The sequence below is a fragment of the Cherax quadricarinatus genome, chromosome 33 (genome assembly GCF_038502225.1).
Source record: "Cherax quadricarinatus isolate ZL_2023a chromosome 33, ASM3850222v1, whole genome shotgun sequence".
NCBI classification, from domain to species: Eukaryota; Metazoa; Arthropoda; class Malacostraca; order Decapoda; family Parastacidae; genus Cherax; species Cherax quadricarinatus.
The window spans coordinates 32,742,525-32,886,703 of NC_091324.1; the positions used below are offsets into that span (position 1 = coordinate 32,742,525).

Consider the following 144,179-nt stretch of genomic DNA (forward strand, 5'->3'; position numbering starts at 1 on the left):
AGGGGTTATTGAGGTGGTTTGGTCATTTAGAGAGGGTGGAGCAAAACAGGATGACTTGGAGGATGTATTAGTAGAGGGAAGGAGGGGTAGGGGTTATCCTAGGAAAGGATGGAGGGAGGGGGTAAAAGAGGTTTAGTGTATAAAGGGCCTGGACATGCAGCAGGGATGTGTGAGAGTGTTAGGTAAGAGTGAATGGAGATGAATGGTTTTGGAGACCTGGCGAACTGTTGCAGTGTGAGCAGGGTAATACTCTGTGAAAGGATTTAGGGAAACTGGTTAACAGGACTCGAGTCCTGGAGGCGAGAAGTATAATGCATGCACTATAAAGGAGGGGTTTGGGATATTGGCTGTTTGGAGTGACATCTAAACAATCATATCTGGGCACCTCCACAAAGACAATGTGTAAATAATGGTGAAAGTGTTTCTTTCTTGGGTTACCCTGCCTTGGCAGGGAAAGGCCATTTTGAAAATAAATACACATATATGTATGTCATATGTAATAAACCAAACTTGCTCAATACACCCAACTACCTTCAAAATTCTTTTACAAAATGATAGATAATTTTTTTTCATTGGCATTGATACGATGATTTTTATTTTTTGACCAATTTTTGGTCTAACTTATAGACCTTGCCTAACATCACTTAAACATTAGTGTATACAGCAGGGCCCCACATATACGGCAAGGTAGCTTCCAGGCTACTGCCGTAAAGCAAAATTCGTCATAAAGCAAATCACCCTTTTTTTCACATTTCAATGCATATAAATGCCTGATAACTTTTTGACACTGCAACAGAACTAGGCATAAAAAAGTAAAATACACATACAGTACACCCATTACTTACCTTAAAACATTTGTAGTCTTAATGTAGGGTGAGAGGCAAATACACCTACCATCCGACTTACGACCTGCTCGACTTACGACCACTCGACTTACGACCGTGTTTTTTATGCCAAATTTCTGGGAAATAAACAACTATTTGTGTTGTACACAGTGTTTATCCTAAACCTTACAGTATAAAATACAGTACTAACAGCATAAAAAGTAAAGTAAAACATGAAATACCAAAATAAAACAATAAAATAAAGTCATTACAAAAATGTTTTGTTGATATTCAGTAGTAAAGTTCGACTTACGACCTGTTTCTCGGAACCAAACTCGGTCGTAAGTCGGATTATAGGTGTAGTATTTATTGTCATAATATTTATTATGTTTATTTTACTACGATTGTATATGTTGTGTTTATATATGTAGCACATTATATAATTTTGAAAAAATTACATGATACGTTACATATCATATAAACAAAATTACAGTATATAATACGCTACATTAATTCATAGATGAATTAGTGATAATGTCTATAATAACGTAATAAACATTTAACCCTTTCAGGGTTGAGAGGCCATCTCCTAAACTTGTTCTCAGGGTTGAAATTTTTTCGGAAAAAAAAAAAAATATTTTTTTCTCATGAAAAGATAGAGAATCTTTTCCTGGTCATAATGACACCAAAAGTATGAAATTTGATGGAAAACTTACAGAATTATGCTCTTGCGAAGTTAGTGGTCTCAACGATGTTTACGCATCGGCGATTCCGCCCAATTCCTGTGTACTAATCAACAAAAATCATAACTATTTTGCAAGAACTCCATTTTTTTCTATTGAATGAGTACAAAAAAACACCCATTTACCGACTTCAACTATCTAATAAAGTGGTCAGAAATTAGCATTTTTGCCAATTTCACTCAAATTTCAAAAGATGCTGATTTCCAAATAGGGTCCAGAATAAACAAGACAGACATTCCTGGCAATAAAATAACATTTCCTCTGTTCATTAGTCACATCCCCACGCCCCTCTTACATTTCTCTTGCTTTCCACTCTGAACTTTTATTCTCAAAAAAATAGAAGATTTACTGTTATTCAGACTACTGCATTTGTGTAGAAATGGTATAACTAATATCAGCGCACTTTTTTTTTTTTTCAACAAGTCAGCCGTCTCCCACCGAGGCAGGGTGACCCAAAAAAGAAAGAAAATCCCCAAAAAGAAAATACTTTCATCATCATTCAACACTTTCACCACACTCACACATTATCACTGTTTTTGCAGAGGTGCTCAGAATACAACAGCTTAGAAGCATATATGTATAAAGATACACAACATATCCCTCCAAACTGCCAATATCAGCGCACTTGTAAAAGAATATTACTCTCACCAGTTGATGTGTACTGGACGCGTGGCATGATTTGTTTACTTTTGAACTTTGGCAAAAATAGAACATTTCTGCTACTTTGAGCTCAATTTCAAGGTACGTACTTTTCATTGTGAAACCAATCAATATCATCTCAATTTCTGTAATATGTCTTCCATTCTATAAAATGAGACCAGGAAAACTAGAATACGACCATAAATACCATACAAAAATACAGTGCAAAGTCGCTGCTTTAAACCAAAAAACACAAGTTTTTTTTTTTTCTTGTTATGCACTGTGCTGCAGGAATTTTTTTATGCTGTGCACACTGACCACATAGACCCATTCTTTCATATGTAGGCCTACCAGCTTTCTCTTGCTAGATTTGAAGGCACTAGAATTTAGGCATACTAATATGTCAATAACCCTGGTACATAAGCCGTACTAGTACGTCAGAAACCCTGAAAGGGTTAAAGTGCCCCAGAGTGATTATTATTATCATGCTTAATGCCATCAACATGCTCACTCAGTTCAAACATGAATTTATGAAAATGTCTACAATATTGTAATTTACATTAACCCTTTGAGGGTCCATCCCATAGTTCTATGGCTTTGAAGCCAGGGTCCCAGCCGTAGTACTACGTCATGAGCTCAACTCACTCAGATTAGTTGAGCGGTAAATTTGGTCCTAGATATGAGAGAATGCATCTATGTGGTAAGTGTGCACCATATAAAACAAACCCTGTACAGCACAGTGCATAATTAGAAAAAAAAAACTGTGACCATGTTTTTGGATTAAAACAGTAACTTTGTGGTGTATTTTTGTACGGTTTTCATGGCTGTATTTACGGTTTCTTGGTTTCATTTTATAGAGTGGAAGGTATATCAAAGAAATAGAGATGATTTTGATTGGTTTTGATAGCCTGAAATTGAGCTCATATTAGTAGAAATGTTCGATTTTTGCTGATGTTCAAGAGTAAACAAATCACATGTCCAATACATGTCAGCTGGTGGGTCTAATGCATGTTCATGAATGCGCTGGTATTGTTTATACAATTATTACAATATTGCATAATAAAAATTCTTTATGCGAATAAAAAATCAAAATGGAATTCATGTGTAAAGCCTGGAAACATAACCAATAAACAGAGAAAATGTTATTTTAGTGCCAGGAATGCCTGCACTGTTTACTCTGGACCCTATTTTGAAATTGGAATATTTTGAACTTTGTGTGAAATTGGCCAAATTACCAATTTCTGATCACTTTATTGGGTAGTTGATTGGGCGATTTCTTGTGGTCAACAGATAAAGTGGAACACACTAATGAAATAACTAAGAATTTGAACTGACCGAAAATAGGACTCAAAGTGGGCAAAATCACCAATGGTTTAGAAAGACACATAAGCAAACACTATAACATATTTATTAGAAAATGTTTCGGTCCTGGGACCTTGATCACTTCTAACATACAGAGGTAGAAAGACATTATATATATAGGCGGAGAGTGAGATGTGACGCACGTGACCTGAGGAATGTCATAAGAACATAAGAATGGAGGAACACTGTAGAAGGCCTACTGGCCCATGCGAGGCAGGTCCTTATCAAAACAACCTCTACCTATGATGAGGACGGGTAGACGATGAAATCATGTGACTCCTGTGTTGTTGGGTTGGTGCTGCTTAAGTATCATGTATGCCAATATTTTTGAAATTTTGTAGTTTCCAGTGTTGCGTTCTATAGTGTCGGTGACAGCGATTAGTGAGGCTTCTAGGCACCGTCGGCGTCTGAGGTCTGGTTCGGTGAGAACGCCTATATATATAATGTCTTTCTACCTCTGTATGTTAGAAGTGATCAAGGTCCCAGGACCGAAACGTTTTCTAATAAATATGTTATAGTGTTTGCTTACGTGTCTTTCTAAACCAACTTGTCGGTATTTATTACCAAGGTTTATACCAAAATCACCAATGCATAAATATCGCTGACATAGCAAAATTTATGAGAGCGTAATTTTGTCAAGTTTTTATTAATTATCTACTTTTTGTTTTATTACCCTCGGAAAAAGATTCTCAACCATTTCATAATGTAAACAAAAAAAAATGTTTTTTTTTAAATTCTTGGACCCTGTGGAGAATTTTCAGATTGGGTTCTGGACCCTTAAAAAGGGTTAAAGTACCTCAGAGCGATTAGTATTATTATCAATGTTCACTGAGTTTAACGATGGACTGATGAAAATATCTATAATTGACTCAAGAAATCGTAATGACACGATTGCAAACAAACCATACCACCGGCCGGGATTGAACCCGTGGTCATAGAGTCTCAAAACTCCAGCCCGTCGTGTTAGCCACTAGACCAGCTAGCTGGTCTAGTGGCTAACGCGACAGGCTGGAGTTTTGAGACTCTATGACCGCGGGTTCAATCCCGGCCGGGGGTATGGTTTGTCTATAATTTATGGCACTTCAAGTATCCCAGAGCAATTATTATTATGCTTATTGCCATCAACATACCTTATTCACTGAGTTTAATCATTTCTAACTAACCCTTTGACTGTTGCAACCCCAAATCCTGAGGTGTCTCCTGGTGCTGAAAAATTTTTGAAAAAAAAAAAAAAAAAAAAAAATTCTTATGAAATGATAGAGAATCTTTTTCCGATAGTAATGACACCAAAAGAACGAAATTTGATGGAAAACTTATGGAATTACATTCTCATGAAGTTAGCGACCTCGGCGATATTTACAAATCAGCAATTTCGCCCACTTTGAGCCCTATTTTCGGCTAATTCCACTGTTCCAGTCGACCAAGCTCATAGCTATTTCTTTAGAACTCCATTTGTTCTATCGATTGAGTACAAAAAACTGCCCATTTACTGGTTCCAACTATCCAATAACGTGGTCAGAAATTTGCAATTTGGCCAATTTCAGGCAAATTAAAAAATATGACAATTCCAAAATAGGGTCCAGAATGATTAATGCAGACAGTCCTGGCTCTAAAATAACATTTTCTTTGTTCATCAGTCACATCTCCAGGCCCCTCTGATATTACTCTTCCTCTCTATTTTGAATTTTTATTCAAACAAAAAATAAAAGATTTACTGTTATGCAGACTACTGCAATATTGTAATAATTGTATAAATAATGTCAACCCATTCATGACTGCATATTAGAATGGCTAGTTGAACATTTATTGGACAATGACATCATTTGTTTACTTTTGAACATCAGCAAAAATCAAACATTTCCCCTAATTTGAGCTCCATCTCAAGATTCTTTTCATAGTAAAACCAATCAAAGTCACTTCTATTTCTATAATATGTTTCCCATTCTATCAAATGAGACCAAAAATATGAGAATACAACCATAAATACTATAAAAACATACACCACAAAGTCGGCGTTTTAATCCAAAAATACAGTTGGAATTTTTTTTCTCATTATGTACTGCGTGCTGTAAGATTTTTTTTATATGGTGCACACAGACCCATTCTCTCACATGTGGGCCTACCAGCTTTCTCCTGCTTGATCTGAAGTCCCTAGAATTTTTTAGTATATATACGTCAAACACGGTGGCTCATAAGACATATATATACGACCGAAGCAGTCAAAGGGTTAAGGCTAGAGGCTTACAACCCTTCTTTTTACCACAACTAACCTTAGATGCCATTGTAAATGAGAGAGACCCGGAGAATGTAAACAAAGAGATGGTGGGCAGTCAGATGAATGCAGTTCATACACGTTCATTTCACATATTGCATGCATTTGTGAAGCTTTTTCCCAACAACACACACACTTTATACTGTGTACAAGTTGTCTTCATGTTGGTGCAGTGAAATAACAGCAACACTCCCATTCTCATGCCACACACCACTTTTAAAGCAAATGATGCTTGAGTGAAGGCATACGAAAGGAATAATTTTTCTACAGTTACCCCAGTAATACAGTAGGGTCCCGCTTTATGGCATTTCGCTTTACGGCGTTTTGTTTTACGGTGTTTCGCTTTACAGAGTTCCACTAATACAGACATTTCAAATTTTGACCAAAACTCTCTATACGGCTCCCCCCACCTGACTTTCTAATACGGTCACTGCATCACACTCGGTCTGTTTACATTCTCTGTGAGCTCTGTAAGCACTGCGTCTCTCCATTATGTCTGGAAACTCCAAAATTTCAAGTGTTTTTATAAGTTATTTCATATTTTATATATACTCTGCTAATCATAATTATGTATACCCGTACCTCAATAAACTTACACACTGTGCTGGCATGCAGGTACACATTAAAATTGGTAAGAGTGTCTTATGTGTCAAGATGCCATATTAGTAATGATAATAATAATACTCAATAATAATCACCGAGTCTCATTAAATGTCCTATATTATGTTAATATATGCATTTTCATTAATCCATCTATATTTTTTCAAAATTATATAATAAACACGATACATAACATATAAAGATGATAAATACACCCCACAGTAGAATAAATAAACATAAATATGAGATGTGGCAACCAGATGGCTTGTACAAGTGACGCCATATTTGTAATAATAATAATATTCAATAACAATCACCGAGTCTCATTAAATGACGTATATTACATTAACCCTTTCGGGGTATTGGTTGTACTAGTACGGCTTACGTGCAGGGTTTTTTGACGTACTAGTACGCATAAATTCTAGCGCCGTCAAATCTTGCCGGAAAAGGCTGGTAGGCCTAGTTGTGAGAGAATGGGTCTGTGTGGTGGGTGTGTGCGGTAGAAAAAAATCTGGGACCCAGTGGTGCATTGTGGGAACGCCATCTTAATACACAATGTCCACCATGCCTCGCGGTAAGAAGTTGCTATTCCAAGGGGAAGGAGTACATCTCGGAGTATATCCCGTGGCTGTACAACAGGAAATGACAGTGAAAATGACGATGATACTGTTGCAATTGGGATGGAAAATGTGCATGGTGGTGGTGGTGGTGCCGGGCGTGAGGCACCATCAGTGGACCATGCTGCCACCCACGCCGCTGCCTCAGCTGATCTACAACAAAGGCCACCATCCCCCACCACACCAGCCTCCACAACCACAACCACCTGTCATTGTCCAGTACCCACCAGCAGACCGCACCTGGGATTGGCAGAAAGCTGTCTATTTTGTTCCAAATCCCCACCAGTTTGATGAAAGCCAAAGTGGAATACGGCCATGTTGTACACTGGGAAACAATGCCACTGAACTGGAATGTTTCGAGTTATTCTTTGACGAACCCCTGATGGAAAGTATTGTCATGGAAAGCAACACATACTGCGAGTACACCATGGCAAACACAATACTTTCACCAAAATCACGTCTACACCGGTAGGAGGAGACAACTGTGGCTGAGATGTATCTTTTCTTTGCCACAATAATGCTTATGCCTGATGTGTATAAGCACAGAGTGAAATCATACCGGTCAACAGACCGCCTGATTGCAACCCCAGGTTTCAGTAATATAATGCCAGTGAATCGATTTGCGCTAATGTTACGTATGCTTCACTTTTCAGATAAAACCAGGCCTGACAGAAATGACAGGTTATATAAGATTAGGCATGTGTTTGTGTATCTGAAAGAGAAATTCAATATGTATTTTTATCCCTTCAGGAAGCTTGTAATTGACGAGTCTTTAATTCTGTTCAAAGGAAGACTCTCTTTTAAGCAGTACATACCAAGCAAGAGGAAACACTTTGGTATAAAGCTGTTTGTGCTTTGTGATTGTTACAGTGGTCTGGTATTGGATATTATTGTGTACACTGGAAGTTATACATTGCAAAATACCAGGAAGTTATTGGGCATCTCTGGTGATGTGGTTAGAACAATGATAGAACCATACCTTGGAAAGGGGCATATATTATATACAGATAACTGGTACACAAGCCCCACACACAGTGATTTTTTGCAAGTGAACATGACAGATGTGTGTGGCACAGTGCGTGCAAATCAGAAACATATGCCCAGGTTTGACGCTGGTACTCGTAGAGGCGTTTGCTGCCAATGACATCATGGCATTTTGGTGGCATGACAAACGAGATGTCACATTGTTGTCATCAGTTCACCCTAATGAAATGGCAGACACTGGCAGGCAGCATAGAGAGAGCAATGAACCCATTCTAAAACCTGCAGCTGTGATTGATTACACCTTCAATATGCATTCACTGGACAAATGTGACATGCAGATTGGGTTTGCTGATTGTGTTTGCAAGAGTTATAAGTGGTACATAAAACTCTTTTTCCATCTTCTGGACATTTCCATGCTCAATGCTTATAATATGCATAAGATGAGGACCAGAAACAAATCACCATACGGCGAATTCTGTTTGTCTGTCATCAGACAAATAATATTCAAGTACCAAGGAACAACACCTGCAATAGACCGCCCACCAAATTTTCAACAACTTCCTTCTCGTTTGAAGCACGGTGATCACTTCCTGGTAAAACTGCCTGCTACTGCTTTCAAGAAAAAGGCTCAGAAGAGGTGTTATGTCTGTGCACATACAGGAAAGCGCCCACAACAACGCAGAGACACTCGTTTTATGTGTGAGGAGTGCAAAACTCCACTGTGCATGACACCATGTTTGAAAGACTTCCACAGGCTGCAGAACTTCTAGAAACATTCCCTGTGACTGTATATGTGTATATAAAATATAGAAAAATAGTAATAAACAACATTTCATATCGTCTGTTTGTGTAAATATATGTAAACAAAACAATAACAACAGTGTTTACACCGTTATTGTGTAGTATTGAAAAAGAAATAACTTACAAAATACTGATCATATTGGTCTCACAGGCCATAAAAGGTACTTGGAAAAAGAAAAATTAAAAAAATAATAGAAAATAGTACATAAAGTAAATAAAAGAATACTGGCTGACGGCAGTCAGCGATGTTACCAGATGTTGTTCACTTTTTGCAAGCTTCACGCCTCCATATCTCGGTAAGTATTGATGGTAAAAAACTTTTGTTTTGCCTATAATGTTTAGAAAAAAAAAACTATTTTTTCAAAAGATTTTTTTTTTTTTTTTTTTTTTTTTTTTGAAATTTGGCCAACCCTGAAAACAAGTCTCTGAGAGGACCTGCCGACCCCCAAAGGGTTAATACAGTGGACCCCCACATAACGTTGGCATTGCATAGCGTTAAATCCGCATAGCAATACATTTTATCGCTAAAATTTTGCCTCGCACAGCACTAAAAAACTCGTCAGCGCGATTCATCCGAGACGCGTCCATGCGGCCTGAGCCAGCCTCAATTGCTCTGCCAGTGGCATTGTTTACAAGCCAGCCTCTGTGGTAACATTCAACCATACAATCGGAACATTTAGTATTATTACAGCCTTTTTATAGTGATTTCACCTGAAAAATAAGTGACCATGGGCCCCAAGAAAGCTTCTAGTGCCAACCCTACAGGAATAAGGGTGAGAATTACTATGGAGATGAAGAAAGAGATCATTGCTAAGTATGAAAGTGGAGTGCATGTCTCCGAGCTGGCCAGGTTGTATAGTAAACCCCAATCAACCATCGCTACTATTGTGTCCAAGAGAACGGCAATCAAGGAAGCTGTTCTTGCCAAAGGTTTAACTGTGCTTTCGAAACAGAGATCGCAAGTGATAGAAGATGTTGAGAGACTGTTATTGGTGTGGATAAACGAAAAACAGATAGCAGGCGATAGCATCTCTCAAGCGATCATAAGTGAAAAGGATAGGAAGTTGCACGAGGATTTAATTAGAAAAATGCCACAACTAGTTGTGATGCGAGTGAATTTAAGGCCAGCAAAGGTTGGTTTGAGAGATTTAAGAGGCGTAGTGGCATACATAATGTGATAAGGCATGGTGAGGCTGTCAGTTTGGACCAAAAAGCAGCTGAAAAATATGTGCATGAATTCAAGGAGTACATAGACAGTGAAGGACTGAAACCTGAACAAGTGTTTAATTGTGACGAAACAGGCCTGTTTTGGAAGAAAATGCCAAGCAGGACCTACATTACTCAGGAGGAAAAGGCACTCCCAGGACATAAGCCTATGAAAGACAGGCTTACTCTTCTCATGTGTGCCAATGCTAGTGGTGATTGCAAAGTGAAGCCTTTATTAGTGTATCACTCTGAAACTCCCAGAGCGTTCAGGCAAAAGAATATCCTCAAGGCTAATTTGTGTGTGCTGTGGAGGGCAAACAATAAGGCATGGGTCACTAGGGACTTTTTCTATGACTGGTTACACCAAGCATTTGCCCCCACTGTGAAAAATTACCTAACTGAAAAGAAATTAGACCTTAAGTGCCTCCTGGTGTTAGACAATGCCCCTGGTCATCCTACAGACTTGGCAGAGGGACTTTGTGGGGATATGAGCTTCATTAAGGTGAAGTTTTTGCCTCCTAATACCAATCCTCTCCTGCAGCCCATGGACCAGCAGGTTATTGCAAACTACAAAAAACTGTACACAAAAGCTCTGTTTGAAAGGTGCTTTGTAGTGACCTCAGAAACTCAAGAGAGTTTTGGAGAGATCACTTTAATATCCTCAATTGTGTAAACCTTATAGGTAAGGCTTGGGAGGGAGTGACTAAGAGGACCTTGAGCTCTGCCTGGAAGAAACTGTGGCCAGAATGTGTAGACCCAAGGGATTTTGAAGGATTTGAGGCTAACCCTGAGAGGAGTATGCCAGTTGAGGAATCAATTGTGGCATTGGGGAAGTCCTTGGGGTTGGAGGTTAGTGGGGAGGATGTGGAAGAGTTGGTGGAGGAGGACAATGAAGAGCTAACCACTGATGAGCTGCTAGATCAACTTCAACAGCAAGAGGCCACACATGAGGAAACTGCTTCGGAGGAGGGGAGAGAGAAATTGAAGAAGTTGCCTACTTCAAAGATTAAGGAAATGTGTGCAAAGTGGCTTGAAGTGCAAACCTTCATGGATGAAAATCACCCTCAGGCAGCTATTGCAAGCCGTGCTGGTGACTATTACACTGACACTGTTGTGAAACACTTTAGGAAAGTCATAAAGGAACGAGAGGTACAGGCCACTATGGACAGACATCTTGTGCGACAGAAGTCCAGTGACTCTGAAGCTGGTCCTAGTGGCATTAAAAGAAGAAGGGAAGCAACCCCAGAAAAGGACTTGACACCTCAAGTCCTAATGGAAGGGGATTCCCCTTCTAAACACTAAAACCATCCAGTCTCCCCTCCTCCCATCCCATCAATCATCACCACATCTTCAATAAAGGTAAGTGTCATGTAACTGTGCATGTTTTCTTAAGTTTGTGTGTATTAAAATTAATATTTCATGTGGTAAAAATTTTTTTTTTTCATACTTTTGGGTGTCTTGCACGGATTAATTTGATTTCCATTATTTCTTATGGGGAAAATTAATTCGCATAACAATAATTTCACACAACATTGAGCTCTCAGGAACGGACTAATAGCGTTATGTGGGGGTCCACTGTATACATATTTTCATTAATCGAGCTATGGTATTTTTTTCAAAATTATATAATAAACATGATACATAACATAAAGATGATAAATACACCCCACAGTGGAATAAATAAACATAAATATGAGATGTGGTAGCCAGATAACTTGTACGAATGACGGGAAGAAAAAAAATTTCTCTAGTCCAACCTAAGAGAAAATGTGTTACTGGGTGTAAGTGTAGAAAATTATTCCTTTCATATGCCTTCACTCAGAGTGTCATTTCTTCTAAAAATGGTGTTATATGAGAATGGGAGTGTTCCTCTTTATTCTACCGTATCAACGTAGAGACAATTTGTACACAATGTAACTTGTACATAAACCAGATGTGCTCGCCTGGTTTGTTTACAAAACTCGCATACGCCTGGCTTGTTTACATAACTCCGCAAGTGTCCTCTCTCATGTACTCATTCTCTCTCTCTCTCATTTATTCGTTTTATCTCATTTACTCACCTGTGACCCTACATTAAGACTACAAATATTTTAAGGAAAGTAATGAGTGAACTGTATATGCATTTTATCACTCTGGGATGCTTAAATGGCATAGAATATTATGTGTGGGCGGGTTGGCCTGGTATGGCAGCCTGGCTGGCTACCATACATACCACACTTGATTTCTTACAATAAATACTACTCATCTCACCCTAGATTAAAACTACAAATACTATTTTAAGATAAGTAATGAGTGTACTACATGTGTATTTTTTCATTGTTTTTAATGCCTAGTTCTATTGCTAACTTAAAATATGTTAGTGTAAACTTGTTAGCTAGTGTTTATATGCATTTATAAGTGGGGAAAAAAGGGTGTTTCTCTTTACAGCGATTTCTGCTTTATGGGAGTAGCCTGGAACCTAACCTGTAGTATAAGTGGGGCCCTATTGAATTTTAGTGTACACAGCTTCTCTGGTCTTGGACTAGAGAAAACGAAATTCTTGCCATCACTCCTACAAGCCGCCCAGCTACCGCACCTCATATTTATATAAATTTGTTTTTCTACAGTTGTATTATCTTTCTATGAAATGTAGCATGTTCCTTATATAATTTTGAAAAAATATCAGAGATGGACTAACAAAAATGTGTATAACATAATACAGAGGACCCTCGGCTAACGAACGCATCATATAACATTAAATCCGCCTAACGAAGCATTTGAGCATAAAAATTTTGGCCCACCTAATGACAAAAACTCGCCAAACGTGATTCGTCCCAAAGCTGTCCGTCCAGCCTGAGCGCCTCAGCTGCACTGCCGTCATTGTTTACAAGCCAGGGTGGCCAGTTTCATGCATACATTCGAAACATTTTGTATTATTCCATTGTTTATAGTGCTTGTAACTGCTAAATGAGCCACCATGAGCCCAAAGAAAGCTTCTAGTGCCAACCCTGTGGTAAAAAGGGTGAGAAATACTATCGAAATACTATCGTACCATGGTTAGCTGCTGCTGCACCACCGTCAGCTGTTGCTGCACCACCATCAGCTGTACTACTTGAAGATGTGGAGACTGTTGTTGGTGTGGCTTAACAAGAAACAATTATTGAGAAACAATTATCCCCGGAGGGTTAGCCACCCAGGATAACCCAAGAAAGTCAGTGAGTCATCAAGGACTGTAACTTATATCCATTGGGGTCCTTAATCTTGTCCCCCAGGATGCGACCCACACCAGTCAACTAATACCCAGGTGAACAGGAAAAAATGCCTGGAACTAGTGCTCATATTGGTGAATTTAAGGCCAGCAAAGGTTGGTTTGAGAGATTTAAGAATCGTAGTGGCATACACAGTGTGATAAGGCATGGCAAAGCTGAAAAATTCCAATCCCAACAAGTGTTCAATTGTGAAGAAACAGGCCTGTTCTGGAAGAAAATGCCAAACAGGACCTACATTACTCAGGAGGAAAAGGCACTCCCAGGACACAAGCCTATGAAAGACAGGCTAACTTTCTTGTATTGTTGTAATGGTAGTGGGGATTGCAAAGTGAAGCCTTCACTCATGTATCACTCTGAAAATCCCAGAGTGTTCAAGAAAAACAATGTCTCATCACTCATCAATACTCTTCAATAAAAGTGTTATTTTAACATTTATTTATATAGTTATTTTGCATGTCACACTGTTTTCTTTGTAGGGAAATGTATATTTCATGAAAAAAAATTTATTTTTAATACTTTTGGCTGTCTGGACGGATTAATTAGATTTCCATTATTTCTTATGGGGAAAATTAATTCGACTAACGATAATTTCGTCTAACAATGAGCTCTCAGGAACGGATTAATATCGTTAGGCGAGGGTCCACTGTATATAACACTGAGCATGCCCCAGAGCGATTATTAGTATTATTATTATTGCGTCTTCAACACTAGTGAGACACTCGTAATAACTTTAATGTGTACCTGCATGCCAGCACAGCAAGTTTATTTAGGTACAAGTACACATAAATACAATTATCAGAGATATAAAATACGCAATAACTTTAAAAGTTTTCAGACATAACTGATAGACATGGAGCTCACGGAGGATGTAAAAAGAGTGGCATGCGGATGCCATGATAGCAAATCAGGGAGCCATAGAAACGAACTTTTGCTCAGAATTTGAAATGTCCATATTAGCGAATCGCTGTAAAACGAAGTGCCGTAAAGCAGGGCCCTCCTGTATCTCATAAATATACTGTCATGTGTTTTACAAGACTTAATTTTAATTCTGATACACTAAACATTGATCTCCTCTATCTCTTGTACATACTCACACATGATTCACAAGGTGGCCTGAGCCAAAAATATTTCAAATACTCTGAACACTAACAGGGTTCATATCTCCTGTATGTGCTCGCTTATGTCTTTCAAGATTGCCTTTTAAATTAAAATATTTTGGACACTCTGAACATTGAAATGGTTTATCTCGAGTATGTACTCTCATATGTTTGATGAGGCTGCCATTTTGACTAAAACATTTCAGACACTCTGAACATTGATACGGTTTATCTCCAGTATGTATTTGCTTATGTTTCTCAAGATTGTCTTGTTTATTAAAATATTTTGGACACTCTGAACACTGAAATGGTTTATTTCGAGTATGTACCCTCATGTGTTTCACAAGGCTGCCATTTTGACTAAAACTTTTCAAACACTCTGAGCACTGATACGGTTTGTCTCCAGTATGTATTCGTGTGTGTGTCACAAGATTGTCACTTGAACTAAAGCATTTCAGACATTCTGAACACTGATATGGTTTAACTCCTGTATGTACTCTAGTATGTTTCACAAGACTACTTTTCGTGTAAAAACATTTTGGACACTCTGTACACTGATATGGCTTATCACCTGTATGCATTCGCATATGTGTCACAAGACTACTTTTTGCACTAAAATATGTCAGACACTCTGTACAGTGATAAGGTTTTTCTCGAGTATGTACTCGCATATGTATCACAAGGCTGCCTTTCTCACTAAAAGATTTCTCACACACTGAACACTGATGTGGTTTATCTCCTGTGTGCACTCTCATATGTTTCACAAGATTGCCATTTGTACTAAAATCTTTCATACATTCTGAACACTGGAACGGTTTGTCTCCTGTATGTACTCGCATATGTGTCACAAGGTGGCCTTTTTGACTAAAATCTTTCAGACACTCTGGACACTGATATGGTTTATCTCCGGTATGTACTCGCAAGTGTTTCAGAAGATTACTTCTGTCACGAAAAGATTTCAGACACACTGAACACTGATGTGGTTTATCTTCTATGTGTTCTTCCATATTTATTATAAAATTTACTTTAATAAAATATTTTAAATGCTAAACAGTCATACTATAAATCTCTGTTATATACTGTCATGTGTATTTGAAGATGCTTTTTATTTCTAAAATAGCTCATACACTAACTATGCAGTTTTTTCCAATAAATTTTACCATATTTGAAGATTCTTCTTGGGTAAAAATATTTAGCAAAGAACATTAGTAAATTCTATCTACTGTTTATATTCTCATTTGTGTGTTACAGACTATCTAGAATATTACAACACTTCACAAGCACACACAAAGCATTAACATGCTTATTTTTCTCTCATGTTTCAATTTCAGATTTCTGTGAAAACTCCAAACCATTTCTCATCTGTATTTTTCCAAGAACAGTCATGCAATTTTCTTAAGTAAAAATTCACAAAAGTAGCAGGTGTTGTTCAAGACATTTAGACAGCTGCTTCTTGAAGAACCGGAGATTTGATGTGTGTGAAGATTTACACAGGTAGCGCATTCACCAAAATACACCTGGAACAGAACAAAGAGTCAACATAATACAATATTCCACTATTACTAACAATATATAGAACTGGAAATCAATAATAATATCTGTTATAAATTTTAACATTTTCTAATAAATGAAACTGTCACAATTATATTTTAAGTATTAAAAGTAGTAATAATGTGTTAAACATAGTATACATATATGTTTTTAATTGTAAAAATCTAACATGCCACATAAAAATGCTTATAAATCAAAATATTACATAGTGAGTATGTACACAGTTTTTGTTAATAAAGTATGCCAGGTACCTTCACCAACCTACTTTTGTGTTGAAAGTAATACCCAACCCTATTAGGTGTTTTCAGTCGACAGAAATTTACACCTGCCTGTCAACACATAGCGTGACAACTCAGGATTCCAGCTAACTACTCACTGCATGCTTAGTGCTCTCTGGGCTTGTGTAGTGGATGGATGTGTGACATGATACTGTGCTTATGGGAGATTCTAAAGAAAAATTGCAAAGGTTAGTGGATGAGTTTGGGAGTGTGTGTAAAAGTAGAAAGTTGAAAGTGAGCATAGAAAAGAGTAAGGTGATGAGGGTGTCAAATGATTTAGATAAAGAAAAATTGGATATCAAATTGGGGAGGAGGAGTATGGAAGAAGTAAATGTTTTCAGATACTTGGGAGTTGACGTGTCGGCGGATGGATTAGTGAAGGATGAGGATTATCATAGAATTGATGAGGGAAAAAAGGTGAGTGGTGCGTTGAGGTATATGTGGAGTCAAAAAACGTTATCTATGAAGGTAAAGAAGGGAATGTATGAAAGTATAGTAGTACCAACACTCTTATATGGGTGTGAAGCTTGGGTGGTAAATGCAGTAGCGAGGAGGCAGTTGGAGGCAGTGGAGATGTCCTGTCTAAGGGCAATGTGTGGTGTAAATATGCAGAAAATTCGGAGTGTGGAAATTAGGAGAAGGTGTGGAGTTAATAAAATCATTAGTCAGAGGGCAGAAGAGGGGTTGTTGATGTGGTTTGGTCATTTAGAGACAATGGATCAAAGCAGACTGACATGGAGAGCCTTTAAATCTGTAGGAGAAGGAAGGCAGGATAGGGGTCGTCCTCGAAAAGGTTGGAAGGAAGGGGTAAGGGAGGTTTTGTGGGCGAGGGGCTTGGACTTCCAGCAGGCGTGCATGAGCGCGTTCGATAGGAGTGAATGGAGACGAATGGTATCTGGGACCTGACGATCTGTTGGAGTGTGAGCAGGGTAATATTTAGTGAAGGGATTCAGGGAAACCGGTTATTTTTATATAGCCGGACTTGAGTCCTGGAAATGGGAAGTACAATGCCTGCACTCTAAAGGAGGTGTTCGGGATATTAGCAGTTTGGAGGGATATGTTGTGTATCTTTATAAGTATATGATTCTAAACTGTTGTGTTCTGAGCACCTCTGCAAAAACAGTGATTATGCGTGAGTGAGGAGAAAGTGTTGAATGATGATGAAAGTATTTTCTTTTTGGGGATTTTCTTTCTTTTTGGGTCACCCTGCCTCGGTGGGAGACGGCCGACTTGTTAAAAAAAAAAAAATATATAATATATATATATATATATATATATATATATATATATATATATATATATATATATATATATATATATATATATATACAGTGGACCCCCAGTTAACGAACTTTTTTCATTCCAGTAGTATGTTTAGGTGCCAGTACTGACCGAATTTTTTCCCATAATGAATATTGTGAAGTAGATTAGTCCATTTCAGACCCCCAAACATACACGTACAAACGCACTTACATAAATACACTTACATAATTGGTCGCATTTGGACGTGATCGTTAAGCGGGGGTCCACTGTATATATATATATATATATATATATATATATATATATATATATATATATATATATATATATATATATATATATATATATATATATATATATATATATATATATCAGATCATCAGATATATCAGATCACTTTCTAGTTGTAGCTACACTGAGAGTAAAAGGTAGATGGGATACAAGGAGAATAGAAGCATCAGGGAAGAGAGAGGTGAAGGTTTATAAACTAAAAGAGGAGGCAGTTAGGGTAAGATATAAACAGCTATTGGAGGATAGATGGGCTAATGAGAGCATAGGCAATGGGGTCGAAGAGGTATGGGGTAGGTTTAAAAATGTAGTGTTAGAGTGTTCAGCAGAAGTTTGTGGTTACAGGAAAGTGGGTGCAGAAGGGAAGAGGAGCGATTGGTGGAATGATGATGTAAAGAGAGTAGTAAGGGAGAAAAAGTTAGCATATGAGAAGTTTTTACAAAGTAGAAGTGATGCAAGGAGGGAAGAGTATATGGAGAAAAAGAGAGAAGTTAAGAGAGTGGTGAAGCAATGTAAAAAGAGAGCAAATGAGAGAGTGGGTGAGATGTTATCAACAAATTTTGTTGAAAATAAGAAAAAGTTTTGGAGTGAGATTAACAAGTTAAGAAAGCCTAGAGAACAAATGGATTTGTCAGTTAAAAATAGGAGAGGAGAGTTATTAAATGGAGAGTTAGAGGTATTGGGAAGATGGAAGGAATATTTTGAGGAATTGTTAAATGTTGATGAAGATAGGGAAGCTGTGATTTCGTGTATAGGGCAAGGAGGAATAACATCTTGTAGGAGTGAGGAAGAGCCAGTTGTGAGTGTGGGGGAAGTTCGTGAAGCAGTAGGTAAAATGAAAGGGGGTAAGGCAGCCGGGATTGATGGGATAAAGATAGAAATGTTAAAAGCAGGTGGGGATATAGTTTTGGAGTGGTTGGTGCAATTATTTAATAAATGTATGGAAGAGGGTAAGGTACCTAGGGATTGGCAGAGAGCATGCATAGTTCCTTTGTATAAAGGCAAAGGGGATAAAAGAGAGTGCAAAAATTATAGGGGGATAAGTCTGTTGAGTGTACCTGGTAAAGTGTATGGTAGAGTTATAATTGAAAGAATTAAGAGTAAGACGGAGAATAGGATAGCAGATGAACAAGGAGGCTTTAGGAAAGGTAGGGGGTGTGTGGACCAGGTGTTTACAGTGAAACATATAAGTGAACAGTATTTAGATAAGGCTAAAGAGGTCTTTGTGGCATTTATGGATTTGGAAAAGGCGTATGACAGGGTGGATAGGGGGGCAATGTGGCAGATGTTGCAAGTGTATGGTGTAGGAGGTAGGTTACTGAAAGCAGTGAAGAGTTTTTACGAGGATAGTGAGGCTCAAGTTAGAGTATGTAGGAAAGAGGGAAATTTTTTCCCAGTAAAAGTAGGCCTTAGACAAGGATGTGTGATGTCACCGTGGTTGTTTAATATATTTATAGATGGGGTTGTAAGAGAAGTAAATGCGAGGGTCTTGGCAAGAGGCGTGGAGTTAAAAGATAAAGAATCACACACAAAGTGAGAGTTGTCACAGCTGCTCTTTGCTGATGACACTGTGCTCTTGGGAGATTCTGAAGAGAAGTTGCAGAGATTGGTGGATGAATTTGGTAGGGTGTGCAAAAGAAGAAAATTAAAGGTGAATACAGGAAAGAGTAAGGTTATGAGGATAACAAAAAGATTAGGTGATGAAAGATTGAATATCAGATTGGAGGGAGAGAGTATGGAGGAGGTGAACGTATTCAGATATTTGGGAGTGGACGTGTCAGCGGATGGGTCTATGAAAGATGAGGTGAATCATAGAATTGATGAGAGAAAAAGAGTGAGTGGTGCACTTAGGAGTCTGTGGAAACAAAGAACTTTGTCCTTGGAGGCAAAGAGGGGAATGTATGAGAGTATAGTTTTAGCAACGCTCTTATATGGGTGTGAAGCGTGGGTGATGAATGTTGCAGCGAGGAGAAGGCTGGAGGCAGTGGAGATGTCATGTCTGAGGGCAATGTGTGGTGTGAATATAATGCAGAGAATTCGTAGTTTGGAAGTTAGGAGGAGGTGCGGGATTACCAAAACTGTTGTCCAGAGGGCTGAGGAAGGGTTGTTGAGGTGGTTCGGACATGTAGAGAGAATGGAGCGAAACAGAATGACTTCAAGAGTGTATCAGTCTGTAGTGGAAGGAAGGCGGGGTAGGGGTCGGCCTAGGAAGGGTTGGAGGGAGGGGGTAAAGGAGGTTTTGTGTGCGAGGGGCTTGGACTTCCAGCAGGCATGCGTGAGGGTGTTTGATAGGAGTGAATGGAGACAAATGGTTTTTTAATACTTGACGTGCTGTTGGAGTGTGAGCAAAGTAACATTTATGAAGGGATTCAGGGAAACCGGCAGGCCGGACTTGAGTCCTGGAGATGGGAAGTACAGTGCCTGCACTCTGAAGGAGGGGTGTTAATGTTGCAGTTTAAAAACTGTAGTGTAAAGCACCCTTCTGGCAAGACAGTGATGGAGTGAATGATGGTGAAAGTTTTTCTTTTTCGGGCCACCCTGCCTTGGTGGGAATCGGCCGGTGTGATAATAAAATAAAAAAATAAAATATATATATATATATATATAAATATATATATATATATATATATATATATATATAAATATATATATATATATATATATATATATACATATATATATATATATATATATATATATATATATATATATATATATATATATATATATATATATATATATATATATATATATATATATTTTTAACAAGTTGGTCGTCTCCCACCGAGGCAGGGTGACCCAAAAAAGAAAGAAAATCCCCAAAAAGAAAACACTTTCACCACACTCACACACTATCACTGCTTTTGCAGAGGTGCTCAGAATACAACAGTTTAGAAGCATACACGCACAAAGATACACAACATATCCCTCCAAACTGCCAATATCCCAAACCCCTCCTTTAAAGTGCAGGCATTGTACTTCCCATTTCCAGGACTCAAGTCCGACTATAAGAAAATAACCGGTTTCCCTGAATCCCTTCACTAAATATTACCCTGCTCACACTCCAACAGATCGTCAGGTCCCAAGTATCATTCGTCTCCATTCACTCCTATCTAACACGCTCATGCACGCTTGCTGGAAGTCCAAGCCCCTCGCCCACAAAACCTCCTTTACCCCCTCTTTCCAACCCTTTCGAGGACGACCCCTACCCCTCTTTCCTTCCCCTATAGATTTATATGCTTTCCATGTCATTCTACTTTGATCCATTCTCTCTAAATGACCAAACCACCTCAACAACCCCTCTTCTGCCCTCTGACTAATGATTTTATTAACTCCACACCTTCTCCAAATTTCCACACTCCGAATTTTCTGCATAATATTTACACCACACATTGCCCTTAGACAGGACATCTCCACTGCCTCCAACCGTCTCCTCGCTGCTGCATTTACCACCGAAGCTTCACATCCATATAAGTGTTGGTACTACTATACTGTCATACATTCACTTCTTTGCCTCCATAGATAACATTTTTTGACTCCACATATACCTCAACGCACCACTCATCTTTTTTCCCTCATCAATTCTATGATTAACCCTTTCAGGGTCCAAGGCCCAAATCTGGAGTCACGCACCAGTGTCCAAGATATTTTAAAAAAAAAATTTGTTATTTTTTCTTATGAAATCGTAGAGAATCTTTTTGTGAAGGTAATGAAACAAAAAGTACGAAAATTGGTGGAAAATTGATGAAATTATGCTCTCGCGAATTTTGATGTGTCAGCGATATTTACGAATCGGCGATTTTGCCGACTTTGACTCCCATTTTAGGCCAATTACATTATTCCAATCAACCAAATTCTTAGCTATTTCACTAGTATTACTTCTATTCTATCGATTGAGCACAAGAAATCGCCAAGTCAACTGTTTCAACTACAAAATAAAGTGATCGAAAATTGTTAATTTGGCCAATTTAACACAAAGTTCAAAATATTCCAATTTCAAAATAAATTCCAGAATGAACAATGTAGGCATTCCTGGCACTAAACTAACATTTCCTCTGTTCATTAGTTATGTTTTGAGGCTTTACAAATAAATTCCATTTTGATTTTTTATTCACATAATGAATTTTTATTCACACCAAAAAATAGAAGATTTACTGTTATGCAATACTGTAATAATTGTATAAATATCATCACCATATTTGTGAATGTATATTAGACCCACCAGCTGATGTGTATTAGACGTGTGAGGTCGTTTGTTTACTCTTGAATATCGGCAAAAATTTAACATTTCCGCTACTTTGAGCTCAGTTTCAAGCCATTTCCAATGCTAAAACCAATCAAAATCATCTCTATTTCTGTAATATGTCTTCCATTCTATCAAATGAGACCAAGAAATCGCAAATACAACTATAAAAAACATACGAAAAAACACTGCAAAGTTGCTGTTTTAATCGAAAAATCATGATTTCATTTTTTTTCTCTCATTATGCACAGTGTGCTGCAGGATCTGTTTTATGTGGTGCACACATACCACATAGATGTATTCTCTCATATCTAGGCCCAAATGTACCACTCACAGTTTATCAGAGTGAGCTGAGCTCATGGCGTAGATCTATGGTTTGGACCCTGAACGTAAAGCTGTAGATCTACGGGACGGACCCTGAAAGGGTTAACCTCATCCTTCATAAACCCATCCGCCGACACGTCAACTCCCAAGTATCTGAAAACATTCACTTCTTCCATACTCCTCCTCCCCAATTTGATATCCAATTTTTCTTTATCTAAATCATTTGATACCCTCATCACCTTACTCTTTTCTATGTTCACTTTCAACTTTCTACCTTTACACACATTCTCAAACTCATCCACTAACCTTTGCAATTTTTCTTTAGAATCTCCCATAAGCACAATATCATCAGCAAAAAGTAACTGTGTCAATTCCCATTTTGAATTTGATTCCCCATAATTTAATCCCACCCCTCTCCCGGACACCCTAGCATTTACTTCTTTTACAACCCTATCTATAAATATATTAAACAACCATGGTGACATTACACATCCCTGTCTAAGACCTACTTTTACCAGGAAGTATTCTCCCTCTCTTCTACACACCCTAACCTGAGCCTCACTATCCTCATAAAAGCTCTTTACAGCATTTAGTAACTTACCACCTATTCCATAAACTTGCAACATCTGCCATATTGCTCCTCTATCCACTCTATCATATGCCTTTTCTAAATCCATAAATGCAATAAAAACTTCCCTACCTTTATCTAAATACTGTTCACATATATGCTTCAATGTAAACACTTGATCTACACATCCCCTACCCACTCTGAAGCCTCCTTGCTCATCCGCAATTCTACATTCTGTCTTACCTCTAATTCTTTCAATTATAACTCTACCGTATACTTTTCCTGGTATACTCAGTAAACTTATTCCTCTATAATTTTTACAATCTCTTTTGTCCCCTTTCCCTTTATATAAAGGGACTATACATGCTCTCCGCCAATCCCTAGGTACCTTCCCCTCTTTCATACATTTATTAAACAAAAGTACCAACCACTCCAACACTATATCCCCCCCTGCTTTTAACATTTCTGTCATGATCCCATCAGTTCCAGCTGCTTTACCCCCTTTCATTCTACGTAATGCCTCACATACCTCCACCACACTTACATTCTGCTCTTCTTCACTCCTAAAAGATGGTATACCTCCCTGGCCAGTGCATGAAATTACCGCCTCACTTTCTTCCTCAACATTTAAAAGTTCCTCAAAATATTCTCGCCATCTACCTAATACCTCCCTCTCCCCATCTACTAACTCCCCTACTCTGTTTTTAACGGACAAATCCATACTTTCCCTAGGCTTTCTTAACTTGTTTAACTCACTCCAAAATTTTTTCTTATTTTCATTAAAATTTCTTGACAGTGCCTCTCCCACTCTATCATCTGCTCTCCTTTTGCACTCTCTCACCACTCTCTTCACCTTTCTTTTACTCTCCATATACTCTGCTCTTCTTATAACACTTCTGCTTTGTAAAAACCTCTCGTAAGCTACCTTTTTCTCTTTTATCACACCCTTTACTTCATCATTCCACCAATCACTCCTCTTTCCTCCTGCCTCCACCCTCCTATAACCACAAACTTCTGCCCCACATTCTAATACTGCATTTTTAAAACTATTCCAACCCTCTTCAATCCCCCCACTACTCATCTTTGCACTAGCCCACCTTTCTGCCAATAGTCGCTTATATCTCGCCCGAACTTCCTCCTCCCTTAGTTTATACACTTTCACCTCCCTCTTACTTGTTGTTGCAACCTTCCCATCTACCTCTTACTCTAACTGTAGCTACAACTAAATAATGATCCGATATATCAGTTGCCCCTCTATAAACATGTACATCCTGGAGCCTACCCATCAACCTTTTATCCACCAATACATAATCTAACAAACTACTTTCATTACGTGCTACATCATACCTAGTATATTTATTTATCTTCTTTTTCATAAAATATGTATTACTTATTACCAAATTTCTTTCTACACATAGCTCCCCATTTACATTTACCCCTGGCACCCCAAATTTACCTACTACTCCCTCCATAACGTTTTTACCCACTTTAGCATTGAAATCCCCGACCACCATTACTCTCACACTTGATTCAAAACTCCCCACGCATTCACTCAACATTTCCCAGAATCTCTCTCTCTCCTCTACACTTCTCTCTTCTCCAGGTGCATACATGCTTACTATAGCCCACTTTTCACATCCAATCTTTATTTTACTCCACATAATCCTTGAATTTATACATTTGTAGTCCCTCTTTTCCTGCCATAGCTTATCCTTCAACATTATTGCTACTCCTTCTTTAGCTCTAACTCTATTTGAAACCCCTGACCTAATCCCATTTATTCCTCTCCATTGAAACTCTCCCACCCCCTTCAGCTTTGTTTCACTTAAAGCCAGGACATCCAGTTTCTTCTCATTCATAACATCCACAATCATCTCTTTCTTATCATTTGCATAACATCCACGCACATCCAGACTTCCCACTTTGACAATTTTCTTCTTCTTATTCTTTTTAGTAATCTTTACAGGAAAAGGGGTTACTAGCCCATTGTTCCCGGCATTTTAGTTGACTTTTACAACACGCATGGCTTACGGAGGAAAGATTCTTATTCCACTTCCCCATGGATATAAAAGGAAAAGTAATAAGACCAAGAACTATTAAGATAAAATCAAAGAAAACTCAGATGAGTGTGTATAAATAAACGTGTACATGTATGTGTAGTGTGACCTAAGTGTAAGTAGAAGTAGCAAGACATGCCTGTAATCTTGCATATTTATGAGACAGACAAAAGACACCAGCAAGCCTACCATCATATATATATATATATATATAATATATATATATATATATATATATATATATATATATATATATATATATATATATATATATATATATATATATATATATTCTTTCAACGTACCAGCAGTATCCCACTGAGGTGGGGTGGCCCAAAAGAAAAAGCTGAAGTTTCTCCTTTTAAATTTAGTAATATATACAGGAGAAGGGGTTACTAGCCCCTTGCTCCCGGCATTTTAGTCGCCTCTTACGACACACATGGCTTACAGAGGAAGAATTCTGTTCCACTTCCCCATGGAGATAAGAGGAAATAAACAAGAACAAGAATTAGAAAGAAAATAGAAGAAAACCCAGAGGGGTGTGTATATATATGCTTGTACATGTATGTGTAGTGTGACCTAAGTGTAAGCAGAAGTAGCAAGACTTACCTGTAATCTTGCATATTTATGAGACAGACAAAAGACACCAGCAATCCTACCATCATGTAAAACGATTACAGGCTTTCGTTTTACACTCACTTGGCAGGACGATAGTACCTCCCTGGGCGGTTGCTGTCTACCAACCTACTACCTACATATATATATATATATGCAATAAGATCACAGTAAACAGGTGATTTCAAAATATGCAAAACAAAAAACCACTCTGAAAGAATAGAGAAATTCCAAGCGCTTTCGTGACTACTCACATTATCAAGGAACTATGAAAGTGAAGCATCCAAGGAAGCTATATAAGGGGTCCGGCCAGCACCTCACTATCAGATCCCACAACGGTTAAACACATGACGCGCGGCGAGCCAACTTGGATACAGTAAATCTTGATACAGTAAAAAAAAACTTTTGATAAAGAATTCCCCCCAAAATGCTGATGGATGTGTCTATAAGATTCCTTGTAAAATTTGCGATAAAGTTTATTACGGTCAAACTGGTAAAAATCTCGAACTAAGATTAAAACAACATAAATATAGCATTAGAACTGGACAAGATTCCAATGCTCTATTTATTCATGTAAGAGATTTTAACCATCCAATTGATTTTCAAAAAGTTGAGAAAGTAGTATCAAGCAAGTCCATGGTCGACAGGAATATAATTGAATCTTGTTTCATAAAAAGCAGTTTTGACAATAATATGAATATTTCCTTTGGTTTATATAAATTAGATCCATTTATAATTAATAGAATTTGGGAAGAATTTAATAATACACTGGACAAATAATTTTTAAATTTTCTTGGGTAGAATAGCTTGGGGGTGAGTTGTGCAAAGGACCTATCCAAGTTGGCTCGCCGCGCGTCACGTGTTTAACCGTTGTGGGATCTGATAGTGAGGTGCTGGCCGGACCCCTTATATAGCTTCCTTGGATGCTTCACTTTCATAGTTCCTTGATAATGTGAGTAGTCACGAAAGCGCTTGGAATTTCTCTATTCTTTCAGAGTGGTTGTTTTACATTATATATAATATATATATATATATATATTATATATAATATATATATATATATTATATATATATTATATATAATATATATATATATATATATATATATATATATATATATATATATATAATATATATATATATATATATATATATATATATATATATATATATATATATATATAATATATATATATATATATATATATATATATATATACATATATATACATATATATACAGGAGGGCCCCGCTTTACGGCGTTTCACTTTACGGCGTTCCGCTAATATGGTCATTTCAAATTATGACCAAAACTCGCTATATGGCTCCCCCCACCTGACTTTCTAATATGGTCACCGCGCCCCACCTTGTTTGTTTACATTCTTCGTGAGCTCAGTAAGCACTAAGTCTCTCCATTTTGTCTGGAAACTCCAAAATTTAAAATGTTTTTAAAAGTTATTTCATATTTTATATATACTCTGATAATTATACTTATGTATACCTGTACTTAAATAAACTTACATACTGTGCTGGCATGCAGGTACACATTAAAATCAGTAAGTGTCTTATGTCTCCAGACATCATATTAGTAATGATAATAATAATCATTGAGTCTCATTTAAATGTCGTATATTACGTTAAATACACATTTTCATTAATCCATCTATGATATTTATTCAAAATTATATAATAAACATGATACATAACATAAAAAGATGATAAATACACCCCACAATAGAATAAATAAACATAAGTATGAGATGTGGTAGCAGACGACTTGCACAAGTGACGCCATATTAGAAATGCTAATAATAATAATAATAATCACCGAGTCTCATTAAATGTTGTATAATAAGTTAATATACACATTTTCATTAATCCATCCATGATATTTTTTTCAAAATTATATAATAAGCACGATACATAACATAAAAAGATGATAAATACACCCTACAATAGAATAAATAAACATAAATATGAGATGTGGTAGCCAGATAACTTGTACAAGTGATGCCAAGAATAACATTTTCTCTAATCTAACATAAGAGAAAATGTGTTACTGGGGGTAACTGTAGAAAATTATTCCTTTCGTATGTATGTAAGTTTATTCAGGTATACACAAATACAGTTACATAGATTATCATACATAACAACATATGTGTAGAGAACCTAGGATAACCCAAAAAAGTCAGAGTGACTTATTTCCATTGCCTTCACTCAGAGCATCATTTCTTCTCAAAATGATGTTACATGAGAATGGGAGTGTTCTTCTTTATTTATTCTACCGTATCAATGTAGAGACAACCTGTACACAATGTAACTTGTACACAAACCAGACGTGTACACTTCGTTTACAAAACTTACCTTCGCCTGGTTTGTTTACATAACTCTGCGCCTGTCCTCTCTCATGCACTCATTCTTTCTCTCTCTCATTTATTCGTTTTATCTCATTTACTTACTCCTGACCCTACATTAAGACTACAAATATTTTAAGGTAAGTAATGAGTGAACTGTATATACATTTTATCGCTCTGGGATGCTTAAATGTAATAGAATATTATGTGTAGGTGGGTTGGCCTGGTATGGTAGCCCGGCTGACTACCATACATACCACACTTGATTTTTTACAATAAATACTACTCATCTCACCCTATATTTTAAGGTAAGTAATGAGTGAACTGTATATACATTTTATCGCTCAGGGATGCTTAAATATCATAGAATTGTATGTGTGGGTGGGGTGGCCTGGTATGGTAGCCTGGCTGACTACCATTCAATTCAATTCAATTCAAAGTTTATTCTCTATAAAGATTACAATGTTGAATTTACAGAATTTGGTTGTTGTGTGGTTTACATGTAGTTAAATAATGATTACAGTGTACCACTAGAACGCCTAGCATGGCTAGGCATTTCGGGCAGACTTAGTTTAATTCTTTATTTTAAAATATTACAAATTATGAGGTAAGTTGGTATTATGGCTAAGTGACTAAATACTAGTTTGTGAGTTTAGCAATGTGAATGCTTTTGTTTTGGCACAGTACATAGTTTCAGTATTGGAGTATCATAGGATTCATTATTTTAAGGTTGAGATTAATATTTCTGTTTATGGTCAAATGGGTGAGTGAGTGTAAGTGTGAACCACCAGGTGGTATTCGTGTAGTTAGTTGATGGGGTTTATCAGGGAGATAAGATGTTTTCTAATGGTAGTTTTGAAGGTGATAAATGTGTCTGCAGTTCTAGAGTTCTCAGGTAGGGTGTTCCAGATTTTAGGGCCTTTGACATACATTGAATTTTTGTAAAGGTTTAGTCGGACACGGGGAATGTCGTAGAGATGTTTGTGTCTGGTGTTATGCCTGTGGGTTCTGTCACAACTATCAAGAAAGCGTTTTAGGTCAAGGTTGATATTGGAGTTTAAGGTCCTGTAGATGTAGATTGCACAGTAGTAAGTGTGGATGTACTGAACAGGGAGTAAGTTTAGATCTATGAAGAGTGGGGGGGTGTGTTGCCAGGGATGGGATTTAGTGATTATTCTTACTGCAGCTTTTTGTTGGGTTATTATTGGCTTTAGGTGTGTTGCTGCAGTTGATCCCCAAGCACAAATAGCATAGGTGAGGTATGGATAAATAAGTGAGTGGTATAGTGTGAGAAGGGCATTTTGCGGCACGTAGTATCGTATCTTGGAGAGGATCCCAACTGTTTTGGATACTTTTTTGGTTATGTGTTGGATATGGGTGCTGAAATTCAGGTTGTTGTCAAGGTATAGGCCTAGGAATTTGCCCTCATTATGTCTGGTAAATAGGTAGTAGGTTGGTAGACAGCAACCACCCAGGGAAGTACTACCGTCCTGCCAGATGACTGTGAAACAAAAACCTGTAACTGTTTTGCATGATGGTAGGATTGCTGGTTTCTTTTTCTGTCTCATAAACACGCTAGATAACAGGGATATCTTGCTACTCCTACTTACACTTTGGTCACACTTCACAGACACGCACATGCATATATATATATATACATACATCTAGGTTTTTCTCCTTTTTCTAAATAGCTCTTGTTCTTTTTTATTTCTTCTATTGTCCATGGGGAAGTGGAAAAGAATCTTTCCTCCGTAAGCCATGCGTGTCGTATGAGGCGACTAAAATGCCGGGAGCAATGGGCTAGTAACCCCTTCTCCTGTATACATTTACTAAAAAAGAGAAGAAGAAAAACTTTATAAAACTGGGATGCTTAAATGTGCGTGGATGTAGTGCGGATGACAAGAAACAGATGATTGCTGATGTTATGAATGAAAAGAAGTTGGATGTCCTGGCTCTAAGCGAAACAACGCTGAAGGGGGTAGGAGAGTTTCAGTGGGGGGAAATAAATGGGATTAAATCTGGAGTATCTGAGAGAGTTAGAGCAAAGGAAGGGGTAGCAGTAATGTTAAATGATCAGTTATGGAAGGAGAAAAGAGAATATGAATGTGTAAATTCAAGAATTATGTGGATTAAAGTAAAGGTTGGATGCGAGAAGTGGGTCATAATAAGCGTGTATGCACCTGGAGAAGAGAGGAATGCAGAGGAGAGAGAGAGATTTTGGGAGATGTTAAGTGAATGTATAGGAGCCTTTGAACCAAGTGAGAGAGTAATTGTGGTAGGGGACCTGAATGCTAAAGTAGGAGAAACTTTTAGAGAGGGTGTGGTAGGTAAGTTTGGGGTGCCAGGTGTAAATGATAATGGGAGCCCTTTGATTGAACTTTGTATAGAAAGGGGTTTAGTTATAGGTAATACATATTTTAAGAAAAAGAGGATAAATAAGTATACACGATATGATGTAGGGCGAAATGACAGTAGTTTGTTGGATTATGTATTGGTAGATAAAAGACTGTTGAGTAGACTTCAGGATGTACATGTTTATAGAGGGGCCACAGATATATCAGATCACTTTCTAGTTGTAGCTACACTGAGAGTAAAAGGTAGATGGGATACAAGGAGAATAGAAGCATCAGGGAAGAGAGAGGTGAAGGTTTATAAACTAAAAGAGGAGGCAGTTAGGGTAAGATATAAACAGCTATTGGAGGATAGATGGGCTAATGAGAGCATAGGCAATGGGGTCGAAGAGGTATGGGGTAGGTTTAAAAATGTAGTGTTAGAGTGTTCAGCAGAAGTTTGTGGTTACAGGAAAGTGGGTGCAGGAGGGAAGAGGAGCGATTGGTGGAATGATGATGTAAAGAGAGTAGTAAGGGAGAAAAAGTTAGCATATGAGAAGTTTTTACAAAGTAGAAGTGATGCAAGGAGGGAAGAGTATATGGAGAAAAAGAGAGAGGTTAAGAGAGTGGTGAAGCAATGTAAAAAGAGAGCAAATGAGAGAGTGGGTGAGATGTTATCAACAAATTTTGTTGAAAATAAGAAAAAGTTTTGGAGTGAGATTAACAAGTTAAGAAAGCCTAGAGAACAAATGGATTTGTCAGTTAAAAATAGGAGAGGAGAGTTATTAAATGGAGAGTTAGAGGTATTGGGAAGATGGAGGGAATATTTTGAGGAATTGTTAAATGTTGATGAAGATAGGGAAGCTGTGATTTCGTGTATAGGGCAAGGAGGAATAACATCTTGTAGGAGTGAGGAAGAGCCAGTTGTGAGTGTGGGGGAAGTTCGTGAGGCAGTAGGTAAAATGAAAGGGGGTAAGGCAGCCGGGATTGATGGGATAAAGATAGAAATGTTAAAAGCAGGTGGGGATATAGTTTTGGAGTGGTTGGTGCAATTATTTAATAAATGTATGGAAGAGGGTAAGGTACCTAGGGATTGGCAGAGAGCATGCATAGTTCCTTTGTATAAAGGCAAAGGGGATAAAAGAGAGTGCAAAAATTATAGGGGGATAAGTCTGTTGAGTGTACCTGGTAAAGTGTATGGTAGAGTTATAATTGAAAGAATTAAGAGTAAGACGGAGAATAGGATAGCAGATGAACAAGGAGGCTTTAGGAAAGGTAGGGGGTGTGTGGACCAGGTGTTTACAGTGAAACATATAAGTGAACAGTATTTAGATAAGGCTAAAGAGGTCTTTGTGGCATTTATGGATTTGGAAAAGGCGTATGACAGGGTGGATAGGGGGGCAATGTGGCAGATGTTGCAAGTGTATGGTGTAGGAGGTAGGTTACTGAAAGCAGTGAAGAGTTTTTACGAGGATAGTGAGGCTCAAGTTAGAGTATGTAGGAAAGAGGGAAATTTTTTCCCAGTAAAAGTAGGCCTTAGACAAGGATGTGTGATGTCACCGTGGTTGTTTAATATATTTATAGATGGGGTTGTAAGAGAAGTAAATGCGAGGGTCTTGGCAAGAGGCGTGGAGTTAAAAGATAAAGAATCACACACAAAGTGGGAGTTGTCACAGCTGCTCTTTGCTGATGACACTGTGCTCTTGGGAGATTCTGAAGAGAAGCTGCAGAGATTGGTGTATGAATTTGGTAGGGTGTGCAAAAGAAGAAAATTAAAGGTGAATACAGGAAAGAGTAAGGTTATGAGGATAACAAAAAGATTAGGTGATGAAAGATTGAATATCAGATTGGAGGGAGAGAGTATGGAGGAGGTGAACGTATTCAGATATTTGGGAGTGGACGTGTCAGCGGATGGGTCTATGAAAGATGAGGTGAATCATAGAATTGATGAGGGAAAAAGAGTGAGTGGTGCACTTAGGAGTCTGTGGAGACAAAGAACTTTGTCCTTGGAGGCAAAGAGGGGAATGTATGAGAGTATAGTTTTACCAACGCTCTTATATGGGTGTGAAGCATGGGTGATGAATGTTGCAGCGAGGAGAAGGCTGGAGGCAGTGGAGATGTCATGTCTGAGGGCAATGTGTGGTGTGAATATAATGCAGAGAATTCGTAGTTTGGAAGTTAGGAGGAGGTGCGGGATTACCAAAACTGTTGTCCAGAGGGCTGAGGAAGGGTTGTTGAGGTGGTTCGGACATGTAGAGAGAATGGAGCGAAACAGAATGACTTCAAGAGTGTATCAGTCTGTAGTGGAAGGAAGGCGGGGTAGGGGTCGGCCTAGGAAGGGTTGGAGGGAGGGGGTAAAGGAGGTTTTGTGTGCGAGGGGCTTGGACTTCCAGCAGGCATGCGTGAGCATGTTTGATAGGAGTGAATGGAGACAAATGGTTTTTAATACTTGACGTGCTGTTGGAGTGTGAGCAAAGTAACATTTATGAAGGGATTCAGGGAAACCGGCAGGCCGGACTTGAGTCCTGGAGATGGGAAGTACAGTGCCTGCACTCTGAAGGAGGGGTGTTAATGTTGCAGTTTAAAAACTGTAGTGTAAAGCACCCTTCTGGCAAGACAGTGATGGAGTGAATGATGGTGAAAGTTTTTCTTTTTCGGGCCACCCTGCCTTGGTGGGAATCGGCCAGTGTGATAATAATAAAAAAATAATATGTCTGGTAATTAGAGTGTTGTCAATCTTAATGTTAATTTGTGCATCTCCTGGTCTGCTACCAAACATAATATAGAAGGTTTTGTCAGTGTTAAGCGTAAGTTTATTGGCTGTCATCCAAGTCGATATTTTGATCAGCTCCTCGTTAACAATGGTGTTGAGGGTGGCAAGATTAGGGTGAGAGATGACATAAGTCGTGTCGTCAGCAAAGAGAATGGGTTTCAGGTGTTGGGATATGTTTGGGAGATCATTGATGTATATGAGGAAGAGCAGGGGACCAAGGACACTTCCCTGCGGAACTCCAGTATCAAGTGGCCGTGTTGTTGATGCTGTGTCTTTAATGGTAACATACTGATACCTATTAGTAAGGTAAGATTTGAAATAAGCAAGCGCATGGCCTCTTATACCGTAATGGTCAAGTTTGTGGAGTAGGATGTCGTGGTCTACTGTGTCAAAAGCTTTTCTTAGATCAATAAAAATTCCTAGTGGATATTCCTTATTTTCCAATGCTGTGTAAAGCAGATCTAGCATTTTTATGATTGCATCATTAGTGCTTTTATTTTTCCTAAATCCAAATTGGCAGGGGTTGAGTATGTTTTGTGCTGTTATAAATGAATATAGTCTCCTGTGCACGAGTTTCTCAAAGATTTTGGATAGCAATGGTAAGTTTGATATTGGCCTATAGTTGTTTAACCCTTTCAGGGTCCGTCCCGTAGATCTACGGCTTTACGTTCAGGGTCCAAACCGTAGATCTACGCCATGAGCTCAGCTCACTCTGATAAACTGTGAGTGGTACATTTGGGCCTAGATATGAGAGAATACATCTATGTGGTATGTGTGCACCACATAAAACAGATCCTGCAGCACACTGTGTATAATGAGAGAAAAAAAATGAAATCATGATTTTTCGATTAAAACAGCAACTTTGCAGTGTTTTTTCGTATGTTTTTTATAGTTGTATTTGCGATTTCTTGGTCTCATTTGATAGAATGGAAGACATATTACAGAAATAGAGATGATTTTGATTGGTTTTAGCATTGGAAATGGCTTGAAACTGAGCTCAAAGTAGCAGAAATGTTAAATTTTTGCCGATATTCAAGAGTAAACAAACGACCTCACACGTCTAATACACATCAGCTGGTGGGTCTAATATACATTCACAAATATGGTGATGATATTTATACAATTATTACAGTATTGCATAACAGTAAATCTTCTATTTTTTGGTGTGAATAAAAATTCATTATGTGAATAAAAAATCAAAATGGAATTTATTTGTAAAGCCTCAAAACATAACTAATGAACAGAGGAAATGTTAGTTTAGTGCCAGGAATGCCTACATTGTTCATTCTGGAATTTATTTTGAAATTGGAATATTTTGAACTTTGTGTTAAATTGGCCAAATTAACAATTTTCGATCACTTTATTTTGTAGTTGAAACAGTTGACTTGGCGATTTCTTGTGCTCAATCGATAGAATAGAAGTAATACTAGTGAAATAGCTAAGAATTTGGTTGACTGGAATAATGTAATTGGCCTAAAATGGGAGTCAAAGTCGGCAAAATCGCCGATTCGTAAATATCGCTGACACATCAAAATTCGCGAGAGCATAATTTCGTCAATTTTCCACCAAATTTCGTACTTTTTGTTTTATTACCTTCACAAAAAGATTCTCTACGATTTCATAAGAAAAAATAACAAATTTTTTTTTTGAAAATTCTTGGACACTGGTGCGTGACTCCAGATTTGGGCCTTGGACCCTGAAAGGGTTAAGTCTGTAGGGTCACCACCTTTATGTATTGGTGTAACCCTTGCCATCTTGAGTAGTTTCGGGAAGGTGCTATTTTCTAGTGACTTGTTAAAAAGTAATGAAATAGCATGCGAAAGGATATAGGCCGCTCGCTTGTACAGTAATGGTGGGACATTAGACAGATTCCCTGAGTTGTTTTTAAGTGACTTTATAATCTCGGTGACTTCCGAGGGCTCAGTTGGTGCAAGATAGAAGGAATTTGGGAAATTCCCATCTAGGTAGTCCCCGGCATGGGCATTAGTATGTGGGATTTTATTGGCGAGATTAGATCCTATGGTTGAGAAGAAGTCGTTTATCTTGTTAGCTGTGTCAGTGGGATGTAGTGGTGTTTCATTAGGTTTAGTTAATACAATATTCTTGTTTTTTTTCAGTTTGTGGGTCCCTAGAATCTGAGAGAGTGTTTTCCAGGTCTTTTTTATATCTCCTCTAGTGTCTGTGAATCTACTGGAGTAGTATAGTTGTTTGGCTTTCTTTATTACTTTGGTGAGAACTGATGAATAGTGTTTAAGAATATCTTTATGTATTAAGCCCTGTCTATATTGCTTTTCATATTGGTGTTTCTTGTCAATGGATTTCAGAATGGTGCTGGTTAGCCATGGGCAACCAAGCCGTTTGTTTGTGATCTGTTTCGTTTTTATAGGACAATGTTTGTTGTATAGTCTAAGTAATTTGTTAAGAAAAATGTCTGTCCAGTCATCAATACCATTGGCCTTGGAGAATTCTGTAGGCCAGTCAACAATCTCTAGGTCAGTTGTGAACTTCCTTATTGAGGCCTCGTCATGGAGTCTAAATGAGACTTTGTTGTATTCAAGTGGTGGTTTATTAATGTTTGTCAGGAGGAAGGTAGGGTAGTGGTCTGTAGTGCTATCTGTGATTATCCCTGATTTAAGGGGGGCTAGTATATTGGTCCATAAGTGGTCTATTATGGTTGCACTTGTCATACATACATACCACACTTGATTTCTTACAATAAATACTACTTGTCTCACCCTAGATTAAGACTATAAATATTTTAAGGTAAGTAATGAGTGCACTATGTGTGTACTGTACTTTTTTATTGTTTTTTGATGCCTGGTTCTATTGCTAACTTAATATATGTTAGTGTAAACTTGTTATCTAGTGTTTGTATGCATTTGTAAGTGGAAAAAAAGGGTGTTCCACTTTACGGCGGTAGCCTGGAACCTAACCAGCCGTATAAGTGGGGCCTTCCTGTATATATATAATATATATATATAATATATATATATAATATATATATATATATATATAATATATATATATATATATAATATATATATATAATATATATATATATATATATATATAATATATATATATATATATATATAATATATATATATAATATATATATATATATATATATATATATATATATATATATATATAGTATATATGTATATATGGTGGTTATTGTGAGAGTGTGCACTGTGCTGAACCATCACCTATGGCATAAGTAATATTCAAAAATACACATACACACTTTAGGATATTTCTATACATCGTACAGATTGCAAATTGCAAATGATATGAACTGTCAAGGCGGCAGCGGCAGCAGCGACTTCCAAGCTCCATACTTTTCTCCAACTACCAGAGCTACCAATGCTCCTATGATGACCTAGTTACAAGCAAAACTGCACTACCCAACGTAGCACCCAGAATGACCAAAGATTACCAACAGTGAAACCTACAAATCGAAAATAATAGAGATCAAAGGAAGACTGCACACAAACCGAAAGCAACACCCCGCTGCCAGCCGAACAACGTAACCCTAAGCTTTGTATACTACAACTTCTTCTTAACTACAACAATTCCTGTAGTATTATGAGGCGCAATCTAAGAGGAAACAGCACCAAGGCCAGCAAGAAAACACCGAAAAATCAACTATTCAACAAGTGTAGCCAGGAGGACGCCGGCCCAGCAACCACCCCACTCACCACCACTCAAGGCCACACCACAACAATAACAACAAACATGGCTGCCACCAGCCCATCCTCCCCTCTCTTCCCCGGATTCAACCTACCAAGTAGTCTCTCAGGTATGACCAACGATCCAGATACCCTAAAGTCATGCATCTCCAACTTAGTTATTGAAAATATGAATCTTCGAGAGACGCTAACAAAACAAGACACCAGGATGACACAACTCGAGAACAAAATCCTCAGTCTTGAACAAAAGTTATCAACACCTGGAATGACTAACTGTGACAAGACCATCCAAGCAGTCATAGATAGCCATACCCAACAAATAATATCTCTTAATACAAAGGTTGAAGAAGCAGTAAAAGAATGGAAGAACAACTTAGATAACCAGTTCAGTGACTACTTTGCTCTCCAAGAAGATAAAACTGAACAAGATAAACTATCGGACGCAGTAATAGTTAACAGTCCACTTTTTCCCAGTGATATGAACCAAACAAACAGTAAGGAAATTACTCTGCAGATCATAAAGGACCAAACAAGTGTTATTGTACCAGAGTCTGAAATAAAAGAAGCCAGGTTACTAGGATCCCATGGTAGAAAAAGTGTTATGCTTAGATTCCACTCACATGACAGGAAAAAAGACTTAATTATTGCATCTATTAAAGTAAAGAAAGAGGTATACATAAACGAGTGTCTTACCAAAAAACGTCAGAACCTCCTGTATAGAGTCAGAAAACTTAAGCGAGAGAATAACGACACAATACACCAATGCTTCACACGGGATGGGAAAATTCTTGTTAGGAAAACAAATGTAGGTCAACTGTACACAATCACGAACGAGAATGATCTATCACGATTTCTCAGGGATACTAATCTTACAGAGAATAACTAAACAATGTCCAACTTAAAAGCCTACGTAGTGTAGTGTACGTTTTGCTCCATTATTGTTCAAATTTCATTGTACAATCTCTTAGTAATTAAATAATCAACTACCTCATTTTGTGATTTTACTAGTAAGCATAAATCACCTTATGTGATTTTCTTATTTACTATTGTTCGCTTAAACATTAGCTGAATTGATACTTTCTCTGTCCATATTACTACCTCATATGTTTTTTAAATACTATCAATTGATATTACTTACTAAAATTAATAAATATCATTTTTACTAAAATTTCAATTTACTCTTAACATTTTTGACATTTAATAACCATTACTTGTCTAATTACCTTTACCTGTTTTAATACCACATTTACTATCCTAGATTACTCTAAATTACCTTGTACTGCCATATAACCTCAAGTATAACTACCAGTGCAATATTGAATGAAATAAACATTACTTTTTCACTTTTTTGTAATCATTATTACTTACTAAAATTTTATTAAACACCATATTTACTACCAGTCAATCTTACTTTTGTACATTAAACATTATTTTATACTTCCCATAACATTTTGTTGCCAAATTTTCAAGTTTTTATATTCAACCCCAACCTTTATATTATCCCTTGTACCTGTGTACCTGTCTACCATCTTACTATCATACTATAACCAAGACATTACCATTGTTATTTTTTACTATTATTCTTTTGGTACTTTAATTGTGAATTTTATTTTGTCAATTTAAATCTAGTTATAATCTTGATCTTGTCAAGAACCTATACCAGACTCCAATTGCAAGTACCATTTCAAATTGTATTTTTATATTATAAGTTTATATTTTAATTCCTACCATCTGTCCACTTAACTTTGCTTACCATTACTTAATTTTAGTCCCTTATATATTTTCTCCTTTATTTTAGCTTTATATAACTATCCTAGTTTATATATTCACAATTGTTAAAATAATCAAGGTGCTATTCTCAGGTGCTAAAGTATAATAAGTTCACAATTTTGCCATTATATTCCAAAGCTCATTTATTTGATTACCACTTTATTGTTCACCACAACCTATATTAGTCCCTTTTATATTATAATTTTATACTATAATTCTAACTTTAAAAAATTACCTTTATAGTACTACCTACTATTTGTATTAGTCCCTTAGCTCATTATTTTACATTTGTTAAATAATCCAGGTGCTATTTTTTAGCTTAAGACTACTTACTTTGTTTTATACTTAATTCTAACTATAGATTCACAACAAATCTTATGATTACAAGCATTGATCCTGATACCAACCTCTTATTCAATGACTTAAATGAATCAAACAGTTACTGTAATTACTACACTGCAGAACAATCAAAGGCACTTCTCAGTGCCAACAACAACATAACTATCTTTAACTACAATATCAGATCTTTAAGCAAGCATTACAATGACCTCATAGCATTACTAAATTCCTTACATGCCAATATGTCCATCATTACACTAACTGAAACCTGGCTAAAGCCTGATAGTACAGATGTCTATGTCATTCCTGGTTACACAGCCATACACAACTGTAGGCCAGACCAACATGGGGGTGGCACAGCCATATACTACTCAGACCAACTAGAATGTATCACTAACACTTGCACAAGGGATGAACATGGGGAATATATAATAGCTAAATTCAAATCCAAATACCTACAAAAACCTCTCACATTGATAAACATCTACAGAGTTCCACAGTCAAACATTAGCCAATTTAGTCAAAATCTAGGAAGTATGATAACTGATGCACGCATGAACAAAGATCACTTACTACTCTCAGGTGACTTCAATATAAATCTCCTGCAAGACCAGGACCCACACGTTACTGAATTCACAAACACAATGAGTAACTGTATGTTACTACCAACAGTAACAAAACCTACAAGAGTTACAGAGACTAGTGTTTCCCTACTTGACCACATCTGGACCAACACCATATCCCCTTTAAAATCAGGCATAATTACAGATAATACCACAGACCACTACCCTACTTTCCTCATAACAACTCTTGGTAGACTACCCCAAGACACTACTAAAATCACCTTCAGACTTCACAATGAGGCAGCCATTAATAACTTCACAACAGCAGTAGCAAACATTGATTGGCACACTGAGCTAGAAATCTATACAGATATTGACGAATGTATTAACAATTTTCTAAAAAAGACCCAATACCTCTATAACAAGCACTGCCCTAAAAAAACTAAACAGATGACAGCAAAGAGACTGAACAGTCCCTGGCTAACACCCAGCATTCTCAAATCCATAAATACAAAACACCAATATGAAAAACAGTACAGAATGGGTCACATAACCAGAGACCAAACAAAACGTTATTCGTCAATCCTAACCAGCCTGATAAGAAGGGCAAAAAAATTGTATTATGAGAACAGATTATCCAACTTACGAGGTGATATAAAAAAGACCTGGAAAACCCTATCAGAAATTCTGGGAACAAAAAAGATATCACGAAATAGCGAAATAAAATTAGTAAAATCAGATGAACCCCAACTCCCACCAACAGAAACAGCAAACAGACTCAATGATTTCTTCTCCACTATAGGACAAAACCTTGCCAATAAAATCCCAAGCTCAGATACCCCACCAAATGACTACCTCACCGGCAACTACCCGAACACACTGTTCCTAGCTCCGACTAACCCATACGAAGTCTCCCTTATTATCAACGCACTAAAAAACAAGGCAGGAGATTTAAATACCTTACCACCCTTTATATACAAAAAAGTGTCACAAGTGCTATCACCAATCATTGCAACACTCTTTAACAAATCCATTGAATCCTCCACCTTCCCTACAGTACTCAAAATAGCAAGGGTCACCCCGATCCACAAAGGAGGAGACCAAACAGAGTTGAATAACTATAGGCCAATATCCAACTTACACCCTCTCTCAAAAATCTTCGAAAAATTAATTCATAAACGAATCTACTCCTACCTTATCTCCCAAAACATACTCAACCCCTGCCAATTTGGATTCAGGCCTAATAAAAATACTAATGATGCTATTATACACATGCTAGAACATATATACACTGCAATAGAGAAAAAAGAAGTCCCACTGGGGATCTTCATTGACTTACGTAAAGCTTTTGATACAGTTGACCATGACTTGCTCCACGTAAAATTGTCACACTATGGTATAAGAGGGCACTCCCTCAACTACCTCAAGTCATACCTCAGCAACAGAAGCCAATATGTGTACGCAAATGGGGCAAACTCTTCAGCGCAACCAATTACAGTTGGTGTCCCACAGGGAAGTGTCCTTGGCCCTCTTCTCTTTCTCCTATACATAAATGACCTTCCAAATGCTTCGCAATTACTCAAACCCACACTATTTGCAGATGACACTACATACGTCTTCTCTCACCCGAGCCCAGTCACGCTAGCCAATACTGTAAATACCGAACTACAGAAAATATCTACCTGGATGAGGACTAACAAACTTACACTAAACATTGACAAAACCTACTTCATTCAGTTTGGTAACAGAGCTACAGATGTCCCTCTTAACATAATGATAAACGGATCACCTATCACAAAGCTAACAGAGGGAAAATTCTTAGGAATCCACCTTGATAATAGACTAAAATTTCATTCACATATACAACAAATTTCTAAGAAAATTTCCAAGACTGTAGGCATACTATCGAAGATACGGTACTATGTTCCACAGTCAGCCCTCCTGGCCCTATATCACTCTCTTATTTACCCCTATCTCACCTATGGAATTTGTGCATGGGGCTCAACAACAATTAACCATCTCAGACCACTAATTACCCAACAAAAGGCTGCAGTTAGAATGATAACAAATTCTCACTACAGGCAGCACACTCCACCAATATTCAATACACTAAACCTACTCACCATACAAAACATCCATACTTATTACTGCACCTATTACATACATAGAACACTTAACTCTGACATTAACCCTCCCCTCAAACATCTCCTTGCCAACCTTAACAGAACACATGACCATAACACAAGGCACAGATCACTCTTTGATGTTCCTCGTGTCCATCTCACACTATGCAAAAACTCAATGCACATAAAAGGCCCTAAAATCTGGAATTCATTACCTGTAAATATAAAAGAAACACTACCTGTTTATAAATTCAAGTCTCTTCTCAAAGATCACTTACTCACCCAAAACCAAATAAATACTGAATAACTGAACCTTATAAATTGTATATCTTAAATGTTTCTCACAATTATATCACATAAATGTTAAACCTAAAACCGAATCTAACTTTATTATTTTTTAAATACACTACCTAACAGAATCCTTCATATGACTGAATGCAACCATATGACCTGTCTTTGTAATACTCACTTGTGCTTTATAGTAATCTGTTTACATTAATGTTTTATCACTGATTTCATCATTGCTTAGTTAATCTTAAGTTAATTTTAAGCCAGTCCGTAATGCTATGCATAGTATAAGTGGCTTTGGCATGCTGCTCTTATCTGTATTTTTTTGTACCTCTGTATGTGTGCTCAAATTGGAAATAAATAAATAAATAAATAAATAAATAAATAAATAAAAACTGAATTTCTAATAATCTATAAATTATATAAATTGGAAAATAATAGATGAATTTTGTCATGTGCATAAATCTAAAAGCACCAGATAAATTTACTTACTTCACTTGTACATCAATGCTATTTTTCTTCTTCTTTGCAATGTAAACTGTTCTATGATCTCATCATACAATGAGCCTCTTTGCTTCGGTTGCATCAGTACAAATTTTTGAAAAGTAAATTGAGGGCACTAAGTCTTTCCTGGTTTTGTGATCCACTGAAGCAAGTATTTATTCTGTGTGAAAAATCTGAAATTAAAGCAATGAAAAATTTGCTTAAAAAGTCCCATACTACTGTAATTGCATATTATTTAAGATCAACATTAATAAATTCTAGAATATAAAATACACAAGAAAATCATGAAACTGTTTAACCTCTTGACTGTCGCAACCCCAAATCCTGAGGTGTCTCCTAGCGTCACAAAATTTCAAAAAAAAAAAAAAAAAAAAAAAAAAAAAAAAAAAAAAAAAAATCTTATGAAATGATAGAGAATCTTTTCCCGATTGTAATGGCACCAAAAGAACGAAATTTGATGGTAAACTAATGGAATTACACTCTCGTGCAGTTAGCGACCTCGGTGATATTTACGAATCGGCGATTTCACCCACTTTGAGCCCTATTTTCGGCTAATTCCATTGCTCCAGTCGACCAAACTCATAGTTATTTCTTTAGAACTCCATTTTTTCTATCGATTGAGTACAAGAAAGTGCCTATTTACCGATTTCAACTATCCAATAACGTGGTCAGAAATTTGCAATTTGGCCAATTTCACATAAATTAAAAAATATGACAATTTCAAAATAGGGTCCAAAATGACCAATGCAGACATTCCTGGCTCTAAAATAACATTTTCGTTGTTCATCAGTCACGTCTCCAGGCCACTCTGATATTACTCTTGCTTTCTATTCTAAATTTTTATTCAAACAAAAAATAAAAGATTTACTGTTATGCAGACTACTGCAATATTGTAATAATTGTATAAATAATGTCAACCCATTCATGACTGCATATTAGAATGGCTAGTTGAACATTTATTGGACAATGACATCATTTGTTTACTTTTGAACATTGGCAAAAAATCAAACATTTCCCCTACTTTGAGCTCCATTTCCTGGTTCTTTTCATAGTAAAACCAATCAAAATCGCCTCTATTTCTATAATATGTTTTCCATTCTATCAAATGAGACCAAGAAAACTAGAATACAACCATAAATACTATATGAAAATAGACCACAAATTCTATATTTTAATTAAAAAAAACGGTCAGTTTTTTTTTCTCATTATGCACTGCGTGCTGCAGGATTTTTTTATATGGTGCACACTGACCACACAGACCCATTCTCTCACATGTGGGTCTACCAACTTTCTCCTGCTTGATTTGAAGACGCTAGAATTTATGATTATATATACAGTAAGGTCCCGCTTTATGGCGTTTTGCCTTACGGCGTTCTGCTAATACGGCGATGTCAAATTATGACCAAAATTTGCTATACGGCAAACGGTCTTTCAAATACGGTGCCCCCACCCGGTTTGTTTACATTTTCCGTGACCACATCTATTATGTCAGAAAACTTCAAAATTTCAAGTGTTTTAAAGTTACTGCATACAGTGGACCCTTGACCAACGATGGCATTGTCTAACGTTAAATCTGACTAGTGATACATTTTAATGCAAAAATTTTGCCTCGACTAGCGCTAAAAAACTCGACCAACACGATTTGTTCTTTCTGAGATGCATCCACTTGTGGCCAGTGTTTACAAGCCAGCCAGCCACCGCGGTCCCATCCAAACATACAATCAGAACATTCCATATAATCACAGCGTTTTTAGTGATTGCACCTGCAAAATAAGTCACCATGGGCCCCAAGAAAGCTTCTAGTGCCAACCCTACAGCAAAAAGGGTGAGAATTACTATGGATGTGAAGAAAGAGATCATTGCTAAGTATGAAAGTGGAGTGTGTGTCTCCGAGCTGGCCAGGTTGTACACAAAACCCCAATCAACCATCGCTACTATTGTGGCCAAGAAAACGGCAATCAAGGAAGCTGTTCTTGCCAAAGGTGCAACTATGTTTTCGAAACTGAGATCACAAGTGATAGAAGATGTTGAGAGACTGTTATTGGTGTGGATAAACGAAAAACAGATAACAGGAGATAGCATCTCTCAAGCGATCATATGTGAAAAGGCTAGGAAGGTGATGTGAGTGAATTTAAGGTCACCAAAGGTTGGTTTGAGAGATTTAAGAATCGTAGTGGCATACATAGTGTGATAAGGCATAGTGAGGCTGCCAGTTTGGACCAAAAAGCAGCTGAAAAATATGTACAGGAATTCAAGGAGTACATAGACAGTGAAGAATTGAAACCTGAACAAGTGTTTAATTTGTTACACTGACAATGTTGTGAAACACTTTAGGAATGTCATGAAGGAACGGGAGGTACAGGCCTCTATGGACAGATATGTTGTGCAACAGAGGTCCAGTGACTCTCAAGCTGGTCCTAGTGGCATTAAAAGAAGGGAAGTAACCCCGGAAAAGGACTTGACACCTCAAGTCCTAATGGAAGGGGATTCCCCTTCTAAACACTAACACCATCCACAGTCTTCCCTCCTCCCATCCCATCAGTCATCACCAGATCTTCAATAAAGGTAAGTGTCATGTAATTGTCTTCTTCAGTTTGTGTGTATTAAAATTAATGTTTCATGTGGTAAATTTTTTTTTTTTCAATACTTTTGGGTGTCTTGCACGGATTAACTTGATTTCCATTATTTCTTATGGGGAAAATTAACTCGACTAACGATAATTTCGATTAACGATGAGCTCACAGGAACGGATTAATATCGTTGGTCGAGGGTCCACTGTATTTTATATGTACAGTGGACCCCCAACATTCGATGGCATCGACATTCGATAAATCCGACATTCGATGCATTTTAACGCAAAAATTTCACCTCGGCATTAGATGGAAAACCTGACATTCGATATGATTCATACGAGATGTGTCCACGTGTGGCCTGAACTGCACTGTGTGTGCCAGTGTTTACAAGCCAGCCAGTGTGCGCGCATCTAAGGATACATTCGGTACATTCCATATTATCCATATTATCACTGTTTTGGGTGATTGTTTCTGCAAAATAAGTAACCATGGGCCCCAAGAAAGCTTCTAGTGTCAACCCTTCAAGAGAAAAGGTGCTAATGACTATTGAAATGAAGAAAGAGATAATTGCAAAGTACGAAAGTGGAGTGAGTGTGTCGGAGTGCATGATGATTTGGTAAAGAAATTGCCTGCAACTAGTGGTGATGTGAGTGAATTTAAGGCCAGGAAAAGTTGGTTTGAAAGATTTAAGAATCGTAGTGGCATACACAGTGTGGTAAGGCATGGTGAGGCTGCCAGTTCAAGTCCTAATGGAAGGGGATTCCCCTTCTAAACACTAACACCATCCACACTCTCCCCTCCTCCCATCCCATCAATCATCACCAGATCTTCATTAACCCTTTCAGGGTCCAAGGCCCAAATCTGGAGTCACGCACCAGTGTCCAAGAATTTAAAAAAAAAAAATTTGTTATTTTTTCTTATGAAATCGTAGAGAATCTTTTTGTGAAGGTAATAAAACAAAAAGTACGAAATTTGGTGGAAAATTGACAAAATTATGCTCTCGCGAATTTTGATGTGTCAGCGATATTTACGAATCGGCGATTTTGCCGACTTTGACTCCCATTTTAGGCCAATTACATTATTCCAATCAACCAAATTCTTAGCTATTTCACTAGTATTACTTCTATTCTATCGATTGAGCACAAGAAATCGCCAAGTCAACTGTTTCAACTACAAAATAAAGTGATCAGAAATTGTTAATTTGGCCAATTTAACACAAAGTTCAAAATATTCCAATTTCAAAATAGGGTCCAGAATGAACAATGTAGGCATTCCTGGCACTAAACTAACATTTCCTCTGTTCATTAGTTATGTTTTGAGGCTTTACAAATAAATTCCATTTTGATTTTTTATTCACATAATGAATTTTTATTCACACCAAAAAATAGAAGATTTACTGTTATGCAATACTGTAATAATTGTATAAATATCATCATCATATTTGTGAATGTATATTAGACCCACCAGCTGACGTGTATTAGACGTGTGAGGTCGTTTGTTTACTCTTGAATATCGGCAAAAATTTAACATTTCCGCTATTTTGAGCTCAGTTTCAGGCCATTTCCAATGCTAAAACCAATCAAAATCATCTCTATTTCTGTAATATGTCTTCCATTCTATCAAATGAGACCAAGAAATCGCAAATACAACCATAAAAAACATACGAAAAAACACTGCAAAGTTGCTGTTTTAATCGAAAAATCATGATTTCATTTTTTTTCTCTCATTATACACAATGTGCTGCAGGATCTGTTTTATGTGGTGCACACATACCACATAGACGTATTCTCTCATATCTAGGCCCAAATGTACCACTCACAGTTTATCAGAGTGAGCTGAGCTCATGGCGTAGATCTACGGTTTGGACCCTGAACGTAAAGCCGTAGATCTACGGGACGGACCCTGAAAGGGTTAAAGGTAAGTGTCAATTATTCTATTGTTATTAATCTATTGTTATTGTTGTTATTGTAATTATTCTATTGCCTTAATCTTAATATTTCATGTGGTAAAAAAAACATTTTCATAATTTTGGGTGTCTTGCATGGATTAATTTGATTTCCATTATTTCTTATGGGGAAAATTAATTCGACTTTCGATATTTTCAACATTCGATGGCTCTCAGGAACGGATTAATATCGAATGTCGGGGGTCCACTGTACTCTGATAATTATGTGTAACTGTACCTAAATATACTTACACACTGTGCTGGTGTGCAGGTATATATTAAAATCGCTAAGTCTCTCTCATGACGCCAATACAGTACTACATAATAATAATCACTCTTGGGCACACTAAATGTCTTATTTTACATCAATATAGGCATTTTCATTAATCCATCTATGATATTTTCCTCAAAGTTATACAGTGGACCCCCGGTTCGCGATGCTATCGGTATCCGATAAATCCGGTAACCGATGCATTATATCGCAGAAAATTTGCCTCACTTCCCGACACAAAACCCGGTATGCGATGTGGTTCGTACGAGACGTCTCCATGTGTGGCCTGAACTGCCCCCTGTGTGCCAGTGTTTACAAGCCACCCAGTGTGCGCGCATCTAAAGATACATTCGGTACATTCCATATTATCCATGTTATCACTGTTTTTGGTGCCTGTTTTTGCAAAATAATTCACCATGGGCCCCAAGAAAGCTCCCAGTGCCAACCCTTCGAGACCAAGGGTGCTAATGACTGTTGAAATGAAGAAAGAGATAATTGCAGAGTACGAAAGTGGAGTGCGTGTGTCGGAGCTGGTCAGGTTGTATAGTAAACCCCAATCAACCATCTCTACAATAGTGAGCAAGAAAACAGCAATCAAGGAAGCTGTTCTTGCAAAAAGTGCAACTGTGATTACAAAACAGCAACCGCAAGTGTTAGAAAATGTTGAGAGACTGTTATTGGTGTGGATAAATGAAAAACGGATAGCAGGAGATAGCATCTCTCAAGCAATCATTTGTGAAAAGGCTAGGCAGTTGCATGACGATTTGGTAAAAAAATTGCCTGCAACTAGTGGTGATGTGAGTGAATTTAAGGCCAGCAAAGGTTGGTTTGAAAGATTTAGGAATCGTAGTGGTATACATAGTGTGATTAGGCATGGTGAGGCTGCCAGTTATGTTGTGCGACAGAGGTCCAGTGACTCTCAACCTGGTCCTAGTGGCATTAAAAGAAGAAGGGAAGTAACCCCAGAAAAGAACTTGCTACCTCAATTCCTAATGGAGGGGGATTCCCCTTCTAAATGCTAATACCATCCACACTCTCCCCTCCTCCCATCCCATCAATCATCACCAGATCTTCATTAAAGGTAAGTGTCAATTATTCTTTCATTATTTATTGTTATTGTTGTTATTGTAATTACTATTCTATTGCATTAAACTTAATATTTCATGTGGTAAAAGTTTTTTTTTTCATACTTTTGGGTGTCTTGTACGGATTAATTTGATTTCCATTATTTCTTATGGGGAAAATTGATTCGCATTCCGATATTTTTGGTTTACGATGAGCTCTCAGGAACGGATTAGTATCGCGAACCGGGGGTCCACTGCATATGAAACCTGTTACATAGCATATAAACATGATACATACACTCACAGAATAAAAATTGATGTAAATATGAGATTTGTTTACAAAGCAGCTGTGTAGAGTGTCGGAAGAATTACGTTTTCTCTAGTCAAACACTGGGGGGTAACTGTAGAAAAATATTCTTTTCATATGCCTTTACTCTATACAGTGGACCCCCGCTTAACGATCACCTCCAAATGCGACCAATTATGTAAGTGTATTTATGTAAGTGCGTTTCTACGTGTATGTTTGGGGGTCTGAAATGGACTAATCTACTTCACAATATTCCTTATGGGAAAAAATTCGGTCAGTACTGGCACCTGAACATACTACTGGAATGAAAAAAGTTCGTTAACCGGGGGTCCACTGTATATAGCAATTCACGACCCTTGCGGGTTTAGTGCTTTTTATTAATAATAATAATAATAAGGGTTACAGGGTTATAAACTATTCCACACTGACAGGGTCAACAGGAAGGGTGGTGGGGTGGCGATGTATGTCAGAGAAAATTTAAATTGTCTTAGACATGATATAAGATTAGAGACATCGAACACAGAATCTGTTTGGCTACAGTTTCTCGAGGGACATGACAAATTAATTTTGGGTGTGATTTATAGGCCCCCAAACCTTGATAGGGAGGGCAGTAAGCTGTTATGGGACGAAATTCATAGGCATCTAGATATGAAAATGTTCGTTATAATGGGAGATTTTAACTTTAGACAAATTGATTAGAACAATATGACAGGAAATCTTGAGTCTAGTGACTTTCTTGATACGGTTCAGGATTGCTTTTTAGAACAGGTTGTTACAGAACCAACTAGAGGAAACAATCTGCTTGACTTGGTTCTTGCCAACAACGATTCACTAATTAATAATCTTGAGGTTAATGATGAGCTTGGGGAAAGTGATCACAAATCACTTAGTTTTAATATATCATGGAATTACCCAGATAACTGCAATCAAATCTCTGTCCCAGATTTTCGCTTGGCCGACTTCATGGGACTGAAAAATTACCTGGGTGGGCTAAATTGGGATGTCTTGACTATGGGTCAGGTAGGTGATCTTGGTTGCCAATATGACATTTTTCAGAGCATAATTCTAGCTGCCCAGACAACTTTTGTTCCGAGTAGGGAAATTAGATCTAACAAAAATGATCCCAAATGGATGAACAATAGATTAAAACACCTCATTGGTCAAAAGAGAGGCATATATAAGCATATCAAAAGAGGGGATGGGCAGTTAAGAAATCAATATATTCAATTAAAGAGAGAAATAAAGAAAGGAATAAGAAAAGCAAAAAGGGATTATGAGGCTAAGGTCACAAGGGATTCAAAGATTAACCCTAAAGGATTCTTTCAGTTATACAGAAGTAAGATTAGGGACAACATTGGCCCACTTAAGAGTAACTCTGGTCAGATCACTGACAGTGATAAGGATATGTGTGAAATTCTAAATACCTACTTCCTCTCAGTTTTCACCCAGGAAAATACTAGCGATATTCCTGAAATAATAGATTATGTAGAACAGGATGAAGATAAACTATGTACGATTGCAGTAACTAGTGACATGGTCCTCAGACAAATAGAGAAACTAAAACCTAACAAATCCCCAGGCCCTGACGAACTGTTTGCAAGGGTGTTAAAGGAATGTAAAGAGAAACTTAGCATACCTTTGGCTAATCTTTTTAACATATCACTACAAACTGGCATAATGCCTGATAAGTGGAAAATGGCAAATGTAATATCTATTTACAAGGCAGGTGACAGGTCCTTGGCTTCGAACTATAGACCAATAAGCCTTACCTCCATAGTGGGAAAATTTATGGAATCAATAATTGCTGAAGCAATTCGTAGCCATCTTGACAGGCACAGATTGATTAATGAATCTCAACACGGTTTTACAAAGGGGCGCTCCTGTCTTACGAGTTTACTAACTTTTTTCACTAAGGTGTTTGAGGAGGTAGATCATGGTAATGAATATGATATTGTGTATATGGACTTAAGTAAGGCTTTCGATAGAGTTCCACACCAGAGGCTATTGAGGAAACTTAAGGCACACGGAATAGGAGGGAAAATTTTTTCCTGGGTAGAGGCATGGCTGACAAATAGACAGCAGGGAGTTTGCCTAAATGGGGAGAAATCAGAATGGGGGCACGCCACAAGCGGTGTTCCTCAGGGGTCAGTGTTGGGCCCGTTGTTGTTCAAAGTTTACATAAACGACATAGATGAGGGAATAAATAGCGACATAAGCAAATTTGCTGATGACACCAAAATAGGCCGTCCAATTCACTCTAACGAGGATACTAGAGCACTCCAGGATGATTTGAATAGACTGATGCAATGGTCGGAGAAGTGGCAGATGCAGTTTAATATTGACAAATGCAAAGTTCTAAATGTTGGACAGGTAAATAATCATGCCACTTTTTTTTTCTTTTTTTTTTCAACAAGTCGGCCGTCTCCCACCGAGGCAGGGTGACCCAAAAAAGAAAGAAAATCCCCAAAAAGAAAATACTTTCATCATCATTCAACACTTTCACCACACTTGCACATTATCACTGTTTTTGCAGAGGTGCTCAGAATACAACAGTTTAGAAGCATACACATATAAAGATACACAACATATCCCTCCAAACTGCCAATATCCCAAACCCCTCCTTTAAAGTGCAGGCATTGTACTTCCCACTTCCAGGACTCAAGTCCGACTATATGAAAATAACTGGTTTCCCTGAATCCCCTCACTAACTATTACCCTGCTCACACTCCAACAGATCGTCAGGTCCCAAGTACCATTCGTCTCCATTCACTCCTATCTAACACGTTCACGCACGCTTGCTGGAAGTCCAAGCCCCTTGCCCACAAAACCTCCTTTACCCCCTCTCTCCAACCCTTTCGAGGACGACCCCTACCCCGCCTTCCTTTCCCTATAGATTTATATGCTTTCCATGTCATTCTACTTTGATCCATTCTCTCTAAATGACCAAACCACCTCAACAACCTCTCTTCTGCCCTCTTGACTAATACTTTTATGAACTCCACACCTTTTCCTAATTTCCACACTCCGAATTTTCTGCATAATATTTACACCACACATTGCCCTTAAACAGGACATCTCCACTGCCTCCAACCGTCTCCTCGCTGCTGCATTTACCACCCAAGCTTCACACCCATATAAGAGTGTTGGTACTACTATACTTTCATACATTCCCTTCTTTGCCTCCATAGATAACGTTTTTTGACTCCACATATACATCAACGCACCACTCACCTTTTTTCCCTCATCAATTCTATGATTATCCTCATCCTTCACTAATCCATCCGCCGACACGTCAACTCCCAAGTATCTGAAAACATTCACTTCTTCCATACTCCTCCTCCCCAATTTGATATCCAATTTTTCTTTATCTAAATCATTTGACACCCTCAACACCTTACTCTTTTCTATGCTCACTTTCAACTTTCTACCTTTATACACATTCCCAAACTCATCCACTAACCTTTGCAATTTTTCTTTAGAATCTCCCATAAGCACAGTATCATCAGCAAAAAGTAACTGTGTCAATTCCCATTTTGAATTTGATTCCCCAAAATTTAATCCCAACCCTCTCCCAAACACCCTAGCATTGACTTCCTTTACAACCCCATCTATAAATATATTAAACAACCATGGTGACATTACACATCCCTGTCTAAGACCTACTTTTACCGGGAAGTAGTCTCCCTCTCTTCTACACACCCTAACCTGAGCCTCACTATCCTCATAAAAACTCTTTACAGCATTTAATAACTTACCACCTATTCCATATACTTGCAACATCTGCCACATTGCTCCTCTATCCACTCTATCATATGCCTTTTCTAAATCCATAAATACTGTTCACATATATGCTTCAATGTAAACACTTGATCTACACATCCCCTACCCACTCTGAAATCTCCTTGCTCATCCGCAATCCTACATTCTGTCTTACCTCTAATTCTTTCAATTATAACCCTACCGTACACTTTTCCTGGTATACTCGGTAAACTTATTCCTCTATAATTTTTACAGTCTCTTTTGTCCCCTTTCCCTTTATATAAAGGGACTATACATGCTCTCCGCCAATCCCTAGGTACCTTCCCCTCTTTCATACATTTATTAAACAAAAGTACCAACCACTCCAACACTATATCCCCCCTTGCTTTTAACATTTCTGTCATGGTCCCATCAGTTCCAGCTGCTTTACCCCCTTTCATTTTACGTAATGCCTCACGTACCTCCCCCACACTTACATTCTGCTCTTCTTCACTCCTAAAAGATGGTATACCTCCCTGACCAGTGCATGAAATTACTGCTTCTGTTTCTTCCTTAACATTTAAAAGTTCCTCAAAATATTCTCGCCATCTACCTAATACCTCCATCTCCCCATCTACTAACTCCCCTACTCTGTTTTTAACTGACAAATCCATACTTTCCCTAGGCTTTCTTAACTTGTTTAACTCACTCCAAAATTTTTTCTTATTTTCATTAAAATTTCTTGACAGTGCCTCTCCCACTCTTTCATCTGCTCTCCTTTTGCACTTTCTCACCACTCTCTTTACCTTTCTTTTACTCTCCATATACTCTGCTCTTCTTATAACACTTCTTTATAAAAACCTCTCATAAGCTACCTTTTTCTCTTTTACCACACCCTTTACTTCATCATTCCACCAATCACTCCTCTTTCCACCTGCCCTCACCCTCCTATAACCACAAACTTCTGCCCCACATTCTAATACTGCATTTTTAAAACTATTCCAACCCTCTTCAACCCCCCCACTACTCATCTTTGCACTAACCCACCTTTCTGCCAATAGTCGCTTATATCTCACCCGAAACTTCCTCCTCCCTTAGTTTATACACTTTCACCTCCCTCTTACTTGTTGTTGCCACCTTCCTCTTTTCCCATCTACCTCTTACTCTAACTGTAGCTACAACTAAATAATGATCCGATATATCAGTTGCCCCTCTATAAACATGTACATCCTGGAGCCTACCCATCAACCTTTTATCCACCAATACATAATCTAATAAACTACTTTCATTATGTGCTATATCATACCTTGTATATTTATTTATCCTCTTTTTCATAAAATATGTATTACTTATTACCAAATCTCTTTCTACAACATAGCTCAATTAAAGGCTCCCCATTTACATTTACCCCTGGCACCCCAAATTTACCTACTACTCCCTCCATAACATTTTTACCCACTTTAGCATTGAAATCCCCAACCACCATTACTCTCACACTTGATTCAAAACTCCCCACGCATTCACTCAACATTTCCCAAAATCTCTCTCTCCTCTACACTTCTCTCTTCTCCAGGTGCATACACACTTATTATAACCCACTTTTCACATCCAATCTTTATTTTACTCCACATAATCCTTGAATTAATACATTTATAGTCCCTCTTTTCCTGCCATAGCTTATCCTTCAACATTATTGCTACTCCTTCTTTAGCTCTAACTCTATTTGAAACCCCTGACCTAATCCCATTTATTCCTCTCCACTGAAACTCTCCCACCCCCTTCAGCTTTGTTTCACTTAAAGCCAGGACATCCAGCTTCTTCTCATTCATAACATCCACAATCATCTCTTTCTTATCATCTGCACAACATCCATGCACATTCAGACTTCCCACTTTGACAATTTTCTTCTTCTTATTCTTTTTAGTAATCTTTACAGGAAAAGGGGTTACTAGCCCATTGTTCCCGGCATTTTAGTTGACTTTTACAACACGCATGGCTTACGGAGGAAAGATTCTTATTCCACTTCCCCATGGATATAAAAGGAAAAGTAATAAGACCAAGAACTATTAAGATAAAATCAAAGAAAACTCAGATGAGTGTGTATAAATAAATGTGTACATGTATGTGTAGTGTGACCTAAGTGTAAGTAGAAGTAGCAAGACATACCTGTAATCTTGCGTATTTATGAGACAGACAAAAGACATCAGTAATCCTACCATCATGTAAAACAATCACAGGCTTTTGTTTTACGCTCACTTGGCAGGACGGTAGTACGTCCCTGGGTGGTTGGTGTCTACCAACCTACTACTTATATATGCCACATATAAACTAAATAATGTAGATCTTAATACTACTGATTGCGAAAAGGATTTAGGAGTTCTGGTTAGCAGTAATTTAAAACCAAGACAACAGTGCATTAGTGTTTGCAATAAAGCTAACAGAATTCTTGGCTTCATATCTAGAAGTAAAAATAATAGAAGTCCTCAGGTTGTTCTTCAACTCTATATATCCTTGGTTAGGCCTCATTTAGACTATGCTGCTCAGTTCTGGTCACCGTATTACAGAATGGATATAAATGCTCTGGAAAACGTACAGAGGAGGATGACAAAGATGATCCCATGTATCAGAAATCTTCCCTATGAGGATAGACTGAGGGCCCTGAATCTGCACTCTCTCGAAAGGCGTAGAATTAGGGGGGATACGATCGAGGTGTAAATGGAAAGCAGGAATAAATAAAGGGCATGTAAATAGCGTGCTGAAAATTTCCAGCCAAGACAGGACTCGCAGCAATGGTTTCAAGCTGGAAAAATTCAGTTTCAGAAAGGATATAGGAAAGCACTGGTTTGAAAATAGATGAGTGGAACAAACTCCCGAGTACAGTTATTCAGACTAAAACGTTGTGTAGTTTTAAAAATTTATTATCACACTGGCCGATTCCCACCAAGGCAGGGTGGCCCGAAAAAGAAAAACTTTCACCATCATTCACTCCATCACTGTCTTGCCAGAAGGGTGCTTTACACTACAGTTTTTAAACTGCAACATTAACACCCCTCCTTCAGAGTGCAGGCACTGTACTTCCCATCTCCAGGACTCAAATCCGGCCTGCCGGTTTCCCTGAACCCCTTCATAAATGTTACTTTGCTCACACTCCAACAGCACGTCAAGTATTAAAAACCATTTGTCTCCATTCACTCCTATCAAACACGCTCACGCATGCCTGCTGGAAGTCCAAGCCCCTCGCACACAAAACCTCCTTTACCCCCTCTCTCCAACCTTTCCTAGGCCGACCCCTACCCCGCCTTCCTTCCACTACAGACTGATACACTCTTGAAGTCATTCTGTTTCGCTCCATTCTCTCTACATGTCCGAACCACCTCAACAACCCTTCCTCAGCCCTCTGGACAACAGTTTTGGTAATCCCACACCTCCTCCTAACTTCCAAACTACGAATTCTCTGCATTATATTCACACCACACATTGCCCTCAGACATGACATCTCCACTGCCTCCAGCCTTCTCCTCGCTGCAACATTCATCACCCATGCTTCACACCCATATAAGAGCGTTGGTAAAACTATACTCTCATACATTCCCCTCTTTGCCTCCAAGGACAAAGTTCTTTGTCTCCACAGACTCCTAAGTGCACCACTCACTCTTTTCCCCTCATCATTTCTATGATTCCCCTCATTTTTCATAGACCCATCCGCTGACACGTCCACTCCCAAATATCTGAATACATTTACCTCCTCCATACTCTCTCCCTCCAATCTGATATTCAATCTTTCATCACCTAATCTTTTTGTTATCCTCATAACCTTACTCTTTCCTGTATTCACCTTTAATTTTCTTCTTTTGCACACCCTACCAAATTCATCCACCAATCTCTGCAACTTCTCTTCAGAATCTCCCAAGAGCACAGTGTCATCAGCAAAGAGCAGCTGTGACAACTCCCACTTTGTGTGTGATTCTTTATCTTTTAACTCCACGCCTCTTGCCAAGACCCTCGCATTTACTTCTCTTACAACCCCATCTATAAATATATTAAACAACCACGGTGACATCACACATCCTTGTCTAAGGCCTACTTTTACTGGGAAATAATTTCCCTCTTTCCTACATACTCTAACTTGAGCCTCACTATCCTCATAAAAACTCTTCACTGCTTTCAGTAACCTACCTCCTACACCATACACTTGCAACATCTGCCACATTGCCCCCCTATCCACCCTGTCATACGCCTTTTCCAAATCCATAAATGCCACAAAGACCTCTTTAGCCTTATCTAAATACTGTTCACTTATATGTTTCACTGTAAACACCTGGTCCACACACCCCCTACCTTTCCTAAAGCCTCCTTGTTCATCTGCTATCCTATTCTCCGTCTTACTCTTAATTCTTTCAATAATAACTCTACCATACACTTTACCAGGTATACTCAGCAGACTTATCCCCCTATAATTTTTGCACTCTCTTTTATCCCCTTTGCCTTTATACAAAGGAACTATGCATGCTCTCTGCCAATCCCTAGGTACCTTACCCTCTTCCATACATTTATTAAATAATTGCACCAACCACTCCAAAACTATATCCCCACCTGCTTTTAACATTTCTATCTTTATCCCATCAATCCCGGCTGCCTTACCCCCTTTCATTTTACCTACTGCCTCACGAACTTCCCCCACACTCACAACTGGCTCTTCCTCACTCCTACAAGATGTTATTCCTCCTTGTCCTATACACGAAATCACAGCTTCCCTATCTTCATCAACATTTAACAATTCCTCAAAATATTCCCTCCATCTTCCTAATACCTCTAACTCTCCATTTAATAACTCTCCTCTCCTATTTTTAACTGGCAAATCCATATGTTCTCTAGGCTTTCTTAACTTGTTAATCTCACTCCAAAACTTTTTCTTATTTTCAACAAAATTTGTTGATAACATCTCACCCACTCTCTCATTTGCTCTCTTTTTACATTGCTTCACCACTCTCTTAACCTCTCTCTTTTTCTCCATATACTCTTCCCTCCTTGCATCACTTCTACTTTGTAAAAACTTCTCATATGCTAACTTTTTCTCCCTTACTGCTCTCTTTACATCATCATTCCACCAATCGCTCCTCTTCCCTCCCGCACCCACTTTCCTGTAACCACAAACTTCTGCTGAACACTCTAACACTACATTTTTAAACCTACCCCATACCTCTTCGACCCCATTGCCTATGCTCTCATTAGCCCATCTATCCTCCAATAGCTGTTTATATCTTACCCTAACTGCCTCCTCTTTTAGTTTATAAACCTTCACCTCTCTCTTCCCTGATGCTTCTATTCTCCTTGTATCCCATCTACCTTTTACTCTCAGTGTAGCTACAACTAGAAAGTGATCTGATATATCTGTGGCCCCTCTATAAACATGTACATCCTGAAGTCTACTCAACAGTCTTTTATCTACCAATACATCCAACAAACTACTGTCATTTCGCCCTACATCATATCTTGTATACTTATTTATCCTTTTTTTCTTAAAATATGTATTACCTATAACTAAACCCCTTTCTATACGAAGTTCAATCAAAGGGCTCCCATTATCATTTACACCTGGCACCCCAAACTTACCTACCACACCCTCTCTAAAAGTTTCTCCTACTTTAGCATTCATGTCCCCTACCACAATTACTCTCTCACTTGGTTCAAAGGCTCCTATACATTCACTTAACATCTCCCAAAATCTCTCTCTCTCCTCTGCATTCCTCTCTTCTCCAGGTGCATACACGCTTATTATAACCCACTTCTCGCATCCAACCTTTACTTTAATCCACATAATTCTTGAATTTACACATTCATATTCTCTTTTCTCCTTCCATAACTGATCATTCAACATTACTGCTACCCCATCCTTTGCTCTAACTCTCTCAGATACTCCAGATTTAATCCCATTTATTTCCCCCCACTGAAACTCCCCTACCCCCTTCAGCTTTGTTTCGCTTAGGGCCAGGACATCCAACTTCTTTTCATTCATAACATCAGCAATCATCTGTTTCTTGTCATCCGCACTACATCTACGCACATTTAAGCATCCCAGTTTTATAAAGTTTTTCTTCTTCTCTTTTTTAGTAAATGTCTACAGGAGAAGGGGTTACTAGCCCATTGCTCCCGGCATTTTAGTCGCCTCATACGACACGCATGGCTTACGGAGGAAAGATTCTTTTCCACTTCCCCATGGACAATAGAAGAAATAAAGAAGAACAAGAGCTATTTAGAAAAAGGAGAAAAACCTAGATGTATGTATATGTTTTAAAAATAGGTTAGATAAATACATGAGTGGGTGTGGGTGGGTGTGAGTTGGACCTGACTAGCTTATGCTGCTGGGTCTGGTGCAGTGCCCCATCCTTGAGTGGAGATGATCAGACTGGGTGGGTCATTGGGCTAATCGGGGGGGGGGGGGGGGGCATGGACCTGCTCCACATGGGTCAGTAGGCCTGTTGCAGTGTTCCTTCTTTCTTATGTTCTTATGTTATTATTATTATTATTATTATTATTATTATTATTATTATGAATAATAATAATAATATCTTCATTCACTCTAAAAATGGTGTGTTGCTGTTTGTTTATTCTGAACTAACTTATACAACTTCATGTTGTCTGCCACTGCTGCTTCATGTTGTCTGCCACTGCTGCTTCATGTCTGTCACCGCTACCTCATAATGTCTACCACTGATGTCGCCAAAGAATCGAACATTTTTGTTATTTTTGAGCTCAATTCCAAGGTACTTTTCATCGTGAAACCAATTAAAATCATAATTATTTTTGTAGTATATCTTCCATTCTATCACATGAGACCAAACAAAGCGAGAATACAACCATAAAAACCATACGAAAATATACCGCCAAGGGGAGGCTAATGGCTAAGAAGTGAACTCCATTATTTATGGTCCAATTTCTTTCAATTTTGGTGTACGTTAACCCCTTCAGGGTCCAAGGCCAAAATCTGAAGTGGTGCTCCACTGTCCAAGAAATTTTTAAAAAAAAAAAAAAAAAAAAAAATTCTTACAGAATTAGAGAGCATATTTTTGTGAAGGTAATAAGAAAAAAAAAAAAATTCTGACCAGTGCCGAGAAATTTGTCCAAAATGACGTGGTGGCGGCAACATCGACAAATTCCATATACGCGCATTACTTTATTTAGCAGTTTTTGTAGTTTTTTCTTTTCTTTTCCAATTTTTTTCTTTTCCTACTAACATTTGGGGCCTGAGAGACCAATACTGTATATAATGTATATATATAAACTCACTGTATTGAACACAATAACCGCACTAAAGTTATTATCATATTATTGTTTACCACTGTTGTTTATTACAATAAACATGCACAAATCTTGTATAATACTAATGTTCTAACATATATTTACATATTTACAATCAATGGACATGGTTTTAGAACTGCTGGAGCTTGTGGAACTCCTTGAAACAAGGCACCATGCACAGAGGTACCTTACATTCCTCACACATAAACCGAGTGTCTTTGTGTCTTTGCTGCCGTCGTTTTGTTTGTGCACAGACGATGCATCTCTTCTGAGCAAATTTCTTCTGAGTTGAAGGAAGCTGTATTATGAAATGATCACCTTCCCTCCTCAAACGCTTGGGTATATCCTGAGGAATTCGAGGACCTTGTTGTATAGCAGGTGTTCTTACCTGGTACTTCATTATGAGTTGTCTGACAACAGACAAACAAAATTCACCATACGGTGGTCTGTTGCCAGTCTTCATTTGGTACATATTATATGCATTCAGCATTGAAATGTCCATGAGATGGAAGAAAAGTTTCATGTACCACTTGTAACTTTTACGAACACAATCAACAAAACCAATCTGCAAGTCACATTTGTCAACCAAGCGCATGTTTTGCGTATAATCAATCACTGTCACTGGTTTTCGAATACGTTCATTAGTCACTCGATCAACTTTGCCACTGTTTTGCATTTCATTATGGTGAATGGTTGTCAACAATGTGACATCTCGTTTGTCATGCCACCGTAATGCCATGATGTCACTGGCAGTAAACACCTGCACGTCATCACCACGAGCACCTGTGTTGAGCCTGGGCATATGTTTACGATTAGAACGCACTGTGCCACACACATCTGTCTTGTTCACTCACAAGAAATCACTGAGTAATGGGCTTGTGTACCAGTTATCGGTATATAATGTATGCCCCTTACCAAGATAAGGTGCCATCATACTTCTCACTACGTCACCTAAGATACCCAATAACATCTTGGTATCTTTCAATGTTTTACTTCCTGTGTATACAACAATATCCAATACCAGGCCACTGTCACAGTCACAGAGTACAAACAGTTTTATACCAAAGCGTTTCCTCTTGCTCGGTATATACTGCTTGAATGACAGCCTACCTTTGAACAAAATCAAAGACTCGTCAATTACAAGATTCTTGAATGGATAAAAGTATATGCTGAACTTTTGTTTGAGATACATAAAAACATTTCTAATCTTGTATAACCTGTCACTTCTGTCAGGCCTGGTTTTGTCAGAGAAGTGCAACATACATAACAATAAGATAAACCTGTTCACTGGGATGATTTCACTGAAGACCGGGGTAGAAATTAGCCGATCTGTGGACCAGTATGCTTTTATATTATGCTTATAGACATGAGGCATAAGTATTATTGTTGCAAAAAGCAAATACATTTCTGCAACAGTCGTCTCTTTCCACCGGTGTAGTCTTAACTGTGGTGATATGATCGTATTTGCCATGGTGTACTCAAAATACTTATTACTTTCCCTGACAATAGTTTCCATCAATGGCTGGTCAAAGAATAATTCAAAGAATTCCAGTTCATTGGCCGTGATTCCAAGGGGACAAGTAGGTAGAATTCCACTTTGAGAGTCATCAAAGTGGTAGGACTTGGGAACAAAATTGGGATTTTGCTGCCAATCCCAGATACGAGGTTTGCTGGTGGATACTGGACATCATAGGCTGGTTGTGCGGGTGGTTGTGGTTGTGGTGGGCTGGTGGCTGACGCTCCGCTTTGTCCTTGAACTGAGGAGCCAGCAGCGTGTGTCCCAGCCTGGGCTGGTGAGTCACGCATGGCGGTGCCACTACCATCACCACTACCACCATCTGCTGATGCCTGTGGTCTATCCATGCCAAGTGTAGCCACATCATCCTCACTATCACTATCTAAACCTGGTGTAGGGCCACGGGATGTACTCCAGGATGTACTCCGGGATGTACTCCGTCCCCTGGGCACAGCATAGGGCACACTACCCGAGCGCATGCAGCGGCGTACATACCGATGCTTCACTGGTGAATATGATTCCTCACTATCACTACTCGAATGATCGTCAAGAGCAATAAAATCACAATCCACGTCACTATCATCATCATTACTGAAGTCAGAGGCCTGGCCATGCGAAAATAATAGTTTTCTCTTGCGCTGAGGTACAACTGACCGTGACTGAGGAGTGCCCACACCAGAGGTAGAAGGTTGAGGATCGTCAGGGATTTCTGCACTATTATCGATATCCTGGTCATTCCTTTTGGTCACTAACTGATCAAAGTCAAAGAATTCATCTTCATTTCCACTTCCATCAGTGTCAGAACTATCAGATAGGAAGAGGAGAGTCCCAATTTTCCATGGAGTGAGAGCTGACTTGCGATGAGGCATGGTGAACAAGGGTAACCGAGCCGGCGTTCCCACAATGTTATGCGGGCGCCTAGATTTTTTGTTTATGGCGCACACCCACCACGCAGACCCATTCTCTCACATGTAGGCCTATGAGCGCTTTCGCGCTAAATTTGACGGCACTAGAATTTTGGCATAGATCTACGGTTTGGACACTCAACGTAAAGCCGTAGATCTACGGGACGGACCCTGAAAGGGTTAAGAAGCATCTTTTCATCATACATTGCCCAAGTTTCAATAAGATAGTCCAACAAATAACTGAGATCCAATTCCCTAGATCAAGAGCAAGAGCCCCCTCACCAGTGTCAATTAACCTCCCTTGAGGCCCGCTTGCATCTGGAAATTTTGCTCGTGTCTGGAAGCAAAAAATCTACTGATCAGTTGCTCGTATCTGGAAAAACTTGCACGTGGATGCACTCGTAAGTAGAGGTTCCACTGTATTCCATTGTTTTTAGTGCTTGTAACTGCTAAATAAGCCACCATGGGCCCAAAGAAAGCTTCTAGTGCCAGCCCTGTGGTAAAGAAGGAAAGAAACGCAATAGAATTCGAGAAAAACTTGTAGCAAAGTACCAAAGTGGAGCAGGAAGAGAGAGGGGATAATGTGCCTTCTGCAGTGATTCTATGATATGTACGATACTAAAGCAGCAGGTATCCATAAAGGCTATAGTGCCAGCCAGCGATACGAAGATACATAGCTGGCCTGCGACGTATCTTCCACCAAACTAATTAAACTAACACCGCCTCCAAGGTAAGAGTAAATATAAAAGCGTAAGTATAGAAGCAAATATAAGTGTAAATATAAAAGGACCCCAATGGAAATAAGTCACTGACTTTTTTAGGTTATCCTAGGTATTTTACACATATGCTACTATGAATGTAACTGTATTTGTGTATACCTGAATAACTTATTTACTTACATATTTATAATTTAAAATGTAAATATTTCTTATTTATAAACTGAAATGTAAATATTTCTTATTTATAAATTACATACATTGTTTAAGTGTGAATAATGGTGGTGGCTTCTGCTGACGCCTCCACCACCATGTATGGCTTCTCTCAGTCGCCCTTATAAACCCAACACCACCACCACCACTTACTCCTCACATACATTATGAAATATTTTATTCATTCTAGATTATATATCATGCTTCTATGTAATTAATATTGTTTATTATGTCATACAGGTCCTCCATCACAAATCCGGCATCACTGGGACCTGTAGTGTGCCGGATTACTGAGTGGTTAGGTTAGAATACACTTAATAAAATTAAAGAACTTGACTTACACAAAGTTCATTGAACATCGGCAAAAATCGAACATTTCCACTACTTTGAGCTCAATTTCAAGGTACTTTTCGTCATGAAAGCAATCAAAATCATGTCTATTTCTGTAATATATCTTCCATTCTATCAAATGAGCCCACAAAAATGAGAATACAACCATAAAAACCATACAAAAATATACTGCAAAGAGGCGGCTAATGGCTGAGAAGTGAACTCCCTTATTTATCATCCGTCTTTTTTATTTTTGTTGTACGTTAAGAAGCATCTTTCCATCATACATTGCCCAAGTTTCAATGAGATAGCCCAACAAACAAGCGAGAAAAAAAAATATTTACCAAAAATCATATATGGCATGCCCAAGCCAGGTACTGGAAATAAGTCACTTTGTCTGACTTTTCTGGGTTATCCTAGGTTCTCTATACATACACTGCCATGTATGATAATCTATGTAACTGTATTTGTAAATACCTGGATAAACTTATTTACTTCTAGTCTGTCAACTGAGTACAAGAAACTGCCCATTCACTTATTTCAACTACCCAATAAAGTGGTCAGAAATTGGCAATTTGGCCGATTTCACAAAAATTTCAACAGATGCCAATTTCAAAATAGGATCCAGAATAAACAATGCAGACATTCCTGGCACTAAAATAACATTTTCTCTGTTCATTAGTCATGGCTACAGGCCCCACTTATATTACTCTTGCTTACCATTTGGAATTTTTATTCACAAAAAATAAAAGATTTACTGTTATGCAGACTGCTGCATTATTGTAATAATTGTATAAATAATGTCAACCCATTCTTGACTACATATTGGAATTTGGACTGGCAGGCGGACAGGTATTGGACGGTGATGTCATTTCTTTACTCTTGAGCTTCGCTAAAGAATAGAACATTTTCGCTACTGTGAGCGCAATTTCAAGGTACTCCTCGTCATGAAAGCAGTCAAAATCATATCTATTTCTGTAATATATCTTTCATTCTATCAAATGAGACGGAAAAAATGAGAATATAACCATAAAACCATACAAAAATATACCGCTAAGCGGCCGCTAATGGCTGAGAAGTGAACTCCGCTATTTATGGTTTGATTTCTTTCATTTTTGGTGTATGTTAAGAAGTATCTTTCCATCATACATTGCCCAAGTTTGAATAAGATAACCCAACAAACAACTGAGAAAATTATAATATAATAATAATAATATCTTTATTTACTACACGCACATGTATAAGGTATAAGGTATACAGTGACATACTACTATATAGAAAGCCGCTTGTTATGCAGAGTATTTCAAGAAAATTAAGTCAGTGTCCCAGGATAACACCCACACTAGTCGGCTAACACCCAGGTACCCATTTATTGATGGGTAAACATAGACAACAGGTGTAAAGAAGCACGCCTAATGTTTCTACCCAGGCTGGGAATTGAATAGTTACCAAAAATCATATATGGCTAACCCAAGCCAGGTACTAAAAAATAAGCCACGTTGACTTTTTTTGGGTTATCCTAGGTTCTCTACACACATGTTGCTATGTGTGATAATCTATATAGAGAAAATAACTTTTTTGTTTCAGGTTTATGGTGCAGTACGAGTGTATATCACAGTTAGCCCTGTGCTATACTCCGTTTTCTCTAATATAAGCCCCCAAGACGGGGATAGGAAAATGGTATTTGTATACCATATCCTCTTCATACCTCAGTCGAACTGCTCGGTGTTATGCCAAATATTATTCATTCTGGAGTATTTAACGTGTTTTATGTTATTTATATTGTTTATTATGTCATATTAGATCAATTGTGATAGGCAAATAAACTGTAGTGTTGATATTAGCGTAATAATAAAGCATATTCTCCTGCTTCACGAGACTGAGCTCATGGCAACCAACAGAGGCTTCAAAGCCACCTTATCTTTAATGGATAATGTACTGTGTCGGTGCTTTACATAATGAGAAGCATTTCTTTTATTCATTGGAACCATGGCTAGGGCTAAAAGTAAGCAGGTTAAAACAATAAATGGAGAAAAAGAAATTGGAATGACCTATGCAGCAAGTAGCGCCACCAAACAGTACCAACAGGTTGGTGTGGCGACCCTAGAAATTTGAAATTATGGCCATCGAGATGATATTAGCATCATATTGAAGCATAATAAACTCGCCTTCCTCTCGCCTCCTACCTGTCTTCCATACAACAAGAGTCAATAAAGATAAGTGTGATGTTAACCCTTTCAGGGTTTCGGCCGTAGTAGTACGGCTTACGCATCAGGGTTTTTGACGTACTAGTATGCCTAAATTCTAGCACCCTAAAATCTAGTGAGAGAAAGCTGGTAGTCCTACATATGAAAGAATGGGTCTATGTGGTCAGTGTGCACAATATAAAAAAATCCTGCAGCACATAGTGCATAATGAGAAAAAAAAACTTTGACCGTGTTTTTGGATTAACCCTTTCAGGGTCCGTCCCGTAGATCTACGGCTGGTCGGTGAGTGTCCAAACCGTAGATCTACGCCAAAATTCTAGCGCCGTCAAATTTAGCGCGAAAGCGCTCATAGGCCTACATATGAGAGAATGGGTCTGCGTGGTGGGTGTGCGCCGTAAACAAAAAATCTAGGCGCCTGCATAGCATTGTGGGAACGCCGGCTCAGTTACCCTTGTTCACCATGTCTCGTCGCAAGTCAGCTCTCACTCCCCGGAAAATTGGGACTCTCCTCTTCCTGTCTGATAGTTCTGACACTGATGGAAGTGGAAATGAAGACGAATTCTACGGCTTTGATGAGTTAGTGACCGAAAATAATGACCAGGATATCGATAATAGTGCAGAAAACCCCGACGATCCTCGACCTTCTACCTCTGGTGTGGGCACTCGTGACTCACGGTCGGTTGTTCCTAAACGTAAGAGAAAACTAATATTTTCCCGTGGCCTGGCCTCTGACTTCAGTAATGACGATGATTCTGACGTGGATTGTGATTTTATTGCGCTCGACGATCATTCGAGTAGTGATAGTGAGGAAACATATTCACCAGTGAAGCGTCGGTATGTGCGCCGCCGCATGCGCTCGGGTAGTGTACCCTATGCTATGCCCAGGGGACGGAGTACATCCCGTAGTACATCCCGGAGTACATCCCGTGGCCCTACACCCGTTTTAGGTAGTGATAGTGAGGATGATGTGGCTACACTTGGCATGGATGGGCCACAGACATCAGTGGATGGTGTTAGTGGGGCTGGTGGTGGTAGTGGCACCGCCATGCGTGACTCGCTGTGCCACGCGGGAACCCACGCTGCTGACTCGTCAGTTCAAGGACAAAGCGGAGCGTCACCCACCAGCCCGCCACAACCACCCGTACAACCAGCCTATGATGTCCAGTATCCACCAGCAAACCGTATCTGGGATTGGCAGCAAAATCCCAATTTTGTTCCCAGCCCTCACCACTTTGATGACTCGCAAAGTGGAATTCTACCTACCTGTCCCCTTGGAACCACGGCCAATGAACTGGAATTCTTTGAATTATTCTTTGACCAGCCATTGATGGAAACTATTGTCAGGGAAAGTAATAAGTATTTTCAGTACACCATGGCAAATACGATCTTATCACCACAGTCAAGACTACACAGGTGGAAAGAGACGACTGTTGCAGAAATGTATTTGCTTTTTGCAACAATAATGCTTATGCCTCACGTCTATAAGCATAATATAAAAGCATACTGGTCCACAGATTGGCTAATTTGTACCCCATCCTTCAGTGAAATAATACCAGTGAACAGGTTTATCTTACTCTTACGTATGTTGCACTTCTCTGACAAAACCAGGCCTGACAGAAGTGACAGGTTATACAAGATTAGAAATGTTTTCATGTATCTCAAACAAAAGTTCAGGATGTACTTTTATCCATTCAAGAATCTTGTAATTGACGAGTCTTTGATTTTGTTCAAAGGTAGACTGTCATTCAAGCAGTATATACCGAGCAAGAGGAACCGCTTTGGTATAAAATTGTTTGTACTCTGTGATTGTGACAGTGGCCTGGTGTTGGATATTGTTGTATACACGGGTAGTAAAACATTGAAAGATACCAAGATGTTATTGGGTATATCAGGTGACGTAGTGAGAAACATGATGGCACCTTATCTTGGTAAGGGCCATACATTATATACCGATAACTGGTACACAAGCCCATTACTCAGTGATTTCATGCGAGTGAACAAGACAGATGTGTGTGGCACAGTGCGTTCTAATCGTAAACATATGCCCAGGCTCAACGCAGGTGTTCGTGGTGATGACGTGCAGGTGTTTACTGCCAATGACATCATGGCATTACGGTGGCATGACAAACGAGATGTCACATTGTTGACAACCATTCACCGTAATGAAATGCAAGACAGTGGCAAAGTTGATCGAGTGACTAATGAACGTATTCGAAAACCAGTGACAGTGATTGATTATACACAAAACATGCGCTTGGTTGACAAGTGTGACATGCAGATTGGTTTTGTTGACTGTGTTCGTAAGAGTTACAAGTGGTACATGAAACTTTTCTTCCATCTCATGGACATTTCAATGCTGAATGCATATAATATGTACCAAATAAAGACTGGTAACAGACCACCGTATGGTGAATTTTGTTTGTCTGTTGTCAGACAACTCATAATGAAGTACCAGGTAACAACACCTGCAATACAACATGGTCCTCGAATTCATCACAATATACCCAAGCGTTTGAGAAGAGAAGGTGATCATTTCATAATACAGCTTCCTTCAACTCAAAAGAAATTTGCTCAGAAGAGATGCATTGTCTGTGCACAAACAAAACGACGGCAACAAAGACGCAAAGACACTCGGTTTATGTGTGAGGAATGTAAGGTGCCTCTGTGCATGGTGCCTTGTTTCAAGGAGTTCCACAAGCTCCAGCAGTTCTAAAACCATGTCCAGTGATTGTAAATATGTAAATATATGATAGAACATTAGTATTATACAATATTTGTGCATGTTTATTGTAATAAACAGTGGTAAACAATAATATGATAATAACTTTAGTGCGGTTATTGTGTTCAATACAGTGAGTTTATATATATAAATTATATACAGTATTGGTCTCTCAGGCCCCAAATGTTAGTAGGAATAGAAAAAAATTGGAAAAGAAAAGAAAAAACAACTAAAACAACAAAATAATATAATACGCGTATGTGGAATTCGTCGATGTTGCCGCCACCACATCATTTTCTACAAACTTCTTGGCACTGTATCTCGGTAAGTACTGATCAGATTCTAATTTTTTTGTTTTATTACCTTCACAAAAATATGCTCTTTAATTCTGTAAGAAAAAATAATTTTTTTTTTTTTTCAAAATTTCTTGGACACTGGTGCGTGACTTCAGATTTTGGCCTTGGACCCTGAAAGGGTTAAAACAGCGACTTTGCACTGTATTTTCGTATGGTATTTATTGTTGTATTCTAGTTTTCCTGGTCTCATTTTATAGAATGGAAAACATATTACAGAAATTGAGACGATTGACTGGTTTTACAATGAAAAGTACCTTGAAATTGAGCTCAAAGTAGCAGAAATGTTCGATTTTTACCAAAGTTCAAAAGTAAACAAATCATGCAAAGCGTCCAATACACGTCAACTGGTGAGTCTAACATTCTTTCACAAGTGCGCCGATATTATTTATACCATTTCTACACTAATGCAGTGGTCTGCATAACAGTAAATCTTCTATTGTTTGTGAGAATAAAAATTCAAAGTGGAAAGCAAAAGAATGTAAGAGGGGCATGGGGGCGTGACTAATGAACAGAGGAAATGTTATTTTAGTGCCAGGAATGTCTTTCTTGTTTATTCTGGACCCTATTTGGAAATTGGCATCTTTTGAAATGTGTGTGAAATTGGCAAAATTGCTAAATTCTGACCACTGTATTGGATAGTTGAAATCAGTAAATGGGTGGTTTCTTGTACTCATTCGATAGAAAAAATGGAGTTCTAGCAAAATAGTTATGATTTTTGTCGACTAGTACAATGGAAATGGCCGAAAATAGGGCTCAAAGTAGGCAAAATCGCCGATGCGTAAACATAGTCGAGACGGCTAACTTCGCAAGAGCATAATTCCTTAAGTTTTCCATCAAATTTCATATTTTTGGTGTCATTATGATCGGGAAAAGATTCTCTATCTTTTCATGAGAATTTTTTTTTTTTTCTTGAATTTGGGTGACCCTGAGAACAAGTCTGGGAGAGGGCCTGCTGACCCTGAAAGGGTTAAATGTTCATTTATCCATTTTATTAGTGCTTTATATTTATTTGTCATTGCTTTCTGTATGAATATCTATATTTAACCCTTTGACTGTTTCGGCCATATATATAAGTCTTACGAGCCAGTGTTTCGAACGTATATATACTCAATTCTAGTGGCTTCAAATCAAGCAGGAGAAAGCTGGTAGGCCCACATGTGAGAGAATGGGTCTGTGTGGTCAGTGTGCACTGTATAAAAAAAAATCCTGCAGCACGCAGTGCAAGAGAAAAAAAAACTCTGACCGTGTTTTAGGATTAATACACCGACCATGAGGTGTATTTCATATAGTATTTCTAGTTGTATTCTCGTTTTCTTGGTCTTATTTGATAGAATGGAAAAAAATACAGAAATAGAAATTATTTTGATTGGTTTCACGATGAAAACGACCATGAAATTGAGCTCAAAGTAGCGGAAATGTTCGATTTTTACCAATGTTCAAGAGTCAGCAAATCACACCACACGTCCAATACACGTCAACTGGGGAGTCTAATATTCTTTCACTAGTGCACTGATATTATTTATACCATTTTTACAATAATGCAGTAGTCTGCATAACAATAAATCTTCTATTTTTTGTGTGAATAAAAAATCAAAACAGAAAGTAAGAGTAATATAAGAGGGGCCTGGAGATGTGACTAATGAAGAGAGGATATGTTATTTTAGTGCCAAGAATGTCTGCATTGTTTATTCTGGACCCTATTTTGAAATTGGCATCCTTTTCAAATTGCGTGAAATTGGTCAAATTGCCAAATACTGACCACTTTGTGTACGAAATGGTATATAATACCGACAAGATGAGAGTAAGACACATGTGCAACATCTGGGTATCTTTATTGTAGACGTTTCGCCATCCAGTGGCTTTATCAATACAAATTCTAGGACATAACTTGAAGACAGTAGAACTATGTACAGAAGATGAGGTAATCAGTCCCTCAACCTAGGAGTAGGTGCGAAGAGCACCATAGTCGTGGAGATTCTGGAATCTCCACGACTATGGTGCTCTTCGCACCTACTCCTAGGTTGAGGGACTGATTACCTCATCTTCTGTACATAGTTCTACTGTCTTCAAGTTATGTCCTAGAATTTGTATTGATAAAGCCACTGGATGGCGAAACGTCTACAATAAAGATACCCAGATGTTGCACATGTGTCTTACTGACCACTTTATTGGGTAGTTGACATCTGTAAATGGGCAGTTTCTTGTACACAATTGATAGAAAAAATGGAGTTCTAAAGAAATAGCTATGAGTTTGGTCGACTGGAACAATGGAACTGGCTGAAAATAGGGCTCAAAGTCGGCAAAATCGCCGATGAGTATATATCGCTGAGATCGCTAACTTCACGGGAGTGTAATTCCCTAAGTTTTCTATTAAATTTCATACTTTTGGTTTCATTACATCAGGAAAAGATTCTCTATCATTTCATAAGAAAAAATAATTTTTTTTTTCCAAAAATTTTGCGACATAGAATGAGTTTCAGAAATGGGCTTGTGACAGTCAAAGGGTTAATCTTTAAAAAAAAAATTTTTATTGTTAATACTTTTGGGCGCCTGAAATGGATTAATTGGATTTCCATTAATTCTTATGGGGAAAATTAATTCGGCTAACGACAAAATTGGTTAAAGGCAAGCTCTCTGAAACAGATTAATGCCATTACCCGAGGGTCCGCTGTACGTAATAATAATAATGCAGTGGAACCTCTACTTACGAGTGCATCCACGTGCAAGTTTTTCCAGATAAGAGCAGCTGCTCGGTCGATATTTTGCTTTCAGACGAGAGCAAAATTTCCAGATGCGAGCGGGCCTCAAGGTAGGTTAATTGACACTGGTGAAGGGGCTCTTGCTCTTGATCTAGGGAATTGGATATCAGTTGTTTGTTAGACTATCTTATTGAAACTTGGACAATGTATGATGAAAAGATGCTTCTTAACGCATACCAAAAATGAAAGAAATCGGACCATAAATAATGGAATTCACTTCTCAGCCATTAGCCTCCCCTTGGCGGTATATTTTCATATGGTTTGTATGGTTGTATTCTCGCTTTATTTGGTCTCATGTGATAGAATGGAAGATATACTACAAAAATAAATATGATTTTAATTGGTTTCACGATGAAAAGTACCTTGAAACTGAGCTCAAAATAGCAGAAATGTTTGATTCTTTGGCGACATCAGTGGTAGACATCATGAGGTAGCAGTGGCAGACAACATGAAGCAGCAGTGACAGACAACATGAAGCAACAGTGGCAGACATCATGAGGTAGCAGTGGCAAACATGAAGCAGCAGTTGCAGACATCATGAGGTAGCAGTGGCAGACAACATGAGGTAGCAGTGGCAGACAACATGAGGTAGCAGTGGCAGACAACATGAAGCAGCAGTGACAGACAACATGAAACAGCAGTGACAGACAACATGAAGTAGCAGTGACAAAATGAAGCAGCAGTGAAAGACAACATGAAGCAACAGCGGCAGACATCATGAGGTAGCAGTGGCAGACAACATGAAGCAGCAGTGGCAGACATCATGAGGTAGCAGTGGCAGACAACATGAGGTAGCAGTGGCAGACAACATGAAGCAGCAGTGACAGACAACATGAAGCAGCAGTGACAGACAATATGAAGCAACAGTGGCAGACAACATGAAGAAGCAGTGGCAGACAACATGAAGCAGCTGTGGCAGACATCATGAGGTAGCAGTGGCAGACAACATGAAGCAGCAGTGGCAAAGTGAAGCATCAACAGTGTAGCAATTAAGTTTAGCATTAAGAGTGTAGCAATTAAGTGTACCATTAAGAGTGTAGCACTTACAAGTCACTCTGACTTTTTTGGGTTACCCTAGGTTCTCTACACATGTAGTCAGGAGCAGGAATGGCCCTATAAACCCCGACAACAATGGCTGATGTCACCACCACTAGCCACATACCTAATGGCATGTATTTTATTCATTCTAGTGTATATATCATGTTTCTATGCTATTAATATTGTTTACTGTGTCATATTACATGAACTGTGATAGATAAATAAGCTGTAGGGTTGATATTAGGGAAAAAATTTAAGTATTTTCTCGTGCCTGGAATTCCACTGGAACGAATTAATTCCATTTCAATTAATTTAAATGAGGAAAACTGACTCTGCCAACAAGCAAATCCATGGGTCATGGAACGTATTAAACTCGTAAGAAGAGGTTCCACTGTACTTATAATAATATGTAATACTATGAAGAATTGAGACACTTACGCAACATATGGGAATCTTTACTGAAGAAACGTTTCGCCACACAGTGGCTTCATCAGTCCAATACAAAGCAGGAAGGTATAAGGAGAGGAGGAGTTGAGGTAATCAGTCTCTCAGCCTGGTGAAACGTTTCTTCAATAAAGATTCCCATATGTTGCATACATGTCTCAATTCTTCAAGCTGTCGGTTTTCAAAACCATTTATCTCGCACATAATACTATAGTAATACAGTGGATCCCCGGTTTTCATAATTAATCCATTCCAGAGAGAGTGACTAAACCCGAATCTGATGATTTACAAATTAATTTTCCCCATAAGAAATAATGTATATCCAATGAATCCGTTTCAGACACCCAAGTATTAAAAAAAATGTTTTCTACATGAAATATACATTTACCTACACAGAAAACAATGATATATGAAGAATAAAGCAATAATAACATCACACTTACCTTAATTGAAGACATGGTGATGTATGGAAGATGGGAGGAGGGGAGAGGATGGAGGAGTTTACAACTGTTTGAAAGGGGAATCCCCTTCCATAAAGCCTTCAGGTACTAAGTCCTTATCCTGGGTTACGTCCCTTTGTTTTTTAATGCCACTAGGACCAGCTTGAGAGTCACTGGACCTGTCACTTAAAAAAGTGTTCCAGAGAGGTCTGTTTCTGGCCTATGAAGATTGATTCTGGCCTATGTTAGGAATTGTGTTAGGAGACAGGACAAGATAGTCCTTCAATATGACACTAATATCAGATATATGGTTTATTTATCTAGCATAAAAATTCATCTATTATGACATACTAAACAATATAAATACAGTGGAACCTTGGCTTACGAGTTTAATCTGTTCCAGGAGCTAGCTCGTAACTCAATTTACTCGTATATCAAATTAATTTTCCTCATTTAAATTAACTGAAAAGCCATTAATTCGCTCCTGCACTCTGGAGAGACGAGAAAAATACTTGAATATGACGCTATTATCAACTTAACGGCTTATTTATCTATCACAATTCATCTAATATGACATAATAAACAATATAATTAGCACAGAAACATGATATGTATTCTATAATGAATAAAATAGGCCATAATATGGTGGCAGAGGAAGAGGCAGAGGAAGTGGCAGTGGCAGAAGCATCAGCCATTTCTGTTCCAATTTGACTATAGTATCATCCCATGTTCTTACTGTAAGAGAAAATGGAGTATTTTTGAGGCTAACTACATTAGATCACTAGGACCCATGGTTAGATAAAAGAAATTTGGCCAAATGACTAAAAAAATGCAAACAAGCACAAGAGAACTGCTCCCCACAGGGATGTAAACATGTTTACTGCTGTGTCAGTGGAACGCCTTCCATCTGAACAAAAGAAACTAATGGAAAAATAAATAAATAAATGACTAGGAAAAATAAGAATAATGATTTTTGAGGATTTTACTTAAAATTTAAATATAATAAAAAAAAATGGCCTTCGGTTCTTGTAGTTGGGCAGGAGTAGGTAAGGCCCTGGATAGATCTTCTGATATTATTGATGTAGGTTATCCTGGGCGGATGGTGATAGTCCGATGTTTTGGAATCTCCTACCACTTGGATGGAGCACCACAAGTAGAACAGGTAAGGGCCAGTAGTAGTCCAATAATGTTAATAAGTCTCATTAACAAATGTCTTGCTCCTTTATCTGGCGTCTATCCTGGATGACCACGCCAGGAACAGAGCTGGTAATAAGAAAAAATAACTGGTTACCAATGGTCATGATAATATAACATTTAAGAATGGAAAAGAATGATAAATGCCAAAATCATTACTGGTAACCAGCAAACAAAAGAAAGGAACAAACAGTAATACTCCTGGTAGATCACCCTACCTGATTAGGAGAAGAGTGGAGGTGAAGTGACTCTCAAAACTTCAACCCACACTAGGTAAGGTCAATATTACCAGGAGCAGAAATTTGAACAAATCAGACACCAAGAACTAGTTTCGCCCCAGCCCGCCAGAGGTGGGGGGGGTGCGCGACGTAACTCGCTAATGGTTCCTGGTTGTCTGAACAACCTTAACCCCACTTACGCCTACTTTTCCCTCACAATACCCCCTTCCTAAACTTATGGACGGAGTCAATAAGTCAACAAACAGAGGGAAAAGAACTAAATACAACCTCGGCTCAGCCAATCTGAAAAGTGGTTTTCAGAGCCAGAAATATAAACGACTTTAAACTTATAGGGCTGAATAGCCAGAGCCCATCCAAGTACATCAGTGGCTTGTGATCTGTTTCAAGCATAACATTCTTTATCCACAGTGGAATATCTTTCTTCTTTGGGCAGCTGGACGCATAGTCAAAGTTAAAATATATTTATGACCTGATGAACGAGGGTCAACTATATCTACTGCAATTCTTGCAAAAGGGACTGAGAAAATTGGCATATTTACCAAAGGAACTCTCATAGTTCTACCCTTTTGCGTGGAAAGTTGACATACGTGACATGATCTGCAGTACTTATAGATGTCAGAGGACATACTAGGCCAGAAATATAGGTCCTTGATTTTATTATAGGTCTTCCTATGTGAAAAATGGCCAGAGACTGGTAAGTCATGAGAAATCTTTAAAATAGTTTCCCGGCAATCCTGCGGAATGACTAACAGGCTTCGACCAACGTCATTGGGTTTGTCCGCAGACACTATAGTTTTGTACAAAAGATCGTGTTTGAACTCAAACTTGTAAGAAAATTTCTTTCTCTGTATCACCTTGCCATTTAAAGCTAACTTCCGAGATTCCTCTAAGGAAGGACAAGTCTTTTGAAGACCCTCTAAATCTATGTGAGACAGCTCAATTGGCTTTCCTTTGGAAAGAACTAATGGGTGGATAGGTTTTACCTTAGACTGAGCTCTGGTAAGGACGTTAATTGTGTCTAGTTGTTGAAAAGATTGCGCCACACGTAGTTTTCCACTGGTGTCTGCGTTGTCCAGTTTAAGTGACTGACTTACTAAAGGTGTTACCGGAGTTTTGTAACCATCAGCTCTCTGATTTAAGTTATCGAACTGAATCTCATCTGGAACTATCTGTGAAGAAACAGAGATACTAGGTTCCAACCCTTCCTTGGAAACTCCAAATTCCAAACAGTCCTTCTCAGATGGGAAAGTAGCCCCTTGTATGTTCCCAACCAAAACAGAACACGAGGTTATCGGGGCAACTACGGCATCTACCCATCCTGAGAACCATTTGCACCTAACAAAACATCTGACTGTTGGAAAAGAATCGCTTCTTCCTAAATAGTCAGTTAATTTAGTGGACTTATAACGTGAAGAATCTAGGTTAGGGAAAAGCTTACTCGAGATAACAATACAGGAACATCCAGTGTCTCTAAGAATGGTTGACACATTCATGCCATTGACTGTACCTTCACTAAAAGGTGCGTTTATGTTTGATTCAGTGAAACATTTACCGACATTTTCACCTTTTTTTCTAGGACAGTCGGGCCGTCTATGACCCCACTCATTACAGTTGAAACACTTTACTGTGAAGGCCGTGGAATTCTTCGGTACGGAGGGTTTGGATCCCTCAGATTGCTTAGGCACAACAGGCTTATATCTGCTACGCTCGTTAGGGTAGTTATTATGAGCGCACGCATATATATCAGCAGCTTGTGCCATTTCCGCAGCCGTATGAACGTTTCATTCTTTAATGAATATTCGTAAGTCAGAGTTTACAGAAGAAAGGAATTGATCTCTTACCATCAGGTCTCGTAAAGATTCAAAATCGTGGTCAACCTCAGCACTATCAATCCACGAATCAAATAATCTGAAAAGTGTTGTCAAGAATTGCATATAATTTTGATTAGGAGTTATTTTAATGTGTCTAAACTCCGACCTGTAATGATGAGTAGTTTTTTTGAAAGCCTGAAGTATAGCTTTCTTCAGCAGGCTATAACTAGAAATAACATCAGAGGGTAGAGTGGAATAGACGTTTAATGCTGAACCTGACAGTAGTAAGCCAAGCCTAGTAGCCCAAGAATCTGATGGCCAGTCACAGAGAGTAGCAGTACTCTCGAATCGAGTAATATATGCCGCTATGTCATCTTGTTCTGAGAAAGGTGGTATTTGTGGCATCCTAATATTAGGTTCTTGGGAAGGGTATTCTAGTACCCCTTCCTCTATTTTCTGCTTGGATAGTTCTATCTTCTTGGCTTCTAATTCCAACCTTGATTGTTCTAACTCAATTTCCTTCATTTTGAAGGCTACCTCTCTTGCCTGAACTCTATCTTCTCTAGCTATCCTTTCCTGTTCGATTTTATCCTCCCGAGCTAGTCTTTCCTGTTCCTTTTTCTCTTCTCGAGCTAGTCTTTCCTGTTCCTTTTTCTCTTCCCGAGCTAGTCTTTCCTGTTCCTTTTTCTCTTCTCGAGCTAGTCTTTCCTGTTCCTCTTTCTTTTCTCGAGCTAGTCTTTCCTGTTCCTTTTTCTCCTCTCGAGCTAGTCTTTCCTGTTCTTTTTCCTGTTCCTTTTTCTCTTCAATAGCCATTTTAGCAGTAATGTAATTATCAAGGCTTTGTCCAGTAAATCCCATTTCCTTTCCAGCTTTCAACCAGAAATCTAAAGAATCCATCTTGTATAAAGAAATATTACGCACCCAACTTCAACTGTCTTAATTAAAACTAACAGGAACGTCTGTTACAAAAGAGGGACACAGTCCGCACACTTTAAACTTCCCAAAGTAGAAAATGAAATAAATATTTCTCCCTGGAAGATACGCTTGTGGGCTCAATAGCCTTCACTAAGCAAAATACGCACAGTTCACACAGGAGGGGTTATCAAAGTTCCCCAGGTCCAACAAATAGGTAAACTTCTAAACCGAACCTTAGAACCAAACAACGGTAAGTCAACCAGGTTACCAGTAATGACTTGACACCTCAACTAACTCACCCTTTTCTATCTTAAATGTTATACTCACAACCAGTTGAACCATCAGGACGATGTTGCTTCAAGAGTCGGATCCTGGCAAGGTCGCCATTGTCAGTGGAACGCCTTCCATTTGAACAAAAGAAACTAATGGAAAAATAAATAAATAAAGAAACGACTAGGAAAAATAAGAATAATGATTTTTGAGGATTTTACTTAAAATTTAAATATAATAAAAAAAAATGGCCTTCGGTTCTTGTAGTTGGGCAGGAGTAGGTAAGGCCCTGGATAGATCTTCTGATATTATTGATGTAGGTTATCCTGGGCGGATGGTGATAGTCCGATGTTTTGGAATCTCCTACCACTTGGATGGAGCACCACAAGTAGAACAGGTAAGGGCCAGTAGTAGTCCAATAATGTTAATAAGTCTCATTAACAAATGTCTTGCTCCTTTATCGGCGTCTATCCTGGATGACCACGCCAGGAACAGAGCTGGTAATAAGAAAAAATAACTGGTTACCAATGGTCATGATAATATAACATTTAAGAATGGAAAAGAATGATAAATGCCAAAATCATTACTGGTAACCAGCAAACAAAAGAAAGGAACAAACAGTAATACTCCTGGTAGATCACCCTACCTGATTAGGAGAAGAGTGGAGGTGAAGTGACTCTCAAAACTTCAACCCACACTAGGTAAGGTCAATATTACCAGGAGTAGAAATTTGAACAAATCAGACACCAAGAACTAGTTTCGCCCCAGCCCGCCAGAGGGGGGGGGGTGCGCGACGTAACTCGCTAATGGTTCCTGGTTGTCTGAACAACCTTAACCCCACTTACGCCTACTTTTCCCTCACATGCTGATCAGCTGTGCCAACTAGCAGAAGCAATCTGAATTATTACATACGAATTATGCATTATTATTATTATTATTATTATTACTATTACTATTATTATTATTATTAATTTAGGGAACTGAAGCTCTATCATTATTATAATAATTATTATTATGAATTTAGAGAACTGAAGCTCTATCATTATAATAATAATAATAGTACATGTACAGTGGACCCTCGACCAACGTTGACATCGTCTAACGTTAAATCCGACTAGCGACACATTTTAACGCAAAAATTTTGCCTCGACTAGCGCTAAAAACCCGACCAACGCTATTCGTTCCGTTCGAGACGCGTCCACTTGTGGCCTGAGCGCGCCTCACTTGTCCTGTGGGTGCCAGTGTTTACAAGCCAGCCAGCCACCGCGGTCCCATTCAAACATACAATCGGAACATTTCATATTATCACAGCGTTTGTAGTGATTGCACCTGCAAAATAAGTCACCATGGGCCCCAAGAAAGCTTCTAGTGCCAACCCTACAGCAAAAAGGGTAAGAATTACTCTGGATATGAAGAAAGAGATCATTGCTAAGTATGAAAGTGGAGTGCATGTCTCCGAGCTGGCCAGGTTGTACTACACAAAACCCCAATCAACCATTGCTACTATTGTGGCCAAGAAAACGGCAATCAAGGAAGCTGTTCTTGCCAAAGGTGCAACTATGCTTTCGAAACTGAGATCGCAAGTGATAGAAGATGTTGAGAGACTGTTATTGGTGTGGATAAACGAAAAACAGAAAGCAGGAGATAGCATCTCTCAAGCGATTATATGTGAAAAGGCTAGGAAGTTGCATGACAATTTAATTAAAAAAATGCCAGCAATTAGTGGTGATGTGGGTGAATTTAAGGCCAGCAAAGGTTGGTTTGAGAGATTTAAGAATCGTAGTGGCATACATAGTGTGATAAGGCATGGTGAGGCTGCCAGTTTGGACCACAAAGCGGCTGAAAAATAAGTGCAGGAATTCAAGGAGTACATAGACAGTGAAGGACTGAAACCTGAACAAGTGTTTAATTGTGACGAAACAGGCCTGTTTTGGAAGAAAATGCCAAGCAGGACCTACATTACTCAGGAGGAAGAGGCACTCCCAGGACATAAGCCTATGAAAGACAGGCTTACTCTCTTGATGTGTGCTGATGCTAGTGGTGATTGCAAAGTGAAGCCTTAACTGGTGTATCACTCTGAAACTCCCAGAGTGTTCAGGCAAAACAATGTCCTCAAGGCTAATTTGTGTGTGCTGTGGAGGTCAAACAGTAAGGCATGGCTCACTAGGGACTTTTTCTATGACTGGTTACACCATGCATTTGCCCCCCACTGTGAAAAATTACCTCCTGGAAAATAAATTGGACCTTAAGTGCCTCCTGGTATTAGACAATGCTCCTGGTCATTGGCAGACCAACTTTCTGAGGACATGAGCTTCATTAAGGTCAAGTTTTTGCCTCCTAATACCACTCCTCTCCTGCAGCCCATGGACCAGCAGGTCATTTCAAACTTCAAAAAACTCTACACAAAAGCTATGTTTCAAAAGTGCTTTGAAGTGACCTCAGACACTCGATTGACTCTAAGAGAGTTTTGGAAAGATCACTTTAGTATCCTCAGTTGTGTAAACCTTATAGGTAAGGCTTGGGAGGGAGTGACTAAGAGGACCTTGAGCTCTGCTTGGAAGAAACTGTGGCCAGAATGTGTAGACAAAAGGGATTTTGAAGGGTTTGAGGCTAACCCTGAGAAGCCTATGCCAGTTGTGGAATCAATTGTGGCATTGGGGAATTCCTTGGGGTTGGAGGTTACTGGGGAGGATGTGAAAGAGTTGGAGGAGAACAATGAAGAACTAACCACTGATGAGCTGCAAGATCATCTTCAACAGCAAGAGGCCACACCTGAGGAAACTGCTTTGGAGGAGGGGAGAGAGAAATTGAAGAAGTTGTCTACTTCAAAGATTAAGGAAATGTGTGCAAAGTGGCTTGAAGTGCAAACCTTTATGGATGAAAATCACCCTCACATAGCTATTGCAAGCTGTGCTGGTGACTATTACAATGACAATGTTGTAAACCACTTTAGACAAATCACAAAGAAACGAGATGTACAGAGCTCTATGGACAGATATGTTGTACAACAGAGGTCCAGTGACTCTCAAGCTAGTCCTAGTGGCATTAAAAGAAGAAGGGAAGTAACCCCGGAAAAGGACTTGATACCTCAATGGAAGGGGATTCCCCTTCTAAACAATAACAACTTCCACACTCTCCCCTCCTCCCATCCCATCAATCATCACCAGATCTTCAATAAAGGTAAGTGTCATGTATTCTATTCTTAGTAGAGTATTAACTGTGCATGTCTTCTTCAGTTTGTGTGTATTAAAATTAATATTTCAAGTGGTAAAAAAATTTTTTTTTCATACTTTGGGGTTTCAGGAACGGATTAATTTGATTTCCATTATTTCTTATGGGAAAAATTAATTTGCCTTACGATAATTTCAGCATACGATGAGCTCTCAGGAATGGATTAATATCGTAAGGCAAGGGTCCACTGTATTCCTCTCAGACCAATCATGTCAGGTATAGGCAGTGCACCACACAAACTAGCCGGAGTTCTTGCCAAACATCTTTCCTGCCTTCTGGGAACCATCAATCCTGCTCATCTTAAACATTCAGGCGACCTTCTCAACCACATCCAAAACCTCTCCATCCATAACAAGAAACTAAGCAGTTTGGACGTGACTTCCCTCTTCACAAAAGTACCTACCACAAAAGCCATCGAGGTTCTACAACACAAAGTCATTCAGGACCTTAATCTTCCTCTACCTCCCGGAGATTTTGTTGACTTGATTGAACTTGATTGAACTCTGTGTTAATTTCAACTGTTTTTCTTTTAATAACAGGCTCTACAAACAAACCTACGGCATGGGAATGGGGTCCCCCATCAGTGCCGTCCTAGCCAACTTGTACATGGAACACCTAGAGTCCGAACACTTCGCCAACATCATCCCTTCAAGCATCACTTACTTACATTATGTGGACGACGTCCTTGTAATAACTCCCAAATGTTTTAATGTACGGAATCTTCAGGCAAGGCTCAACGCAGTTGAACCGGCGATCCAGTTTACACTAGAAGAATAGTCCAATGACAAACTACCTTTCCTCGACATCCTCATTCACAAAGTAGACAACAACCTAAGATTTCAAGTTTATCGGAAACCTATTCCAGTCAAGATACTAAGACCAAAAGAGGCATCATCATCGGGTTTTACCTAAGAGCATACCGAATTTGTAGTCCTGAGTTTCTTGACGAGGAATGTACATACATTCACCAAACATTAACTGACTTACATTTTCCTTCCTTTTTCATCAAAGACTGCAAGAGCTCTTCAGATCATTAATTCTCCATGCACCAACACCACTCCCAACAAAGTTATGTTCTTCCCAACAGCCAGGTTGCACTGAACGTTTCTAAAGTACTTTCACAAGCTAACACCAGAGTCACCATCGCTTCCAGCACTTCAATAAAGGATCTAACCAGGACAAAATCAAAGCACCACGAACCAGTCAATGCAGGGATTTACACTACACCCTGTGGATGCTGCGACAAGATTTATGTAGGTGAAACAGCAAGAAACCTCGACACCTGCCTCAATGAACACATTTACGCATGTAGGAATGATAACTTGAACAACGCCTGTGTGCAACACCGAAATTCCACCAGTCATCTCATGAAATTCAGGGACGCCCAATTAGTGATCAAAGAAACTAATTTCCGCAGACGCAAGTGCCTTGAATCTTCACTAATAGCTGTTTCTAATACAATTAAACAAAACAAAGGTAACTTCACCATCTCTGAAGTCTTAGCAAGAATCCTCCTGACAACAGTAAACCCTGCCATCACATAGTCTCTCCTGTTAATACTACACAAAGCACATTACAGAGAATGAACACTGAAACAGGCCTTCTCTATTCAGTCTATATTTGTCTTACCTATTTTTGTTACCCAAGTAATAGCTTGTATATCCTTTTACTCAGGTGCGAGTTAATTGTTGTACCATATTGTATTACTACTACTACTACAACTTATATCACTACTACTACTACCACTAGTATTGCACCTCACTCTGAGCCTATATATACCCTCTGTGTCCATGAACTGTTTGTAACGGCTTGACAAAGCTCCTGGAGAGCGAAGCGTTGCCACAATAAAATGTCACATTAGTTGCACTTGTGTCCTTTTACCTTATATATTGTCGGTAATTCTACCAACATTATTATGATATGAAGAGTGTCGCCATCGGCATTATTTCCCTTGTTTTGAAAGTTCTCAATACCCACCCCATCAACTTCCTGGCTGTCATGGCCACATCCATCTCAAAGCTACTAAACTCAGGGTTAACATCACTTTCCTCTTAACAGGGGAGTGTTAATATGACATGACATCTTCTGTGGAGAACTGGTTAGATAGGTACATTTTCCTGCATGAAACAACATATAGCAATTGGTACTTAGCTGTTAACAGCACGATGTCCAGCCTTTCCCTGTCCATCCCTTAGGGATGGCCAGGGAGAGGCCCTTCTTTGGGGTGCCAGTGCCCCTTCAGTTCAACTGAAGAGTACCAATGCTCCTTCAGTTCTGTCAAAGAAGGGGGCCTGCGAAGCCTCAGTTCAATCAGAGAAGTATAGTTAATCTTTAAAAAATATAATTTTTGTTAATATTTTTGGGTGTCTGAAATGGATTAATTGGATCTACATTAATTCTTATGGGAAATATTATTTTGGTTTTTGACCTTTCCGGATTTAGGCCAACCTTCTGGAATGGATTACGGCCGATAACTGAGGGTCCACTGTATTAGACAAGAGATAGCCTATGGCCATAATGAAGCTTCACTTTGTGCACATAAGAATGAGGTAAATATGAGTTTGTGATGACTAACTTTCTGACTGTATTACTGACTTGACTGGCTTACTGACTTGACTGACTTACTGACTGAATTGACTGACTGTTACTGAATTGACTAACTTAACTGACTTTGACTGAATTACTGAAATGACGGACTGACTTACTGACCTGACTTACTGAATTAACTGACTTACTGATTTGACTAACTTACTGACTTGACCAATTTACTGACTTTTTCACTGAAGAGGACCCTGAAATGGTGTCTAGAGCAGGTGATGCCTTACCATCAGTTGTATAATGTACTGTAGGGTAAAATAGAACAGAAATCTATTACAGAATTGATGCACACTCGAGTACAACCTCTACCATCCACCTCAGCCAAGTAGGGCCATAGCATAACTTTCCACAATCATCCACAGACACCAACATGCACAACTTAAGGTAAGAAATACAGTGGACCCCCGCATAGCGACTTTAATCCGTGCAAGAGGGCTGATTGTTATGCGAAATGATCGGTATGCAAATGAATTTTCCCCATAAGAAATAATGGAAATCAAATTAATCCGTGCAAGACACCCAAAAGTATGAAAAAAAAATTTTTACCACATGAAATATACATTTTCCTACACACAAAGAGAAGGATACATGCACAATAATAGAGTAGTACATGCACAATATATATTGTGCATGTACTACTCTACTAAATGAAGAATAAATGACACTTACCTTTATTGAAGATGCAGCAATGACTGATGAGACACTGTGTCCTGGGAGTGCCTTTTCCTCCTGAGTACTGTAGGTCCTGTTTGGCATTTTCTTCCAGAACAGGCCTTATCACATTGTGTATGCCACTACGATTCTTAAATCTCTCAAACCAACCTTTGCTGGCTTTAAATTCACCAATATGAGCACTAGTTCCAGGCATTTTTCCCTGTTCACCTGGGTGTTAGTCGACTGGTGTGGGATGCATCCTGGGAGACAAGATTAAGGACCCCAATGGAAATAAGTTAGACAGTCTTCGATGACACTGGCTTTTTTGGGTAATCCTGGGTGGCAAATCCTCTGGGGTTAATTGTTTCTTGGTATTCTCAATAAGCCACACCAACAACGGTGCTACAGCAGCAGCAGCAGACGATACTACAGCAGCAGCAGATGGTACTACAGCAGCAGCAGACGGTACTACAGCAGCAGCAGCAGCAGCTGACGGTGGTACAACAGCAGCAGCAGCTGACAGTGCTACAGCAGCAGCAGACGATGCTACAGCAGCAGCAGACGATGCTACAGCAGCAGCAGACGGTACTACAGCAGAAGCAGCAGCTGACGGTGGTACAACAGCAGCAGCAGCTGTACCACCAATAGTAGCGATGGTTGATTGGGGTTTATTATACAACCTGGCCAGCTCGGAGACACGCACTCCACTTTCATACTTATCAATGATCTTTTTCTTCATCTCTATAGTAATTCTCACCCTTATTGCTGTAGGGTTGGCACTAGAAGCTTTCTTGGGGCCCATGGTCACTTATTTTCCAGAAAAAATCACCAAAAACACTGTAATAATACGAAATGTTCCGATTGTATGCTTGGATGTTACCTCGGAGGCTGGCTGGTAAACAATGCCACCGGCGGCACATGTGAGGCTGGCTAAGGGCGCACATTGGACGCATCTCGGACGAAGAGCGGTGAGCGGGTTTTTGGGCGGTATGCGAGGCAAAATTTTTGCGATAAAAGCGAGCGGTATGCAGATTGAACGGTATGCGATGCGTACGGTATGCGGGGGTCCACTGTACTATTATTTCTGTTGCATTTGTAATCTTAAGCACTGAAAGCAACATAATACATCACAACAATGAACTAAATTACATATTTACTTTCATTTTTGTAAGATCTGTTGGTATAAAAAAAAGTTGTTTGGTTTTTAGGCGCCCAGGAATGTAACCCTATTTTTCCAAAAGTTCTTCAGTTCATCTAACACGGTCTTACCTAACACAGCATTTTCATGAACAAAACTACTGTTAAATGAGAGTCTACTGTAACACAAAACTTTCAGTACTTGATTTTTAAAACTACTTTATGATGAATGTTCTCATTATATTTTTTCTTTTATGTATGTGCATATTTTTGAAGCCTACTGTATATATGTATGGTGCAACCCCAGATTTTGTCTGCTGCGGATATCATACAATTCAGATTTTGACCACTTTTTTTTGGCAAAATTTTACCCCGGGTTTCATACCTCCGCTAGGAAATCATCCATATTAGATCCGTCCGGCCACTCACACATACATGACTCAGTCTGCCTCTGTCACTTGTTCAGTGAGCAATACTCCGCAAAGTTTTGTGGAGAAATATCACTACCACCCTCTACAAGGGTACAGGGTGGTAGTGATTGTGGTAAAGGGTGGTAGTGATGGTGGTAGAGGGTGGTAGTGATGGTGGTAGAGGGTGGTAGTGATGGTGGTGGTGGGTGGTTGTGATGGCAAACAATCGAAGATGCTGAAAAGTTGTTGTTGGTGTGAATCAATGAAAAACAGTTAGTGGGAGATAGTGTTGGGAAAACAATAATTTGCAAAAAGGCAAGGCAGTTGCATGAGGATCTCATAAGGAATATGCCAACAAGAGTCTTCAGTAAAAGTAAAAGTGATTTAAATGTTCATTTATCCATCAAAAATAGTGTTATATATTTGTTTCTCATTGTTTTCTGTATGCAAAACTATAGTTATTCTCTATAAAATGTATTTTTCGTTAATATTTTTGGGTGTCTGGAATTACCTGGACCTGCAGTTTACCTGGAGAAAGTTCCGGGGGTCAACGCCCCCACGGCCCGGTCTGTGACCAAGCCTCATGGTGGATCAGAGCCTGATCAACCAGGCTGTTACTGCCGGCTGCACGCAATCCAACATACGAGCCACAGCCCGGCTGGTCAGGTACCAACATTAGGTGCTTGTCCAGTGCCTGCTTGAAGATAGCCAGGGGTCTACTGGTAATTCCCCTTATGTATGCTGGGAGGCAGTTGAACAGTCTTGGGCCCCTGACACTTATCGTATTGTCTCTTAATGTGCTAGTGACACCCTTGCTTTTCATTGGGGGGATGTTGCATCATCTGCCGAGTCTTTTGCTTTTGTTGTGAGTGATTTTCGTGTGCAAGTTCAGTACTAGTCCTTCTTGGATTTTCCAGGTGTATATAATCATGTATCTCTCCCGCCTGCGTTCCAGGGAGTACAGGTTCAGGAACTTCAAGCGCTCCCCAGTAATTGAGGTGTTCTATCTCCGTTATGCACGCCATGAAGGTTCTCTGTACATTTTCCAGGTCAGCAATTTCACCTGCCTTGAAAAGTGCTGTTAGTGTGCAGCAATATTCCAGCCTAGATAGAACAAGCGACCTGAAGAGTGTCATCATGGGCTTGGCATCCCAAGTTTTGAAGGTTCTCATTTATCCATCCTGTCATTTTTCTAGCAGATGCGATTGATACAATGTTATGGTCCTTGAAGGTGAGATCCTCCGACATGATCACTCCCAGGTCTTTGACGTTGGTGTTTCGCTCTATTTTGTGGCTGGAATTTGTTTTGAACTCTAATGAAGTTTAAATTTCCTCTTGTTTACCATATCAGAGTATTTGAAATTTCTCATCATTGAACTTCATATTGTTTTCTGCAGCCCACTGAAAGATTTGGTTGATGTCCGCCTGGAGCCTTGCAGTGTCTGCAATGGAAGACACTGTCATGCAGATTCAGGTGTCATCTGCAAAGGAAGACACGGTGCTGTGGCTGACATCCTTGTCTATGTCAGATATGAGGATGAGAAACAAGATGGGAGCGAGTATTGTGCCTTGCGGCTTTTGAAGGCTTTTGCAAAGTCTGTATACTACATTACATCTGCATTCTTTTTGCCTTCTAGTGCATCTAGGACCATGTCATAGTGATTCAGTAGTTGGGACAGACAGGAGTGACCTCCTCTAAACCCATGTTGCCCTGGGTTGTGTAACTGATGGGTATCTAGATGGGTGGCGATCTTGCTTCTTAGGATGTTAGTGCTATCAGTCTGTATTTCTTTGCTATAGCTTTACTGCCCCCTTTGTGGTGTGGGGCTATGTCTGTTGTTTTTAGTAACTGTGGGATGACCCCGTGTCCATGCTCCCTCTCCATAGGATGGTAAAGCTTGTGATAGGGGCTTCTTGCAGTTCTTGATGAACACGGAGTTCCATGAGTCTGGCCCTGGGGCAGAGTGCATGGGCATGTCATTTATCGCCTGTTCGAAGTCAACTGGCGTCAGGATAATATCAGACAGGCTTGTGTTTACCAAATTCATTTTGATCTTCGACTCTCAGTCTGGTTAGCGGCTTGCTAAAACCAGAGTCATATTGGGACTTGAGTAGCTCACTCATTTCCTTGCTGTCATCTGTGTAGGACCCATCTTGTTTAAGTAGGGGCCCAATACTGGATATTGTTCTCAACTTTGATTTGGCATAAGAAAAGAAATACTTTGGGTTTCTTTCGATTTCATTTATGGCTTTTAGTTTTTCCCACGATTCCTGAATCCTATAAGATTCCTTTAGCTTAAGTTCGATGTTTGCTATTTCTCTGACCAGTTTCTCCCTACGCATTTCAGATATATTGGCCTCTTTTAGCCACTCTGTTATTCTTTTCAGTCCCCTGTAAAGGGAGCACCTGTCTCTTTCTATTTTACATCTACTCCTCCTTTTCTTAAAGGAATAAGCCTTGAGCATACATTGAGTGCCACAGAGTTAATCTGTTCCAGGCAAAAGTTGGGCTCTGTGTTGCTTAGTCTATCTTCCCAGCTTATATCGTTTAGGACTTGGTTTACTTGGTCCCACTTTATGTTCTTTTTACTGAAGATGAATTTGGTGAAGGCTCCATTGTGACTAATCTCATTTTGTCGGTCTGGGGCTCCACGCATTCATGTCTGAACCTCGATTATGTTGTTATCTGAGTATATTGTTTTTGATATGGTGACATTTCGTATCAGATCAACACTGTTAGTGAAGATGAGGTCTAGTGTATTCTCCAGTCTAATAGGCTCTATTATTTGCTGGTTTAAGTTGAATTTTGTGCAGAGATTTAAAAGCTCGTGTGTGAGTTCTCATCAGAGCTGCCTCCTGGTGTTATCACTGCAACAACATTATTTGCTGTATTCCTCCATTTTAGGTGCCTCAAGTTGAAATCCCCCAGGAGCAAGATGTTGGGGGCAGGAGCTGGAAGATTTTCCAGACAGTGGTCAATTTTCAGCAGCTGTTCCTGGAATTGCTGGGACGTTGCATCCGGAGGCTTGTAGACTACCACAATGACTAGGTTTTGGTTCTCGAGCTTTACTGCTAAAACTTCCACTACATCATTAGAAGCATTAGGCAGTTCTGTGAAAATAAGTGACTCTGCGATATATAGGCCAACTCCCCCCCCCCCTTTGCCTGTTCACTCTGTCGAATCTGTATAGGTTGTTTCCTGGGATCCATATTTCTTTGTCCAAGTGATCCTTTATGAGGGTCTCTGTGAAAGCCGTGAACATTGCATTTGCCTCTGCAAGCAGTTCATGAATGAAAGGTGTTTTGTTGTTCATTGCTGGGTTTAGACCTTGTATATTTGCAAAGAAGAATGTCATCGGACTGGTTTTATTGGTGGTACTGGAGGGGTACTTTTTTTTCTGGCACTAGTATCTGTACCTGTTGGTTTGGAGTGGAGGCCATCGACTGTGGTTCCACTCCAGAAATGACTGGATTTGGCATACGATTTCCGCCATTTCCTGCCAATTTTTTTTCCTTTCCTGGCACTAAAAAACCTCTCCCTCTTGAGTGGTTTTGGCTACCCAGGTTTTCCCATGGCCTGGATGTTGTGTATCTTTTTATCCCCTTTAGATGGTGTGCCTGGCAATTTAAGTTATAGCAGTCTTTCCTGTACTGAAGAGAGACACATTTCAGGGTGAAAAACTTACAGGAAGAGAGTTTGCATTTTCCTGTTGTCATATGGGCATGGCATTTTCTAGGGTGGTCAAAGTTGCACGTCCCATCTGTTTTTCCAGATTTCCCATGCCTGCAGATACCAAGTGCATAGTATGTGCACAGGCTTAGTTTCCATTTGCCTTGGGTTTTTGTGACTGTATTCCCTGTATTACCTGTCTCATTCCTATCCTCACTAGTACTAACAATGGAGCTCTCACCAATTGTTTCTGGTAATATATCCTCACTACTGCTAGTGGAGTCCCCTTGTTTGCTATCTCCTGTGGTATTACTAATTTGTAATATTGGTTTTATCTTGTCCTTGACTACACTTGTTTCCCCACTACAGCTGTCTCCCTTGAGGCCATTTATGTGCATTCCCTCATGCGTACATTTACTGTCTACCTGGACAGCACTTCCAGCCCTACAGTTACTGTCTACCAGGACAGCACCTCCAGCCTCACCATTACTGTCTACCAGGACAGCACTTCCAGCCCCACATTTACTGTCTACCAGGGCAGCTCCTCCAGCCTTACAGTTTCTGACTACATAGCCAGCACCAAGGGCAATACCATCCAGTCCAGACTTTTTATTTTCCCATCTGTTACAGAATGCTTCCAGGTTTTCTATGAAGGCTGCTTTGATGTCATCCTCTTTTAATAACAATGTGATTTTAGTCCACAGATTGATCTCATTTGGGCATACCCAAACACTTCCCTGATTTAATACTACTTGTAGATAATTCTTGGATATCTGCACAAGGGGCGTGGCACCAATTTTCACAAAGGTGGCATGTAATGTGTGTTGGAAAGTGTTTGATTTACTGCAGACTACACAGAATTTCATGTGATTTCAATGGTTGATTTACTGTAATTCTACTAGTAACCCCTTGAATATTCTACTACAGGTCCTCCATCACAAATCCAGCATCATTGGGACCTGTAGTGTGCTGGATTACTGAGTTTGCCGAATAACAGAGTGGTTAGGTTCGAATACACTTAATAAAATTAACCATCTTGACTTACACAGTTCATTGAACATCAGCAAAATTCGAACATTTCTGCTACTTTGAGCTCAATTTCAAGGTACTTTTCGTCATGAAAGCAATCAAAATCATGTCTATTTCTGTAATATATCTTCCATTCTATCAAATGAGTCCAAAAAAAATGAGAATACAACCATAAAAACCATACGAAAATATACTGCAAAGAGGCGGCTAATAGCTGAGAAGTTAACTCCTTTATTTATCATCCGTCTTTTTTATTTTTGTTGTACGTTAAGAAGCATCTTTCCATCATATATTGCCCAAGTTTCAATGAGATATCCCAACAAAAAACAGAGAAAAAAAAAATTTACCAAAAATCATATATGGCATGCCCAAGCCAGGTACTGGAAATAAGTCACTTTGTCTGACTTTTCTGGGTTATCCTAGGTTCTCTATACATACACTGCTATGTATAATAATCTATGTAACTGTATTTGTGTATACCTGAATAAACTTATTTATTTCTAGTCTGTCGACTGAGTACAAGAAACCACCCATTCACTTATTTCAACTACCCAATAAAGTGGTCAGAAATTGGCAATTTGGCCAATTTCACACAAATTTCAACAGATGCCAATTTCAAAATAGGGTCCAGAATAAACAATGCAGACATTTCTGGCACTAAAATAACATTTTCACTGTTCATTAGTCATGGCTCCAGGCCCCTCTTATATTACTCTTGCTTACCATTTGGAATTTTTATTCACAAAAAAAAAAAAAAAAAAAGATTTACTGTTATGCAGACTGCTGCATTATTGTAACAATTGTATAAATAATGTCAATCCATTCTTGACTCCGTACTGGAATTTGGACTGGCAGGCGGACAGGTATTGGACGGTGACGTCATTTGTTTACTCTTGAGCTTCGCTAAAGAACATAACATTTTCGCTATTGTGAGCGCAATTTCAAGGTACTCCTCGTCATGAAAGCAGTCAAAATCATATCTATTTCTGTAATATATCTTTCATTCTATCAAATGAGACTGAAAAAATGAAAATATAACCATAACAACCATACAAAAATATACTGCTAAGCGGCCCCTAATGGCTGAGAAGTGAACTCCACTATTTATGGTCTGATTTCTTTCATTTTTGGTGTATGTTAAGAAGTATCTTTCCATCATACATTGCCCAAGTTTGAATAAGATAACCCAACAAACAACTGAGAAAATTATAATATAATAATAATAATAATATCTTCATTTACTACACGCACATGTATAAGGTATAAGGTATACAGTGACATACTACTATATAGAAAGCCGCTTGTTATGCAGGGTATTTCAAGAAAATTAGGTCAGTGTCCCAGGATAACACCCACACTAGTCAGCTAACACCCAGGTACCCATTTACTGATGGGTAAACATAGACAACAGGTGTAAAAAAAACACGCCTAATGTTTCTACCCTGACTGGGAATCGAATATTTACCAAAAATCATATATGGCTAACCCAAGCCAGGTACTAAAAATAAGCCACGTTGACTTTTTTTGGGTTATCCTAGGTTCTCTACACAAATGCAGTACAAGTGTATATCACAGTTAGCCCTGTGCTACACTCCGTTTTCTCTATTCAATTCAATTCAATTCAAATTCAATTCAATTCAAAATTTATTCTCTATAAGGATTACAATGCTGAGTTTACAGAATTTGGTTATTGTGGTTTACATGTAGTAAAATAATAATTACAGAGTGTACCACTAGAACACCTAGCATGGCTAGGCATTTCAGGCAGACTTAAATTAAATCTTAGGTTTAAAATATTACAAAATTATGAGGTAAGTTGGTATTATGGCTAAGTGACTAAATACTAGTTTGTGAGTTTAGCAATGTGAATGCTTTTGTTTTGGCACTATACATAGTTTCAGTATTGGAGTATCACAGGCCAACTTATGACTAGTTAAGATTCATTATTTTGAGATTGAGATTGATATTTCTGTTTATGGTCAAATGGGTGAGTGAGTGTAAGTGTTAACCACCAGGTGGTATTCGTGTAATTAGTTGACAGGGTGTATCAGGGAGATAAGATGTTTTCTGATGGTAGTTTTGAAGGTGATGAATGTGTCTGCAGTTTTAGAATTTTCAGGTAGGGTGTTCCAAATTTTAGGGCCTAATATAAGCCACCAAGACAGGGATAGGAGAATGGTGTTTGTATACCATATCCTCTTCATACCTCCGGCAAACTGCTCAGTGTTATTCCAAATATTATTTATTCTGGAGTATTTAACATGTTTTATGTTATTTATATTGTTTCTTATGTCATATTAGATCAATTGTGATAGGCAAATAAGCTGTAGTGTTGATATTAGCATAATAATAAAGCATATTCTCCTGCTTCATGAGACTGAGTTCATGGCATCCGACAGTGGCTTCAAAACCACCTTATCTTTAATGGATAACTGAAAGCAGTGAAGAGTTTTTACGAGGATAGTGAGGCTCAAGTTAGAGTATGTAGGAAAGAGGGAAATTATTTCCCAGTAAAAGTAGGCCTTAGACAAGGATGTGTGATGTCACCGTGGTTGTTTAATATATTTATAGATGGGGTTGTAAGAGAAGTAAATGCGAGGGTCTTGGCAAGAGGCGAGGAGTTAAAAGATAAAGAATCACACACAAAGTGGGAGTTGTCACAGTTGCTCTTTGCTGTTGACACTGTGCTCTTGGGAGATTCTGAAGAGAAGTTGCTGAGATTGGTGGATGAATTTGGTAGGGTATGCAAAAGAAGAAAATTAAAAGTGAATACAGGAAAGAGTAAGGTTATGAGGATAACAAAAAGATTAGGTGATGAAAGATTGGATATCAGATTGGAGGGAGAGAGTATGGAGGAGGTGAATGTATTCAGATATTTGGGAGTGGACATGTCAGCGGATGGGTCTATGAAAGATGAGGTGAATCATAGAATTGATGAGGGGAAAAGGGTGAGTGGTGCACTTAGGAGTCTGTGGAGACAAAGAACTTTGTCCTTGGAGGCAAAGAGGGGAATGTATGAGAGTATAGTTTTACCAACGCTCTTACATGGGTGTGAAGCATGGGTGATGAATGTTGCAGCGAGGAGAAGGGTGGAGGCAGTGGAGATGTCATGTCTGAGGGCAATGTGTGGTGTGAATATAATGCAGAGAATTCGTAATTTGGAAGTTAGGAGGAGGTGCGGGATTACCAAAACTGTTGTCCAGAGGGCTGAGGAAGGGTTGTTGAGGTGGTTCGGACATGTAGAGAGAATGGAGCGAAACAGAATGACTTCAAGAGTGTATCAGTCTGTAGTGGAAGGAAGGCGGGGTAGGGGTCGGCCTAGGAAGGGTTGGAGGGAGGGGGTAAAGGAGGTTTTGTGTGCGAGGGGCTTGGACTTCCAGCAGGCATGCGTGAGCGTGTTTGATAGGAGTGAATGGAGACAAATGGTTTTTAATACTTGACGTGCTGTTGGAGTGTGAGCAAAGTAACATTTATGAAGGGATTCAGGGAAACCGGCAGGCCGGACTTGAGTCCTGGAGATGGGAAGTACAGTGCCTGCACTCTGAAGGAGGGGTGTTAATGTTGCAGTTTAAAAACTGTAGTGTAAAGCACCCTTCTGGCAAGACAGTGATGGAGTGAATGATGGTGAAAGTTTTTCTTTTTCGGGCCACCCTGCCTTGGTGGGAATCGGCCGGTGTGATAATAAAAAAAAAAAAAATATATGAAAAATACCATGGTATTATCGCTATTTTGTTATTATCACTATTTTGTTATTATCACTATTATTTTATTATTATTGTTAGGAAGGATTTCTTGTGTATATAGAGTTTAAGTCTCGGAACCATCCAGTGAATTGTTCAATTGTTTATGTCCGGCTGGCTGACGTTTGGGTCAGCTGATCCAACCTGACGACACGTCAACAGACTGGCAAGTAGTCAGTCTGCTCCCAGCTCTAGCCCTGACAACTGATCGTATATTGGCTCTTACGGTGTACAGTTTGAATGGTTTTGAGAATTGGACTCTAGAGCTGACTCAGTTTGTTCCTCATTGCTCTGAAAGATTCTCTTGATATTTATATTCTTGGTCAGTTCAGTAATCCATAGAGATACTTTACGGCCAGATTCAAAGGTCTTGTTAAATCTTGTACCTTTTGTATTTTGAGTTTACAGTCTTGTTAAGACAAAGACGTAAATGTTAATTAAGACTTAATTACAGGAAGAATAATTAAACTTCCTTATTAATGTGACATTTCCATGATTTTGAACTAAATGTATATGGTAAATTTATTGTACAAAGTATTAAGTTACATTAACTACAAAGAGAAGATAAAGTATTGTATTTAAATACTTTAATAAATTTGAATATTATTCTATGGAGTTTCCTAGTTGAAATTATTTCCCCTAGACTCTAAAATACCTTTAAATAACTCGGATCCAAAAATCTTGTTGCATAAGAAATAAATGGTAACAGGCCACACTCTGAAGTTCTTTAAAAAATTTCTTATTCGCAACAGTCACTGATGTCAGCTATGGTCTGTATACCTTGTACACGTACTGGTAGAAATAAAGATATTATATGTACCTGTGCCTATATAAACTTACTTACCTAGGTAAGCAAGAGACAAGTTTCATTTTCTTGTGTATCTCCACTTTTCACTATTCGGTAATAAATAAGTAATAGTGTGGTAATAAAGTGTTATGTGGGTCATAATGAGAATGAATCAGGTTTATGTCAGTGTTGCAACAACCACTGGAAATAAGTCACTGACCTTTCTTTGAGGTTTATCCAATGTAATTTATACTATGTATGATAACTGTACTAATGTGTACCTCTGCCTAAATAAACTTACTAATGTTCTTGTCTTAAATTATCTTACCTTATTATTATTATAATCATGGGGAAGCGCTAAACCCATAGGATTATGCAGCACCTGTGGGGGGAGGGGGATGGAAGGTATGCAAGTTTAATTCAGGGAACTGAAGCACAGATCTAATTCCCTGGATCAAGAGCCCCTCACCAGCATCAAGGAACCTTCCTTCAGGGGATTTTATCTTATTTGTTCCATCATTGAGGAGACTCAAGGTGTGACCCTTGAAGCTTCCTTGACGCTGGTGAGAGGCTCTTGATCCAGGCAACTGGATCTGTGCTTCAATTCCCTAAATTAAGCTTGCATACCTTCCATCCCCCTCCCCACAGACGCTGTATAATCCTACGGGTTTAGCACTCCCCATGATCAAAATTCCCACAATATCTCAACATTCTACTTACCTCATAGGTCAGTTCTGCAGTGGTAGTTATTCCACGATAATAAAAATGGAGGAAAATTCCGAGATAAGAGATGTAGTGAGTGTTGTGTCGTCCATGTTGTTGTTTACACTGCTGCTGCTCACAACTGTCTTCGACAGACTTCAGAAAAGTCAAATAGAAGACCACAGACGACATTAATAAATATTTTCATTATTCTAAAAAATAGTACATGCTTAGGCAATAATAACTTACAACTATAGCTACTCAGTGTGCTTGTTAAGCTTAAAAACTGGTTTATTATAAGTCAACCAATATTATTTCATAAATTCCTGGAATTCTTCCTCATTTAATTCACAACAAACATTGACATAGAACATTTGAGGCATTTTCCCAATAACTTAACAGAAACTGTATATTTTTTGTACATTTTATTAAGAACATCACTATTATATTGACATAAGAAGAAATATATTGCATGTATCATAAGAGGTTAATTAAAACACAACTGAACAAATACAATACACACCAACACTGGGTGACAGTCTGCAGCGCTGTATAGCCCTTGTGGTTTAGTGCTTCTTTTTTATTATAATAATAATGGGTGGGAGTCTTACACAATATGCTGTTGTGTAAGAATGGTATACAATACCGACAAGATGAAATTAAGACACATGTGCAACATCTGGGTATCTTTATTGTAGACGTTTCGCCATCCAGTGGCTTTATCAATACAAATTCTAGGACATAACTTGAGACAGTAGAACTATATACAGATGAGGTAATCAGTCCCTCAACCTAGGAGTAGGTGCGAAGAGCACCGTAGTCGACTATGTTGCTCTTCGCACCTACTCCTAGGTTGAGGGACTGATTACCTCATCTTCTGTAAATAGTTCTACTGTCTTCAAGTTATGTCCTAGAATTTGTATTGATAAAGCCAACGGTTTCGTTGTGCACCACCTAGCAGGTTATTAATAGAATATTCAAGAGGTTGCTAGTAGAATTGCAGTAAATCAACCATTCAAATCATTATGAAGCTGTGTGTAGTCTGTGGTCAATCAAACAAACGGGCTTCCACATGCATAAATTGTCATTTCTGTGGAAATTGGTGTCACGCCCCTTGTGCAGATATCCAAGAACTAGCTACAAGCAGTATTAAAACAGGGAAGTGTTTTTGGGTATGCCCAAATGAGATAAATCTGTGGACTAAAATCACAAAGGTATTAAAAGAGGATAACATCAAAGCTGCTTTCATAGAAAACCTGGAAGCTTTCTACAACAGATGGGAACATAAAATGTCCGGGCTGAATGGTACTGTATCCACGTCTTTAGACATGACGATTACGTCATCTAAGTACACCATAAGTGCATTACCTATGAGACCTCTAAAGATATTAGTCATGAGCCTTGAGAACGTGATAGGGGAAGATCGTAATCCAAATGCCATTCGGAGGTAGTGATAATGACCTGTAGGAGTGGAGAATGCAGTTAGTTCTTGGCTGTCCTCGTGAAGAGGGACTTGCCAAAACCCTTGTAACAAATCTAGGGTTGAAAAGACTTTGTTATCTCCAATATTACGTAAAAGATCACCCAGTACAGGGAGTGGAAAGCGATCTGGAATGGTTTTTGCGTTTAACTTCCTAAAGTCAATTACTGGACGCCAAGTACCATCCTTCTTAGGTACTAGTATCAACTTATCAGTATTCAAGAATTTTTTTTTTGTGTTCATGTTCTCTCCGCATTCTGAGAGTTAACAGTCTAGATTTGCGTGCACCGAATCTGCCTTTCTGTTAAACACTCTTTCTTTGTATATATTCCTTCCTCAGAATCCGTAGATCACACGAATACAGATCGATCGATCAAAATTTTTTTTTTTATCACTTGTATTCTCAACGTAGAGTTCGTTGTTCAATTGTTGAGTTTTAAGTTGTGCTATCGTATACCTTGTATTGCATTACAGTTTCAGTTACGTAAGCTTTCATTCCATTGTTCTACTTATGTATTTTTAATGTTTAATGTTGTGTACTTTGACATTGTATAGAATCAGCCCAAGCCGTATACCTACCATCTCTAGTTTGTATTAGTTGTATGTCGGGACGACATACGTTAGCGTCGCCGAGCTCTCAGTAGTAGTAACCAGTTACCAGTCTCAGTAGTAGTAACCAGTTACCAGTACCGTCTGACTCAACGATCAACCGTCTCTTGAGTCACGGTCTTTCATATTGTGCTGACCTCAGCAGTATTCAAAGACCCACTGGGTACTGGGCAGCCGGCGAGCCAGTATTACTAGAGTGAGCAAGGAGATAGGTAACGGCACGGTCTCTCTCCACATAACAGCAATTATAAGTAAAACAGCCTACGTGAGTATTTCTACCCTGATCCACGTATCGAACTCCCACATGATAGAGGTGCTGTCCTGGGAGACAGTAATGGTGAAGCTGGAGATTTTGTCCAGGTAGTCGGGAATTATACGCAGGAAAGAATACATATAAATGACCTCATAGGGGACAGGAGCCATAGTAGGGAAACAAGTGTAGTCAAAGATAAGATAAAACCAATATTGCAAACTAGAAATACCGCAGGAAATAGCAAACAAGAGGACTCCACTAGCAATAGTGAGGATATATTACCAAAAACAACTGGTGGGAGCTCCACTGTTGGTGCTAGGGAGGATAGAAGAAAGACAGGGAAACATGCACCAACAGGGAATACAGTCACAGAAACCCAAGGCAAACGGAAACCAAGCCTGTGCGCATACTATGCACTTGGTATCTGCTGGCATGGGAAATCTGGAAAAACAGATGGGACGTGCAACTATGACCACCCTAGAAAATGCCATGCCCATATGACAACAGGAAAATGCAAACTCCCTTCCTGTCAGCTTTTTCACCCTGAATTGTGTACCTCTTCAGTACAGGAAAGACTGTGCTATAACTTAAATTGCCAGGCATACCATCTAAAGGGGACAAAAAGATACAAAACATCCAGGCCATGGGAAAACCTGGGTAGCCACAGCCACTCAAGAGGGAGAGGTTTTTTAGTGCCAGGAAGGAAAAAAAACTGGCAGGAAATGGCAGAAATCGTAGACCAAATCCAGTCATTCCTGGAGTGGAACCACAGTCGATGGCCTCCACTCCAAACCAACAGATACAGATACTAATGTCGGAAAAAAAAATCCCCCCCCAGTACCAACAATACCACCAGCCCGATAACATTCTTCTTTGCAAATATACAGGGTCTAAAGCCAGCAACAAACAACAAAATACCTTTCATCCGTGGACTGCTTGCAGAGGCAAAGGCAATGTTCGCGGCTTTCACTGAGACCCACATAAAGGATCACTTGGACAACGAAATATGGATCCCAGGTTACAACCTATACAGATGTGACAGAGTGAACAGGCAAAAGGGGGGGGGGGGGTTGGCCTGTACATTGCAGAGTCACTTGTTTGCACAGAACTGCTTAATGCCTCAAATGATATAGTGGAAGTTTTAGCAGTAAAGGTCGAGAACCAAAACCTAGTCATTGTGGTAGTCCACAAGCCTCCGGATGCAACATCCCAGCAATTCCAGGAACAACTGTTAAAAATTGACCACTGTCTGGAAAATCTTCCAGCTCCTGCACCCAACATCTTGCTCCTGGGGGATTTCAACTTAAGGCACCTAAAATGGAGGAATATAGCAAATAATATTGTTGGAGGATAGATGGGCTAATGAGAGCATAGGCAATGGGGTCGAAGAGGTATGGGGTAGGTTTAAAAATGTAGTGTTAGAGTGTTCAGCAGAAGTTTGTGGTTACAGGAAAGTGGGTGCAGGAGGGAAGAGGAGCGATTGGTGGAATGATGATGTAAAGAGAGTAGTAAGGGAGAAAAAGTTAGCATATGAGAAGTTTTTACAAAGTAGAAGTGATGCAAGGAGGGAAGAGTATATGGAGAAAAAGAGAGAGGTTAAGAGAGTGGTGAAGCAATGTAAAAAGAGAGCAAATGAGAGAGTGGGTGAGATGTTATCAACAAATTTTGTTGAAAATAAGAAAAAGTTTTGGAGTGAGATTAACAAGTTAAGAAAGCCTAGAGAACAAATGGATTTGTCAGTTAAAAATAGGAGAGGAGAGTTATTAAATGGAGAGTTAGAGGTATTGGGAAGATGGAAGGAATATTTTGAGGAATTGTTAAATGTTGATGAAGATAGGGAAGCTGTGATTTCGTGTATAGGGCAAGGAGGAATAACATCTTGTAGGAGTGAGGAAGAGCCAGTTGTGAGTGTGGGGGAAGTTCGTGAGGCAGTAGGTAAAATGAAAGGGGGTAAGGCAGCCGGGATTGATGGGATAAAGATAGAAATGTTAAAAGCAGGTGGGGATATAGTTTTGGAGTGGTTGGTGCAATTGTTTAATAAATGTATGGAAGAGGGTAAGGTACCTAGGGATTGGCAGAGAGCATGCATAGTTCCTTTGTATAAAGGCAAAGGGGATAAAAGAGAGTGCAAAAATTATAGGGGGATAAGTCTGTTGAGTGTACCTGGTAAAGTGTATGGTAGAGTTATAATTGAAAGAATTAAGAGTAAGACGGAGAATAGGATAGCAGATGAACAAGGAGGCTTTAGGAAAGGTAGGGGGTGTGTGGACCAGGTGTTTACAGTGAAACATATAAGTGAACAGTATTTAGATAAGGCTAAAGAGGTCTTTGTGGCATTTATGGATTTGGAAAAGGCGTATGACAGGGTGGATAGGGGGGCAATGTGGCAGATGTTGCAAGTGTATGGTGTAGGAGGTAGGTTACTGAAAGCAGTGAAGAGTTTTTACGAGGATAGTGAGGCTCAAGTTAGAGTATGTAGGAAAGAGGGAAATTTTTTCCCAGTAAAAGTAGGCCTTAGACAGGGATGTGTGATGTCACCGTGGTTGTTTAATATATTTATAGATGGGGTTGTAAGAGAAGTAAATGCGAGGGTCTTGGCAAGAGGCGTGGAGTTAAAAGATAAAGAATCACACACAAAGTGGGAGTTGTCACAGCTGCTCTTTGCTGATGACACTGTGCTCTTGGGAGATTCTGAAGAGAAGTTGCAGAGATTGGTGGATGAATTTGGTAGGGTGTGCAAAAGAAGAAAATTAAAGGTGAATACAGGAAAGAGTAAGGTTATGAGGATAACAAAAAGATTAGGTGATGAAAGATTGAATATCAGATTGGAGGGAGAGAGTATGGAGGAGGTGAACGTATTCAGATATTTGGGAGTGGACGTGTCAGCGGATGGGTCTATGAAAGATGAGGTGAATCATAGAATTGATGAGGGAAAAAGAGTGAGTGGTGCACTTAGGAGTCTGTGGAGACAAAGAACTTTGTCCTTGGAGGCAAAGAGGGGAATGTATGAGAGTATAGTTTTACCAACGCTCTTATATGGGTGTGAAGCGTGGGTGATGAATGTTGCAGCGAGGAGAAGGCTGGAGGCAGTGGAGATGTCATGTCTGAGGGCAATGTGTGGTGTGAATATAATGCAGAGAATTCGTAGTTTGGAAGTTAGGAGGAGGTGCGGGATTACCAAAACTGTTGTCCAGAGGGCTGAGGAAGGGTTGTTGAGGTGGTTCGGACATGTAGAGAGAATGGAGCGAAACAGAATGACTTCAAGAGTGTATCAGTCTGTAGTGGAAGGAAGGCGGGGTAGGGGTCGGCCTAGGAAGGGTTGGAGGGAGGGGGTAAAGGAGGTTTTGTGTGCGAGGGGCTTGGACTTCCAGCAGGCATGCTTGAGCGTGTTTGATAGGAGTGAATGGAGACAAATGGTTTTTAATACTTGACGTGCTGTTGGAGTGTGAGCAAAGTAACATTTATGAAGGGATTCAGGGAAACCGGCAGGCCGGACTTGAGTCCTGGAGATGGGAAGTACAGTGCCTGCACTCTGAAGGAGGGGTGTTAATGTTGCAGTTTAAAAACTGTAGTGTAAAGCACCCTTCTGGCAAGACAGTGATGGAGTGAATGATGGTGAAAGTTTTTCTTTTTCGGGCCACCCTGCCTTGGTGGGAATCGGCCGGTGTGATAATAAAAAAAAAAAAAAAAAAATATTGTTGCAGTAATAACACCAGGAGGCAGCTCTGATGAAAACTCACACTCACACAAGCTTTTAAATCTCTGCACAAAATTCAATTTAAACCAGCAAATAATAGAGCCTACTAGACTGGAGAATACACTAGACCTCATCTTCACTAACAATGATGATCTGATAAGAAATGTCACCATATCAAAAACAATATACTCAGATCACAACATAATTGAGGTTCAGACATGTATGCGTGGAGCCCCAGACCGACATAATGAGACTAGTCACGAGGGAGCATTCACCAAATTCAACTTCAATAACAAAAACATAAAGTGGGACCAAGTAAACCAAGCCCTAACCGATATAAGCTGGGAAGATATACTAAGCAACACAGACCCCAACTTATGCATAGAACAGATTAACTCGGTGGCACTCGATGTATGCACAAGGCTTATTCCTCTAAGAAAAAGGAGGAGTAGATGTAAAATAGAAAGAGACAGGCGCTCCCTTTACAGGTGACGGAAAAGAATAACAGAGCGGCTAAAAGAGGTCAATATATCTGAAATGCGTAGGGAGACACTGGTCAGAGAAATAGCAAGCATCGAACTTAAGCTGAAAGAATCCTTTAGGAGTCAGGAATCGCGGGAAGAACTAAAAGCCATAAATGAAATCGAAAGAAACCCAAAGTATTTTTTCTCCTATGCCAAATCAAAATCGAGAACAACGTCCAGTATTGGGCCCCTACTTAAACAAGATGGGTCCTACACAGATGACAGCAAGGAAATGAGTGAGCTACTCAAGTCCCAGTATGACTCAGTTTTTAGCAAGCCGCTAACCAGACTGAGAGTCGAAGATCAAAATGAATTTTTTATGAGAGAGCCACAAAATTTGATTAACACAAGCCTATCCGATGTTATCCTGACGCCAAATGACTTCGAACAGGCGATAAATGACATGCCCATGCACTCTGCCCCAGGGCCAGACTCATGGAACTCTGTGTTCATCAAGAACTGCAAGAAGCCCCTATCACGAGCCTTTTCCATCCTATGGAGAGGGAGCATGGACACGGGGGTCGTCCCACAGTTACTAAAAACAACAGACATAGCCCCACTGCACAAAGGGGGCAGTAAAGCAACAGCAAAGAACTACAGATCAATAGCACTAACATCCCATATCATAAAAATCTTTGAAAGGGTCCTAAGAAGCAAGATCACCACCCATCTAGAAACCCATCAGTTACACAACCCAGGGCAACATGGGTTTAGAACAGGTCGCTCCTGTCTGTCTCAACTATTGGATCACTACGACAAGGTCCTAAATGCACTAGAAGACAAAAAGAATGCAGATGTAATATATACAGACTTTGCAATAGCCTTCGACAAGTGTGACCATGGCGTAATAGCGCACAAAATGCGTGCTAAAGGAATAACAGGAAAAGTCGGTCGATGGATCTATAATTTCCTCACTAACAGAACACAGAGAGTAGTCGTCAACAGAGTAAAGTCCGAGGCAGCTACGGTGAAAAGCTCTGTTCCACAAGGCACAGTACTCGCTCCCATCTTGTTCCTCATCCTCATATCCGACATAGACAAGGATGTCAGCCACAGCACCATGTCTTCCTTTGCAGATGACACCCGAATCTGCATGACAGTGTCTTCCATTGCAGACACTGTAAGGCTCCAGGCGGACATCAACCAAATCTTTCACTGGGCTGCAGAAAACAATATGAAGTTCAACGATGAGAAATTTCAATTACTCAGATATGGTAAACACGAGGAAATTAAATCTTCATCAGAGTACAAAACAAATTCTGGCCACAAAATGGAGCGAAACACCAACATCAAAGACCTGGGAGTGATCATGTCGGAGGATCTCACCTTCAAGGACCATAACATTGTATCAATCGCATCTGCTAGAAAAATGACAGGATGGATAATGAGAACCTTCAAAACTAGGGAGGCCAAGCCCATGATGACACTCTTCAGGTCACTTGTTCTATCTAGGCTGGAATATTGCTGCACACTAACAGCACCTTTCAAGGAAGGTGAAATTGCCGACCTAGAAAATGTACAGAGAACTTTCACGGCGCGCATAACGGAGATAAAACACCTCAATTACTGGTAGTGCTTGAGGTTCCTAAACCTGTATTCCCTGGAATGCAGGAGGGAGAGATACATGATTATATACACCTGGAAAATCCTAGAGGGACTAGTACCGAACTTGCACACGAAAATCACTCACTACGAAAGCAAAAGACTTGGGAGACGATGCACCATCCCCCCAATGAAAAGCAGGGGTGTCACTAGCACGTTAAGAGACCATACAATAAGTGTCAGGGGCCCGAGACTGTTCAACTGCCTCCCAGCACACATAAGGGGGATTACCAACAGACCCCTGGCAGTCTTCAAGCTGGCATTGGACAAGCACCTAAAGTCAGTTCCTGATCAGCCGGGCTGTGGCTCGTACGTTGGTTTGCGTGCAGCCAACAGTAACAGCCTGGTTGATCAGGCTCTGATCCACCAGGAGGCCTGGTCACAGACCGGGCCGCGGGGGCGCTGACCTCCGGAACTCTCTCCAGGTAAACTCCAGGTGTGTGTGTGTGTGTGTGGGTGTACAGCAGGGCCCCACTTATACGGCGAATTAGGTTCCAGGCTATCGCCGGAAAGCAGAACGCCATTTTTTCCATTTGTAAATGCATATAAATGCCAGACAACAAGTTTACACTAAATTATATTAAGCTAGTAATAGAACTAGGCATTAAAAAACACAAAAAGTAAAATGCATACACAGTGCACTCATTAATTATCTTAAATTATTTGTAATCTTAATGTAGGGCGACAGGTGAGTAGTAGTTATTTGTAGGAAGTCAGATGTAGGTAGCTCTGGCTCCCCATCTCATACTTAATATATATTTAAAACATCACAGAGGGTTAAAATACACATACAGTACACTCATTATTATTTTTATTATCACACCGGCCGATTCCCACCAAGGCAGTCTTAACCCTTTCAGGGTCCGTCCCGTAGATCTACGGCTTTACGGTGAGTGTCCAAACCGTAGATCTACGCCATGAGCTCAGCTCACTCTGATAAACTTTGAGTGGTACATTTGGGCCTAGATATGAGAGAATACATCTATGTGGTATGTGTGCACCACATAAAACAGATCCTGCAGTACACTGTGTATAATGAGAAAAAAACTGAAATCATGATTTTTCGATTAAAACAGCAATTTTCGATTAAAACAGCAACTTTGCAGTTTTTTTTCGTATGTTTTTTATAGTTGTATTTGCGATTTCTTGGTCTCATTTGATAGAATGGAAGACATATTACAGAAATAGAGATGATTTTGATTGGTTTTAGCACTGGAAATGGCTTGAAACTGAGCTCAAAGTAGCGGAAATGTTAAATTTTTGCCGATATTCAAGAGTAAACAAACGACCTCACACATCTAATACACGTCAGCTGGTGGGTCTAATATACATTCACAAATATGGTGATGATATTTATACAATTATTACAGTATTGCATAACAGTAAATCTTCTATTTTTTGGTGTGAATAAAAATTCATTATGTGAATAAAAAATCAAAATGGAATTTATTTGTAAAGCCTCAAAACATAACTAATGAACAGAGGAAATGTTAGTTTAGTGCCAGGAATGCCTACATTGTTTATTCTGGACCCTATTTAGAAATTGGAATATTTTGAACTTTGTGTTAAATTGGCCAAATTAACAATTTCCGATCACTTTATTTTGTAGTTGAAACAGTCGACTTGGCGATTTCTTGTGCTCAATCGATAGAATATAAGTAATACTAGTGAAATAGCTAAGAATTTGGTTGATTGGAATAATGTAATTGGCCTAAAATGGGAGTCAAAGTCGGCAAAATCGCCGATTCGTAAATATCGCTGACACATCAAAATTCGCGAGAGCATAATTTCGTCAATTTTCCACCAAATTTCGTACTTTTTGTTTTATTACCTTCACAAAAAGGTTCTCTACGATTTCATAAGAAAAAATAACAAATTTTTTTTTTTAAAATTCTTGGACACTGGTGCGTGACTCCAGATTTGGGCCTTGGACCCTGAAAGGGTTAATGTAGGAAGACAGGTGAGTAGTATTTATTTGTAGGAAGTCAGTGAAGGAGGCAAGCAGGTGTAGCCGGTAGGTGTAGAATGCCTGGGCTACACCTACCGGCTACCTACACTGTGGCCTAGAGCCATATTATTAGCATCGACATACCTTGTTCACTGAATTTAATCGTTTCTAACAACTACCTTTAGATGCCATCATAAATGGAGAAGTAATGAATAATTCATGCCGAAAATTGTAAACAAAAGCTGAGTGGGGGAGTGGCTGGGCCAAATGCAGAATCATACATGTTTTCTCTGGTGGCTGAGCAGAGAAAACATAATGTTTGTCCCTCCGCCCGGCTACTACACAGGTCTACAAGTATTATTATCAGAGCACATACAAAATATGCAATAAATGCCAGACAACAAGTTTACACTAACTTAATTAAGTTAGCAAGAGATATAGGCATTAAAAACACAATAAAAGGTAAGATACACAGAGAGTACACTTATTACTTACCTTAAAATATTAATATTAACCCTTTCAGGGTCGACAGGCCCTGTCAGAGACTTGCTCTCAGGGTCGGGCAAATTTAAAAAAAAAAAATTATTTTTTCTTATGAAAAAATAGTTTATTTTTCTAAACATTATAGGCTAAACAAAAATTTTTTACCATCAATACTTACCGAGATATGGAGGCGTGAAGTTTGCAAAAAGTGAACAACATCTGGTAACATCGCCGACTGCCGTCACCCGGTATTCTTCTATTTACTTTTTTTTGTACTATTTTCTATTATTTTTTAATTTTTCTTTCTCCAAGTAACTTTTATGGCCTGTGAGACCAATATGATCAATATTTTGTAAGTTATTTCTTTTTCAATACTACACAATAACGACGTAAACACTATTGTCATTGTTTTGTTTACATATACAGTGGTCCCTCGTTTTTCGTAATTAATCCGTTCCTGGAGGAGCTACTATAAACAAAATTTACGATTTGTGAATCAATTTTCCCCATAAGAAATAACGTAAATACAATTAATCCGTTTCTGACACTCGGAAGTATTAAAACAAAAATTTTTTACATGAAATGTACATGTAGTACATAAACAATACAATGGAAAATGATGAATGAAACATTAGCAGCATAACACTTACCTTTATTGGAGATTCTTCTTAGTGTATGGGAGACTGGAGGAGGAGAGAGATTGGATTGTTTACAGTTTGGAAGGGGAATCCCCTTCCAGCAACACCTCAGGTACCAATTGCTTCTCTGGGGTTGCTTCTCTTCTCTGTTTCTTAATGCCACTAGGACCACCTTGAGAGTCACTCTAGTCCTGTCTCGCAAAGTAACTGTGGAGAAAGCTGTTTCTGGCGTCTCTTTAACACTTCCCTAAAATGGTACAAGACTTTGTCACTTACATATTTCTCACCTTCTTTACCACAGGCTTGGCACTAGCTTTCTTTGGAGCCATGGTAGCTTATTTAGTACTTGCAAGCACTAAAATGAGTGGAATATTATGAAATATTTCGTAGGAGCACTTGAGGGGACCTTCACTCACTGGTAAACAATGCCAGACTGGCTGGGTAGGGAGGCCTCCCCGGCTCACACCGTGCGTAAGCGTCCTGGACGTACTACTATTCGCGAGTCAACCTATGAAAAGCGAGTCCATGTTTATACGAAAATACCCCTATGATTTGCGAAATTTACGATTGCCGAGAACTACGAAAAGCGAGGGACCACTGTATTTACACAAACGATATGAAATGTTGTTTATTACTATTTTTCTATATTTTATATACACATACAGTCACAGGGAATGTTTCTAGAAGTTCTGCAGCCTGTGGAAGTCTTTGAAACATGGTGTCATGCACAGTGGTGTTTTACATTCCTCACACATAAAACGAGTGTCTCTGCGCTGTTGTGGGCGTTTTCTTGTATGTGCACAGACGTAACACCTCTTCTGAGCCTTTTTCTTGAAAGCAGTAGCAGGCAGTTTTACCAGGAAGTGATCACCATGCTTCAAACGAGAAGGAAGTTGTCGAAAATTTGGTGGGCGGTCTATTGCAGGTGTTGTTCCTTGGTACTTGAATATTATTTGTCTGATGACAGACAAGCAGAATTCACTGTATGGTGGTTTGTTTCTGGTCCTCATCTTATACATATTATAAGCATTCAACATGGAAATGTCCAGAAGATGGAAAAAAGATTTTATGTACCACTTATAACTCTTGTGAACACAATCAGCAAACCCAATCTGCACGTCACATTTGTCCACTGAATGTATAATGAGGGTGTAGTCCATCAGAGCTGCAGGTTTTAGAATGGGTTCATTGCTTTCTCTATGCTGCCTGCCAGTGCCTGCCATTTCATTAGGGTGAACTGATGACAAGTGTGACATCTCGTTTGTCATGCCACCGAAATGCCATGATGTCATTGGCAGCAAACGCCTGCACCTCACCTCTAAGAGTGCCAGCGTCAAACCTGGGCATATGTTTATGATTTGCATGCACTGTGCCACACACATCTGTCATGTTCACTCGCAAAAAATCACTAAGTGAGGGGCTTGTGTACCAGTTATCTGTATATAATATATGCCCCTTACCAAGGTATGCTTCTATCGTTCTAACCACATCACCAGAGATGCCCACTAACTTCCTGGTATTTTGTGATGTATAACTTCCAGTGTACACAATAATATCCAATACCAGACCACTGTAACAATCACAAAGCACAAACAACTTTATACCAAAGCGTTTCCTCTTGCTTGGTATGGACTGCTTGAGTCTTCCTTTGAACAGAATCAAAGACTCATCAATTACAAGCTTCCTGAAGGGATAAAAATACATACTGAATTTCTCTTTCAGATACACAAACACATGCCTGATCTTATATAACCTGTCAGTTCTGTCAGGCCTGGTTTTGTCTGAGAAGTGAAGCATACGTAACATTAGCACAAAGCGATTCACTGGCAATATATCACTGAAACCTGGGGTTGCAATCAGGCGGTCTGTTGACAAGTATGATTTCACACTGTGCTTATACACATGTGGCATAAGCATTATTGTGGCAAAGAAAAGATACATCTCAGCCACATTTGTCTCCTTCCACTGGTGTAGACGTGATTTTGGTATAAGTATTGTGTTTGTCATGGTGTACTCGTAGCATGTGTTGCTTTCCATGACAATACTTTCCATCAGGGGTTCGTCAAAGAATAACTCGAAACATTCAAGTTCAGTGGCATTGTTCCCAAGTGTACAGGATGGCCGTATACCACTTTGGCTGTCATCAAACTGGTGGGGATGTGGAACAAAATTGACAGCTTCCTGCCAATCCCAGGTGCGGTCTGCTGGCGGGTACTGGACAATGACAGGTGGTTGTGGTTGTGGAGGTTGTGGTTGTGGAGGTTGTGGTTGTGGAGGTTGTGGTTGTGGAGGTTGTGGTTGTGGAGGCTGTGGTTGTGGAGGTTGTGGTTGTGGAGGCTGGTGTGGTGGGTGGGTGGGGGATGGTGGCCTTTGTTGTAGATCAGCTGAGGCAGTGGCATGGGTGGCATCATGGGTGGCAGGATGGGTGGCAGCATGGGCCACTGCTGCTGCCTCACACCCGGCACCACCACCATGCATATTTTCCATTCCAATTGCAACAGTATCATCGTCATTTTCACTGTCAGTTCCTGTTGTACAGCCACGGGACATACTCCTAGATGTACTCCTTCCCCTTGGAATAGTATATGGCACACTATTAGAGCGCATATATCGTCGTATATACTGACGTTTCACTGGGGAATATTGCACTTCACTATCACTACTGGAACTAGTTTGAAGAGCTTGTAGTTCATAATCACTACCACTATCATCACAAATGCTCACATCTGAGTCTGGGATTTGGAAAAATAGGAGTTTCCTCTATGATTCTTGTACAACTGAACGTGAACAAGATGGCCCAGCACCAGAGGGAGAAGGCTGAGGGTCGTCTGGGTTTTCCTCACTATTACCGATATTATGGTCATTAGTTTCGGTCAAAACCTCACCAAAACCTTGAAACTCATCTTCACTGTCACTTCCATCTGTATTAGAACTGTCACTGGGGAACAAAAGTGTCCCAATTCGCCGAGGAGTGAGGAACTTCTTACCGCGAGGCATGGTGGACATTGTGTACTAAGATGGCATTCCCACAATTCACCACTGGGTCCCAGATTTTTTTCCTAGTACGCACACCCACCACACAGACCCATTCTCTCACATCCAGGCCTACCAGCCTTTTCCCGCGAGATTTGACGGAGCTAGAATTTATGCATACTAGTACGTCAAAAATCCCTGCGCGTAAGCCGTACTAGTACGGCCAAAACCCTGAAAGGGTTAATGTGTGAGAGGCGACTGGCAGGGTGTTTACTGAATAAAATCAGAATGGCACACCATCATCCTCTAACTTGGCACTTAAAGCAAGAGTCTTACGACTCCTCTTTTTATCACAGCTAAGCTTAGACGCCATCGTCAATGAGGGCCAACTAGTTAACAAAAGAGTAAACGAGAGAGAGAACAAGATACAGAGTTCAGACAATGTAAGAACACAAACTGAACAGGTAGTGGGCGATCACTAGGTCAGGCGAAATAAATACGTATTAATATGTGTCTACTTTTAATTCATTCACGTACGTTCACGTACGTTTTTTTTTTTTATAATAATAATTACCTCACAATACAACTCTTACATTGTGTACAAGTTGTACACGTTAGTACAGAATAAGCAAACAGCAACACACCATTTTTAGAGTGAATGAAGATATTATTATTACTATCTTACTAAAAAGTACTAAACCCACAAGGGTCATGAATTGCTATATATAGAGCGAAGGCATACGAATAGAATATTTTTCTAGTTATCCCGCAGTTTGACTAGAGAAAACGTAATTCTTCCGACACTGCCCACACAGCCACTTTTTAAACAAATCTCATATTTACGTCAATTTTTATTCTGTGAGTGTATGTATCATGTTTATATGCTACATAACAGATTTCATATATAATTTTGAGGAAAATATCATAGATGGATTAATGAAAATGCCTATATTAATGTAAAATAAGATGTTTAATGTGCCCAAGAGTGATTATTATTACATAGTATTGGCATCATGAGTGGAGAGACTTAGCAATCTTAATGTGTACCTGCACACCAGCACAGTGTGTAAGTACAGGTACACATAAGTATAATTATCAGAGTACATATAAAATACGCAGTAACTTTAAAACACTTGAAATTTTGGAAAGTTTCCTGACATAATAGATGTGGTCACCGAGAACGTAAACAAATCGGGTGGGGCGTGCCGTATTTGAGAGACCGCTTGCCGTATAGCAAATTTTGGTCATAATTTGACATCGCCGTATTAGCGGAACGCCATAAAGCAGGGCCCTACTGTATATACATACAGTGCCTGCACTCTGAAGGAGAGGTGTTAATGTTGCAGTGTTATAAATGTAGTGCAAGCATGCCTCTGACAAGACAGTGATGGAGTGAATGATGGTGAAAGTTTTTCTTTTTGGGGCCAACAATTGTGTTAATATATGTATATATGTATATATATATATACATATATATATATATATATATATATATATATATATATATATATATATATATATATATATATATATATATATATATATATATATATATATGCGCAAGGAATTCGCGAGAGCAGGCGAAATATACACAGACACTGATCTCTTGCTGAAGGAGACTCGAACCTACAAACCGTAGGACAAGGTACGCAGTGCTTTACCAATCTACCCACACTGGACAATACCTTGGCGTGCACCATGCGCTACACGTTTGATCCAAGGCAGCCAGCTTTCAGCTGCTCTCGCGAATTCCTTGCATTGTTCAAATCTCTAGTAAGGCTGATGCATGCAGGGGATGAGATGAAAAGCTGTAAGCCTTCTCCCTGAAAGCTGGCTGCCTTGGATCAAACGTGTAGCGCATGCTACATGCCAAGGTATTGTCCAGTGTGGGTAGATTGGTAAAGCACTGCGTACCTTGTCCTAAGGTTCGTAGGTTCAAGTCTCCTTCAGCCAGAGGTCAGTGTTTATATATATATATATATATATATATATATATATATATATATATATATATATATATATATATATATCTTTCTTTCTTTCAACACACCGGCCGTATCCCACCGAGGCGGGGTGGCCCAAAAGGAAAAACGAAAGTTTCTCCTTTTACATTTAGTAATATATACAGGAGAAGAGGTTACTAGCCCCTTGCTCCCGGCATTTTAGTCGCCTCTTACAACACGCATGGCTTACGGAGGAAGAATTCTGTTCCACTTCCCCATGGAGATAAGAGGAAATAAACAAGAATAAGAACTAGAAAGAAAATAGAAGAAAACCCAGAGGGGTGTGTATATATGTGCTTGTACATGTATGTGTAGTGGGACCTAAGTGTAAGTAGAAGTAGCAAGACGTACCTGAAAACTTGCATGTTCATGAGACAGAAAAAAGGACACCAGCAATCCTACCATCATGTAAAACAATTACAGGCTTTCGTTTTACACTCACTTGGCAGGACGGTAGTACCCCCCTGGGCGGTTGCTGTCTACCCAGGGAGGTACTACCGTCCTGCCAAGTGAGTGTAAAACAAAAGCTGGTAACTTTTTTACATGATGGAAGGATTGCTGGTGTCTTTTGTCTGTCTCATAAATATGCAAGATTACAGGTACGTCTTGCTACTTCTACTTACACTTAGGTCACACTACACATACATGTACATGTTTATTTATACACACTCATCTGAGTTTTCTTTGATTTTATCTTAATAGTTCTTGGTTTCATTACTTTTCCTTTTATGTCCATGGGGAAGTGGAATAAGAATCTTTCCTCCGTAAGCCATGCGTGTTGTAAAAATCAACTAAAATGCCGAGAACAATGGGCTAGTAACCCTTTTTCCTGTAATAATTACAAAAAAGAATAAGAAGAAAATTGTCAAAGTGGGAAGTCTGAATGTGCGTGGATGTTGTGCAGATGATAAGAAAGAGATGACTGTGGATGTTATGAATGAGAAGAAGCTGGATGTCCTGGCTTTAAGTGAAACAAAGCTGAAGGGGGTGGGAGAATTTTAGTGGAGAGGAATAAATGGGATTAGGTCAGGGGTTTCAAATAGAGTTAGAGCTAAAGAAGGAGTAGCAATAATGTTGAAGGATAAGCTATGGCAGGAAAAGAGGGACTATAAATGTATTAATTCAAGGATTATGTGAAGTAAAATAAAGGTTGGATGTAAAAAGTGGGTTATAGTAAGTGTATATGCACCTGGAGAAGATAGAAGTGTAGAGGAGAGAGATTTTGGGAAATGTTGAGTGAATGCATGGGGAGTTTTGAACCAAGTGTGAGAGTAATGGTGGTTGAGGATTTCAATGCTAAAGTGGGCAAAAATGTTGTGAAGGGAGTAGTAGGTAAATTTGGGGTGCCAGGGGTAAATGAAAATGGGGAGCCTTTAATTGAGCTATGTGTAGAAAGAGGTTTTGTAATAATACGTATTTTATGAAGAAGAGGATAAATAAATATACAAGGTATGATATTACACATAATGAAAGTAGTTTGTTAGATTTTGTATTGGTGGATAAAAGGTTGATGAGTAGGCTCCAGGATGTACACGTTTATAGAGGGACAACTGATATATCGGATCATTATTTAGTTGTAGCTACAGTGAGAGTAAGAGGTAGATGGGAAAAGAGGAAAATGGCAACAAGTAAGAGGGAGGTGTAAGTGTATAAACTAAGGGAGGAGGAAGTTTGGGTGAGATATAAGCAACTACTGGCAAAAAGGTGGGCTGGTGCAGGTATGAGTAGTGGGGAGGGGGTTGAAGAGGGTTGGAATAGTTTTAAAAATGCAGTATTAGAATGTGGGGAAGAAGTTTGTGGTTATAGGAGGGTGGGTGCAGGAGGAAAGAGGAGTGATTGGTGGAATGATGAAGTAAAGGGTTTGATAAAAGAGAAAAAGTTAGCTTATGAGAGGTTTTTACAAAGCAGAAGTGTTGAAAGCAGAATAGAGTATATGGAGAATAAAAGAAAGGTGAACAGTGGTGAGAGAGTACAAAAGGAGTGCAGATGATAGAATGGGAGAGGCACTGTCAAGAAATTTTAAAGAAAATAAGAAAAATTTTTTGAGTTAAACAAGTTAAGAAAGCCTAAGGAATGAATAGATTTGTCAGTTAAAAACAGAGTAGGGGAGTTAGTAGATGAGGAGATGGAGGTATTTGGTAGATGGCGAGAATATTTTGAGGAACTTTTAAATGTCGACGAAGAAAGGGAGGCAGTAATTTCACACACTGGCCAGGGAGGTATACCATCTTTTAGGAGTGAAGAATGGGATGTGAGTTTGGGGGAGGTGCATGACGCATTACATAGAATGAAAGGGGGTAAAGCAGCTGAAACTGATGGGATCATGACAGAAATGTTAAAAGCAGGAGGGGATATAATGTTGGAGTGGTTGGTATTTTTGTTTAATGAATGAAAGAGGGAAAGGTACCTAGGGATTGGCGGAGAGCATGGATATTCCCTTTATATAAAAGGAAGGGAGACAAAAGAGACTGTAAAAATTATAGAGGAATAAGTTTACTGAGTATACCAGGAAAAGTGTACGGTAGAGTTATTATTGAAAGAATTAGAGGTAAGACAGAATGTAGAATTGCGGACGAGCAAGGAGGTTTCAGAGTGGGTAGGGGATGTGTAGATCAAGTGTTTTCATTGAAGCATATATGTGAACAGTATTTACATAAAGGTAGGGAAGTTTTTATTGCATTAATGATTTTAGAAAAGGCATATGATAGAGTGGATAGGGGAGCAATGTGGCAGATGTTGCAGGTATATGGAATAGGTGGTAAGTTACTAAATGCTGTAAAGAGTTTTTATGAGGATAGTGAGGCTCAGGTTAGGTTGTGTAGAAGAGAGACTACTTCCTGGTAAAGTAGGTCTTAGACAGGGATGTGTAATGTCACCATGGCTGTTTAATATATTTATAGATGGGGTTGTAAAAGAAGTAAATGCTAGGGTGTTCGGAAGAGGGGTGGGATTAAATTATGGGAATCAAATACAAAATGGGAATTGACACAGTTACTTTTTGCTGATGATACTGTGCTTATGGGAGATTCTATAGAAAAATTACAAAGGTTAGTGGATGAGTTTGGGAATGTGTGTAAAGGTAGAAAGTTGAAAGTGAACATAGAAAAGAGTAAGGTGATGAGGGTATCAAATGATTTAGATAAAGAAAGATTGGATATCAAATTGGGGAGGAGTATGTAAGAAATGAATGTTTTCAGATATCTGGGAGTTGACGTGTCGACGGATGGATTTATGAAGGATGAGGTTAATCATAGAATTGATGAGGGAAAAAAGGTTAGTGCATTGAGATACATGTGGAGACAAAAAACATTGTCTATGGAGGCACAGATGGGAATGTATGAAAGTATAGTAGTACCAACATTCTTATATGGGTCTGAAGCTTGGGTTGTAAATGCTGCAGCAAGGAGGCGGTTGGAGGCAGTGGAGATGTCCTGTCTAAGGGTTAGTGGATGAGTTTGGGAATGTGTGTAAAGGTAGAAAGCTGAAAGTGAACATAGAAATGAGTAAGGTGATGAGGGTATCAAATGATTTAGATAAAGAAAAATTGGATATCAAATTGGGGAGGAGGAGTATGGAAGAAGTGAATATTTTCAGATACACCTACCATCCGGCTTACGACCTGCTCGACTTACGACCACTCGACTTACGACCTTGTTTTTTATGCCAAATTTCTGGGAAATAAACAACTATTTGTGTTGTACACAGTGTTTATCATAAACCTTACAGTATAAAATACAGTACTAATAACATAAAAAGTAAAGTAAAACATGAAATACCAAAATAAAACAAAATAAAGTCATTACAAAAATGTTTTGTTGATATTCAGTAGTAAAGTTCGATTTACGACCATTTTGACTTACAACCGGTTTCTCGGAACCAAACTCGGTCGTAAGTCGGATGGTAGGTGTATTTGGGAGTTGACGTGTTGGCGGATGGATTTATGAAGGATAAGGTTAATCATAGAATTGATGAGGGAAAAAAGGTGAGTGGTGCATTGAGATATATGTGGAGACAAAAAACATTGTCTATGGAGGCACAGATGGGAATGTAGGAAAGTATAGTAATACCAACACTCTTATATGGGTGTGAAGCTTGGGTTGTAAATGCTGCAGCGAGGAGGCGGTTGGAGGCAGTGGAGATGTCCTGCCTAAGGGCAATGTGTGGTGTAAATATTATGGAGAAAATCTGGAGTGTGGAAATTAGGAGAAGGTGTGGAGTTAACAAAAGTATTAGTCAGAGGGCTGAAGAGGGGTTGTTGAGGTGGTTTGGTCATTTACAGAGAATGGATCAAAGTAGAATGACATGGAGAGCGTATAAATCTGTAGGGGAAGGAAGGCGGGGTAGGGGTCGTCCTCGAAAAGGTTGGAAGGGGTAAAGGAGGTTTTGTGGGCTTGGGGCTTGGACTTCCAGTAAGCGTGCATGAGCATGTTTGATAGGAGTGAATGGAGATGAATGATATTTGAGACCTGACGAGCTGTTGGAGTGTGAGCAGGGTAATATTTAGTGAAGGGATTCAGAGAAACCAGTTATTTTTATATAGCTGGACTTGAGTCCTGGAAATGGGAAGTACAATGCCTGCAGTCTAAAGGAGGGGTTCAGGATATTGGCTGTTTGGAGGAATATGTTGCGTATCTTTATACGTATATGCTTCTAAACTGCTGTATTCTGGGCACCTTTGCAAAAACAGTGATTATGTGTGAGTGAGGTGAAAGTGTTGAATGATGATGAAAGTATTTTCTTTTTGGGGATTTTCTTTCTTTTTGGGTCACCCTACCTCGGTGGGAGATGACTGACTTGTTAAAAAAAATAAATAAATAAAATAAAAAAGAAATATACACACACCTGTCATCCAACTTACGACCTGCTCAACACTCAACACTTACGACCATGTTTTTTATGCCAAATTTCTGGGAAATAAACAACTGTTTGTGTTGTACACAGTGTTTATCCTAAACCTTACAGTATAAAATACAATACTAACAGCATAAAAAGTAAAGTAAAAAATGAAATACCAAAATTAAACAATAAAATAAAATCATTACAAAAGTATGATGTTGATATTCAGTAGTAAGGTTCGACTTACGTCCATTTTGACTTACAACCAGATGGTCGGAACCAAGCTTGGTCATAAGTCGGATGGTACCTGTATATATATAGTGGTACCTTGAGTTACAAATTTAATTTGTTCCAGAAGGCTGTTAGTGCCAATTCCAAACAAATTTGTTCCCATAAAGAATAATGTAATTAGATTAGTCCATTTCAGACCCCCAAAAGTACACTTACATAATTATTCCAGTTGGTAGCTGTTTGAAACTTGAGGTACCACTGTGTAGGGAGGTACCACCGTCTAAGGAGGTACCACCTCTGGAACTGTCCTGGGGACAGTTGCTTGCTTCAGGGAAAACTCAAGGTTCTCCCTGAAGCTGTTGGAAAATTGTTTTCTCATACCACCCCTATATTTTATATATACTTCATTTAAAGACTAAATACATTGACAGAAATACAATAGGGAGTAAAACAACATAGATAACTGAGAGCTACATCTTGAATGCTTCGTCCAGTTCCCCAGCAGTGGGCCATGTACCCAGAATATTGCAGGCATTTCCCCTCTGGACTGCAACACTGAGTTTCTGAAAGAGGAAGCTAGCTGCCCTGTGGTCCTTGGTTTCTATGATGAGTTTTTCATCCAGCTCTGAGGAAATTTAGAGCACACTTGCCCCATGCTCCATGGGTCTCCGAGCCTATTGGGATGAAGTTATAGGAAAGGGGAAGGGGAAGGGCTTTATATTTGTGAGTCTTCTGGGTCTCCCTGTGGCTGGCAGCTCCACCCCCTTTAGCTATGAAATATGGGAAGTAGGTGTCTGCCAATGTGGCAGCACAGGTGTAGTCTCAGGCAATCTCCTTTCCATCCTTCCAGGATAGCATATTGGCTCCATCAGGACACTTTTGACTTCCGTCAGACCTCTGCACTTGAGTTTCCGTTGGGCTGGGAAATGGGCTGTGGCGAGGCTTCTCTTTATGCCACTGACCTCCTCATGCCTGACATACTTCCCTTCTGATGTGTGACACACGAGACCATGAAGTCCGAATTGATCAGCCATCACCCTGCCACAAATACACCTATGTTCGGTGAGGATGGGGGCGACTAGGCAAACAGCAACACCAATCCGAATGGCCTGTGGGTAGAGTCGAGTGCCCAGGCAGGAATTGGGAACAGCTAGAAGTAAATCTCTCGAGTGTGGTGCCTTTACCGCTAGAAGACGAATTTTGTCCTTTCCTGAAGCATTGGTGAGCATTGTGTTGGCAATTTTTTCCATGATCGGTTTGTCCCAGTGGGACTGTTTGTGCTCTTTGGGAGGAGATGGTCTACTGGAGGAGTCTGCAAGGGTGTCCCACCACATGGCTGCTTCAGTGAACCTGGGATCCTGAGCTCCTATGTCTCTCAAGCATTTGGGAACAATCTTCTTGACTAATCCATTAGATATACAGTGGACCCCCGCATAACGATGGCATCACATAGCGATTATTTCGCATACCGCTAACTTTAATTGCAAAAATTTTGCCTCACATACCGCTTAAAAACCCGCTTACCGATTTTCGTCCGAGACGCGTCCAATGTGCGGCCTGAGCCACGCTCACATGTTCCGCCGGTGGCATTGTTTACCAGCCAGCCTCCGCGGTAACATCCAAGCATACAATCGGAATATTTCGTATTATTACAGTGTTTTCGGTGCTTTTTCTGGAAAATAAGTGACCATGGGCCCCAAGAAAGCTTCTAGTGCCAACCCTACAGCAATAAGGGTGAGAATTACAATAGAGATGAAGAAAAAGATCATTGATAAGTATGAAAGTGGAGTGCATGTCTCCGAGCTGGCCAGGTTGTATAATAAACCCCAATCAACCATCGCTACTATTGGTGGTACAGCTGCTGCTGCTGCTGCACTGTCAGCTGCTGCTGCTGCTGCACTGTCAGCTGCTGCTGCTGCTGCACTGTCAGCTGCTGCTGCTGCTGTAGCACCGTTGTTGGTGTGGCTTATTGAGAATACCAAGAAACAATTAACCCCAGAGGATTTGCCACCCAGGATAACCCAAAAAAGTCAGTGTCATCGAAGACTGTCTAACTTATTTCCATTGGGGTCCTTAATCTTGTCTCCCAGGATGCAACCCACACAAGTCGACTAACACCCAGGTGAACAGGGAAAAATGCCTGGAACTAGTGCTCATATTGGTGAATTTAAAGCCAGCAAAGGTTGGTTTGAGAGATTTAAGAATCGTAGTGGCATACACAGTGTGATAAGGCCTGTTCTGGAAGAAAATGCCAAACAGGACCTACAGTACTCAGGAGGAAAAGGCACTCCCAGGACACAGTGTCTCATCAGTCATTGCTGCATCTTCAATAAAGGTAAGTGTCATTTATTCTTCATTTAGTAGACTAGTACATGCACAATATATACTGTGCATGTACTACTCTACTATTGTGCATGTATCCTTCTCTTTGTGTGTGGGAAAATGTATATTTCATGTGGTAAAATTTTTTTTTTCATACTTTTGGGTGTCTTGCACGGATTAATTTGATTTCCATTATTTCTTATGGGGAAAATTCATTCACATAGCGATTATTTCGCATAACAATTACCCCTCTTGCACGGATTAAAATCGTTAACCGGGGGTCCACTGTACCTTTGAGGGTTTCAAGAGTTCCTCTACTCTCTGAGCCCGACCATGGGCTAGGATCATGAAGCCAAACACGACGACAGAAATGCAGGTAAAGCTACCTGTGCTGATTTGCACACCCCTATACCTCCCAGTCACACTGGGAGGGTTGCCTGATACCATTGCCGATCCTCTAGTGACAGATTCAGTGACTTCTTAAAGGTTGATCTCAGGTGTGCATCATATTCGTTGAGTGATGGGTTGTCAAAAGAGGGTGTGCACCTCAGGAAGTACACGAGTCTTGGTATTGTAAGACACCTTGTGAGGAGATACAGGGCATCAAGAACACTTATTCTCTCCTCCATTCTCTTCAGGTCATTCAGTTTGTCCTTGAGGACCATGTCGATGGTCTGGTGTCCCAGAGGTGCTCCCAAGAGGGTACTGTTGGATGGAGTGGTAGTAGAGACTTCCAGGAGGATTGTTCGCACAGCACTGATTATTTCTCGGTTTGTGATTTCACACTTGGAGGGATTGAGGATGAGTCCCAAGTGACTTCGCCAGTTGTAGGTTCCCTAATAAGGACTCTTCAGTACCTGCCAATGTGCCATCATCCAGGTACCAGATGTTGAGCTCGCTGCATAGACTGGAAGTTAGTTCTCTTACTGCCAAGCAGAAGAGAAGTGGAGCGAGTGGATCACCCTGCTGAACACCCTCTGATGCAGGAATTTCATGTTTGTCAAACAAAAGAATTGAGGGTTTGCTGTAGCCAGCTGAAATTATATATACAGTGGTCCCTCGATAATTGTCCGGCTCAAAAGTCATCCTTTTCGGAAATCGTTGCGTTATTTCAACCAAACATTGGCTTGCAAATGGTCCATTGACTCGCTAATCGTCTTTCATCTTGGACGCGTACTCATAGCTCGGCCTCCCTTCCCAGCCAGTGTGCCATTGTTTGCCAGTGAGCAACGGTCCCCTCACTTGTTCATGCAAAATATTTCATAATATTCCATTCATTTTAGTGCTTGCAAGTGCTAAATATGCTACCATGGCTCCAAAGAAAGCTCCTAGTGCCAAGCCTTTGGTAAAGAAGGTGAGAAATATGATTGAATTTAAGAAAAAGTCATTGAACAATATGAGGGGTCGGATTTGAGTGGGACTTGCATATCAGAGCTTATTTCTTGGGTAGCATTGAAAATTGGGTTGGGCAAATGTTTTGTTAGTGGGATGAATTGTAAAGGACCTGCCTAGTATGGGCCAACAGGCCTGCCCCAGTGTTCCTCCTTTCTTATGTTCTTATGTTCTTATAGGTAAGGCTTGGGAGGGAGTGACTACCAGGACTTTGAACTCTCCTTGGAGAAAATTGTGGCCAGATTGTGTCCACAAGAGGGATTTTGAAGGGTTTGAGGTGACCCCTGATGAGCCTACGTCAGTTGTGAACTCTATTGTGGCATTGGGGAGTTCCAAGGGTTGGATGTGAGTTTGGAGGATGTGGAAGAGTTGGTGGAGGAGCACAACGAAGAGCTAACCACTGAGGAGCTGCAATTATTATAATAAAAAAGAAGCGCTAAGCCACAAGGGCTATACAGCGCTTCAGGGTAGGGAAGGAAGCGAGGGTATTTGGCGGCAGAAGGAGGGAGGGATGATCAGTAGGTTACAGAAAACAGCGGGGCAGGGGATAGTGCGAGGGTAGAGGGTAGCAAGAGATTGTGGTAGAAAGGGCTGAAGGTATCATAGTTTGTGAAGTCAGTTGTTGTCAAAAAGTCAATGAGAGAGTCCGGATGAAAGGTGGGTCCATCAGCGAGAAGGGAAGGTAAAGAGAGAGCAGTGGAGCGAAGACGACGACGGAGGTAAATTCTGCGTGCTCGTTGATAAAGTGGGCAGTCTAACAGAATGTAGCTGACTGATAATGGAACCTGACAATTCTCACAGAGAGGAGCAGGGCGCCTCTCCATGAGATATCCATGAATAAGATGAGTATGGCCAATGCAAAGACAGGAGAGAGTAGTCTCCCAACCTCGACATTGGTGACAAGAAGACGGCCAGTAACCTATACTCGGTATAATAGACTGAAGTTTGTTACCGAGCATAGTAGACCAAATTTGTTGCCAACGGGTGTGAAGGTGGGTAGCTATTGCAGCAAAATAATCCGTAAATGGAATACCTCTATATGAAACTGGTAGGTCATGTACTGCTGACCGTGCAGCAGTGTCTGCCTGTTCATTGCCCTGTATGTCAACATGACCAGGGACCCAACAAAAAACAATATCTTTATGTTTGGTAAAGATGCGGCGTAGCCAAAGTTGGATACGGAGGACTAAGGGGTGAGGTGTATCAAATTTCTGTATAGCCTGTAAAGCACTAAGGGAGTCTGAGACAACCACAAATGATGACACAGGCACAGATGCAATACGGATAAGTGCTGCAAGAATGGAATACAATTCAGCAGTAAAAATACTAGCCGAAGATAGTAAATGCCCTCGTGCGATGCTATCCGGAAACACTGCTGCGAATCCTACACCGTCAGAAGACTTAGAGCCATCTGTGTACACTGCAATGGCATGAGAATGAGAGTGGAAGTGGTCAAGAAAAAGAGAGCGGGAAGCGACCGTAGACAGTTGGGCTTTCGATCAAGGGGGAGAGTGAAAGAACAGACTTGAACAGCTGGAACTTCCCAGGGGGGTAGGGAAAAGTGAGCTGCTACATAAATATAGAAAAGTGGTAACTGAAGAGAAGACAAGAGCGAATGTAGGCGAAGAGAGAAGGGATGGAGTAAACGGGCGGTGAATAATGTCTACTAATATCAGTGACCATTCTATAAATGGAAGGATTGCGGAGATCATGAGAGTGTACATAGTAGCGAAGGCAATGGGCATCACGGCGATTGGATAAGGATGGAACATTCGCTTCTGCATAGAGGCTCTCGACAGGGGAAGAGCGAAAAGCACCAAGGCATAAACATAATCCTTGGTGATGAATGGGGTTAAGGCTAGAGAGAGTAGCAGGAGATGCCGCTGAATAGATCTGGTCACCATAATCAAGTTTCGATAAAATGAGGGTGGAATGTAGGCGAAGGAGAGTTCGATGATCAGCTCCCCATGAAAGATGAGCAAGGGTTTTAGGAAGGTTCAGCCGGCTGTGACAAGTTGCCTTCAGAGAGGTAATGTGAGGTTTCCAGGATAACCTACGGTCAAAGAGGAGGCCCAGAAACTTGACTGTATCACGTTCAGGGATACGGGAGCCATAGAGATAAAAGGATGATCGGAGATGACAGAGCAACTAGTGAAAGTAATTTGGTGAGTTTTGGAACTGGAAAATTTAAACCCATGTGTGGTGGCCCAATTGGAAACACGGTCGACCGCATGCTGGAGAGAAACTGTAATGAGGCGACAGTCAGTGCCTGCACAGGCAATAGTCATCAACATAGAGTGATGACCAAATATTGTAAAACTAGAGGCCAAATCATTTATAGCAAGGAGAAAAAGTGTTGTGCTCAGAACACATCCCTGGGGGACACCTTCAGCTTGGATAAAGTCCGGGGACAGCACATTATTAACCCGAACATGGAAATGTCTGTCAGTTAAAAAGTTCTTAAGGAAGGATGGTAGATCGCCTCGGAGGCCTAAGGAGTGAGCTTGGGCCAAAATATTATACCTCCAAGTTGTGTCACATGCCTTATCAAGGTCAAAAAATATGGCAATAACTGAGTGGTTATTTGCAAAGGCATTACGAACATACGTATCCAAGCGAATTATTATTATAATAAAAAAGAAGCGCTAAGCCACAAGGGCTATACAGCACTGCAGGGTAGGGAAGGAAGCGAGGGTATTGGATGGCAGAAGGGAGGAGGGATGATCAGTAGGTTACAGAAAACAGCGGGACAGGGGATAGTACGGGGGTAGAGGGTAGCAAGAGATTGAAGTAGAAAGGGCTGAAGGTATCAGAGTTTGTGAAGTAAGTCAGTTGTTGTCAAAAAGTCAATGAGAGAGTCCGGATGAAAGGTTGGTCCATCAGCGAGAAGGGAAGGTAAAGAGAGAGCAGCGGAGCGAAGACGACGACGGAGGCAAATTCTGCGTGCTCATTGATAAAGTGGGCAGTCCAACAGAATGTGGCTGACTGATAATGGAGCTTGGCAATTCACACAGAGAGGATCAGGGCGCCTCTCCATAAGATATCCATGATTAAGACGAGTATGGCCAATGTGAAGACGGAAGAGAGTAGTCTCCCAACTTCGACACTGGTGATAAGAAGACGGCCAGTAACCTATACTCGGTTTAATAGATTGAAGTTTGTTGCCAAGCATAGTAGACCAACGTTGTTGCCAACGTGTGTGAAGGTGGGAAGATATTGCAGCAAAATAGTCCGTAAATGGAATACCTCTATATGAAACTGGTAGGTCATGTACTGCTGACCGCGCAGCAGTGTCTGCCTGTTCATTGCCCTGTATGTCAACATGACCAGGGAACCAACAAAAAACAATATCTTTATGCTTGGTAATGATGCGGCGTAGCCAAAGTTGCATACGGAGGACTAAGGGGTGAGGTGTATCAAATTTCTGTATAGCCTGTAAAGCACTAAGGGAGTCTGAGACAACCACAAATGATGACACAGGCATAGATGCAATACGGATAAGTGCTGCAAGAATGGCATACAATTCAGCAGTAAAAATACTAGCCGAAGACAGTAAATGCCCTCGTACGATGCTGTCCGGAAACACTGCTGCGAATCCTATGCCGTCAGAAGACTTAGAGCCATCTGTGTACACAGCAATGGCATGAGAATGAGAGTGAAAGTGGTCAAGAAAAAGAGAGCGGGAAGCGACCATAGACAGTTGGGCTTTTGAGCAAGGGAGAGAGAAAGAACAGACTCGAACAGCTGGAACTTCCCAGGGGGGTAGGGAAAAGTGAGATGCTACATGAACATAGAAAGGTGGTAATTGACGGCAAACAAATAAAGAATGTCTACTAATATCAGTGACCATTCTATAAATGGAAGGATTGCGGAGATCATGAGAGCGTACATAGTAGCGAAGGCAATGGGCATCACGGCGATCGGATAAGGATGGAACGTTCGCTTCTGCATAGAGGCTCTCGACAGGGGAAGAGCGAAAAGCACCAAGGCATAAACATAATCCTTGGTGATGAATGGGGTTAAGGCTAGAGAGAGTAGCAGGAGATGCCGCTGAATAGATCTGGTCACCATAATCAAGTTTCGATAAAATGAGGGTGGAATGTAGGCGAAGGAGGGTTTGACGATCAGCTCCCCATGAAAGATGAGCAAGGGTTTTAAGAAGGTTCAGCCGGCTGTGACAAGTTGCCTTCAGAGAGGTAATGTGAGGTTTCCAGGATAACCTACGGTCAAAGAGGAGGCCCAGAAACTTGACTGTATCACGTTCAGGGATACAGGAGCCATAGAGGTACAAAGGATAATCGGAGATGACAGAGCGTCTAGTGAAAGTAATTTGGTGGGTTTTAGTGCTGGAAAATTTAAACCCATGTGTGGTGGCCCAATTGGAAACACGGTCGACTGCATGCTGGAGAGAAACTGTAATGAGGTGACAGTCAGCGCCTGCACAGGCAATAGCGAAGTCATCAACATAGAGTGATGACCAAATATTTGATGGAAGACTAGAGGACAAATCATTAATAGCAAGGAGAAAAAGTGTTGTGCTCAGAACACATCCCTGGGGGACACCTTCAGCTTGGATAAAGTCCGGGGAGAGCACATTATTAACCCGAACACGGAAAAGCCTGTCAGTTAAAAAGTTCTTAAGGATGGTAGATTGCCTCAAAGGCCTAAGGAGTGGGCTTGGGCTAAAATATTATACCTCCAAGTTGTGTCATATGCCTTCTCAAGGTCAAAAAAAATGTCAAAAACTGAGTGGTTATTCGCAAAGGCATTACGAACATATGTATCCAAGTGTTGCGGCCCCTGCCAAACTAGCGGTTAAATAGTTAACCTGCCGGCCGGCAGTACCACTGGGTACGTCATCAAACCCAATGTGGGGGCTGCTGAGCCGGCCTTAGAGCAGTAAGAGCCTGAGTGCCTCACGGTGCACATCTAAGCAGTAGGTACCTGACCACCTAAGGGTACAGTCTACTGGCTTTAGTAACAGTATGTACCTGAGCGCCTCAGGATATGCACCTAAGCAGTAGGTACCTGCACACCTAAGGGTACACGTCTACTGGCTTCAACATTAAGTACCTGAACTCCTCAGGGTACACGTCTATGCAGTAGGTACCTGACCACCGAATCGTACCTATCTACTGGCGTTAGAAGAACCGCTCACCGCAGCTCACTGAGTCTGTTGGCCTCAGTTACTTGACGGCCGCATTCAGTGAGCTTGCAGCATGGTGTTCGGCTAGCGGTGTGTCAACCGCCTTTGGAGAGGATTTACTGGACTACCGGTGATGTCTGTGGACTCACCGTCTACGCTGATCAACTGTGGGCCGGAATCATCAGATGCTGTTTGGTGGGACATTACATGAAGAAAAGGTTGGAGTGTTACACTGAACTGGGCCAGGACCGTAGTGTGACACTTAGGAACGTATGATGGAGTGGAACACTGAGATATGCACAGGACCGTAGTGGAACACTGAGATGAAAAGGGTGTCGTGGGACACTGAAGATGGCCTGGTTGTAGTGTACACTGAATAGTATCGTGTGACTGGCCTCGTGTCGTGAGAAGCAGTTGATTGTAATTTATTATTATACAAATGTTATTTATAATTTATTATTTTAGCATAGAGATATATATATATATATAGTGACACAATAGTGTCAAGAGTTGTACCCTGTGTAGGGTTATTAATTATTTATTATTTTAGTAAAATGCTGATTATAATTTATTATAGTAACATGTACATATTATTATTATATCATAGTTCAAATACCTCTAGACCAAAGATAGTTGATTTTTATATATTAAAGATTAATTTATTAATGTGTGTATTTATGTATCCCGAACTCTTTATTACAAAAGGAGTAAATCATATCACCATCTTTTAAAAATTACTTTTTTGTAATATATGGGGGCCTGTCCGGGATGATAATGATTATCTAGAATGATTTCTGGATGGTCATATCCGGGATGACGGTTCGGGATAGGGGTCTATGGTAGAACGTCCCTTACGAAAGCCATATTGACGAGTGGAGAGACTATTGTGTGTCTCTAAATACCACACTAAACGTCTATTTACTAGGCATTCCATCACTTTGCAAACTGCACTGGTAAGAGCAATGGGACGATAGTGGGAGGCTTCATGTCTCGTAGTGCCTGGTTTGTGGAAAGGGAGAACAATGGCGGATTTCCACAGCTGTGGAAGAACTGCTTGTGACCAAATAAGACTGTAAAGGTGTAATAGGACTGCAAGGGCTGACTGATGTAAATGTTGTAGCATACGAATATGAATGACGTCGGGCCCAGCTGCCGATGATTGGCAAGCTGAGAGTGTTGCCTCCAGTTCTTGAAGTGTAAAAGGCACATTATACTGTTCTTCTCTGAGAGAAGAAAAGTCCAAGGGTGCTAACTCTCTGGCAGACTTTGAGGAAGCAAATGAGGGGCATAGATGGAGTCCCTGAGAAATACAGACCAGATGATTGCCAATTTCATTGGCAACATCTAGTGGGTTTGCTATATCAACACCGGCAACCCGCAGAACAGGAGCCGGGTCAGGAGAATATTTACCACTCAGTTTTCATACTTTTTTCAAGACTGCACTCATAGAGGAAGCAGAGGTGATGGTGGAGATATAATCTCGCCAGCAAGTGCTTTTAGTGTCATGGATGACACGGCGAGTAATCGCACGCTTCTGCTTAAAATCAAGAAGTCTCTCTGTGGTTGTATTGTACCGGTACCTGCCCCACGCAGCGCATTTCAAACATATTGCACGAGCAGAAGCAGGAGACCACCAAGGCATGCATTTCTGAGAATGCCTGCCCAAAGTTTGGGGTATAGAATGAGAAGCTGTGGTTAAAACAGAGGATGAGAAGAGGTGTAAAAGCTCATCAATGGAGGGCAAGGAAGGAACCTCACTAAAAACAGTTAGTTGTGAGTAAAGGTTCCAACTTGCCTGATCAAATTGCCAGCGTGGGGTACAAAAAGGTGGTGAATATGAAGGGGAAGTAAGAATGATTGGGAAATGATCACTGTCATGTAAATCCGGGAGAAAAGACCAGGTGAAGTCTAATGCGGCGGAGGAAGAGCAGACTGAGAGATCGATGCAAGAGATGTGAGAGTCCGAGGATCAAAATGGGTGCGAGTACCTGTATTTAAAACATGGAGGGGGTGCGTAGCAAGAAAAGCCTGTAACTGAATGCCACGGGAATCACAGTGAGACCCCCCCAGAGGAAATGATGGGCATTAAAATCGCCAAATAACAGAAGCGGTGGCGGTAATGAGAAAACAAGAAAGGCAATATCCAGAATAGATAATGCCCGAGAAGGAGAGAGATACAAAGAACAGAGCGTATACCACCTATGCAAGTCGATATGGGCTGCTGTGTAATGCAGCGAAGTACGAACAAATAGCTGATGGTACAGAATATCAGTGCGTAGAAGAAGGGCACTTTCATTAAAGGTCTCATTAGGAAAAGGATCTGAAGAATACAATATATTATAGCCTGAGATGGGATAGATAACAGCAGAGTGTAATTTTGGTTCCTGTAAGCAAACACCAACAGAGGAAAACTGGGAGAGTAACATTTGAAGCTCACCCCGATTACCCCAGAGGCCGTGTATATTCCACTGTAAATAGGCCATGATTGGCAATGATAAAGATACCTGAAAACTGCAGGTAAGGGTTCCTATGGACTAGAGGGGTTAGAAAAGTCCACATGCGGAGGCAGCGGAAAACGTTCAAGCAGCAAAGGAACGGTGCGCTGCGAAGATGGAGGAGAGGAGCGAGAAGGAACAGAGGGTGGATCAGTGTCCATTGATGGGTTGGTCTCTGCAATATATTCAGAGATTGCAGTGTTTCGGAATTCAGAGACGTCATATGGGAGACAATATTGGAGATGGTAGGGGGAGGATGAGTAAAGACTGGAACTGTAATGGACTGTACCAAGGTAGGGGGGGGTGAAAGGGTGGAGGGAACTGGAGAAGAAGCATGGAAGGGGACAGAAGAGGCAGAAACCTGGGAGGTGGCAGAAGAGGAAGAAACTTGGGAGGGAACAGGGGAGGAAGGTACAGTATGAGGAGGGTGAACCTCTACACTTGTAACAGAGCCAGTGAGAGGGGAAGAACCAGGTACAGAGACAGGGAAGGTAAAATGAGGAGGTGGAAGGGAAGGAGGGGTTAAAGGACCTTTTTTTGACTTCTGAGAAGTAGAGGGACGATTGGGAAGAGGTGTCGTACGAGATCTCGTCGATACCGATGCTTGTGAGGGAGAACATGAAGAAGCGATTGAAGTAGGGACATCTGAGCCCAGGACAGCAAAAGAATTAGATACAGGAGTGACTATGGGAGAGGTAACCACAGAGGATGCTGCAGAAGATGGGACCCCAGAAGTAGGGGGACATTTTGAAACACGGGAATAAGAAACACGAGGTAGTCTCCCTTGGAGGCAGAGATGAGAAACTGCCATGGCATAAGGGAGACCTTCTGCCTCTTTGAGGTAATGCATTTCCCACTCATTTAAGTAGACTTGGCAACGGTGAGAGTACAAAGGGTGAGCCTCATGACAATTAAGGCAAGAGGGAGGTCGATTGTAAGGCGTATTAGAATGGTCATCGGCACCACAGACTGGGCATTCGGCTATAGATCTGCAATATTTCGTTGGATGGCCAAATCGCCAGCAATTTCTACACTGTTGCGGTGTAGGGATCAGCTTTCGAACTTGTAACCGATGTCCTGCTACATAAGCTGAGGATGGGAGTTCATGGCTGTCAAAAGTTAAATGAGCCACTTTGCTAGGGTATCGTCTCCGCCCGCGGGCAGGAAGAACATAAGTGTCTACCTTGAGGATTGGGAGATCTTGGAGTTCCAGCTGTTCAAGAATGTCATTGCCACATGTCTGGAAATTTTGTTGAGCTATGGTATGGGGCAGAATGATGGTACCACTACAAGAATTGAGGGAATGATGTTTTTCAATAGTGACAGGAACAGTATTGATATGGGAAAGAAGAGAAAGATCATGAGCCTGGGTAGCATTCTGTACAGTGATGATGCACATACCGCTCTTAAGAGCATGAAAAGAAATATCTTTACCAACATGGCGTAGGAGTGCCTTGCCAATACTATGGTCGGAAAGATAGGCAATAGAGGAAGTCGGTCAAAAAGTGAAGAATTTAGTCAATTGTGCATTCTGAAACTGAGCATGGAAAGGGAATGCAGGACGTGTCGATCTTTTCTGAGAAGAACGAGAAGGTGGAGAAGTATCATCAGCAGGTAATTGTCGTTGGAGTTTAGGAGTGGGACCAGAGTTGGTCCGACGTGGAACGGGCCGGCGATTCGAAAATTGCCGTACCGTAGAGGGAGAGGCCAGAAGCATAGTCAAAGGAGAACGGAGGTCAGATAAATCGAAGGAGTCAGTCGAGACCTCAGTACCTGAAGCGGGTGAGGAAACAGCACCGGCAAGAGGTACAGAGGCATTAGAGTGCCCAAAGAGTGGTCCAAAGATAAGGCGGGGTCAGAACGGGATGCAGTATCAAGAAGGTGCCCGGGGGTAGCAGGTTCATGGACTAGGGCTTCCATGGTTAGGTTACTTCTTTCTTTTTGTTTTTAAGAAAAAAAAAAGAAAAGAAAATAAAAATAAAAAAAAAAGAATAAAAAAGGGGGGACTGGAGGGGGATAGTTCCTGGGAGGAATGAGAAGGCCAGAAATCTCCCTCTGCCCAAGAGGACCTCAGCACCGCAAGTAGTGCAGATGCAGCATGGAACCCGTTCCATACCCTACCCATCATGCCAGTAAACCAGCAATCCGGGATAGCAACCTCACATCTGCCGAGCTACCTCGGTGGACAAAAGAGAGGGCGGCCGGATATTCGCCACAGAGCATACCTCCTTTGGCCACCACCCCCGGAATCTGAAAGGCAGCCTCCAGAGATACACCCGTTGCCTGAAAGATACCCAAAGCCACTCCCTGCGAGACCGGAGAGGGATTGGGACATCCCCAGGTGATCCAGATTCCACGGCAAACTACACCACCACCAAGAACCTCAATGGAATGGGATGGACCCCAGTACCCTTTCCCCTACCTAGGAACTAGCGTGCCTGTGGAAAAAAAAAAAAAGGAAGGGTAATAGGGAGGAGTGGGGAGGAGGAGGAAGAAAAGGAAAAGGGAGGATGGGATAAGGGAGGGGGGATTGGGGGTAATTAGGTTCGGTCTGAGAAAGAAGACCAACAGGTCTAATTCCTCAGACCAAGAGCCTCTTCACCATGCCAAGGAGCCCCCATTGAAGAGGAGAGGAGCTGCAAGAGCTTCAACAGGAACAGCAACAGATCACAGCTCAGAATTTTGCTGCAGAGAAGGAGGAAGAGAGATGGAAGAAGGTGCCTTCTTCAGAAATTAAGGAGAGTTTTGAAATGTGGGGTAGGATGGAAAGATTTATGGAGAAACATCACCCTGAGAAGGAAGTTGGAAGCCATATCGGCAACTTGTACAGTGACAGAGTCTTGGCCCATTTTAGGGAAGTTTTAAAGAGACGCCAGAAACAGAGCTCTCTGCACAGTTATTTTGCGAGACAGGACTCCAGTGACTCTCAAGCTGGTCCTAGTGGCATTAAGAAACAGAGAAGAGAAGTAACCCCAGAAAAGCACTTGGTACCTGAGGTGTTGATAGAAGGGGATTCCCCTTCCAAACAGTAATACAATCTCTCTCCTCCTCCAGTCTTCCATACACCAAGAAGAATCGCCAATAAAGGTAAGTGTTATGCTGTTAACGTTTCATTCATCATGTCCCATTGTATTGTTTATGTACTACATCTATATTTCATGTAAAAAAAATTTTTGTTTTAATACTTCAGGGTGTCAGGAACGGATTAATTGTATTTACATTATTTCTTATGGGGAAAATTGATTCGAAAATCATCTATTTCAATAATCGTCCCACTTCCAGGAACGGATTAAGGACGATAAACGAGGGACCACTCTATATATAATCCTGTGCCGAATAGGTAAAACAGGAACTCATTTAAAATGAAGTCCTTTTTAAAATTTTCTTATATATGTTTAAAGATATATTTTTTCACTTATGTTTGTGTGTGTGTGTGTATGTATTATATATTTAAAAGAATAGCTTATGGTAGGCAGTGTTGTTTTCTGTGTGATGTGTTCAAGTGCATGCATATTTATACCACCTACACTGTATATACATATACATACATACAAATATATGATGTACCACAATGAAAAAATGAACAGGAAAACCTGAGTACTTTCATGTTCTTACACATGCATGCACGCACACACACACACACACACACACACACACCACCCGGAGCTGTGACTCGACCCCTGCAACCACAACTAGGTGAGGACCTTCAGAGCAACAGGCAAGAGAGGTACATTTTAATGGTATATACATCTTTCTTTCTTTCAACATACCAGCCGTATCCCACCGAGGTGGGGTGGCCCAAAAGGAAAAACGAAAGTTTCTCCTTTCAAATTTAGTAATATATACAGGAGAAGGGGTTACTAGCCCCTTGCTCCCGGCATTTTAATCGCCTCTTACGACATGCATGGCTTACGGAGGAAGAATTCTGTTCCACTTCCCCATGGAGATAAGAGGAAATAGACAAGAACAAGAACTAGAAAGAAAATTGAAGAAAACCCAGAGGGGTATGTATATATATGCTTGTACATGTATGTGTAGTGTGACCTAAGTGTAAGTAGAAGTAACAAAATGTACCTGAAATCTTGCATGTTTATGAGACAGAAAAAAGACACAAGCAATCCTACCATCACGTAAAACAATTACAGGCTTCCGTTTTACACTCACTTGGCAGGACGGTAGTACCTCCCTGGGTGGCTGCTGTCTACCAACCTACTACCTACTGGTATATACATAATGAAATTATATCTCAAAGCTTAATTTGAAATTATAGATACATAAATAGCAAAAATAAACAGACAAGTAGGGGAATTTGCACAGTGAACGTATGGTAAGAATGCATGGGATTTGTGAAGGAAGAAATTGAAGAAAAATTGAGTGACTACAATAAAAATCTGTGCTTACAGATATTTCTCATACTTGCATACATTGTTTTGTGATTTTTTAATGAATGCCATGCATTATTTCCATATGTTCTCTGCACAAATTCCCCTTCCTGTCGATTTTCACTAGTTATATATGGGTACTTTCAAATACAACTTTTAAGTATCACCTCACTTTGTAACATAAAATGTCTCTCTTACCAGTCCTCTGACAAAATGTGTGTAGGCTCATGAAAGTGCTCAGATTGGCCTCTTTATTGTTTGCAGTATAATTCTTTTTTATATAGTTCCTATCACACATTTTATTTTGATCTCTTCCTTAAACATATACAGTGGTGCTCGGGGTATGAACAGCTCAAAACGCGAACAATTATGTAAGTGTATTTATGTAAGTGTTTTTGAAAGTGTATGTTTGAGGGTCTGAAATGCATTAATCTAATTTACATTATTTCTTATGAGAACAAATTCGTTCGGTATCAGCACTCTAACAGCCTTCTGGAAAGAATTAAATTCATATCCCGAGGTACCACTGTACATGTATATACATACATACATATATGATGCTTTGAATATTAATGGTATTTATCTCCTCTATGAACTTATATACTTTGCATGAATGAACTTAAATCCTTCACTATGATCACTGAAAACGTGTCTCATTAATACATTGTCATTTTTTTCACAAGACTTGTCAATAACTAAATTATTTCTGATACACTAAACACTAATCTCCTTTATCTCTTGTACATACATTCCAAAGTGCTTCACAAAGTGGCCTATATGGCAAAAAAATATTTCAGACACCCTGAATACTGATAGGCTTCATATCTCCTATATGTACTAGCTTATGTCTTTCATAATTGCCTTTTTTGCTAAAATACTTTGGACACTCTGAACACTGAAATGGTTTATCTCGAGCGTGTACTTTCATATGTTTGACAAGGCTGCCATTCTGACTGAAACATTTCAGACATTCTGAGCACTGATATGGTTTATCTCCAGTATGTAACCGCATGTGTGTCACAAGATTTCCACTTGAACTAAAATATTTCAGACATTCTGAACACCGGTATGGTTTATCTCCTGTATGTACTCTCATATGCTTCACTAGACTACTTTTTGTGTAAAAACATTTTGGACACTCTGTACACTGATATGGCTTATCACCTGTATGCATTCGCATATGTGTCACAAGACTACTTTTTGCACTAAAATATGTCAGACACTCTGTACAGTGATAAGGTTTTTCTCGAGTATGTACACGCATATGTATCACAAGGCTGCCTTTCTCACTAAAAGATTTCTCACACACTGAACACTGATGTGGTTTATCTCCTGTGTGCACTCTCATATGTTTCACAAGATTGCCATTTGTACTAAAATCTTTCAAACATTCTGAACACTGGAACGGTTTGTCTCCTGTATGTACTCGCATGTGTGTCACAAGGTGGCCTTTTTGACTAAAATCTTTCAGACACTCTGGACACTGATATGGTTTATCTCCGGTATGTATTCGCAAATGTTTCAGAAGATTACTTCTGTCACGAAATGATTTTAGACACACTGAACACTGATGTGGTTTATCTTCTATGTGTTCATCCATATTTATCAAGAGTTTGACAATATCAAGGGCAAAACTGTCTACTTTGTAATACCTGACCAGTACAAATTCACAAAAGTAACAGGTGTTATCCTTAGACCAGAACTTCTTGTAGAACTAGAGATTTGGTGTGTGTGAAGATGCAGTCAGGTAGTGTGGTTCACAAAAAGCATCTGGAACAGAACAAAGAGTCAGAATAATACAATATTCTTTGATACAACATAACGAACTGAAAGTTAGTAAGATTTTCTTTCTAATGGAAATTTTAACCAATTTTAATAAGTGAAACTTACAGTTATATGTAATACATATCTACACAGTAGATATTTATTTATAAAAATCCTACATGGTGTACGGCAGACTGCCGATCAAGACACGATCTATTAGTACGTTCTTGCTATATGATGGTCGAAAAATTGCAGAATATTTTTGATTATCACACTGTACTGATTATTCCATATGCAGTAAATTCAGGAAAAGTAACTAAAGGCAGTAGAGGAAGGCTACCATCCAATAGCTGCACTATAACTACACACTGCTGTACCCTTAACAGTCGTTCACTTTACAAATGCTGAATATTTTAACAACTGATAATAAAGTGTGGAAAGTAATTAAACAAGAACGTGAAGGGATGATCTTGCAGAACTGCCATGATAAATGTGTGTGGAGTTCACAGGGCCATCACAGTATACGACAGTTACATATAAAATGTTTATGAGCATGGAAGTTACAGCTCAAATTATTATAATCAAAGAAAGCGCTAAACCGACAAGGGTCATACAGTGCTGGGGGGCAGAAAATACCGCTGAGGCTATAAACAGCTAGGTAGAGAGGGAATCAGAGGTGAGGGGAGAGAAGGGCTGGAAGGGATGCTAAGGGCTATACAGTGGACCCCCGGTATTTGATATTAATCCGTTCCTGAGAGCTCATCGAATACCGATAATGTCGAAAACCGAATCAATTTTCCTCATAAGAAATAATGGAAATCAAATTAATCTGTGCAAGACACCCAAAAGTATGAAAAAAAAAATTTTTACTACATGAAATATTAAGTTTAATGCAATAGAATAATTACAATAACAATAAAATAATTGACACTTACCTTTAATGAAGATCTGGTGATGATTGATGGGATGGGAAGAGGGGAGAGGTGTTAGTGTTTCAAAGGGGAATCCCCTTCCATTAGGACTTGAGGTAGCAAGTCCTTTTCTGGGGTTACTTCCCTTCTTCTTTTAATGCCACTAGGACCAGCTTGAGTCACTGGACTTCTGTCGCACAACATAACTGGCAGCCTCACCATGCCTAATCACACTATGTATGCCACTACGATTCTTAAATCTTTCAAACCAACCTTTGCTGGCCTTAAATACACTCACATCACCACTAGTTGCAGGCAATTTCTTTACCAAACCGTCATGCAACTGCCTAGCCTTTTCACAAATGATCGCTTGAGAGATGCTATCTCCTGCTATCTGTTTTTCATTTATCCACACCAGTAACAATCTCTCAACATTTTCTAACACTTGCGGTCGCTGTTTCATAATCACAGTTGCACCTTTTGCAAGAACAGCTTCCTTGATTGCCGTTTTCCTGGTCACTATAGTAGAGATGGTTGATTGGGGTTTATTATACAACCTGATCAGCTCCGACACACACACACTCCACTTTCGTACTTTGCAATTATCTCTTTCTTCATTTCATAAATCATTAGCGACTTTTTTCTCGAAGGGTTGGCACTAGAAGCTTTCTTGGGGCCCATGGTGACTTATTTTGCAGAAACAAGCACCAAACACAGTGATAATATGGATAATATGGAATGTACCAAATGTATCCTTAAATGCGCGCACACTGGCTGGCTTGTAAACACTAGCACACAAGGAGCAGTTCAGACCACACGTGGACAGGTCTCGTACGAATCGTATCGAATACCGGGTTTTCAATCGAATACCGAGGAAAATTTTTTGCGTTAAAATGCATCGAAAACCGGATTTATCGAATACCGATGCCATCGAATATCGAGGGTCCATTGTATGTCAAAGTTCATACAGTAAAGCAGTTGCAGACAAAATCAAAAAGCGATTGCAAGTCAAAGGTTGGGCCATCTGCAAGAAGGGAAGATAAGGTAAGAGTGGTAGGGCGGTGGCATCGTTGGAGGCAAATCCTGCGAGCTTGCTGGTAAACCAGGCAATCTACAACAAAGTGAAGAACCAAAATAAGGACCCGACGAACCTCAGAGAGAGGAATAGAATGTTGTTCCATGAGATACCCATGGGTAAGGTGAGTATGGCCAATGTGGAGCCAGGAGAGTGCAGTCTCCCGAGTATGGCAACGGTGGTAAGAAGATGGCCATAAACCTAAAAGTGGTTTAAAAGAGCGCAATTTGTTATGGTGAATGCCCGACCACCGTTGTTGACAACAGCTGTGAAGACAGGCTGAGATGATGGAAAATAATCTCTTAACGGAAACTGGAAGATCATGCACCCCTGACCATGCAGCAGCATCCGCTTGTTCACTGCCCTGCACATCAACATGTCCAGGAACCTAAGAGAAAATGTCTTTGCTTTTGCTAGCCACACAGTGCAACCATAGCTGAATATGAAGGACTAATGGATGAGGGGAATCAAATTGTTTAATGGCTTGTAAAACACTGAGGGAATCTGAAATGATCACAAATGTCAAAGGAGAAATATATGCAATACGAAGAAGCGCTATGAGGATGGCATACAACTCAGCAGTAAAAATACTAGCCGAGTCTAACAAATGACCTTGGACAACATTGTCAGGGAACACTGCTTCGAACCCAACACTGTCAGAAGATTTAGAACTATCTGTATAAATAGCGACGGCATGAGCATGTGACCAGAAGTGATCGAGAAAAAGAGAGAGAAGCAGTCGTAGGCAGGAGAGCTTTGGCACATGGCAGTAGGGGAGAACAGACATGAACTGTCCAAACTTCCCAAGGGGGAAGGGAAAAGGCAGACGATAAATGAACATACAAGGAAGGCAACTGGAGAGAATACCAGAGTGAGTGAAGACGAGGAGAAAACAGAGTAGGCAGGGGCGCCGAATAAACAATGGGCTTCTACTAACATCTGAGACCAGCCTATATGTAGAAGAAACACGAAGGTCATGATCACGGACAAAGTAACGAAGACAATGAGCATCACAACAATCAGCTAAGGAAGGAACAATCACTTCTACATAGAAGCTTCCAACAGGGGATGAATGAAAGACACCAAGGCATAAACATAGACCCTGATGATGAAGGGGAACCTAACTTAGAAAGAGTTGTAGAAGCTGCAGAATACACTTGGTTGCCATAATCCAGCTTGGACAAGACTAGGGTGGAAATCAAATGGAGGAGAGTTCGGCGATCTGCTCCCCATGGATGATGTGCAAGAGTTTTAAGAAGATTCAGCTGACCATAGCAAGCTGCCTTCAAAGAGGAAATGTGAGGTTTCTATGTCAAGCAGGGATTGAAGAGAAGGCCAAGAAACTTGACCGTATCACACTCTGGAATACGTGAGCTGTGTAAATACAATGGAATATCTGGGATAAGAGAACGTCTAGTGAAGGTAATGAAATGGGTTTTCATACTAGAAAATTTAAAGCCATGAGAAGTGGCCCAATGGGAAACTCAGTCAATCACATCCTGAAAAGAGGCCGCTACCAGGCGACAGTCAGTGCCAGAGTAAGCTACAGCATAGCCATCCACGTAAAGTGACGACCAAATATGCGATGGAAGAATGTAACGTAGGTCATTTATAGCTACAAGAAAAAAGGTAGTGCTAAAAGCGCAACATTGTGGGACTTGAACAAAGTCTGAGGAAAGCAAGGCACAAACACGGACACAAAAATGTCTGTCAGATAATAAAGCAGCAAGGAAGATTGGTAGATTACCATGGAGGTCTAAGGAGTGGGCTTGGGCTAAAACATGTTATACAGTGGACCATTGGTTTTCATGTTTAATCTGTTCCAGAGACACTGGCAAAAATGGAAATCGGAGAAAACACAAACCATTTTCCCCATAAGAAATAATGTAAATCCAAGTAATCCATTTCCAACACCAAGAAGTATTAAAAAAAAAAATTTACCTTATAGATTTACATGAAGAAAAGAATGACAAATAAATATAAATCACTAATAAAACGTATAAATGACATTTAACATCACGCTTTCCTTTATTGAAAGTGTGTGGCAGACTGGGGGGGGGGGGCAAGTTTATTGTTAGAGACAGGACAGTATGCTTCAATATGACACTAATATCAAATCTACAGCTCATCTATCACAATTCATCTACTATGACATAATAAATATTAATAACATAGAAACATGATATATACTCTAGAATAAAATATGTCCTTATGTATGTCACGAGTGGTGTTGTGTTGTTGTTGCTGGGTGTATAAGGGCCACTGAGAGCATAAGCCATACATGGTGGTGGAGGTGGTGGTGTTGTCAGTAGCTTTACATAACTCCAACAATATTGGAGGAGTTAGATTCATGCTGTCCTTTTTCTATCGATTAATCACTGAACTTACTTGCTACACTGTTAATGCTACACTTTATTGCTGGCTGGTGCTATAGCCTTTATAGACTCATGCTGCTTTAGTATTGTACGTATCGTAGAATCACTGAATCACTGAAGAAGATACATTCTCCCCTCTCTCTTCCTCCTCCACTTTGGTAATTTGCTACGATTTCTTTCTTTAATTCTATCATGTTCCTCACTTTCTTTACCAAAGGACTGGCACAAGGAGCTTTCTTTGGGCCTATGGTGGCATATTTAAGACAACTATAGCAAGAATTGCACTCTTTCGGCTTTATAAACTCAAGAGATGCATACACTGTAGACTACGTGTCACACGCAAACTACACATACACAGTCATACACCAAACACAATCCTGTGATGTAGTTCAACTGTGCTTTTGAGGTTGCTAAGGGACACCTAATTTAACCAATTAAATGGTCACACCTTGCCTTGGCAAATAGCTGTCAGACATGCCTTTTGGCTTAAGTCTGAGGTCTTTTGTTCTTGACAGCATCAGATCTTGGCATCATGTCAAAACATGTGGTGCACACCCCATTGTGGGGGGGGGTGCTTTGAGGACCATATAAGCCCAAGGAACAGCTGAGCAGGAGAGATTAGGGCAGAGCTGCTGCTGGTGTGCATTGCTGGGCAGGAGAGTCTCTGGAGGAGACTTTGTTGGAGACATTGGGCAGAGTACTGGCTGTGTAGGTCTTGGGACCTGGGGTTAGTGTGTGACTTAGTTCCTATGGTGAACTGTCCTCTGAACTATACTGTAAATTATATTCTATTTTGTAAGTTGATTATATTCCCTGTTTCACTGCTTATATGTACCATCTCCATTTATCTAAACCCAATAGGGTTCTCCTATTCCCAAATATATTATTGTACAAGGATTTAATAATAAACTGTGTTTGAGTGGAATAGTAATATTCACTGTCCCCATTATTTATTCTTTTATTCATTATTTTACTGCAAGTACTGAGAGGGTGAGCAGTGTGGTGGTAATGAGAGGTGATGTTGTAGTCACCAGTGACCTCACTCACATCTCTCTCAGGCCGAGAGCGAAGAGGACAATGCCTAAGAAGATTAAGAAGATTAATACCATTCTTAATGAAGTTCAAGCAATTTGTAATCGACTAGACCTCAAAATATCTTCTTCTAAAACAAAGATATTAACAAGCAAATGACATCCCCCACCCATCTATTTGCAGGGTGAATACATTAGCTACGTTAAAACTTACAGATATCTTGGTGTAGATGTACCCTTTAATAAATCCACTATACTACAACTAAATAAGAAATGCAAAGATAGGCTAAATGCTCTCAAAGCTGTTGCTGACTACAGCCCCAACTATGGTGCTAATGTGAGAATTGTGAGAATGATGTACATAGCCTATGTTAGATCCTTAATTGATTATGCCACTCCCATGTTGATATTAGCTAGAGAAAGTTCTCTCCGACCCTTGGAGTTAATGCAAAATGAAGATCTCAGAATTATTCTTGGGTGTCCCCAATCTACAAAGATTCTTAATATGAGGAAGGCACTTGTTATTTCTAGTATCAGTGATAGGATTATTGAGATTAACACTGTACTCGGTATTAGAATGTTAAGAAATGAACCAGACACTGTCACTATGAATCTTACTAAGTGTCTAGAAGTAAATACACAGGTCTAAATGAACTGTGAAAACATGAAATTATATTAAGTTTAATAACCTGCATGAACTGTACCACTGTAGACAACAAGAGCATTTCACCCCTCCATGGAAGATGTGTTCATTTAATATCACATACCTGCATCTCCCTCCCAAGAAGCTCATTACTAGCAATCCCTTCCTTAAATCACTTGTTAAAGCAACTATTCAAGAAGAAATTTTTCGCCTAGCTGGTAGTAATAAGTTATCACATGTTTTATACACTGATGGATCTAAACAGGAGTCCTTTGGCAGGGCTGCATCTGCTCTTGTTGCCACCTCCCTAGTTAAGAACGATAATAAAGTCATTGAGTTAGGCATAAGAATTAAGAATTGGAGGCCTACACTGCAAACTGAATTGTTTGCAATGCTAATGGTGCTAAAGCTAACTTATGACACTGAGCTTGACTTTATCATCATTACTGATTCTGTGTCATCATTGAAGGCTCTTGACTCTTATAATGACTCCAACATTCTCATTGGAGAATATCCAAGAAGAGTATCCAGAAGGAGAATGTAGAATATAACTTTGGTATATCTGTGTCTAGCATTATCAATAATATTAGGAGAGAAGTAAATAATGAAAATGAATGTTATAGGAATGCAGTTAGAAGCCTGAGTAGATTCACTAAGGGAACATGAACATAGATATATATGTAAATGGATCAGCTTGCAATGTGAGCAGACTGACTGATGTTATAGTGGCCAGGCTTAGGCTTAGGCTTGGTTACAAGTACTTCTGGTAGTTTGGAAGACACACAGATGATCAAACTAAATACAAATTATGTGATCAGGCATATAGTCACTGCTTAATTGTCCACTTATTGAGGAATACAGAGACAGACAGTACAATAACCAATGTGACATGTCATTGTTAAAGGTCTCAACAGAGGAACACTCATAGGAATTATACCCGTCAGTCACATGTGCAAGCCTAAGTTTATTGGCAGTCATCTACGGTTTTCGCACGCCCCTATCCAAGCAAGAGAATCCACTCAGCCGACTAACACAGAAACAGGAAATGTACCAGACCCAGATATGAATAAAACTTGGGAGAAACACGGCATACCTGGCTACTTTACTGGACACATAAATGGTAGAGAACACTCAGGACAGATAAACCTTAGTAGGTTACAATCCAGTGAACATACTCTTTGAAAAAACTAGTCAGGATAGCACAGAAGAACATACACAAATGTGGAGTGGGGTTAAAGCCATTAGGGAACCACACAAATATTTTAAAGGACCATGGGCAACTAGTGAGAGTATAGATCTAAGCAACGAAGTATTCAATGATTTAATTATTTACCATTTATATTTTTGTCAGAAAAAACTACCATCACAGAGAGAGTAGTAGACCCATTTGCAGACTTAGATGAGGGACATAGACCTAAACGTATCCTAAATAGGAAAGAAAATTAAGCTGCGGCAATACTCAGACAGTTATACAGGGAATAGGAGCAGATAAACAGTAAACTGAGATATTTACAAGACTGCCGAGCAGCAGGTATTATACCAGTTATGGGACAAAAACCGCTGAAAATCTTTAACCTACCAGAAGCCTGCCAAAAATACTATGGAAAAAGAAAAATAAAAACTTAATCTTTCTCTAGCATCTATCCAGGCTTTGAGACTAGAAGTGGCTCTGGACCATGTCTCAGAGAAAATCAATGTTATTAAGAATTTTATAGTCAAAGAATATGGAATGGACATTGCTCAAGACATTTACATACTATCCTTAGACTCTAACAAACAACAGAGACGCAGACCCACGCAACACCCACCAATACTAGAGACCAACAACACCAAAAAGGACACAGGGGAAGGGACTGACACTCTGAGCTCATTACTTAAACTTTGTCAACAGGTCTTAGACATGGACACAGAGGAACAAAATAAACAGGAGAGCGAGAAAACGGAACCAACAATAACTTTAGGACAACCAGAAAAACAGAGGAAAGCACTAAAACAGACTATGGGACCCAGCGAGGAAATCGAAATAGTAAAAGAAAATAAAGATGAAACTATCCAAGAACAAGAAATGGAATTACAAACAATAACTAAAACACTTAACCCTTTGGGGGTCGACAGGTCCTCTCAGAGACTTGTTCTCGAGGTCGGCCAAATTTAAAAAAAAAAAAAAATTATTTTTTCTTATGAAAAAATAGTTTTTTTTTCTAAACATTATAGGCTAAACAAAATTTTTTTACCATCAATACTTACCGAGATATGGAGGCGTGAAGTTGACGAAAAAGGGGCACCATGTGGCAACATCGCCGACTGCCATCACCCGGTATTCTTTTATTTACTGTTTTATGTACTATTTTCTATTATTTTTTAATTTTTCTTTTTCCAAGTAACTTTTATGACCTGTGAGACCAATATGATCAATATTTTGTAAGTTATTTCTTTTTCAATACTACACAATAATGGCGTAAACACTGTAGTCATTGTTTTGTTTACAAAAAATATTTACACAAACAAACGATATGAAATGTTGTTTATTACTATTTTTCTATATTTTATATACACATATACAGTCACAGGGAATGTTTCTAGAAGTTCTGCAGCCTGTGGAAGTCTTTCAAACATGGTGTCATACTGTTGCAACCCCTGAATGGGTTACAATGATTATTATGTATATATATAATGTATATTACCTTTTCATATAATTTTATATTGCTTATATTTGCGATAATAGCTAAATCGCAAATGTATTGCCTTATACTGTATTGTTATTTGACGTAGCTTATGTTGTTAGGATGTTACATATTACATATTGTTAGGATGTACATAATATGTGCTCAGTTCAAGTCTTGATTGTCAAACTACTGTAATTATCGCTTGTCGCTCGTTATACTGCCGGCTTCTGAGCTGTGCTGTCCACGGGGCTATCACCTGATCGAGGGGGGGGGTGTCCTCACCTCTCGTGAAGTATTCAGTCTGCTCGAGACTCTCTTGGTGGTTGGACAGATTGTCTGTCTCATTATTCTTCTTAGTTCTGTAGAACTCTGTTCACAGAACATTGTATAGACTTAGTGATTTTCGACGTTGTACTGAGGTTGTGTGTCGCTTAGACACTCTGAACATCTCAGGTCCTTAGCTTCTGACCTAATTTTGTACTGGTTTCTGTGTATTGTCAGTCAGGGTTTTTCCTATGCTGAACTTAGATTCAGTAGTATGGGAGTTTTGTAACTTTTGTGGAGGATCTGCTGATGGTCCCTACTTAGTGTCGTTATATTATCTCCTTGATCCTGATTGTGTTGCAGTCGCTTGTTATATGGCTATTGGGCTTAGCATTCTTTTCATTGTTCAAGCAGACTGTTCTGGTTGCCAGTCGGTCAAGAAGTTATTTTATTTGAGGACTTTGTCAGTCACTTGTTTAAGTCTAGTCGAGTCGTGAGACATAGTGAACTACTTAGAGCACTTACATGCATACACAAACTTACTTGTACATATTTGTAATATCTTATTAAATGTTAATGTACCAGACGGTACTTAAGAATTATAAATGTGCTATGTGCTTTCAGCACAATAATATTGAACTCGAGAGATTGATTTTATTTTGATTGCTGTGATTAATTTAATTTGATAATATACCTCTAGACTTAATAAATTTATTAAATTTTAATTTCTCTAGTTAGTAGCCTACCAGTTGTAATCCTGAAGCACTATTGAATAATACTGAATTTTAATGGATAATTGGACAAGGATACTGACTACTTGTTACGAAAACCCAGTAACAGGCTGGATGCTAGAAGGGAAGTCCTTTCTAGTATTCACTGGAGATTTCTAAGCT

The 144,179-nt window shown here is 39.6% G+C and overlaps 1 protein-coding gene and 1 long non-coding RNA gene across 5 annotated transcripts; both read right to left on the reverse strand.

Moving 5' to 3' along the window:
• Positions 1-484: 484 nt before the first annotated feature.
• Positions 485-119,368, reverse strand: LOC138853563 (uncharacterized). Its single transcript, XR_011392735.1, has 2 exons — positions 115,373-119,368; positions 485-1,140 (listed from the first exon to the last, which is right to left on the reverse strand). It is a non-coding gene; the product is annotated as an uncharacterized lncRNA (long non-coding RNA).
• LOC128694039 (zinc finger protein 271-like) lies at positions 4,793-96,304 on the reverse strand. 4 transcript variants are annotated; one of them, XM_070091028.1, is made up of 3 exons: positions 95,562-96,304; positions 42,305-42,489; positions 4,793-15,910 (listed from the first exon to the last, which is right to left on the reverse strand). In XM_070091028.1, the coding sequence occupies exon 3, from the start codon at positions 15,398-15,400 to the stop codon at positions 14,426-14,428; it is 975 nt and encodes a 324-aa protein (XP_069947129.1). In that variant the 5' UTR covers positions 15,401-15,910; positions 42,305-42,489; positions 95,562-96,304; the 3' UTR covers positions 4,793-14,425. The 4 variants fall into 4 exon arrangements, with proteins under 4 accessions (XP_069947129.1, XP_069947130.1, XP_069947128.1 ...); XM_070091029.1 differs by lacking the exon at positions 42,305-42,489; XM_070091027.1 differs by lacking the exons at positions 4,793-15,910; positions 42,305-42,489 and adding an exon at positions 74,124-78,082 and having other exon boundaries at positions 95,562-95,810.
• Positions 119,369-144,179: the final 24,811 nt, after the last annotated feature.

What these genes read in the sequence shown, in the direction of transcription:
- LOC128694039 (XM_070091027.1), bottom strand. Translation starts at nt 76,349, where the DNA reads ATGGCACAAGCTGCTGATATATATGCGTGCGCTCATAATAACTACCCT.